Genomic DNA, 129,896 nt, shown 5'->3' with positions numbered 1-129,896 from the left:
AAAACACACTATCTTGTAGAGCAAAAAATTCTCTTTCAAATAACACAAAACAGTTTGGCAATGCGTTTTATTTCTGCATGCATTTTTGAATTTGAAAAAAAAAAAAAAAAAACGCTCATGAATTATTCCTCAAGACAGGATCTGGCTCCTTGCCACACTCTGCAGAGAGTCTTAAGTGGCTGTTGGAGAATTACTATGACTTCACCTAATTTCTGGCTTCCTAACTCTCCCAATTTTAATCCCTTTGATTACTATATGTAAGGTGCAGTTGAGAAAGATACCAACCACTCTGCTTGAAACACCAAGGCAGAGCTGGGGCCAAGACCAAGGAAGTGTTCAAATATCTCCCCTGGGACACTGTGAGGAATGCATGTGCCAGCTCCTGGAGCTGTCTTAAGGCTGAGATATTGTGTTTTATTTTCCTTTTATGCAAACTGTCAAATCTAGCCTAAACACCCTGCAAACATATACATGCACACATACCATAATTATGCTGCTGGTGGTGGATTGCTACTATTCAATGGTTTTAAAACATGAGCTTATTGTATACAGTACTCAGGTGCACTACAACTTGTTGAAAAAGGGGTAAAAGAAGGGGACAGAAATTAGCAATATGTCGAGTAAAGAAAGCTAGAAGTACAAAAGATAAAATGCAAAAAGACTGAAAAGTGGACATTAAAAGTGTCATAAAGAGGAAAGGATGCATGTGTACATCAGAGGTAGTGTTATTGAATTTTTGAAAGATAGAATGTTCCAACAGTTAACAATTGGCAAGGGTCATTTATCTCATGCTTCATCAATTCTGAACGTGAATGTTTCTGAGTCATAGGTGTTGTAGTGCTTTTTCATTTTATAAGTACCTGCCTGGCACTTGCGCCAGGGGCACGTGTAAAGACATTCGAGTGAGATCGTTGCCAGTGCTGATGGACTGGCTCCTGTGCAGGTGGCACTTAAAATACACCATTTCGAGCGTGGCTGTTGCCAGTACCGCCTGACTGACCCCATGCCGGTGGCACATAAAACACCCACTACACTCTCAGAGTGGTTGGCGTTAGGAAGGGCATCCAGCTGTAGAAACTCTGCCAAATCAGATTGGAGCCTGGTGTCGCCTCCTGGTCCACCAGTCCTCAGTCAAATCGTCCAACCCATGCTAGCATGGAAAGTGGATGTTAAACGACGATGAAGTGCATGTCTTACAGGTGACAGAGGTATTGAATTCAAAAAGCTAGCCAAAGTTGTTTTTGGAAAGATCGTGGATAATCTTCTAGGCTTCTAACAAGCCAGCTGCTGGACCAGAGAAGCAAGACATTCAAGACATGGTGATAGAGGGAGTTCATCTGGTTACATGTCAATGGACTACTTCCAGTTGATCAATACTTGGGATGGAGGTTCCAGACTGGAAATGCAAACTGTGTGAATGTACTATAGTCATATATAGCTTTAAATAAATAGCTAATATGAGTGGTTGGCAAATGTCTTATTGAATAATACTAAGACATCTTCAACCTTTCTTGACAATTTTAGAAATGTAATTCATCCAACATAGACTATTGTTGACACTATGTGCCTAGGTCATGTTCACTTGTAAATTTCTTAACTGTATAGCATTCTGTCAAATGTAATGCATATTTAATTCACATTATTTTTAATTGATCATGCATTATATTAGTGTTGTGATTTTGATGATGTGATTCTTTTTAGAATGACATTGTAGGTAAGTGTGAGAAGCTAGATCTGGCTGTTTGAATATAAAATGGGCAAAATATTTGAGCTGGATATGGCTGGTTTAAATGGTAAAAGGTGTGGTGCAGTAGGTGAATTCAGGTTTTGTTTTCTCTCAAATGGTGCACTTGTCTACAGCTAATAAGAGTTGCCATTTAGAAATCCATTGCCTTTGTTTAATCACATTTTGAAGTCTTGTTAACATTGTCATTGTAGGGATTGTGGCTAAGAAGCAGTTAATCATATTACATCTGACATGAGTTAAAAGCTAGTATTTAAATAAAAGACAAAAACTAAACTATAAAAATGTATCTATTACCTCCCTTACTGGACCCCTTTCCCCCAATACCCATAAACAATTTTCCATCTCACCCCCACTCAATTCTGCAAAGAACTGGCTTACATAAATATTGTTGGTGTTGTTTTTTAAGTGGAGGCGCAATGGCCCAGTGGTTAGGGTAGCGGACTTGCGGTTTCAATTCCCAGATCGGGCGTTGTGAGTGTTTATTGAGCAAAAACTCCTAAAGCTCCAGCAGGGGATGGTCGTGAACCCTGCTGTACTCTTTTACCACAACTTTCTTCCTGTTTCTGTTGTACTTGTATTTCAAAGGGCCAGCCTTGTCACACTGAATATCCCCGAGAACTACATTAAGGGTACATGTGTCTGTGGAGTGCTCAACCACTTGCACGTTAATTTCACAAACAGGCTGTTCCGTTGATCGGATCAACTGGAACCCTCGAAGTCGTAAGTGACAGAGTGCCAACAAACAACAACAAACGTTACTTTATAGCATGATGCCTTTCCTATCACTAACCCTTACCTGTTTTTCAAGTAAGGTAGGTTTTATTCCATTCATCTTCAAAAGTGCAGAGCGACTGAAGTTCTGGACAAGGATTCTTTGTGGAAAACTAGTTGCTGCCCATGCAGTAAATATCCCCTTCCCATACCACCAATATTGGCTACGGGAAAGACAAGGGATGGTAACTTGGTACCAGTGTGGTTGCAGTTTAACTCAGAATTTAAACAAGTATTGTAATTCCTTCTGTTCAATGCTCTAACAATTCCAACAGTTCATCACCCAGGATTGTGCTTTATTTTATTAACTCTGGAAGGATGAAAAGCAAAAGTTGACCTGAACAGATATTTTATCTTTTATTTGTTTTAGTGATTAGACTGCAGAACTGTTTTGAAGAATTTTTACTCAAATGTATAAACTCCAGTACGTTTTTTTTTTTTAAAGCCTGGTATTTATTCTATCAGTCTCTTTTTCTGAACCACCAAGTTACAGAGACATAAACACACCAGCATTGGTTGTCAAGCAGCATGTATGAGGGAACACACACATACACATAGGTATATATGACAGGCTTCTTTCAGTTTCCATCTTCCAAATCCATTCATGAAGCCCAAGGCTATAGCAGAATACACTTGCCCAATGTGCCACGCAGTAGGACTGAATCCAGAATCATGTAGGAAGCAAGCTTCTTATCACACAGCCACACCTGCACCTATAAGATGTAGAGGCTTCTATTGTACAATGAGAGAAGTTCTAACATTGTTACATAGTGATGTACACAGTATTCTGTGTTCTATTATATAATGTGTGTAGAGTTATCTAACTAGTCTATTATATAGTGATAGAAATGTTAACTATATTCTACTATATCGCAATCTAGATGTCAAGCTGGCAGAATTGTTAGCACGCCAGACAAAATGCTGCTAAGCATTTTGTCTGTCTTTATGGTCTGAGTTCAAATTCCACTGAAGTGAACTTTGCTTTTCATCCTTGACAAAATAAGTACCAGTCAAAGAATGGGGTCAATGTAATTAACTGACCCACTCCTCCAAGATCACAGGCCTTGTGCCTATAGTAGAAAGGGTTATATAGCAATGAATTTAAGGAAGCTGATTTCAATGTGGACCCATGAATGCTTTTAGTGATGTCCACTTTGTTACAAGCATTCAAGTCAGATGTCTGGTCAGAGGATGACTTAAAATCTTGATTCACTGATTCACTAAATCATGAATCATAGTTTCCTATCACTTTTCTCAGAAACGAAGCTAAGGTCGAGGGTAATGCCCTTCTTCTTATCATTAAACCATAAAGAAAATATAAGCCAACTTGGAAGTTTCCATATGAATATTTAATTAAGTAGAAATAGCAACCAAATCACACTTGAGCATCTTAAGAAATAAAAAAATAAGCAAAGTAGTAGAGATACTGAAAATGTGTTGGCGATAATTAGAATATTTTACATTATAGAATTTCTCAGTCAGAACTGTCTTGGCACAAAAGAATTAACACCATTAGAAAGCCTTATTGTACACAGCAATGGGTGCAAGGATTTACAATTCATTCATTTAGAATATCTATAAAGAGGAAAGTGAATTTGAGAAAAAAAAAATGTGTGATGAAAGTCAAACTATTAAGTATATATATTTCAGAGGTTTATTATGATAAATGAATATTTTTATTTTCAATCAGTCTGAAACAGGTGGTACAGAGTGAAATATTAACACAGTACCATGGCAGATTAGAACATACAATTTGCTGGGAAACAGGGATAGGGAATTTAAAAAAACAAAATTTACAGAATTTTCATATATACGACTGTCTGAGTGTAAATATATATATATATATACATATATACATGTGTGAGTATATAAATGTGTCTGTGTGCACGTGTGTGTGTATATATATATATATATATATATATATATATATATACATACACACACACACACACGTACATATACACACTCATTTTTCTTCACATAACTTGTGTAGATCCAGGTTTTGTCATTCATAATGCAAAAAGAAAAAGTGTTTTTTTTTTAATAAAACCAACTAAATGCTAAAACAAAATATACAAATGAATGATCTCTGATTTTTTTTAGACATCATGGCTAAGGCCATGATGTCTAAAAGACCTTTACTGCTGGCTATTAAAAAAAAAAAAAAAAAAAAAAAAAATCCTCACTTAGATGCTAGAATATATCAAGAACATTTTGATGAGATTTATAATGTTTTTTTTTCCAGTTATTTTATAGATTATATTAGAGAAATATATATCATTGTTGTTTAGTTCCAGATCAATCAATGATCACAGACATTCCAGCCATGACAATCCCATCACTTTAGGATTACATTTTCTAATATATCCTGTTTGTATGTCATATGATAGGGTGTGATTCGAGGAAGATGTGGCTGCTATATCTAGCAGGTCAAACAGACATGTGAAGGCTCTCTCATGTTGGTGAGTGTGAGGAAATTGGAGATTTTTGTTTCCATACACACAAATCAAACACATTGTCATCATAAAACGCCAGAAAGCATGCTTAATATATTGATATACTTAATTTAAATTTATACTCATTGCTAATAGGCCTTACAGAAGGGATATTTTATATCCTAAACATATTCTCTTACTAATTTTAGCCTGTGGGCTGTCCATGGAGAAGCACTATCAACATACATGCATGAATATACAAACACACAATGATAATAAGAGTTAACAGCTATTTTGAAATAACTGCCAACAGTCTTATAATAAATATTCGACTCTATATAGAGTTCTTTGTTCAGTGAATGCTTGTATCTATATAGGTTTTTAAGTATGTTACTTTATGCATTTAAAACACTAATTTCACACACACACACACAAATACAATTTTTTTTACTGGCTCCAGTTATTGGACTGCTGTGACTTTGTTACAGAAATGCCATATAGATAAGATCTTATAAATGATGAAAATATATTTTATAGGCATGAAATGTTAAGAGCTACAAAGGAGACAATGGAAAATTGTGAAGTTGATACAAGGCACAAGGCTAGATATTTTGGGAGGCAAGGAGAGATACATTCAAAACTATCAGCCTTAAACTTGACTAACACTTTGTTTTAGCAGCCACAGAGCGATAAAGTGTAAAGTTCACTGCAGTGGGATATTAACCAACTAAGAAAGGGGTGTAAGTACTGGAAGGCATTTAGTCTGCCTTTCTATTAGTTCTGCCAATAAGAATAATCATTTCAAATATAATCATAAAATAATAATGCAACTAAAGGTAGTCATCAAATATCTTAACCAAAATACAGTTTACAACTTTTATTTCTGTTAGCTTAAAAAAAAAAAATTAATGTTATAGTTTCTAAGAGATCTTAATTGAAGAAATTTATAGTAGAATTAATTAGAGATTTTACATTAAAGGCTGTGGAGTTAAGAAGATCATACCTCAACGTTGTGGCTTTGGGCTCAGCCCCAGTGTAACATCTTAGGAAAGTATCTGTACTAAAGCCCCACACTGGCCAACACCTTGTTATATATAGACCGGGCCTTGTGAGTGTTTATTGAGCGAAAACACCCAAAGCTCCACGAGGCTCCGGCAGGGCATGGTGGCAAACCCTGCTGTACTCTTCCACCACAACTTTCTCTCACTCTTTCTTTCTATTGTGCCTGTATTTCAAAGGGCCAGCCTTGTCACACTGTGTCACGCTGAATATCCCCGAATGCTCAGCCACTTGCACATTAATTTCACGAGCAGGCTGTTCCGTTGATCAGATCAACTGGAACCCTCGACATCGTAAGCGATGGAGTGCCAACAACAAATGTGAGTTATAAACAGTGAGGTTTGTTGACATTTTCTATCAACAAATTGTCTTCATGCTTTGTGCTTTTCAATTGTTCAAGGGGAAAAAAAAAATCCCCTTACTAGCAAAACAAGGATTGATTGGTACCAAAAAGAGCTTTCAATTGTAAAAATCCTGCCTTGAATACCTCTCCTCATCTAAGCCATGCTAGCATGCTAAAATAGACACTGAACAAATAAATATATGTAATTAGATAAATGCTTATGTTTACAAACTACACATACTCAATACAAGAGTTTATAGCTATTTTGAAGCAATTAATAGTTTCACTGAGAATATGAAGCTGCTTGTGAACTTTCAACCTCTCACACATGTATGAGAGAAAGAGAGAGAAATTAACGCTGCAAAACAAGGCATTTAAAAAGAGCTGAATTTCATACATATTAGCTGCTTGAGTTCATCAATGATAAATAAACAAGTATCTATATATATATATATATATATATATATATATATATATATATATTACAAATATATTAATTCCTACTAACACAAACATTATGACCTTAGTGTTACATAGAGCCTTTTGTTAACTTTCATTCATTGTTAAACACGATCAGTATTATCAATATGGCAAGGGTTGTCAGAAGTTAAGTTCCTTGTGAATCTACAAATTGGTTTCAAATGCTACATGCGGGTGCTCAGGACACAGTTCGACCGTATCCAAATAGATCTATGATCAAAATCATTCTAGCCATACTCATCTTGTCTTGGTTCCCAACCCCCAGGTATACAACTTAGGACAACAACATTCAGCATATATTTTCTATTTTAAATGGTAGAGTGTGATTCAAGAGAAATTTGGCTGTTCTTTCTAACAGTTTAAGTGACTATATTAGAGGCTGGTTCGTGTTATATGCTATTGTTTCATTTCAATTATAAACACATTACAATCTGAAGTTTTCATCTGAGGAAGTGTTTCTCTGTATGTAATCAATATTATTATAATTATTACGGTGATGAGCTGGTAGACTTGTTAGAGTGTAGGAGAAATACCATATGGTATTTGTTCCAACTCTTTACATTTTGAGCTCATATCTCATGTAGGTCAGTTTTGCCTTTCATTTCTCAGGAGTTAATAAAATAAAGTACCAGTTACATATGGTGTTGACTAACTTTTTCCCTTCAAAATCAATGACCTCGTGCTTAACCCTTTAGTGTTTAAACTGGCTGTATCCGGCCCAGATATTCTACACATTTTATACTCAAACTGGCCAGAACCAGCATCTCACACCTACCCTGCAATGTCATTCTAAAAATAAGCAATTACATCTTTCCTATCTTGAAGCTACAAAATAATATCAGATAATTTTTTTTTAATGTGAATAAATAAGGATTACTTTTGGCAAGTTAATCTGAACGCTAATTATTAGCATAAAATGGAGTACCAGCAAAGCGCTGAGGTTGATGTTATTGGTTAACCCTTTAGCATTTAAACCAGCCATATCCGATCCTAATATTCTACCTGATTTATCCTCAAATCAGCCAGACCTGGCATCTCACACCTACCCTACAATGTCATTTTTAAAATAACCAATCATCATCAAAATCTCAAAGCTATGAGATAATGCATGATCGATTCAAAACAATGTCAATAAATAAGCATCACATTTCACAAAGTAATCTGAATGCTAAAGAGTTAATTTCCATCCACAAATCTCAGGCCTTGTGTGTCTGCTAGAAACATTATCGTTATTTTACTAGTTTCACTCAATGGAATGTGAGTGTGTGTGTGTGTATATATGGCCATGCTTAGCAGAATTACATCAACACCATTATTTATAAATCAATACTTATTTAATTGACCTTAGACAAAAAGATAAACAACAAAGTTGATCTGAGGAAGATTTGAAGTCAGAACATGACAAAATGCAAGATATTTTATCAGATACTACCAATTCTGCTGTCCACATCACTATTATTATTATTTATATTAATTATATTATTGGAACTATTAAAATCATTAATAACTACAGCCAGCTACCCATGCTAGCATTATTTGGATGAATTTTGAAACTCCAATCAGAATTATTAAAATTAAATTTGACGCATGATCATTATTTGTATGAAATGTCGGAGAAGGTGAATCTAGGAATAGATGACTTTCTTATACAAATGAGGAGGGCAACAAAAGAAACAAAATTTTTTAGCCCAGAGAAAAAGCAAGAGGGTGAGTGTGTTATATTTACATACACAATACAATTGATCATACAGATTAACTCAGTGAGACCAGCAGCAAAGATCAGATTATGTTCCAGAAAAAAAAAAAAAAAAAAAGAAAAGAAAAAAAAAAACTATATACAAAGACGTATCTTTATCTGCTTTTTCAGACAAAATTACTTGCAGCTGATACTTCTGTCAACAGACAAGTGTTTACAATTTTTTTTTCCATTTATTTACACAAGGGTGAGGTGATATTTTGTCTATTGCTTGTCAACTAAAATGCTTGTTCTAGACTAACAAAAAACTCCCCACTCAAAAATCAGAATAATTTATTGAAAGGCAATGGGGGATAAATACATCTTTAAAAATATAATAATAATAATAATAATAATAATAATAATAGTAGTAAGAAGAAAGCTGAGTGGTTGGCAATCATTAGTGTATTTCAAGTAAAGAAGGTAGTCAAACTTTACTGACAATAAATTAAAGATGGCCTGACTATTATCCCCAGATAGTTTCTCTCATCAAATTAAACTATCAAAAGCAATTTAGTAATTTAACAAGATTTCAAAACTTATTTATTTTTTTTTAAAAACGTTTTAGCAAGTGAATTCTTCCATATAAATATTTAATTGAAGTAAAATGAAAGGGGTAACAGAAAAAAAAAAAAGGGAATATAAAGAAAAACAAAAACAAATAGTAAAATCACAATAAGTAGTTAATTAAAGAATATCCTAATCAATGCACTGTAGTTATTGAATTCGTGTTTTCTTAAAACTAAATGGATAGCCATCTGTTTTCATTTTAGTTCTTTGCAGTTTCCACCTTTGGCCAGAAACTTTTTCCTCATCAAGTACACTACGATTTATGTCAGTGTCCACAGGTGTTCTGGGCAGAGGGTAAGGTTCTCGAGTTTCAAACATGTTGCCCTTTTTATCTACTCGTACTACATGTACACGAGGCATGTCACAGAGGTGACTGGCTGAACTGCGTGATGATGCTCGCAGACAGTCTACAATGGGTATTACCCCAGGGGGAAGGGCCTGATAGTCAGATGCTTTACTGTATGTTCGGCCAACACGGATCCGAGAAGTTGGGGACTGGGTTCTAGAGTAAGTCCTGATTGGTGGGGTCATGGATGTTTTCACAAGTTCATCATCCATACTACTTGATGATGATGCAGAAGAGGAGGGAGTTAACTGGGATACTTGTGAGGTATTTTCTGATACCTTAGAAGAGCTACTACTACTGCTTGTATTAGATACACTGGTGTTGCAAGTTGACACAGTATTTGCATTATTAGATTTATTAGATTCGTCATTCGTGTGAGCTCGTCCACCAGTATCTGATTCCTCCAAGTCCCATTTAAAAGGTCCAAGTTTAACACGCTGCCGCAGTTCTTTTAGAGCACGATTATCTACAAATTTTTTATTAAAGTTGTCAGCACATGTACTACAACAATCATCTGCTGTACTACAGCATGGCTGAGCTGCATTGCTTTTGCTATTTGTCCTGAGATGGTCTTGTGAAAGTTTAGAATTGATCTTTGTATCATTCATATTGTCTGTAAGAGCCAAATCAATTTGGTATTTTGATGCACTGTCATTATTCGAATCAAGCTTTTGTTCCGACTTTGATCGGCGCATCTGTTGCAATACTGGTGTACTTTCATCAAGAGACTTTCTACTCCTCAGCGAACGCCTTGTCGATACATGCTTTGTGCTATCCTCCTTTTTACTTGTCTGGCTAACCGACAGAGACTCTAATGAGCTCATTTGCTTCAGAGAGACAACAGGGTTTTCTTTCAAAAGATTGACACTTAGCTTTTTCTTTAATTTACATCTGGGTTCCTTTTGCTTAGAAGGTTCTCGAGATATTTTTTTCAATTCAACTTCAATTACTTTTTTAGAAGGGGTTTTTGTTAGGGATTTTTTGTGGGGTGATTTGGCAATTGTTTTGTGAGGAGTTGTAGTCAGTTTGGTTTTGAAGTTTGTTCTAGATACTTTTGAGGAATTTTTGGATGATTTTTGATTTGTTGTAGTGGAGGGTTTTACTTGACTTTGCAGAACACTACGTCGTTTGTTTGGTTGTGGACTTGGTGAGCGTTTCCGCTTGCAAGCCCGAACAGATCTTTTGTTCTTTCCATGACAATTCATGCACATTGTATTAACTGACAAAGCTATACTTTGAATATTCTTCATCAAGCTTTCTTTTAAACTACAACGACATATTGAATTGCCATCTAAAATACAACCCATACACTTGTTCTGAACACAGCTGACCTGACAGCGTTTTTTGCAGCAACAGTGTTTACATTTCCCATTCTTTACGGATGGACGGTCTCGGCGAAGGCGTAAGTTTATAATATTTCCAGGGTTCAATAGTTGAGTTTTCATTTGTTCAGTTGAGACAGTCTCTGTACTGGTCTTTCGGGGTCTTCCACGTAGCCTTCGACTGCCAGAGTCTGTCGATTCTTCTGAATGGCAACTATTTTCCTGCAGTTGTAATGCTAGCTCTTCACATTTACTGCTTTTATTAAAACTTTGCGAGTCATCTTCCTCACAGGTTACTTGCTCTTGTTTCTCATTCTTGCAAACGTCAGAATTGTCATCCTTAATAGTTGATTTGGACTGACTATTGTAAGAAATTTCAACCTCACTTTTCTCCTCTACCTCACACTTCACTTTTGAATCTGTCTTAATATCAACCTTGGATGAACTGTAAGTCTTAATAGAAGTAGATTTTTCAGTTTTTATTTCAGTTTGAGACTCTGATGAGGCACATTCTTTCTCTCCACTTTCCAAATTTTTATCCTCTTTTACATCAGATTCCATTACTGGTCGATCAGTGTCTTCAAACAGAGTCTGTGAATTGAAATTCTCATCAGTTTTAATGTCATCTGTTACAGACAAGTCGCATTTAATGTCACAAGACTTCTGAGGAGCATCTGTCACATCACCAACAGGTTTTTTACCACCACATAATAACCTGCTAACTTCAGTGTCATCAGAATTAGCCAACTCGCATTTAAAATCTGATGGCTGGCTAGCAACATCACTGCAACTAACTGGTTGGCCTTCATTCACATAACTTCTAGTATTGGAAATCAATTGTTCAGCTCCAAGAGTGTCAGAACTCACAGAAGTTGTTTTGATTTCAGTATTATTTTCACTAGGTTTCTCCTCAACACAAGTACCAGGTAGTTGTGCATCCTCTTCTGATTTCTGACTAGTACTGGTGTTTTCAGGTTCTAAATTCTCTGTCATTTCCTTAGTCAAATCACTTTCAGTTTTACTGTTCACTAAACTTTCCAAAGCATTTTGTTCATCTTCACAAAGGGAGGGTTTAAGGCCTGTATCCACATTAGGAGAGTTGCAAACTTTGTGTGAAACTGGAATGTTAGAACTACTGTTTACAGAAATGACTAAATCTGATGTTGATAATGATGATGATGATGAGGAGGAGGAGGATGATGAGGATTCAGCTGATGAACAAGATTTTAACTTAGAAGGCAATTTGCTAGACAGGCAAGGAGTTGAAGCAACAGATGTCTGTTGTACCATGTTGGAAGGAGAAGCAGTGTCTAAAGTAGGAGATAGAGAGTCAGCAGCACTGTTAATTAATTTTGGTGACTCTTTGACACAGGAAACTGGGGCTGATGACTGAGAGTTGGATACTTCTGCAGATGATGATGATGATGATGAAGAGGAGGAGGAGGCTGACACAGGCACCTTGATAGGGTCTTGTACCGATGATGAAATAGGAGTTGCTGATGACTGCTCAGGATGTTCTAGAGAAGAACATGAGGACTCAGAAGGTAATGATGAATGTAAATGGGCATCTTCTGTTAGAGAAGAGGAAGATGTAGTGTGAATGGGTTCAACAGGATGTGAAGAAGTGTTCTGATTACTAGTTGATTCAACTAAATTAGATGACAGTTCTGAAGACATCATCAAGTCTTCATCAATTGATGCTGATAGGGACACTGATTCAGAAGCTGATGATGCCACAATTGGCAAATCAGATTTATTAGATGATGGGGTAATTACATTAGAATCTGAAAAGTCAGTTGATGATGAAGGAGATGGCAATTTTTGACTGTGTGGAGGAGATCTGTGATTTGTAGATGAACAAGGCGTTGGAGATGGAGGGAAAGTAGAAGATATTGGTGTCACTGATGGTGAATCAAGTTTACATTCAATTGATTGTGATACTGTTGTTGGTACAATGTCATTAGATGATGACAGTGTTGGAAGCTTGCTGTCAGATGATGATGATGATGATGATGAAAGTCCTAGCAAATCAGTGTCAGATGATGACGATGATGATGATGATGAAGATGGACCTGGTGGTTTAGCACCAGATGATGATGATGATGATGAAGGCTCAGGCAACTTGACACTAGACAAAGAAGAAAGCACAGGGGATTTGGCATCAAATGATGGTGACAAAGACCTTGATGGTTTACTAGCAGAGTGGAGTGAGTCTGAAGACTCAACAGGACTACAACTGGGAGTTTGTGTTATATTATTAGAAGATGATGGTAGTATTCTTTTAGTAGAAGATGAAACTGATGTCTTAGAGCTTGCTACTGGAGTGGCTTTTGGTTTCTTAGAATAAGCAGATGAAGATGGGGCTGTCTCAGATGAAACAGATGAAGATGGAACAAACTCTTTGGAAAGAACAGAGGATGGGGTTGGTTCGTTGGTAGTGACAGAAGTTGATGACATTAAAGTTGGGTTATTTGGTGACGGGGCTGATTTAACTTCAGACGAAAGAACTAAATCTTTGGCACAATGAGATGAAGTAACAGAATCTGATGATGTTGAAACACTAGAGGAGGGAGCAGATGAAGTTAATGACTTAGTTTCTATAGGAGACATCCTACTTGGGGACTTAATGGAAGGTAAGCTAGACGTGCATTTGGAGGAGTGATTACCTAATTTAGATTGAGAAGGTGAATCAGACTCAATTACAACTTGATTTGATGAGGAAGCTAATTCTGAAGATGACTGAACAGATGATGAAATAGGTGCTGGGGATATGGAGTTAGAAGAGAAGGTAGAAGAGGGAGATTTAGGGTCAGAGATTTCAGAATTTACATTTGAAGAGGAGGAGGATGAAGTATTCTGACAGGAGACAACAACAGCAGACATTTTTGAACTGGTGGATGATGCAAGTTCTGTAGAGACAGAGTTTGGTGATGATATTATATCTGATGAAAGTGTGGTGTTGATACTAGAGGAGGAGCTTGTTATGGGAGTTAATGAAACAGAAGAGTGAGGCATTTTGGTATCAAAAATGCTAACAGAGACAGATGGGGGAACTGAAGAGGAACTTGGCCCAAAATTACCTGAAGATGGACTTTTGTTCAGAGAAGAGTTGTCAGTTGATGGTTGACATGGAAGAGAAGAGACACGAGAACTTTTCTCACCACTTGGGAAGCTGTTCCTCAAAGTAGAATTTGCATCTGTAGTATCAACACTGACTGTAGAACTAAGAGAAGGAGTGTCAAAACCAGTAGCGGAACTAGAAACTGGAGTGTCACTAGCTGTAGCAGAACTGGAAGCTGGGGCATCAATAGCAGAACTAGAAGCTGCAGTGTCAGTTTCAATAGAACTGGAAGCTGGAGTGTCAGTCACAACAGCAGAACTAGAAGCTAGAGCACCAGTAGCAGAACTACGAGGTAGAATTTTAATGCCATTAGTAGAATTGGTAGCTGGAGTATTCAGACTAGAGGTAGGAGTAACTGGTGAAGATTTTGAACCAGAAATTAGGGTAACCTCAGGAGTTGATATGGGAGATGCCTCAGAATCTTTGATAAAACTGGAAGCTATCTTAGAGGTAGAGCTAGACGCAGGCTTCTTTTCAACACTAGAAGAGCTAAGTGCTGGTCTCTTGACATTAGAAATGGAGCTAGGAGCTTTTCTTTTGATACCAGATGTCACATTAGGCTCAAGTGTCTTGTCACTGCTTGTGCTGCTCAGCGTTGCTGCTTCACTGCCAGATGTAGAGCTCAACATTGAACTTTTCACATCAAATTTAGAACTGGAAACTGTTGTTTTGGGATCAGAAATGATGCTAGGTATTGCTGGTTTGGAACCAGTTAAAACAACTTTGGGCATTGGAGATTTAAGAGCAGAGACAGAGGAAGGTGTTGAAGTTTTAGTGATAATGGTAGAACTGGATGTTGAGGTCTTTGGTACAGTATTACAATTGGGAGCAGTGGTAGTCTTGGCTGCAGTGCTAGAGGAAGAAGCTGTAGTCTTAGAAGCAGTGGTAGAAGTAGGAGGTGTTGTCTTAGAAGCAGTGGTAGAAGTAGGAGCTGTTGTCTTAGAAGCAGTGGTAGAAGTAGGGGTTGTTGTCTTAGAAGCAATGGTAGAAGTAAGAGTTGTTGTCTTAGAAGCAGTGGTAGAAGTAGGAGCTGTTGTCTTAGAAGCAGTGGTAGAAGTAGGGGGTGTTGTCTTAGAAGCAGTGGTAGAAGTAGGGGGTGTTGTCTTAGAAGCAGTGGTAGAAGTAGGGGGTGTTGTCTTAGAAGCAGTGGTAGAAGTAGGGGGTGTTGTCTTAGAAGCAGTGGTAGAAGTAGGGGGTGTTGTCTTAGAAGCAATGGTAGAAGTAAGAGTTGTTGTCTTAGAAGCAGTGCTAGAAGCAGGGGGTGTTGTCTTAGAAGCAGTGGTAGAAGTAGGAGCTGTTGTCTTAGAAGCAGTGGTAGAAGTAGGGGGTGTTGTCTTAGAAGCAGTGGTAGAAGTAGGGGGTGCTGTCTTAGAAGCAGTGGTAGAAGTAGGAGCTGTTGTCTTAGAAGCAGTGGTAGAAGTAGGGGGTGTTGTCTTAGAAGCAATGGTAGAAGTAGGGGGTGTTGTCTTAGAAGCAGTGGTAGAAGTAGGGGGTGTTGTCTTAGAAGCAGTGGTAGAAGTAGGGGGTGTTGGCTTAGAAGCAGTGGTAGAAGTAGGGGGTGTTGTCTTAGAAGCAGTGGTAGAAGTAGGAGCTGTTGTCTTAGAAGCAGTGGTAGAAGTAGGTGGTGTTGGCTTAGAAGCAGTGGTAGAAATAGGAGTTGTTGTCTTAGAAGCAGTGGTAGAAGTAGGAGTTGTTGTCTTAGAAGCAGCGGTAGAAGTAGCAGGTGTTGTCTTAGAAGTAGTCGTAGAAGTAGGAGCTGTAGTCTTAGCAGTGACGGTAGAAGTAGGAGGTGTTGTCTTAGCAGTGGTGGTAGTAGTTGTAGTCTTGGAAGCAATAGTAGAAATAGGAGCTGTAGCCTTAGAAGTAGGCACTGTTGTTTTCGATTCAATAGCAGAGGAAGGAGAAGCAATGGTAGAAGTAGTGATAGAGGTAGAAGCTGTAGTCTTAGAAGTAGTGGTAGGAGTTGTAGTTTTAGAAGTAGTGGTAGAAATAGGAGTTATGATCTTAGAAGTAGTGGTAGAAATGGGAACTATAGTCTTAGGAGTTGTGGTAGAAGTAGAAACTGTTGTCTTAGAAGCAGTGGTAGAAGTAGGCACTGTTGTCTTGGATGCAACAGTAATAGTGGTAGAGGAAGGAGAGGCAGAGCTGGGTGCCAGAGATTTGGATGTAGTATTGGAAAGGGCCACAGTAGATTTGAGGGGAGACTTGGATAGGAGTGTGTTGGAGGTTGAAGTAGAACTGGGTACTGCAGGAGAAGAGGTACAGCTAAGTGATGAAGCTTTAGAAGTTGTTGTAGAGGTGACTGTAGCTATCTTGGGTGCTGGCGTCTTGGGGGTTGTTGTAATACTTACTGGTGTTTTGGTACTAGATGTAGAACTGGGGGTTGGTGTTTTGCTAGTAGTAGTAGTAGAACTACGTGCTGGAACTTTGGGAGTGGTTGCAGAACTGGGAGTTGGTGTTTTGGTGGTAGATGTTGAACTGGGAGTTGGTGTTTTGGTAGAAATAGTGGTAGTAGTTGGTGCCTTGGGAGTAGATGTAGAATTTGGGGTTGATGTTTTCATGTTAGATGTGGAACTGGGGGCTGGTGTCTTGGGAGTAGTTGCAGAATTGGGGGCTGGTGTTTTGGTGCTAGATGTAGAACTGGGGGCTGGTGCCTTGAGAGTAGTTGTAGAACTGGGTGCTGGTGGCTTGGGAGCAGTTGTAGAACTGGGGGTAGGTGCCTTGGGAGCAGTTGTAGAACTGGGGGCAGGTGCCTTGGGAGCAGTTGTAGAACTGGGGGCAGGTGCCTTGGGAGCAGTTGTAGAACTGGGAGCAGGTGCCTTGGGAGCAGTTGTAGAACTGGGGGTTGGTGCCTTGGGAGTAGTTGTAGAACTGGGGGTTGGTGCCTTGGGAATAGTTGTAGAACTGGGGGCTGGTGTCTTGAGAGTTGCTGTAGAACTGGGAGTTAGTGTCTTGGGGGCAGCTGTAGATCTGAGTGCCGGTGTCTTGATGGTAGATGTGGAACTAGGGGCTGGCATCTTGGTAGATGTAGAACTGGGGACTGGTGTCTTGGCAGATGTGGAACTGGGGGTAGGTGTCTTGCTAGATGTGGAACTGGGGGTTGGTGTCTTGCTAGATGTGGAACTGGGGGCTGGTGCCTTGGTAGAGGTGGAACTGGGGGCTGGTGCCTTGGACGAGGTGGAACTGGGGGCTGGTGCCTTGGACGAGGTGGAACTGGGGGCTGGTGCCTTGGTAGAGGTGGAACTGGGGGCTGGTGTCTTGGTAGAGGTGGAACTGGGGGCTGGTGCCTTGGAAGAGGTGGAACTGGGGGCTGGTGCCTTGGAAGAGGTGGAACTGGGGGCTGGTGCCTTGGTAGAGGTGGAACTGGGGGCTGGTGCCTTGGTAGAGGTGGAACTGGGGGCTGGTGCCTTGGTGATAGCTGAAGAGGTGGGTTCTGGTGTCTTGGGAGCAGATGTTGAGCTGAGAGCTGGGGCCCTAGAAACAGCTGTAGTGGTTGGTGATATGGATTTAGCTGTAGAGTTGGATGCTAGTATTTTGGGGGTATCTGTAGAACTGAATGCTGGTGTCTTGGGGGCCGAAGAAGAGCTGGGTGTTGAGGTTTTGAGAGTTGAAGAGCTAGGTGATGGTGTGCTAGGAGTAGGTGGTGAGTTTGGTGATGGAAGGTGGGGGGTACATGTAGAAGTTGGTGATGATGTGTTGTGGGTAGTTGTAGAAGTGGGTGCTGGTATTGTAGAAATGGGTGTTGGTGTTGTAGATGAAGATGAATTGGGTGATGATGTTTGTAAGGTTGAAGAAGAGCTAGGTGTTTGTGTCTTGTGGGTAGTTGTAGAAGTTGGTGCTTGAGTCTTGGGAGAAGAGGTAGAGCTGGGAGCCAGGCTCTTAGGGGAAGATACAGAACTGAAGGCCTGTGTATTGGGAGTAGTTGTAGAAGTGGGTGCTGGTGTCTTTGGAGCAGAAGTAGAGGTGGGTGCTGGTGTATTGGGGGAAGAGGTTGAGTTGGGTGCTGCTGATTTAGAGGCAGCTGCAGAGACAGGGGCTTGTGACTTCGGAATAATTGTAGAGGTGAGCACTGGTGTTTTAGAGGCAGATGCAGGGCTGGGTGCTGGTAACTTAGAAGCAATTGTAGAGCTGATTGCCGGTGTCTTAGAGACAGCTGTAATGCTTGGGATGGCTGTCTTGGGTGCAGCTGTAGAAATGGATGCTGATGTGTTGGGGGAAGATGTAGAAGTGATTACTGGTGTTTTGTTTGTAATAGTAGAAGTAGTTGCTGGTGTCTTAGGATTAGTTGTAGAAGTGGGTGCTGGTGTTTTGGGGGTAGTTGTAGAGGTGAATGCTGGTGTTTTGGGGGTAGATGTAGAAGTGGGTGCTGGTGTCTTGGGGGTAGTGGTAGAGATAGATCCTGATGTCTTGGAAGTAGCTGTAGAAATGGGTGTTGATGTTTTGGAAGTAGTTGTAGAAGGGGGCGCTGGTGTCTTGGGGGTAGTTGTAGAGGCAGCTGCTGGTGTCTTGGGGGTAGTTGTAGAGGTGGCTGCTGGTGGCTTGGGGGTAGTTGTAGAGGTGGCTGCTGGTGGTTTGGGGGTAGTTGTAGAGGTGGCTGCTGGTGGCTTGGGGGTAGTTGTAGAGGTGGCTGCTGGTGGCTTGGGGGTAGTTGTAGAGGTGGCTGCTGGTGGCTTGGGGGTAGTTGTAGAGATGGCTGCTGGTGGCTTGGGGGTAGTTGTAGAGGTGGCTGCTGGTGGCTTGGGGGTAGTTGTAGAAGTGGGTGCTATTGGTTTGATCTGGAGTGCAGATGCAGTATTGGCAGCCAAGGTCTTTGTTGTAGAAACAATACTGGCTGGTGAAGCCTTGTGGGTAGAATTAGTGCTATGTGAAGGGACCTGTGGGGAAGATGTAGAGCTAGATGCTAAATTCTTTTGAATACAAGTAGAAATTGATGTTGGAGTACTGTGTTGAGAGTTTGAACTGGGTAGTGGAATCATAGAAAGAGTTGTAGTGGTAGTTTCTGAAGTGTTAGATGTAGAGTTAAGAGTTAAAGACTTGGAGGAAGATGTAGAGGTGAGCACTGTTGTTTTGAGAGCAGATGAAGTTGTGGGTGTTAGCATTCTTGGGGTGTCTGTTGTGGTAGAGGCTGCTGTCTTTGAGGCATCTGTAGTAGTGGAAGCTGGTGTTTTTGGGACATCTATGGTGGTGGAGGCTGGTGTCTTTGGGACATCTGCAGTAGAGACTGGTGTCTTTAGGACATCTGTTGTGGTGGAGGATGGTGTCTTTGCAGCATCTATAGTGGTGGAGGCTGGTGTTTTCGGGACATCTGTTATGGTGGAGGCTGGTGTCTTTGGGGGATCTACAGTAGTGGAGGCTGGTGTCTTGGAGAAAGACACTTGAGTTTTGATTGTAGATATTTTTGTAGTTGTTGATGTTTTAGGGACAGTTGTCACTGTGGGTGCTGCTGCCTTAGAGGAAGATGTAGTGACTGTGTGTGATGTCTTCAAGGAAGATGTGGTGGGGGCTGGTGTCTTGGAGGCAACTGCAGAGATGCTTGTTGGGATTTTAGGAACAGATGTAGAACTAGGAACTGGCGTCTTAGGAGTAGCTGTAGAACAGGGTACTGGAGTTTTGAGAACAGGTGAAGAGTTTGGGGTAGCGGTAGTAATAGTTGCTGAAATTTTTGAGAGAGATATAGAGCTGGTGGTTGGTATCTTAGGGATAACTGTAGAATTGGGGGTAGATGTAGAGCTGGGAGAAGCGGTAGTGCTAGGTGCTGTAATTTTTGGGAGAGATGCAGAGTTGGGGGTTGGTGCTGTAGATGTGGCTTTAACACTGGGTGCTGGAGAAGCAACAGAGTTAGGAGCAGATGAATTAGAGGTGGCTGTAGGAGTGAGTGTTGTTGTTTTGGAGATAGGTGTAGAACTGAGTGTTGGAGTTTTAGGGATGGGTGTGTTGAGGGGAGTTGTAGAACCAGGTGCTAACATTTTGGGGACAGATGTGGAACTAGAGTCAGGTGTCCTGGGGGTAGTAGTAGAACTAGGTGCTGGAGTTTTGGAGGAAATGGTAGAAATGGGGGCTGGTGTTTTAGAGACAGCTGTTGAGGTGAGTGATTGAGTTTTGGGGACAGATGTAGAGCTGGAGACTGGTATGTTAGGGGAAGATGTAGAACTAGGTACTGGAGCTTTGGAGACAAATGTAGAGTGAGAAGCTGGTGCCTTGGGGGATGATGTAGAGTTAGAGGGAACAGATGTACAGCTGAGATCCAGAGTTTGAGGGTTAGCTGTAGAAGTAGGAGATGATGTGCAAGGAGAATAAGTAGGCTTAGGGGGATCTGTAGAGCTGGGTGTTGGTGTCACAGAAACTGATATGACTGGTGTTGTCATAGAGAATGAGTCACTGGAAGTCATTGGTTTCTGAGGTCCAGAGGTATCAAGTGATTTTGTTTTAATAGATGTGCTGTTAGGTGGCAGTGTTTTGAGAATGGTAGATTTTACTGAGTTGGGAGTGGAGGATGAAACTGTACAAGACAGTTTGGTGACAGAAGAAACTGAGTCAAGTGCTTTAGGTAAAGTAGAAGTGGTATTAGTAGTCAAACTGGTAGGTAGCATCTTAGAATTATCTGTTTTTGGACAATCAGTTGAAGTTCTAGGATTATGAGTAGAGCTGGAAGCTGTTGTGATAGAGGTATCAGCGAAGGTGGGTGCTAAGGTCTTACAGTTATCAGAAGAGCTAGAAGCCAACATCTCGGGACCATCAGAAGAAATGGGCACCAAGATCTTGGGGCTATTGATAGAGCTGGAAGCCAAGATTTTAGGACTATCAGTCAAGTCAGGAGCTGAGGTTTTGGTGCCAAGAGATTTGCTGTCTGATGAGGTTGTGAAACTACCACTTGTGCTTGATTTCATAGAATTAGGATCATTAAGTGCTAGTGGCTTTGTATCAGCACTTGAACTAATAGTTTTTAGTCCAGGTGACAAAAGTTGTGGATCAGATGAACTGGGAATTGAAGTCTTAGATGTTGACAATGAACTAGAAGCAGTAATACCAGAGGTTAATGGCAATGATTCAGATACATTGGGTGTACATGAAGATGAAGACAAGTCAGTAACTAATGTCTTGGTATCAGATGTACTTCTTTTTGTAGTTTGTAGATCAGAAGAATTCAATGTAAAAGTGGAGCTGGGAATAGGAGTAGATATCTTCAAAGGAGCAGTAGGAGAAGTAAAAATGGGTGATACAGAAGTAGAGATAGGTTGGGGATCTCTTTCAGTTGGAACACAGATGGTAACTGGAGTCTTTTCAGTCACAGTAGGACTGGAAGTTGGAGGTGACTTACTCATAATGTTGACATTGGAACTTGAAGAATTAGATGTGGAAATGTTGAGATCTGAAGGACTAGGAGTTGGGGGTTGTACAAAACTACCACTGGATGCTTTGGTGTTAGAACTTGATGCAGAAACAGGACTAACCAAAACAATGGGAACAAGGGATGATGTACCAGAAGAATCAGCCAAGTGATTATTGATAACTGACAGAGAACTGGCAGCAGAATTATTAGTTGAGTTCTTAAGAAGAGGAGAAAAATTAGTTGAGATAGTGGGAGTAACTGAACGAGAAACCATCAAATTGTTTTCAGAAACAGCAGGTAATATCTTTGCAGGAGCGAGAGAATGAGATAAACTATCAGTTTGCAGTATGGTTTTGAGTCCTAGGGAGCTATTCTGAGCATCAAAATTTTGCTTATGAAATGAACTAGAAGATGAGGTTTCAGATGACGAACACGATTTTGGAGTGTCAGTGGCAGGCAAGGAACCAGAAATAGAAGTGTTGGCAACTGCAGTTTCAGTAGAAGACAAAGAACTGGAAACTGAAGTCTTGATAACAGGGAGGATGTCAGATGCCCTATTATCATTAATATGTAATGAACTTGGTATTAGAGTACTGGTAGTAGATGAGGAGCTGGCCGCTAGAGATGATGGGATCATAGTAGAGGAAGAGGTAAGAGTTGAAGTATCAGTAGCAGAAGAGGAAGTGAATGTTGAGGAGTTGGATACTGGAGCCTTAGTATTAGGTGATGAGCTAAGTTCTGGAATTTTAGTGGCAGATGGAATAACCCTGACACTAGGTACTTCAGACATTGTGTCTGATGATGAATTAGAAACTAGTAGTGGGGTACTTTTTGATGAGTCTGGACCAAGTGGAATTGGAGTAGAAGAAACAAGTTTGGTATTTGGAGATAAAGTTGATACTGAAACCTTTGGGTTTGATGAGGAGATATTGGTTGATGTTTCAGTAAGAGTTGGAGTAATAATATTTGTAGATAAACACGGGACCAAAATCTTGGGATCTAATGAAGAAATGGGAGTTTGGTGTTTTACTGGTGCAAGCGATATATCTAGATGAGGGAGAGTGTATTTGCTTGAAGTAGCAGTGCAAACCTGGGGACTATTTAGAGAGTGAGGAGTAGTTTGTGAGGTACTAGATCCTAATGTACTGGGTAGTGAAGTTTGTGTGTCAGAGCTAAAAGGAACAGAGTGAGAAGAAGATGGAGTTAAATGAGTAGATGATACTGGAGAAATAGCTTTAGAGACAACAGTTTGCTTAGAAGAATAGGTTTGGTTTGGAGTGACTGACTGAGGTAGCAATGTGTTAGCTACTTCAGAAGTGTCAGTAACAGAAGAAGTTAAAGGTGACGATGATACATCAGATTTAGATGAAGACATTAAAACAGAAGCTTCTGAACTAGGACAGAACCTTGGTTGAAGTTTTGAAATGGAAGACGATTGTATATTTAATGCAGAAGTTGGAGGTGATGATGTTAAGGCAGGTAATGACAAATAATTTGGAACCTGTATATTATTTAGAGCAAATAAATCTCTCGTCGGTTTGTCTGAAGCAGGAGACAACTGCATTTCAAGATTTTGTGATGTTGGCAACACAGAGGTCTTGTCAAATGTTGCAGTGGACGGATCTGGTGGATTGATGGCTGAAGCTTGTGGCAAAGTGGCTGTCTTGTTAACTGATAATGCTGACTGGGTTGTTACTGCCAGTGCTGAACACTGAGATGGTGACAAAGAGTTGTTATCCATAGTCAGCCGGCATATTTTCTGAAGTTCAGGTGTAATACTGGATATAATTGGCATCTTCACTGATTGTTTTGTGGTAGAATGAATAAGCGTCTCTGGTGCAGGCTGTGATGCATCTGGAAGTAGAGAATGAGGACAAAAAAATAATTGATTTGGTAGTAAACACGAGTGATGCTAATATAATGGACTACAAAGATAACAATTGGAAGCATTACAAAAGTTACGAAAGAAACATATTCAGTATAAACTTATGCTGATGAATGCTATAAGGACTACTTTCATACCATCCTGCCTGAGATCACTCTTGTTCTTTAATACAAGCTTGCTGTTTTAAAGTGATCTAAATTACAACCTTGCATCAAAATTCATGATAATATATGTTCCAAACACCAGCTTAATAAGGATAAAGTTATTTCACTCCATTTTTTAATTATTTTCAGGCAATGTATTTCAACAGAAATATGATAAAAGAGTTAATGCTATGCTTAGGCTATGTTGATTCTGTGTTAAGCTGTGTTTGGTGCTATGTTAACGATATTTTAGTGATGTACATTATTATCTTAGCTAATACCAGCACACTAATTGTTAACACTAATCCTGCAACTATTTCTTTGCAAAGTAGAGCAAATATCCTAAACTGATAAGATAGTGACTTAATCATCTCATCTTATTTAGGTCGTCCCATAGGATGCCCTCTTTTAGGGGTTTTGGTTGCGCATACTATAGGAGTCGCAGGGAACTGCTCCATGTGGTCCTGCAGTTTCCATCTAACTAAGAATATTATCCATTGTCTTGTATTCAAGATCCTCTATATGACATCCCACAAGTTCAAAGCCAGGAATCTGATCTGTTAGGTCCTGCTGATAACTAAATCCACACCCTGCTGTTGATGCTTTGATTTATTGTCGTTAAGGTTTTGTTTGTCTCCTACCCTTCGACCTGTCTGGCCTGGTAAGACCTGCCTGAAGATTTCTCTCCCCCCAGCACAGCTCTCAGGATCAATGGAGCACACAGGCACTTCACCGCGACAAGGTATTTGTTGAATTGGCCGTTGACTACACAGCAGTTCTTCCACCCTTTGACGGGTCTTATTTTTCGTCCCGCAGGGTGTCCGACAATCGCCCTCCTCACCAAGCAAGCTTGATGGGGTTGCCAGTTTAGTCACTGATGACCCAACCATGTGACAGGTTGTACTGGGTTGCATGTTACCAGTAGTGCTCAAGAGCGACCTGACTAAATGTTGTGGTTCTTATTGGCTTTTTTTAGTCTTCTTTTGGTGGAATATAGAATAAACATGGGAAGCAAATAGTGGTTTCAGAAACAATTGCTTCTAACACAGGCATCAGGCCTGAAATTGTGGGTGGGTGAAGTGGGGATGGTGCTAGTGGATACCATCAACTTCAGTATAAGACTGCAAGGCAAGGTCAAACTTGGTAGGATTTGAAACCAGAATGTAAAGAGCCAGAACAAATAGTTTAAGGCATTTTGTCTGAAGCTCTTATGATTCAACTAATCCATCATCCTAATAATAACACCGGGGAACACATATTTTATTGAATGATATCTGATACTTGCTTCTAGGTAGTTTGGGTGCACTGAATATGAATTTCAACTCAGTTTGGCTCTATCAGGTCCTGATTCTTATCAACAGCCTAGGTGCCATTTTCTAGATTTTTCAAATTAAGACTAAAAAATTAAGTCATGTATTCAAATTTATTTTCAAGTTTCATAAATACAAGCAGTTCAAACTACTGTAAAATTACATTATAATGACAGAAATACTTAAAATAAAAAAATTAAGAGATATGAAGCTTTCACTGACAAAAAATTTTTTTATAAGACTTTCTAGGGTATTTTGCTTGTTGATGGCAGATCTCTTTTCAAACACCAACAGTAATCAGCCATCATGTGGTAATCTCAGCATCTTTGGTACTATTCCTCCATAATTTTGATATCTTGGTGGAATTTCTCCCCTTGTTTGTCACTTACAGCACCTAAATTACTTGGAAATTAGTCAAGATGGCTATTCAAAAAAAATGCATCCTTATGCTCATATTGCAACCTAACTATTTGTAGCCCCTTAAAAATTTTTTTTTTACGATTTCTTCGTAGTTACCTGCCCTATAATTGCCTAAAAATTTTCTATCAAGTCCGCGAATGAGAACCACGTAATTCTTTCGCATTCGTTCATGACATTAGGAAAATCGCAGTCTTTAATTAATGTTCTTATTTGTGGACCATTAAAAACTTATGCCTTGATTTTTACATAACTTAGACTTGGAAATTTTAAAGTTATGTATTTGAAACAAAAGCTGTTCGTATCTAAAGCTTTTACATATTGTTTAATGAGTCCTAGTTTCTTAGATAGAGGAGAAAATATGGTTTTATCTCTGGTCATTAAAAGTGAATTAACTAGGTATTTTCTTCTCCAACAGTAAGTGATGTTCGTGTTGGCTAGATTTGTTTGAAACATTGCTTGATACAATGTTTATTTTTCTTAGTGAAGCCCAAGCAAAATCAGGACCTAATAGAGCAAAATCGAGTAAAAATGTGTGCTCAACACACCCAAATTACCTAGAACTAATTGTCAAATCTAATTCAATAGGCAAAAAATTGAATCTGTTCCCCAGTGACAATTTAAGAGGTGAACTGTTTGTCATAGCAGTTGTTAGTTGAAATGGTGACACTCAGAGCAATAGTGATAGAGTAGATGGTTAAGAAGCAATATTAACTGATGCTTACAATGTGACAAATGACTGTAAATGATAGCAACTTGTATATAACATACACACACACACACACACACATAACTACATTAACAAGATTCTTGTTAGCCCTTGATCATTTGTGATCAAACATACATATAATCAAAGAAATTTCAACTGTAGTCATCCGTCTTTTATTCAGCATATCTAGAGCTTCATTATCCTTATTTTTAAGGTGATATGGAGTGAGTGTGAAATTTGGCTGCTATTTCTTGTAGATTGAGTGTCCTCATAGAAGTTTCTGCTGAAATGTTACATATAACTGTAGATTTCTAGTAGAGAAAATATCTAGAACATTTAAAGACAGTTATGACATAGATATTTCCGAATCTGTTTTGTGAAAACATAGATGAAAGAGGTGTTAGTGTAGAAATTGTTAATGAAGACACTGAGGAAGGCAACGTTATATTTAGCCTTAACGCAGTTGGATCATATAAACCTATGATTAAAGGGCTTCCACCTGCAAACATTCTGCCCTTTTTTTTACTTTTACAAGACATAGGGTTCTACATTATCCACTGTAATCTTTACCTTTGAGGACAGAAACTTGAGAGTTGAGGGAGATTTTGTTGCTATTTCTAGCAGGTCAAACCGCATAGTGGCTCCCTTGTCTCAAAGATATAACACCAAGACAGCTCTGACTGAACAAATCTATGATCAAAAGCATTAGCTTTAACTAGTGTCTTTTTTTTTTTAAGATGGCAGAGGTGTGATTTAAGGAAATCTTATTTCTAGCATGGTAAACGATAACAAAGAAGTTCCCAAATATCATAGAAATAATAGTAGTTAGAAAAGGCATTAATAATGGTTTCAAATTTTGGCACAAGGCCATCAGTTTCAGAGAAAGGGGTAAGTCAATAACATAAACCCTAGTGAAAAACTAGTACTTATTCTATTGACCCTGAAAGGATGATAGGCTAAGTTGACCATGGTGGAATTTGAACTCAGAACATAAAGACAGATGCAAATGCTGCTAAGCATTTTGTCCAGCATGCTAACAATTTCGCCACCTAAGTAAGGACATTAATAATGGGAAAAGAAGTGAAGGAGCAAGTGTTGAAAATGGTGTGGTGGGGAGTTGAAACAACAAAAGTACAAGTGAAACAAGGAGTGGTAATAGAAAACATAGGAGAAAAAGTTTTGCTGAGGTCAAAAGAGACTGATATTTGCTTGAACTGGCTTTTCTTCTAATACTAGAAAAGTATATAAGTGATTTATGACACATCATCTTACCTTTTACTGGCAGTTCTTGACTTCTCTCATCAGATTTCAATTTTATGTTATCCAAACTGCCTGCTTTCACAGCTTCTGCAGACAATGTATTGGTTACTTTGAGACAGTCTCCTGACTCACTGGTGATTACAGGCAAACAAGATTTGACTACATTGTTTGTGATGGGTTCTGTACTAGCTGTTTTTTTGTTGCTATCAGCTAAAGTAGATGATGTACTATCTCCTGACTCAGAAGAAACTGTTGACAAACAGGCTTTGGTTACATTGTTTGTGGATGGGTCTGTACTAGCTGGTTTTACACTGCCTTCAATTAAAGTAGACAACGCCTTATCACCAGAATTGCCACTATTTACATCAAGCGTCAGTTTATCTGGTTTACTCTGGCTTGTATCTGACAATAGTGGTAATTCCTGGTCTTCTTTAACTACAACAGATTTATCATTAGCTGTTATAGGAGTTTTACACAACGTTACATCTTCAATGAAAGATGCAGCTGTTTGCTGAACAGTTTCATCCATTGAAGCTGTATTTGTAGAAATTTCATACATATCTTTGGCAGTAATATTTTGTGACAATCGTGATTTACAAGGTTCTGGCAACAACTGAGCAGCTGTCTCTTTAGATGTCTCCATTACTGATTTCTTGTTAGCATAAGACACACTATCAATATTTGCTAGAACTTGATCATTTATGCCAACAATACTTTGCAGAAGATTGTGCATAACATGCAGAACATCTTGTTTAGTTTTATTATCAACATCACAACTGGCTGACATGAAATTTGATATAGTGCTTTGAGAAATATTACTTAGGCTTGCATTTCGATTAAACTTTCTTTTCGATGGTTTTCTTCGTTTTCTTTTAAGAAAGGACCCAATTTCTTCCTCTGGTGGTGGCCATACAAGTTTTAACTGTGTCTTTTTTTGGGCTCCCTTGCCACTAACAACTGCAGTTTTCTCTTCTTGACATGTTTCCTTAATCCATCGACAGTTCAGCTCTTTAAGAATGTGTGTCGCATGGTTGGGAATGTGATTGATATATTTAAACCAAACTCGAAAAGCAATCTGACAATATACACAAGTAAATATCACTATAGGCTTGCTCAATTCAGAGACGGTTTCCTTAGTGTATGGTTGGAGATGAGTAATGGCAAGGTGCTTTACAAAATTTGAACGGTTGCGAAAATGGAAATCGCATTTTCGGCAATATGGTGATAAAATACGCATCTTTCTACTTGGGGACATCGTCATTGTGCTATCACCAACAAGTAGCAGATCATCTTCACTCACAACGCTCTTTGTCTCAATGGTTTCAATGACTTTATTAACAACAGGGGGAGAATCTTGCAAAGGTTTATCTGGTTTGACTGGTTTCCTTGGTAAGAACTGATTTTCCATTTCCGACTTAATCTGAAGCATTGTTCTCTTAATACATTCATCATTGTTCATGTTGGATCTATGAGAGCTAGTTGCTAGTTGATCTGTTTTCACAGCTTTACTTTCTACTTCCTGATGGGCCATTGAGGAATTCTGCACAGAACTATTTGGTTGATTAGGAATTTCTTCTTCACTGCAAACTGAACGGGAGTTATTTTTGTCAGTAATTTCAGTTGGTTCAATTTTTACTTGAGCTTCTGATAAGCTCAGTTGTTGGGAGACTTTACGTAACTTGATGATACGTTCACAATCAGGACAATGTTTAGGTTTTTCTGGCTGGGGCAAGTTTGCTATAGTAGAAGGTGCGTCTTCTACTTTGCTGGTACCTGTAACAGTTGTCTGGTTCACTTTGGTTGTATTCACTGTAGTAAGATTATTTTGTGGATGAGATGTAGACCCTTCTGTCGCTTGTGAATCAGGTGTCACAACTTCTGTTTTTATATTGACTAAAGGTTTCACTATATTTGTTTTTTTAATACGTCTTCTGATGTCATTCCTTTTCTTACAAGCTTCCTGGTGAAGTCTAAGTCGATGTGGGCCAAGCAGCAGACGACTGCAGATCTGACACTTGAAATATTCTTCGCTCGTTTGTTTAACTTTGGGTTTTTTATCCTCTTTGTTTTCAGGATCAACCTCCAGTTGTTCCTCTTTACATTTGAAGACAGTGTTCGTTGTGGTTGTCTCCATGGTGGCGTTTATAACTGGAGATGTTGTCACATCACTTGAAGAGCCTTCTTTGCTGACTGGAGTCTTCATTGAATGCTCCTCAGTAGGGCAAATGGATGGCTTTGAGACATTGATTGTTTCAGTTCCAGGAACAGAAGGAACCACTTCTTGCTGCTTTTTAGGCACTTCTTTTTCTGGTGCTTTTGTTTTGGGATCCTCTAAAGTCAATGAGGGTTTTTTCTGTACTTGGCTTTTCTCTGCCAAGGAAGAGGTATTAGTTGATTTGGAAGTTTTCTTTACTAGGGGTACGCCACACAGTCTCAAATGGTCATCCATTTCCTTACGAGTGCATGTGTATTGCAAACACTTAAGGCATTTAAAGAATTTAATTTTGCTGAGAGCAGAATCTTTTGCACAGAATATTGTAGCTGCTTCAGTTAGATTCTGAAGATCTGACACAGAAGCTTTACAAATAGATTGAATATGATTTTTCAGTTCAGAAACCTGGTCAAAAAAGTCACAACAAATTCCACAGCGATACACCACAACATAATTCTTTCTTCGCCTTGAACTTGGTTTACTGTTCTGTTGCGTGAGTAAAGCCATTTCAAATTGGCTGACAGATTTCAGAAACTGACAATAACGGTCAATGTAAGATTTTTCTATTTTAGAAAGTAAAAACTTTTCAGTAGAGCAACCTGCATTATTTCCAGTAAGTGATGATATGCAAGACTGAAGTTTTTCAAGTAATCGATCACTAGTAGGGATTTCTGAACTTACTTTATCCTCATTAATACCACTAGAAACATATAAACTTTTTGATGGAGTATCTTTGCCATCTTTGATTTCAGATGTTTGTTGAAGGTTTTTATCACATTTTGCAGACTTGTCTGATTTTTTCCCTGACTTAGTTTTAGTTTTACATACGCACTTGCAGGGTGCAGTAACATTTACATTACCATCAGAAATGGAAGGTAATGATTTATTACAATAGCAATGACTATCCTTCGTTCGAGCTTTATGCAGCTTATCAGAAGCATGTTGTGTTTGCATCAGTGAGGAAGAAGAAGATGAATTGTCACCAATGTTCGAAAAATCAATCTGGCTCTCAAAAGAGAGGCATGTATGAACACTGCCAGATCTATCACAACTGCATGTGCCTGAAGTTGATGCACCACAATTAGGGAAGCCACTACCACTGCAGTGACTCACCTGTTGGTTTTTAATGTCTCTTTCACAAGCATTTTGAATCTTAGAGGCCTCTGACATTGAATGCCGATGATCCCCTGACTGAATGCCATAGGGCTGTGTCGACAAATCTTTGTTAAAAGCCTCAAAGAGGTTTCTATTAGAGATACTATTTGGATACGTCTGATTCAAATGACAGCTATTATTAGGGAGATTTTGTTTGCAATTACAAACCTCTTCAGTTACCTGGCAGCTTTTGGGAAGGCCACAAGCACACTTAGCTTCTAGTTTTGTTCCAACTTGATGCCCTCCTACTAAACCCTCCCCTGGTTCAGTACAATTTTCTTGAGATGTTACTGTAACTGCTGTTGTTGCTGAAGCTGCTGTTGTTACTGAAGCTGTTGCTGTATGTGGTTGTGGAGGAGGTGATGAAAAAATTACATTAGAGTTTACATTTTCTTGAGAACATTGTTCAGTAAAGGCAGCCGTTTCATTATTCTGAACTGCTGCTTCAGAGAGGGGCTGCTCTTCATCAAAGTTAGAAAATTCACTACATTCATCAGTGCTTTCTTCATGAAGAACCATTAACATTTCTTGATGTTGCGTCAGATGTTCCATACACATGGCATGCAAATCACTAAATGACATTTCTATATCCAGGTGAAACGGACATATATTATTGAGCAGTCGTTCTATTTCATATAGATTGGCTGGATTCACAGACAAATTGCAGTATTCCACATTGTCAACAGTACGATGGGACATAGAGTGCCTGTTGCGTTGTGTCCGTTGTTTCTCTTTGGATTTTTTCACCTCTTTCGTTGGACTTACATGCAAGCCATCAAGCATGTTTGTAAGTTTGTTGACATACTTATTAGGGCTGCTACCATCAATATCATTGTGATTGCTACTGCCACCTAACGAAGATGAATTAGAGTTATTATTATTAGAATGGAATATTGAGTAGACAATCTCAAAATTTTCTTCACTAGGATCAAGAGCAAAAGCTGTGAGTCCTGACAGTTTAGCAAGTTTTTGACTGAGACCATCATAAAGATTCATGATCATTTGGCTGGTTTTGGAAAGTGCTACATTTCGGCAAAGAATCAACTCCATATCCTTATCTGCAACAGCTTGTTCTAAACAACCTTTGTCCAAATTGAAAGCATAGATACATAAATTGGTGTTCAATTGCAGAAATGTATCTCCAGCCTGGAATACAGAAAAAAAATCAGAAATCAGACAAATAAATAAATAAATATAAAAAACGGAGGAAAATAAAAAAGGTAATTGTTAAGTAGGAAATATGAAAAAGAAACATAAAATAATTGTAATAATAAAATTTATGAGAAAAATAAAGGAATGAAAAGAGAATGAGAGAGGGTGAGGGAAAGAAAAAAGAGTAGTGGTAATCGCAGACAAGGTTGTGTGCAAAGAAGTTTGCTTCCCAGCCACATGGTTCAGGTTCAGTCCCACTGCATGGCATCTTGGGCAAGTGTCTTCTACTATAGCCTCGGGCTGACCAAATACTTGTGAGTGGATTTGGTAGACAGAAACTGAAAGAAATCTGTGTGTGTTAGTGTGTATGCTTATGTCTAGTCTTGAAACTGTGTGATATTTGTAAAACAATTGTCACTGTCATACAAGCAGTGTCGTTCATTTCCAATATTCTGCAAGAACATGTCTGGTCATGGGGAAATACTACCTCGCTGGAAAACAGGTGAGGGTTGGTGACAGGGCATCCAACAGTAAAGAATCTTCCACAATAATCTCCATACAACCGATGCAAGCATGGAAAAGTGGACATTACAATGATGATGAAAGGGGTACATATAAATAAATAATCCAAGAGAAAAATACCTCTTCTCGTAGAGACTCCACAAGGAATGTTATTTGTTCAGTGTGTTGTGATAGTTTGGCAATGGCCCAAACACTGTCAGAAAACTTGTCCAAATCACCGTCAACCAGGTATTGGAGTCGTATCCATAATTTCAACAATGTCTAGAAATGGAAGTAGATTAGAACAATCGTAAATATTAAAATATTAAAAGAATTAACAGCAGACATCAGCAAAGGAAAAAGAATAGAAAAAAAAAAGAAATAGGAAGAAGAAATTGATTTGAGGTAAAATGAAAAACAAAGACATTAAATTGTGGTTGTTTAATCCTATCAAGTCAACCTTACTGAGCAAACCTATGATGAAAGGTCTTCTAACTGAATATCCCATCTTTTTTTGAAGATAGTACTCTGTACAATCACTGTGCACAAAGGCACTCTTCCTTCTGTGCTAATGACATTATGCAAACCATCACTTTTCTGATTGTGTCTCCTCTACAGTTAAAGGTAGGCAAGACAAACTCTCAAGTGTTGGTACTACAAAAAATGCATTCAGTACCCACTAAAGTGGTTGAAAAATGAGCAGCGAAAGTATAGAATTATGAAGTCCTTGAGTACTGTCTTATCAACAACTATTCAGCATCTCTATTGTTGGTACCACAAGAAAATACATCCAACCATAGAAACCAAGCCAGTGTATGAGAGGAGCAGTGTCTGTGATGGTATGATCTGAGCAAAATTTCATTGTTATTTCTAGTAGGTAGAGCAACTAGGTAGAGGTTCCTTTGTTGGCTTGTAAGAAATCAAGTTGTTGAGCATTTTATGAATGCATAGAGATCCACTGACATGGATGAAAGTGAGTGGATGAGCTAACTTGCAAGGCCAGATAAGTCACAATGTATTGCAGAAGTTGGTGTAAGACTTTGTATTAACAGAAAATGTGAGCTAAGTGGGTAGTTCAGCAGTTGATACCAGATTTAAATGAGAGAAAGGTAAAAGTCTGTTCTGGTCTGCTGGAAGCATTTCAAGCCAGTGGAAACACTTCTTTAGTCTGGAGCTCAATCCATGGAATGGTGTCACACTTCTCCAAGACAGAAAAAATTCAAGAGCCAGTGACTGGCCATAGAAAGTCATGATGATTGTTTTGGAGGATGATAAAGGTTCATTCTCTTTGATCTTCTCAGCAAACTGAGAAATTGGATTCAGTTCACTGTTACTCCAGCTTCTACCTTTTTTGGTCCAATAAAGGACAGCCCTTCATGGACAAGGTGATGACACAGATAAAGTGAAAGTGGCTGTGAAGAATCCACACCTGGATTTTTTCAAATAGGAATCAAAGGTTGGATTCAACAATGGTGCAAATGATTTGCATGTGGTGGAGACTATGTTGAATAATTCCTTTGTATGACCAACATGTTTAATTTGAACAATCTACGTCAGTTAAAAAGTAATGCCCACTTCTGTATTACTTTCAGTATAACCTTCATAAAAATAAGACAATGGAAGTAATATATGGATGTTTGTAAGATGGAGCAATGAACAATGTTGAAAATAGGTTATGCCATGAGTTCACAACATGGTTTCAATTCTCTGCTGAACTATTTTAATTTACTTATACTTCCTTTTAGGAAAAGAAAAGAACTCCACAACTTTACTATTCTTCTCCCTAGTCACACCCAGACCAGATACATTTTATTCTCTATTACACTGTCACTCCTTTTACTGTCCTAATCAATGTTTCCATCACCATGCTCTTACTCGCCTTTTTTTCACTCATCCTTTGCCATTGTTATCTCTCTATTCACTTCCTCAGCCACAAACACAGAGTAAATAACACATTTGAATGATGATGGCTAAACTTATGGGGTACAAGTCAATCTCACTAGTGTTAAGGCCACTAAATATCTACCAAGAACATTCTATAAAGTAACTGGCATTAGGAAGAGCAACCAGAATAGAAACCAAGCTGAAAAATGAAACATTTTAATGAGACATGGTCCTCTGTCCTTTCAAAGAGAGCAACACATCTGAACAACTAACTTGGAATGTGATAACCTCTCCAACTCATCAACCCTTGCCAACATGAAAAGTAGATGTATGATACAATGTGTGTGTGTGTAACATGTACATTAAATGGTTATGATGATGATGATGATATATAAAATGCAAGAAAATCCTACACAGGTGTGAGAACATAACATACCTTGGTACCACTATCAGCAGATACTCCTCTTAACCAATTCTGCACAAGAAATGTTTGAGCTATCATCACACAAAATCCCTGATGTGCTTCACAATCTTGTAAATTCTTGATGATTTGCACTGCCATCTCACAAGAGATCTTTGAACACTGAAAAGAAGAAAGGGGGAAAAAAACATGAGGAGAAAAACAGTATATGTCTTTTAAAGATCAAAGAATTTGATCTTATTAAACTAAATAATCAAGGAAGGAAAGAAGGTGCAGTGTAACAAGGAAAGGAAAGAAGGTGCAGTGTAACAAGGAAAGGAAAGAATGAAAATTAGATGTGGTGAAGAATTACAAGAAAAATTAACTGTTGCAAAAATTTCTCTTAAAGAAGAAAAAGAACAGAGAAACCCAAAATCAAAACCACTTAAGAATATGATCAATATTTTCTATAAACTTTATGTATTCACTATGGGCCCCAAGATCTAATTAATACTTTTTTTGTTAGACAGAATGTACCTCCACATCAAGAGTGATATCTGCTGTTACTGACATGATTCACTAAAGCACGGAGACCTACTAACATTAGAGTGTGTTTATGCTACTGTCAAACTTGATGCTGTGTGAATCTCTACACATCTTATCACTGCGATTGTTTCTTTTCACATTTACACTGTTCTCAAACTCCTTGTCTTTGCTGCTATTTTTTAATGCCATATCTATTTTTTTTTCAAATTCAAAAAATGTTTAATACAGCTTTTCACACTTTCTCATGAGAGGCCAATAGAGTTTGGGAACCCTATTATTCTGCATGTGTGAGTGTGAGAGAATTATACTGACTGAATACGTTTTACAATAGTAGTAAAAATAAACCCATTTCTCTGAATGGTGTCTTTGATAGATTTTATTTTTCTCAAAAGTTTGATATTTGAAACTAAAATAGAATAGATATTTGAAAATAATGAATATTGTCAAAGTGGAATAAATATGACTGCAAATTGAAAAAAAGTACCTCATTAAAGTAATGTGCCACCTTAAATATTGCAGAAAATTAACAATTCTGTAAACCTAACAGAAAAAACATGAAGGTAATTTACGTTTCTAATTGCTTCAATGCTTATTGATTATATATACTAGTTAACCACTGACTTCTGGCCTAGTTTCATCAATATAATGCTCACAGAAATTAAATTTCTTCCAGTTTTCAAAAAAAAAGTCATTGAAACTAAACTAATAATGATGGCTTTATGTATTTAACTAATGCCAATATAAAACAAAACTGACAGATGTCAGAGATTTTGAGAGTTTTCACAATTTTCCAATTACAAAGGATTTGTTCATAAACTATGACAATTTTACTAATTCATCATCATCAATAATAAATATACAGAAAAGTTAAACAACAAATATATTTTTCAGCTTACATCCTCTTGTAGTTTTTCTACATTTGCAGAACGGTAAAGCATTAAAAGTTGAGTCTCACGCAACTGTACATTGTCAGCAAGTTCAGGATGAAGAAAACACCATCTACAAAGATTCATGGCAAATTCTTCACAATTTTCATCTAACAGCATCTCAACTCGGACTTTTAGCACCATGGGGTCTTCTTCAGCAAAGTATTCCATTACTAAGGAAAAGGAAAAAAATTATGAGACCCAATGGCATTTAACTTTGGAATATTTTTATAATTAAAACGTTGTCCAGACATTCCAATAGAGATAATTCTTATTGAAATTTAACAAAGCATAATTTAAAAAAACAAATATATTGAAAGCAAATCTTATACAAAACAATATCTAAGTATAATATTGGACAAAAAGTCTGAATTTATATACAATTTCTGAAATTGTAAAGCTATATTGCATAAAAAATTGTTTTTGAATTTCTTTTATGGTTTTAATTTATTTTGTGTTTAAAGAGATTTAAAATCATTTTACAAAAATATTGATTGCATATCCAAAATTTAAATTGGAATGTAAATTCTAAAATGTCAATGAAAAAGACAGTTTATTAAATGGTACAAAACATGGCAACAACTTCTGGGATACATAAATTTACCTTCACTTTCTTCAAGATCATCAGCACCAGCCATGATCCGGTTAAGAGTTGGATGATCCCAGTGGGTCTCCATCAGTTTCTTAATCAGCTGGAATTTACCATAATTGAACCGCTCCAGTTGTGTGTGGACAGCATCCACAGTTTCTCGGAACTTCTGCCGACATGTATTTTCATTAGATAATTCTCTCCACTTGACATCCAATACTGCTTTAATACATAGTCTGAAATAAAGAGGAGAAGCTAAATGAGTTTAGAAATACAGTTTGGAAATATTCAGCCTCTTATACTATAATCCCAGTGAATCAGCAGTTCTCTTGATTGAACTGGGGAACTCATTCAATGAGACTGGTGTTAAAGAGGCTGCATATTTTACAGACACTTGTACATCTTAAATTAATGTTTAAGCAGAATCATCATGATACGGTGTAACAAGGCTGGGCCATTTGATTACAGGCACAGTCAATTTACTGGGTTTCTACACAGTTCCCTATCTTTCAAATTTTATTCACAAAATTTGGGTTGAGCTCAGGTTAGGGTAAAAAAAAAAAACCCTCTCCAAAACAACTAACTCTTTCCAAAGCAGTGTGGGACAAATCTGGAACATTGTGCAAATTTTATTACTTGGCTCTGTTACTGTTTTCAAGGAAATATAAATGAATTGAGGTGGGTATATGAAACAGTGTATCTCCAATCACTTCCTCTTATTGTTATCCTCTATAAGGCCTAGCAGTTTTAATTGGGATGTTTTGCTGCAACACTTATTACACCATCCATTTACAACTAACATCCTGAGCATTGCAGTTATCTTCCCATTGTACCATATACTTGCATCAGACATATCCAAAATAAGTGCAGTCATTTTCCCAGGATACTTTTGCTAGGCTTATTATGCATGCATAAATACAACTTCCTACAACATATTTCCACAACCATAAACATCACACTGCTGATTCATGCATCATGTCTTAGAGAGAGAGAGAGAGTGCGTGCGTGCGTGCGTGTGTGTGTAAATAATGATAGTGAATCACCAGCTTTGTGTGCATATGTGTGCATCTATTATTTTAACCAGCAGAAAGTTACAAGAGTGACTCGAAGGACAAGAATTTTGTGCATGACACTTATCAAACTGGTCAGTTTGAAAAGTACCGTGCACAAAACCCCTGGTCTTCAAGTCACATTTGTAACTTTCTGCCAATTTATATGTGTGTGTGTATGTGTATATATATATATATATATGTGTGTGTGTGTGTGTGCATACTCGACAGAGTGTAAGTACCTTGAGAGAAAAGTTGGACCTAAGAAGCATCAGTTGTGGTGTGCAAGAGAGACGATTGCACTAGTATGGTCATTTGGCAAAAATGAATGAGGATAGCTGTGTGAAAAAGTGCCACAGCCTTGTAGTAGACCCAGGAAGACCTGGGATGAGGTGCTGAAGCACGACCTTCGAACATTTGGCCTCACCAAGGCAATAACTTGTGACCAAGGCCTTTGGAAATATGCTGTGCGTGAGAAGACTAAGCAAGACAAGTGAGACCATAACCCGTGGCCTTTACCAGGGGTGTAGCTAGCCCACTTATGCATACCTTTCCTTCTTTGGACACAAAACCCTGCTTGTGAAGACCTGTTGAGGCAATCGAAATCAAAATCGAAAATTGAACCAAATTCATTGACTGGCACCCATGCCAACCTTCCTTCATTGGACACTAAACTCAGCTTGCGAAGACCTGTTGGGGCAAGTGAGATCGAAACTGAACCAAATTCGATGACTGGCACCTGTGCCAGTGGAGTGTTAACAGCACCATCCGAGCAGGATCACTGCCAGAGCAGCGGTCTTGCTTCCGTGCTGGTGACACGTAAAAAGCACCATTTGAGCGTGATCGTTTCCAGCTTTGCCATACTGGCACTCGTGCCGGTGGCATGTGAACAAAACAATGGACTGACTCCTGTGCAGGTGGCACGTAAAAAAACACCATTTGACTGTGGCCGTTGCCACGTAAAAAGCACCCACTACACTCTCGGAGTGGTTGGCGATAGGAAGGGCATCCAGCTGTAGAAACTCTGCCAGATCAGATTGGAGTCTGGTGTAACCATCTGGTTCGCCAGTTCCCAGTCAAATCATCCAACCCATGCTAGCATGGAAAGTGGACATTAAATGATGATGACATATATATATATATATACACTCAGAGCTCATGTATTGAGTTCTATATATCCTGTTCATTTCACTACCAACAAACAGGTGCAGACAGACAGCTAAAATACACCCATTTTACAGTTTTAAATTCAAGTCACAGGATATCACAGTCCCCTAATCAACCATTAATTAATCTGCTTGGTTAAGAGAATCTAACTATTTTCAAGAAATCTTCTGAATAGTCCATGATGTCTGCTGATTGCTAACACTGTTTGGCTGTGCCAAGTGCCACAGATGAAATAAAGAATGTATTACTAAGCTTCATAGCACTGTTTAGCATCTAGCTAAATGAACTGAAAGCTCAGGTTCACCTCATTCAATAGTTCATTTATATTTGTTGGCCTAAAGATGTTTACTTGAGTTGTTTTTGCTAAATACTACAACAAAACTGCTCACTTTTATTCGTGTACCTTGATGTAAGCTTCAACTGAATTTTAGCAATCCTGAACATTTTATTCTACCATTTTCAAAAAAGTGGTTGAAAGTAGAATCGGCAGAGTAGAAGATAAAATGCTTAATGGGATTTAAGTTTTGCCTTTTATCTTTCTAGTGTTGCTAAAAATAAGTTCCAGTCAAATATTGCATTTGATTAATCAACTACATCCTTTCCCGTCTGCGTCAGTTGGTTTGTCATATTTAGCTGTATAATTTCCTCTCCTGCTCTTGTTCTGTTGTATCAGTCAACTAAGATTGCATTTTTTGCATAATCAAGTTAAATTAAAGCCTTTTAGGGGTTGTTTTAGCAAAGCTTCTCAGTTTTTACAGAAATCAGCCAGGAATTTGTACATCAACCCTAACAACACGATTCCAAAGTGAACTTCTTAACCACACAGCCATGACTGCACCTATATCTTTAGGGTAGATGTCTAAAAATGTGAAAAGCTATATACTGAGTCTAGTCAGAAACTGGCCTGAACTAGTGTATAACGATGAACTACATCCATCTGATTAGGAGATTGGATGTTCTGAGGAGTTTGCAACCACCTTTTAATTGCTGTTGTTCCCAGGTTCACTCTGACCTGGGTTAATAGCAACTGTTAGGGTCCTAGTTATGGGCAAATAGTAAACCCAGCAGATGACGGTCACACTAGTTTCAATAGCCTCCTTTCTCTCTCTCTCTTTCACCATATACCAACACATTAACAAAAATCCATTTATTCTCTTCTAGTCATTTTCCCTCCATCTAGCTTCGGATATATTTTTTGTTCTATTATATTACTAATTACCATTCTGTTTTTCTACTAAAATGGTATTTTCTCATTACTGCTGTAAAATTTAATTGGTTATACTTGTTTAACTAAATAGTTCATTATACTTTTCATTTTCCCAGTGTACCGAGTACCACTGACCATTTGACCATTGTTGTTAGATCTGTCCAACTGCAACTATTGGTAGATTTCACCTACTAAAGTTACTAGTTATATTTGTCCAATTTTATAGTTGACTTTTGCTAATGTTTCTCACTTCATATAATTCAACATTCTTTTCTTATCAGTCTGTACATTCATTCATCTGCACTCAGATATTTGCCTATGTACAAATACACATCACGTATTTGGTTCCTCCATTGATTTCCACAACAAATACTCAGTTCTTCATTCAACAGATCTATCCACCATCTGTATTATAGTGCAAGTAGCTGAGTATCAAACAGACACTTGTTCCCTTAATGCAATCCTCCAGCAGACTCAGTGCAACACAGTGTGTGAGAAAGTTGGTCATTTAAATTACATGTACAGTTCATCTGAAAGTCTTCTGCAGTTTCTGTTTACCCAATTTCACTCATAAGGTTTGAGGTAGCTTGAAGTTATGATAGTAAACACTTAGTCATGGTGCTGTACAATGGAACTGACCCCAAGACATTATTTGACCAAGTACACCAACACTCATGATAGTAAATTTTGGTATACACAATATCATCATCATCATTGACCAGGGTTGGCAACATGGAAGGCGGCACCAGACTCCAGTCTGATTTGGCAATGTTTCTACAGTTGGATGCCCTTCTTAACACCAACCACTCCGAGAGTGTAATGGGTGCTTTTACATGCCAATGGCATGGGTATCATTTGTGTGACACTGGTATCTGCCATGACTGTGATTTTACTTAGCTTGATAGGTCTTCTTCTCAAGCATGACATAATGCCAAAGGTCCCAGTCAACTGCATCCATGAAGCCCAACACTCGAAAGGAGCTTTTCACATGCCACTGGTATTAACCACTTTGCCTCCGTGAGGCCCAATACTCGAAAGGTGCTTTTTACATGCCAGTTACATGACACCAGCATCAGCCACCACTACAATTTCACTTGGCTTGACAGGTCTTCTCAAGCACAGCATATCACCAAAGGTCTTGGTCACTAGTCATTGCTTCTGTGAAGCCCAAAGTTCGAAGATCATGCTTCACTACCTCTTCCCATGTCTTCCTGGATCTACCTCTACCATAGGTTCCCTCCACAGTTAGAGATCAGCACACTCCTTATTCCTTTCTTGGTTGTCAGACTGTTTAAAAAATTCTGGTCCTCAATGATAAAATAATACCTTAGTATCTTAAGAAAAAACTTACTTATGACTATACAGTGGTTACTGCAGTGGAAACAATGTTACAGTGGTGATAGCAAAACAGAATAGAAGAATTAAATGTAAAATATTTACCTAAATAATTGCTGACAAATTTTCTCTTTGGAATCATAAACTGCCAGCTCTCCATAGCTGGCAGCATAGTGGCAGAGGAAAATACACAGGGAGAAAACATACTCTTCATAGCTGTCGTTGTGTTTGTCTAGAAACTTTTGTAAGATCTGTGAAAAAAAGTTTTAAAAAGTTAAACAGATTGTTAATAAAAGAGAAGTAAAATAAAAAAGCAAACAAAAGCTTATATGATAAATATATCTTGAATTACTGCACCTTGATCATTAATGACCAATATAAGTTTCAAAACAAAACATCCTCTTAAAGCATCTTGTATGTAATACACAAATGGGCTCCAGTCTAAGAAAAATTACAATGAAACCAAACTTACTGCACTGGATACCAGTAAACTTTGACTAAGCGTGACAAAACTCCATGCTAAACATTTGCTAGTGGAGACATCAGTAGTCTTTCTCACTGCCCATCTCAAATATCTTCCACCAAAGTATCTGTCATTTATCAAACTATCTCTCTTTTTCAAAAAACCCAAACATTCCTTTACTAACTACATTATAGCCCATACTTTGTTTGTTTTTAAATCCTACAAACTGTCCTCTGCAAACATCAACATTTCTTGCTTACCAAACACCCACTTCTTTACAAGATTTCCAAATATGACCTAATACTTCAAGGTAACAACATTTAAATGTTACAAACACTTGTTTTACATCACAGTTTAGAGCTTACAGTTTCTAAGAATTCTACTCTCTTTCAATCTCGATCTCTTAAAACTATGCACCTCATAGTCACTGCCAGAAGCATCATCTTCATGCTGTCATGGCTAGATGCAAAGAATACTTTGCTTTCACTTCAGTGTTTTAGACCTGAATAGATTTGATAGTATAAGGTTCTAAATACACTCTATACTTTACTGCTAACTACTATTTCCTACGCCACTGCTCTTTCTTTGAATACTGGTGTCCGTCCTAACTACATTTACAAACTGTCCTTTGTAGAAAATCCTCAGATGTTAGTCTATAATTGTTCTTAAAGTCGCATTTCATCATTTACACACAGACACTAAACCCAAATTTTGCCCACCCCTCTTTATTTCTCCCCTACTATATTGCTTTCTCTAAACCTTGCATCAAATATTTTATTCACATTCTTTCATTATAAGAACTGCAACACTGTCATTGTTATCTAACCCAGACAGCCCTGACTGAACGGAGCCAGTGATTAAAGGCGTTACACTACTGAATGTGCCCTTCCTTTTTCAAGATGGAGGGATGTAATTTGGGGAAGATTTGGTGACAATTTTTAGCAAGTCATGCAATTATGTAGAGTCCCTCATTGGCTAAACTATCCATACAGCAGAAACCCAAGCTACTACATGAAATCTTAAAATTTTTTAAATCGTACAAATCTCCCACATAGACCCAACAGAAACCTTACAAACTTTGCAGCAATTTCTCCCAAGACAGAATGGCAAAAAGAAAATACAAATATTTTGTTGGAAAAATGTAGCAGATATTTTGAAAAGAGGCATTTGGTCAAACAGATTTTCACTGCTGATGTCCTTATATCTTATTGTCTTTAACCTGCTTTTTCACTGCAAAATTAATAAGCTTCTTCCAGTATCTGTCAGGAGTCAATGCTACGTTAGATATTATCAATTGCTTTCCTCTTCAACCAATATTTTAGTTTCCATCAGAGATCTTTACCACATAATGAGAAATCTCAAATGTAAATTGTCAAACCTGCATACATCCCCATTTCCCAATAAACTATTTCTAGTCTACTGAGCTATGTAACATGGAACTCAATGGGAAATAGGTTTCATATTATTTATGGAACTCCATGTTAAAGCAAGGTTTTCAGAACTGCAATGCTTCCACAGCATGGAGGATGTCCGAAATATTGAATCTTTCTCAATTGATGTGAGATGAAGGTTACAAATCAGCCTTTAAGAACCAGTGGAACAATAGTGGATCAACAATATATGAAGATGCCAGTCCCATACATAATAATCCTTTCTAATATAGGCACAAGGCCTGAAGTTTTTGGGGAAGGAGATCATCGATTACATTGACCTCAATGTTCAACTGGTAGTTATTTCATCAACCCTGAAAGGATGAAGGGCAAAGACCTTCGTGAAATTATAACTCAGAATGCAAAGACGGATGAAATGCCACAAAACATTCTGTCTGGCATGCTAACAATTCTGTCAGCTTGTCACCTTAGCCCATTACACAGTAATACAGTATACTGAGTTTCTGACTCACCAAGTGGTAATCAATGAGCTTCTGCTCTACTGCATACCAGACACCTATTTTTATACATAAATACACTTGATTCTCACTTCTGATTTCATATCAAACATTTCATCCAATCCTATCTATCTATATCCCCAGCTCAATAAAAGTATCTTTCATAACCACTTCAGTCCAGTGAAACTATCTTTTATAACCACCCAAGTCATAAGGAACTACTAACCTGTCACAATTCAAATTAAACATTAACCATTTTGTGACCAATTTGCTTAAGATCATCTTGGGATCTACAATACAAAAACCAACTATAATAAAGTACTCGAATTCAAATTACAACCTTCCATCATGATTTTATGATGAGTTTATGTTCATGTCAATAAATGGAAAAGTTATTTTGCTAAATCCATTCTGATATTTTCAAAATTAAAACAAAGTTTGAAATATAGTCAAAAAAGGGATAACTAAGTTAGTCATATGCAATCAGCCCCATCCTTTAGTCTTGGATGCCTGAAAAGGCTACAAGGCATCCTTTTTCAGTGTTCCAACAATCATATCCAAGTTCACCTTTTAAGAACACTATCACATTCATTTGAACCATCAGTACACTAAGCTTAATTCCATATCAACTCCAGTTTTACATTTATAGAAATAGAATTCTACCATCACAAGAATATATAAAGCACATCAAACACCATCAGTTATCAACAGTTTATAACATGTATCTCACATGCAGTTATAAAAATGACAACAACTAAAAGAAATGTATGCATAAACATATGACACTCATTTGACCAAAGTAAAGAAAACATTTATAATCAGTACATCAGGTTCATCTTGGACCACACTAACCCTGCCTGAGATCTGATGTTTGTGAACTGTAACAATAAGCAGGTGTAAATATAGACATATTGCACTAATTTTTGGCCCCTGCTTCTTGTCTATTAATTCCCAGGTAGCCTTTTTATGTTTTTAATACTGACACTGCTGAATTGAATGGCACTACTTAGGTGTTGAAAACACAATGATACCAAATGGGCAGCTGAGGATGGGATGTATACATGTGGTGTGTGTTGTTAATTGCGAACCATTTGTATTTTATATTTCTAATGACAAACAAAACCGGTTGCAGTACAGCATCTAAAACATAAGTTGTTCATTGAAATTCTAGTTCTTGTAGGGTTAAACTTATATATATATTATACCATATTGCAGCATTATCCTTCATTGGGATTTTAATTCAGGTAAGGATTATATTTGTGTACTGGTTTCTAGAGGTTTTGTTGCACAAATATAAACTGTAGAGTACATCAGGAAGCAAGTTGTACCACAGGCATAATAAACTTTATACCATAATAAAGGCAGACAATAACCATAGCTTAGCTTTATTTACTGTACAGAAGTATAAAAGGCCAAATATAAAAACAATGTCCCATGGCTTATAATTAATATTTTCTTTTAATTAACCAGATATAGCTAAATTCATAAAAAAAAAAGCAAAAAAAAAAAATTAACATTAAATTACACGATGCTGTGAATCAACTGAAATTCTTCCATACCAAATCAATGTTTTCAATAAATTATAGATTTCAACATGTCAATGGCAATGAATTATGTATTACTAACTTGAGCCTTCTATAAGTATCAGATTATCTGAAACCCCAAATTTTTAGGGATGTTTGACTTTTCTCCAAAATACATGAACGAACTGTAAACTCTCTCTCAAATAGGTTTTAAATTTTACTGTATATCAACATAGCTCTCTTAATAACATCTTGAATTTTTTAATTTAGGGGTACTGAGCCTAATATACAACCTGATCTTCAAGTGCTTTTAGTAGAATTCACTCATGGGGTCTGCTCCTCCTCCCATGATTAATTCATTAAAAAAAAAAAATGGAAAAAAATATTTAGCAATAATTTGAAAGGACGGTCATTAGGTTCATTCAGAACATATTTTCTATTTTAAAATATTTGCTATTTCAATAGACATATGACTTCATAATTCCAATATGAAATGTTACTCTTTCAACATTATACAGATCTCCATCTAACAAAATCTAATAAAGAAGTCCTTTGTCAGATTGTATTTCCTTTAATACCTAGTAACAAACTTTAGCTTCCCCATATCAATAACACAACTAAAACGCAGAAATATGAATAAAATTCACATTTTACACCATGCATCTTTGGTTGATAAGCACTATTTTGACTGGAAAAAAAAAGAGGGGCTATCAGATAGGAGTTTATTTAAGTACCAAATTGAATTTTTACAGGTAATTTTTTTTACTCAAACAGTATCATCATCATCATCATCATTTAGCATCTGCTGTCCATACTGGCATGGATTGGATGGTTTGACTGGGCCTGGTAAGCTGAGGGGCTGCACCAGGCTCCAGTCGGATTTGGCATGATTTCTACAGTTAGATGCTCTTCCTAATACCAACCATTCTGAGAGTGTATGAAAGCCCCTCACACGTATTCTTTATGAAGTAATAGTGCTTAGGGCACTCGAGTCCCATTTATTTCAAACCTGCAACAACTTCTAATTTCCTTTAAAAATATATTTTAATAGACGTTTTCAGAGAGGGGATAAGTCGATTAAATTGACCCTAGTATTTGACTGGTTTTTTTTTTTTTTTTATAGACCAATTGAAAGGCAAAGCTGACTTCAGTGGGATTTAATCTCAGAATATAAAGGCCAAATAGGTACTGTAAAAACATTTTCCTGAAGTTCTTGTGATTCTACCAATCCACCATTCAACATAATAATAATCCTCTTTACTAAAGGCGCAAGGCCTGAATTTTTGTTTTTGTTTTTTGACTCCAGTGTTTCACTGGTACTTAATTTATCGGAAAAATACGGACATCACGATTCTGTGGTTAGGGTTAAGGTTACTGTTGGGGGGGAAAAGTCAAAATTTAAGAATTTGGAGTGAAGGTAGAGGGGGGTTCACAACGCCGATTTTTGGCAATTTTCTAGAACCTCTGTATCCGAAAACGGGGTTTTTGGCTGAAATTTTTTTTTAAATAAACAAATTTGGGAGAAAATGGAGGTGGGGGGTCTTTCTAAAAGGTGAAATCAACTTCGGTGGAAATCGAGCTTCGAATGTAAAAATTAGATGGAGGAAAAAAAGTAAATAAAAAGGAATGGTTTCTAATTTAGGCGCACAAGGCCAGCGACCTCTTGAATAATAAATGTATATTAAACAAAGGAATCCAGAAAAGATGAGCCCTCAAAGTTGATGACGTTGAAATATTTTGTGCTAAAACAAAAACAAAAAAAAGTTTTTTTCCGGAACAGTTCTCTCGCAGATGAATTTCAGATGATAGAATAGCGGTGTTATTTTCATAAAATCTGAAAAAGTCACCACCACAAACTAAAGATAGAGAGAGAGAGAGAGAGAGAGAGAGAGAGAGAGAGAGAGAGAGAGAGAGAGAGAGAGAGAGAGAGAGAGAAGAGAGAGAAAGAGAGAAAGAGAGAGAGAGAGAGAGAGAAAGAGAGAGAGAGAGAGAAAGAGAGAGAGAGGGGGGGAGCAATCCATGATTAAAACGCGCATCCTTTCACTTTATCAAAACGTAGCTAATATTACTATTACTTTGTGTGGTGACGGCGGAAGAATTTTCGTAGACGTCGTGATGCGGCCGGCGTCACAAGGGCGCAAGTATGTATATAATTTTGTGATTATATACAGGGAGTCATTTTTGTATTGTCAATGATGGGAGTGAGTAAAATTTATCAGAACATTTAGAATTTTGTTAAAACAGGAAGGCTCGATCATATAGATTTTGGCTCCGATTTTAAGCAGGTTAAGCAACCGCAGGAAGGTCTAACGTGAAGTAAACAATAACAAAAAATGCACAACAAAGCAAAAAAAAAAAAAAATCAACAACGAATTAAAAAAAAAACCTTAAATTACACCAGAAAAATTTCTAATGACAAACAGAACTGGCCGCAGTACGGCGTCTAAAATAAAAATTCATCCGCGCTCCTCAAACGTTTAAAATTCATACTCATCAACAAAAGCGAAAACTCTTAGACTAGTGGAAAGCGTTAATAATTTTGCAGTAGACTGGGTAAAATGGAAATTTCGCATTCATTTCTTAGTGCAATTACAAGAATAAATGAAAATTATACCACTAGGAATGTGTTCTTCTTAGCCACCACTACCCTCGATCGCTCGATTTCATAGAAACAGAGTCTTAGATTTGTAAAACTTTGTAAACATTACGAGTGTTTATTACTTCCTTCCAGAAAAGGCGTCAAGCAAGAAACTGATGTATAGCTTCCTTAATGACAACCTACCAATAATTAAGGACTCTAAAATAAGGAGAATAATATAATTTGAAGAATTTACGAATCCATTTCACAAAAAATTCAACTTTTATGCTTACAAAGAAAAAATTAATGCTTGCTTGTATGTAAAGCAAACAGCTAGACGTATGTTTTGGTTCTCATTAGACTTCATCAGTATATAACAGTCATCGCATGTTTACTCAAACGAAAGATGGCCTTTTTTAAAATTTATTTACAAGTTATATTTTTTCAACTGATGTACTCAGCAATGATGTAAAGTGAAAACATTCTTAGACAAATGGAAAGAAACCCAGAAAAGTTCTGTCAAATTTGAAATTCTGTTGTAGCAAGCCTCAATAAACTTCTATCGATGTTGATATGACGTCATGTTGGCCGAATATGTGTAATTATTAGTTTTTTCCATTGGTTAAAATTACTGTCCATTATTTGAATTCTAACTTTCGTCAAAGAGAAATCTTTCACGAAATACGGTTCTTAGAATTCAGATATCAGCAGTTATAAAAACCCTGATTTTGGGAAATAAATCAGTGTTTGTTGGTCGTCTACATGATCCCACGACACTCACTTTCATGAGATTGGTTATTACGATGCCAAGTCTTTTGTTTAATTCAACAATGCTATTTTGAATTGTTGTTTTAAACTCTTTGTAGCTTAGTTACAAAAGTATTAAATAATCCAATTTTTATGTCGTAAACCCTCTACGACAGTTTTCTTTTTAAATATCTTTTGACTTTTCTTACAAAAATCTATTGTAAATATTATTAAATGCACGTGAATAAATTAATTTAGTATAGGATTTCTTTATCTTCATTTCAACCTATTAATAAAACATTTCTGTACTCATTGAAACAATTATTATAATGGTGAAAACAAGTGAGCTTGTTCAACACACATGTACGTTCAGCGTCCTGGTGTATAACTCACCACAGCGTTTTCATAGTCTGAGCTAGAATTTATGTATGGTGATTAAATACTTACAATTAAGTTACAAGTGACTGATTTATCACTACAGATTCCTGCTAAAGAAGTATTTATATTTATTATATTTTCTAGTCTATTATATTAACTTATCGAATACGTTATAAACATTAAATTATCTAATTGTTTATAGGTAGTCTCCCACTGTTATAAATTGCCACTCGTCCTTTTTCTCTTATAGTATGTTATACTGTCATTGAATTCACATTATTTTCATTATTTTGCTGGTGTAGTCTGCAACAGGGTACGTGCGCGCACACGGAAATTTACCATACGTCCTGGTGTCTTGTCCGATGAGCAAATTTGTCCCGTTCGACACTGTGCATCGGATACAAACTCACGCAATGTGTAATCTAAAAATGTAATCTAAAAACGCCGTCTAGACTACGCAACCCTCAACTGTTAGTAGCTACGATACCATATTTCTATATTAATAACTCTCCAATCCATGCCAGCATGGAACATAGACATTAAGTGGAATGCCAGTCTCTCATCTGGGAAGGCCTTGAAATCAATGTTACCAACTGGGGACTATGTGTGTCGCAGTGATAATAAAAAGACTCAAAGGAGGTCTGCAACGAAATAATTTTACTCAACACTTTGCAAGTGAATCAGTGGAGGCAAAGATGCGTCTCATTTACTTGACAATTTATGCACCACATTGCAGAAATCACAATGAAAGTATATCTGAAAGGGTAGTCTTACACTGTTGTACCGTTGAATTACAAATAATGCTCATCTGTTATGTTCGGGTTAAAATTTCATCAACATCAAAAATATATGAATTTTCATGGGAGTTATGGCCGGTATGCATAGAATATAATTTCCAAATTTCATAAAGATCCGTTCAGTACTTTTGACGTAGTTTTGGATAAGAAAACAAATGACTAATGTGTGTGTTTGTGTATGTGTGTGATGGGTGTATATATGTATAGATATCTGTATGCATGTATATATGTGTACACATTACATGTACATCTATATATATATATACATCTACACATATGTATACATATACATGTATGCATATAGATCTATATCTATCTATATATATATATATCTTTACATATACGTGTACATATACATCTATATGTATACATATACATCTCTCTCTCTCTCTCTGAAAGTATCTGTCATTACAGTATCGAAATGTGATCGTTTCAGTTAGTGGAATAGTTTCATTTTTAAAGTGAAAGTATTTGACATGAGTGTTTTTGTTTCACTTTTGACACGTAATACTTAAATAGTGGAGGAGATATTATGTTGCCGTGGGCTCGAACTCTGCAAGAAGTTTAAAAAATTTTTTTTATTAAAACACAACTGGAACCCTAAGTAAGGCATCTGTAAAATTTGAATGAAATTGGTTGCGTAGTTCTCGAGTTTTAGGGATACACACACACAGACAGACAGACACACATTCTCATTTTTATATATATAGATAATGGTAAGCCTTCGCACGCGCGTCTACTTACTGTTCTGATTGTCCTGAAATGTGTTCGAGTGTTAGGCTTTTAATACCTTTAGCTATGTAACAAAATTGACAGCATAATCAAAATCTTTAATATAACGAAACAATGTTATGAAGATCTATAAACTTATGCATCAAAACAGAAATGAACACATTTTATAAAACGTAAGATTTCAACGCGTCAGATGATCACCATTACAGGAGAAAAAAAAAGGGGTTGGGACAAATTTTTTTTAGAGATAATCATGAATATTTCATAGAAAACTTGATTAGCTAGTTTACATAATCCCTAATACAATCTCTCATCTCTTTAAGACAGTCATTAGTTGGGGGAAATACACTAATCCCAAGTCTCTTTGAAAACAAAATACGCCCTCGTCAATATTATTCTGCTTGTCACCACATGCGCTCGAATGTTATGCTTTTCAAAATGAAACCTACCTAACCAAAGACATCTTTGTCATTATGAAACAATATTATGAGAATCTATAAAGTTAAGCATCAAGTTAGAAATAAGGATATGTATAAAATGTGAAATTTTAATGTAGACAGTTTATAACTCGTGAGTGTAGTTTACTAACACACATATCTGAGGAAACAATTTACCTTATTAATAATAAAGCTGTAATTCTTGCATATGGTGCTAAGTGACTTTATGTAAACAATAGCTTATGGAATCTAAAGATCCTTGAAGATTAGAAATTGCTGCATGTAAAGAGATGCGAATTCATATTTCATTTAGTGACATTATTCTGTGCCGTTGATTAACCTGACTAAATGGGCTTTTTTTTTTCTCGTTAACCAACTAACTTGACAAATAAAAACCAACAAGGAAAGTGTGCGAAAAAGAAAGAACAGCAAAAGAAATAAAGTTAATTATTCTGTTGTCAACGAAGAAATGCCATTTTCAACTATACGAAAAACAAACAAACAAACAAAAAAAACAGTAATTGCACATAGTGTGGTATGACCATGATTTGAGCTTAAATTAGAATTTCTTACATTAACTCAAAATCCCACACATTTTGTGGGTGGAGGAGGAGGTCCATTTTTACCAATTTTAATACACAAGTGGTAATACAACTACATCACATTACAAAGTCGAAATAACGAGGAATTTGTACGTGGTCCTTCCCTCTATACACACACACTAGAAACAACAGCTAAGTCTCTCTTGAAACACATCCCAGCTGTCTTACAAATAAAAGGGAACGCATTGAATCATTTGTCCACACGCATACTGTTTAAAAAAAGGACATCACCACCAAAACAAAGAACTAGAAGGCCAGGTTTTGAACAACTTTGATCGTAGAGACTCCTCAATTGAAGCTAACCTAAGATGAACCAACAACAAGAATTGGAAACTAGAGTGTGAGATTTTTTTTTTTTTCAGTATTACGTTGAAACTCATCACGAAGCTTCTATTTCATCTACTATTTTGAAGTACATTCTCGTGTAAATATATTTACTGAACACTCAATACAATACATTAACAGGAGAGGGGAATAAAATTGACTTCTGTATACTTTCCTTTTCTCGAGCAGGAACTGAAACAGATTTGTAAAATTAATTCACCAAGGAACTCTCAACTTTTCTCGTACTACAGCTTCAGGTGTCCTTAAAATGAATGCAAAACAGAGCTAAATGCGTGATCTGAAACGTTTGTTGGGAGCGTCCGGGATCGCTCATAGAGTAATAATTATTATTTCTAACATCGGCAGAAGGCCAGAGGAGTAGTTAGTCGATTAAATCACCTCCAAATATTGGATTGGTACTTTATTTTATCGATTGCGGAGGGATAACAGGCAAAATTGACCTCTGTGGAATTTGAACTTGGAACATAAAGAGCCGGAAGAAATACCATGAGATATAAAGATAAAAAAAAGGTACCAGTCAACCAGAAACAGCAAAAATGATAATATTTTCTTTATTAATAATAAGGACTCAAACGAAGATAGAATTCAATCATGGTGGGCGAGGTTTACGCTAATAAAGGATTAACAAAAAAAAACAAATAAATAAGAGAAACCGTTCAATAAAATTCCTCAAAAGGGAGGGAGGAGACTACCTAGCGTTACCCCCTCCCCCCACAACCTGGATTACCTTGATCTCGAGGATAGGTGCCCTCTCCTAGCTGTCGTCCTCCTGCCTATAACCAAATGCTCAGAGCAGGCCGTTCACTCGGGATATGAGTGGAGGAAGCCGCATTTAACTTTCCGCTTTTACTTTTTTTTTTTCTAAATGAAACTTGGAAAAGTTTGGTCCAAGAGAAAATTTTGTCTTCAGTCCTTTTAACTTCGTTTATTCAACAACCTCTTTCGCCATAGCTACCAGACAGAGAAAATTGACCGTCCTTCTCGGCCAAAAAAGAGAAAATTGACCGTCGTTCTCAGCCAAAAAAGAGAAAACTGACCGTCCTTCTCGATCAAAAAAGAGCAAACTGACCGTTCTTCTCTGCCAAAAATGAGAAAACTTACCGTCCTTCTCGGCAATCTTCACGATGGACTCGGCCTAGTTGATAGATCTATCCCACTCGCAACTGCAGCTGATAGACAAAACACCTCAAATTAGTAATGCTTTGACACAATGTGTGCGTGCAGAGCAGTTTCGTCATTTCGCGCGTATCGGACGGGCCCGACTATCGGCACTTCCGTGCCAGAAGAGTTTATTTCGAGCTGGTAATACCATCCGGCAGCACTGCCAGGGCAGAGTTTTCTGGCAGTTATCTATAGTAACAAATGTTACTTATTTCAATTTTAAAAGAGGGGTTAGTCGATCGAATCGGCCTAATTCTTGATTCGTATCAACCCTACAAAAAATAAAGGTTAAAGTTCATCTTAGAGGGATTTAAACTTAGAACGTAAAGAACCGGAAATACCGCAAGGCATTCTTCCAACGCTCTAATGATTTTTTAATCCCCTACTACTGCAATGTCTGGAACTTGGAGGGGGATAGTCGATTACATCGACCCCAGTGCTCAGATGTCTCGAAAGAATGGAAAGTAGAGCTGACATCAGCGGCATTTGAACTTACAATGTAAAGTCGGAATAAAATGCCGCTAAGCATTTTGTCCGGTGAGTTAATGATTCTGCCAGCTCGCCGCCTAATAATATCAATAATTCTTTCTAATTTTGGCACAAGACCAACAATTTTGAGAAAGGGAGAAGCCAAAACTACTACTATTACTACTACTAATATAATAATATTAATCCTTTCTACTATAGGCACAAGGCCTGAAATTTTGGGGGAGGGGATTAGTCGTTTACAGTGTTTCACTGGTACTTAATTTATCAACCCCGAAAGGATGAAAGTCAAAGTCGACATGAGCAGAATTTGAACTCAGAACGTAGCGACGGGCGAAATACCGCTAAGCATTTCGTCCAGTGCGCTAACGATTCTGCCAGCTCACCTTAATAATAATGATAAATAGTTTATTACACAGGACAATGAGAAGCGATGTGGTGTAATCGATTAAATCCACCTAATATATAGTATTTACTTTATCGATTACAAAGGGATGGATGCAGCGGCAAAAGTAGCATATGCAATAAATTGAACAGAGACTAATCAATTAATTACTGTTATGTAGTAGTTAGTCCAGTATTTTGCCGTTTCTACCATTCGATAAACCTAGTTAAACAACTTCTTTATCAAAGTTCTTCATGGAAGGTTATTTATCAAACATAAACGATGTTGAAACAGGTGTTTTAACAAGATTCAATCTGAGACGGGATCTTGACAGTTTTAACATCTCATTGCTAGCCAAGAAACCTAGCTCAGCCTAGTTACTAGTTATTATAAGTAATCTTTTCTACAATAGGTACAAAGACTGAAAGTTTTGGGGGAGGGGGTTAGTCGATATCATCGATCCCGAAAGGATAAAAGCAAAGTCGACCTCAGCGGAATTTGAACTCAAAACTCGGACGAAATGCCCAGCGCTAGACCCATTCAGCTAGCTCTCAATCACCGTTGAGAAGTTACGTACATTTTCATCACTAAGATTAGCGAAAACACTGTAAAATTAAGGGGTGTTTAATTAACTTTTTCGTACCAATGGCATTCGGCACGCTGACACGTCCTAAAATTACAAAAGTCTTTCAAATAGTGTCACTATCACCTAACTTGTTATGGAGCTGATTTCACTTTGTCTTTATTGACAATGAAAATCTTTAATAATTCTTCCCTAATATCTGTATTGAATCAGAAACATTATAACAGGTTGAAAAAAAAATTTCCGCACCAATTACCTGTTTCAACAGTAAGAATGCATACTGTCCCGAAGGCTTATTTAAATATGAAAAACAGAAAGAAAGAAAGGAGTACTAATATTTATTTTGCATTTTGAATTTTCACGAAATTTTTCTTTTTAAATGACTTGGGAGCAGGAAGAACAGTATCTAAAACCCTTTTTAGAGCAAGGAATTTACAGATCGGAGACCTATTTCGAATGTTTACTACAGAATAGACTCCGCTAAATATACTCAAGTACCAGATAGAAACGATACACCGAGTACAAGTTTCAGTCTCAGAACAAGAACGATACTTCTGAGAGGCTTTCACGCCACCCAAGACATTTCTGACAGACATCCATACATTTCTGTGCACCGAATTTCACTCACAAATCTTTGGTCGACCAAAGTGCCACAAAGTAGGAACGAACCCAAAATCATATGGTGGCGCAGCGAACTTCTGAACTATACAACCGCGACATGATATTTCTACAAAAACAATTCCAAAAGATTTTGATATCCAAATGACAATACTCTCCCCCACCACAACCCATCACACTAGTTATACATAATATTACTTTGTTGAGCCAACGTGGGAGCTTCTATGTGTTCGCCCAGGTTGCTCGAAATAGCAACCAAATGTCCCACAAATCACACCCTGTCGTCTTAAAAATAGAAAAGACTGCTACATTGGACAATGTAGTTTATGATACACAAAAAAAAAAACGTGTAACCACAACTGTGAAAATCACAGGCCTTCTCAACCAGGGTTCACCTGATGCTAATTAAAATAATACTGATTTTTTTTTTTTATATCCAAGGTGGTCGAGATATTCTCCATGTGTGCTCACGCGCGCGAAATTCTCTGTTAGATTGAGAGTGAGGAGAGCGGTGCTAATGATGATTGGCTTTACACAAAATTCTCCGCTAAATTTCGAATGCTTTTTTTTTTTTTAAAGAAAAATCACAAGCATTTAAACTTCTAAATGATATCAGAACTAAGCGATTAGCTTCAACACTGTTCGGCTAATTGAATTTATTGCCTGTGAAATTAATGTATAAACGGCCCAGTGTTCCACATACCGAAGAATGTACTCTTACGTAAATCCACAGGTTGAATCAGTGTGGCACGACTGCACGACTGCACTTCTGAATTATAGAGGTATTTGAGGAGAGAAAAGAATCAACTCCAATACCGGACTAGTAATTGATTTGTTTATCGACTTCGAAAGGCTTGAAGGCGAAGTTGGCTTCAGCTGGATCTGAACTCGGAGCACAGACAACCGAGCGAATGACTACCGCAGAACGCTCTGACAATTCTGTTCATTCACTGCCTACAAGTTGATTGTAACGCTATAATGGAAAATGTAGTCCACCCTACGAAAACTAGTCTTAATTCAACAAAGGCAATTCACTCGCTCACTTTAATAAAAAAGATTCTATTTATGTGCACCACCTGCTTAACTACAGCCGCCAAAAGCATTGGGGGGGGGGGGATTTTTTTGTTTTGTTTTTGCATATTCGCAATCTCCGACATGTAAAACCTAAGAATCCGAATAAATTTTTTCAGAAAAATGCATTTTTCAAGGTGAGGTGCGAACCTGCATTAGCCCCATATAAAGATGAAGTGATTAAGTGATTAATGTTACAATGGTAGCCAAACGGGGATATCATGGACAAGCATACAAGAGGTGCTAGATTTTACAACCACGACTGCTTCATAAACCTACCACCACCACCCAGCGGCGAGAAAATGAGGGAATGTCAACACGGTAGCTCGACTTGCTTAAAATAGCAGACAAGTTTCCTTCGAAATTACACCTGATCGCCAATTTCGATAAGTCGACTGAGGAGTGGCAGAAGACCAACATTTCCGGCACCTATTGAGAGAGGGTGGGCTTTAATCCCGTGGTCGCAAATTTTTATGGACTAATTTTTGCCGAAGCAAAATAAATAAATAAATAAATAAACAAACAGTTATTCTTTTATTCGTTTCAGTCATTTGACTGCGGCCATGCTGGAGCACCGCCTTTAGTCGAACAAATCGATCCCAGAACTTATTCTTTGTAAGCCTCCTACTTATTCTATCGGTTTATTTTGCCGAACCGCTAAGTTACGGCGTAAACACACCAACATTGGTTGTCAAGCGAATGAAGGTGGGGAGGGGGGGAACGGAGAGACACACGCGCACATATATATATATATATATATATATATATATATATATATATATATATATACGACGGGCTTCTTTCAGTTTCCGTCTACCAAATCCACTCACAAGGCTTTGGTCGACATGAGGCTATAGTAGAAGACACCTGCCCAAGGTGCCATGCAGTGGGACTGAACCCGGAACCACATAGCCACCGTAAAATAAGTGAGGCGTAGCCGTGTGAGAAGAAGTTTACTTCCCAAAAACGTGGTTTCGAGTTCAGTCCCACTGCGTGGCATCTTGGCCAAGTGCCTTCTACTGGCCTACCACAGCCTTGTGAGTAGAGTTGGTAGACCGAAACTGAAAGAAGCATGTGTGTGTGTGTGTGTGTGTGCGTGCGTATGTGTTCCATCCCCGCTTGACAACCGGTACTGGTTTGCTTACGTCCCAGTAACTTAACGGTACGGAAAAACAGATCGGTAGAATAAGTACCAAGCTAAAAGAAGAAGAAAAAAAGTATTGGAGTCGATCCGTTCGACTAAAACTTCTTCAAGGTATGGCTGCAGTTGAAAGATGAAAGATGAAGATAAATAAAATGGGGGTAAGTTCTGAGCTTTCAGTTAGGGTATTTTAAGAGAGAGCGAAAACAGTTGCGTAGTCATTAAAACATTTTCCTGCACATGCTTTTGCGATCAGAGCAATGGTTAAAGAAAGGCATCCCAGCCAGCCACGACCATCCAATTTTGTTTTCAGTACGTTATTGCACGTCGGACTTACATTAGCTGTGGACGGCAGGATGTAATTTCAGGAAGTGTTGGTTGGTATTTCTAGCAAGCTTAATGGCACATAGAAGTAGATGCTCTCGTGTGTAGGTTGATGACACACTGGAATACTGGACTGAACACTTTGGAACACCTAATCCGGCTCGGTTCGATGCCCAGTTCAAATTTGTCCGTCATCCTTCTCAAGTCGATTACATTTAAATATCCCAAGTTTGGCACAAGACCAACAATTTTTAAAGGAGGGGCGGTCGATTACATCGACCCCGGAGCTTGACTGGTACGTTATTTTATTGCCCTCGATTGGATGAACGGCAAAGTCGACCTCGGCAACATTTGAACAAATGCTAATTATTTTGTCCGACGCGCTCGCTATTCTGCCGCCAATTCGCTGTCTTGTATAAAATATCAATAACATAATGATATATACTCGGTCATCTACAGCCTTAACTTACAGACACAAGATGCTAATTTAATCTCACTCCAGCTACTTCTATTCATTCACACCTACAAATTCGAAAGATTTCCTAAAGACAGATCTAAGTTAGTTGATATTAAACTCAACATACATACATAACTGGAACTTTTAATATGGAGTCGTTAAAACGAATGCTTGCTTTAAAAGTTATTTTATAACGGAACTAGTTCAATGCTCTTAAAACAAAAATAGCAGCTGCTCAAGCACAGACTTTAGTTTTCCAGTGTCACTTGTTAGTCAGGTTCACTCGAGTAAAGGAGTGAAGGGAGAGGGAGAGAGAGAGAGAATAAATGAGGGAGATAAAAAGACAGAGGGGGTGGGTGGACGCGAACGTATGAGTGAGTTGTTAGCTCCAGGTGAAACCCAACACAAGCAGACCTGATTTAAATCTTTTAGCCACGCGCACTAAAACGTTTTTGTGCAAAGAGAGTGTAACTCGGTCGACTTCACCTTAGTTATATAGTTAATATTTATTCACGTCAATAAATAATTCTCTACGTTGTCAAGCAACCTGTTAGAAATAGCAGACAAATCTTCCTCAAGTCATACCCTACAGTCTTCTAAAAAGAACACGGTGTATAATGTGAGTATTATACGATTCCAGAAGATATGGTCACGGGTAGAATGGTCTCCATGTGTCTGTTCAATTAAGTTTGACCTTGGGGAGAACGTCAAAAAAGGCGGAGACATACAGATATCTGGATATTTAGAGCTGTTTGACCGGAGAAGCGACAACAACACTTCTAAAGACCTGAGAATGACAGTTCTGGTGAGATTTGAACACAGAATAACGCGAGAGTCTGAAGAGATTTGACAGGACTTTTATAAACTAACCTAGTCCAGTATTTCTATCACATACTCTCCGTTGCCGTAGAATACATAAAGTACCAAAAATAATACTGGTCCTTTCAGTATTTTCACCCCTCCACCCCAACATGTTCACAGCTCGATTTCACCTCTTATTCCTCTATGGTTGATAGAATCAAATTTATTTGTTCTCCACTAATTCTTTCCATTATCAAAGTTGGAACTCAATATGAAATTACATGGTAGAACTCACAAAACAAGAAGCTCCCGGAAAGATCACGGGCACCTCAACACCGTTTCACTAACAGCTTCACTCACGCTGCAAATAAACGTTGTTTACAGGAAAGGTATGAACGTCACACATTCACATTTCCCTTCTCTTCCTACAATGTAAAGACTCTATGAGCCAACAAGGAAGTCTCTAGATAGTTGCTCAACCTACTTAGAAATAGCAGCTGAATTTGTCCTAAATTCTACTCTATCAGATATGTAATCCTAGATACGTGTGAGAAAGGATAAGATAGTCGGTCGTAGTTGGAACACTTTTGATAACAGACCAGCCCTCATCAAAACTTACATGAGGCCATATATTACTATATATAAAGAAAGTACTTGAGACTGAATTTACAGTGATCACGTATAATTGTGTAGCACTTGTAGGAACCCGTGATAAAAAACATTTTTTGCACTGAATAAAATACATGTTCTTCTTTATCATTAAGTATTAAAAAAATGCAAAATAGATATATAGACTTATAAATAATTTATACATAGCCACGGCTGCGCGGTAAGAAACTTGCTTCCTAACTACATGGTTCCGGGTTCAGTCCCATTGCGCGGGCCGACCAAGCCTTTTGTAGACGGAAACTGAAAGAAACCTGTCATTCACACACATATATATATATATACACACACACACACACGTGTCTGTGCTTGTTCCACCATCATCGCTTAACTGGTGCTGGTGTGTTTACGTCCCCCATAACTTAGCGGTTCGGCAAAAGAAACCGATAGAATAAGCACAAAGAATAAGTCCTGGGGTCGATTTATTCGACTAAAACTCTTTAGCATGGCCGCATGTGAAAGAATGTGAAACATGTGAAAGAATAAAATAGACGAGCTCAGCTGAGGAAATAACATAGAAATCTGGAGAGGTCGTTGCCTCTAAGCATTTCTACGTAATTCAGAGAAATTAAAAAGAAAAGAAAATTCCACAAAATTCAGAGAAATTAAAAAGAAAAGAAAATTCTACAAAATTCAGAGAAATTTAAAAAAAGTACCACAGTAGCTAATTGCTTTTGATATGAAAGTCAGGAGCATAGACGAGCAAGAGACGGATACTCAATGTTATCAATTATATCAGGAAACGTGCGCGTGTATAAAAATAAAATAATAATAATAATTGTAATTCTTAGTAAAAATTTATTCACCGTTAGCTTCCAAACTCCAGCTCACATTAATAGCTCCATGATACAACTTCTCAAATCACTTCTTGCACACAAAATATTTCTCGCCTCATTAATCTTTCTATTACTCTGGCTTTGGAATCATCAGTCTTTTAGATCAGGAGTACAGAAGTCATCCCCTTCATTTAAATTTGAAACAGCTCACTGGCACAGTCTCTCAAACATAATTTTTTCTTTTTTTTTGCCTGCGTCGACAAGAAGTAAACACAAACGCTTCCAAATTTGCTTGCAGTGAGATGTGTGGTTTCATCCATTGGAAGGTTAATTACTACCAATACTGAATTTATCAGCATCGTCACTATTGTACGGTAGGAAGATTTGGCTGCTATTTCTATCGGAACGAATGACCATGTACTTGCTTAGGGGTATCTTTTGTACCACAGACGATGTGTCACTTAATACAGCAACTCACTTTTACGGTTCTTAGTTATTAGACAGTGACCATGTTGAGATAGCCTGCGAAGGTTTTTAGTTAAGTATATCATCGACCCGAGTACCTATTTTAGCCTGGCGCTTATTTTGTTTATTTATTGAACGGTAAAAATCACATTATTTACATTATTTACATCTGACGGATATTTCTCCTCATCTTGTTTGTTGTTAACACAACGTTTCGGCTGATATACCCTCCAGCCTTCGTCAGGTGTCTTTTCTGGAAATTTCGAACCTGGGTTCTCATTCCTAACGATGTTACTATTATTATAATATTATTATTATTACTATTATTAATCAGGTCGCTGCCGTGAATCGAACTCGGAACCTTGGGGTTAGTAGCTCGTGCTCTTAACCACTACGCCATATGCCCGTGGGTAAAAATCACATTTCGATAAAAAAAGAACCCAACTTAATACACCGGTATACACAGATGCGCACGCGTGCGACAGGCTTTTGCACAATTTCCGTGAACAAAATTATGATCAAAAGGAATTTGTCAATTCGAATCTAAAGTAGAAGACATTTACCCAAAACATTGCGCAGTAGGGCCGAGGTAGGAATTACTTGACTGCATAGCGAACTTCCAAATCATGTGGCTATGTCTGCAGTTCCCTCACAGTAGTTTATTAAAGAAAAACGGGAAAGACGATTCCCCATCAATAATCTAAAACACATTAAACTAGAAATACCATTCTGGTTAAGCCTCAATCTTTTACTATTAGGGATAACTTAACAACGAAACTAGTGCTTGTATAAACCCAGTTAATTTTATCTAAGGGGTTGGGACTATCCTACAGTAACAACTTAGGCACCTTAATTAATATGGGGTGGGGAGTAGAGAATATTTTTTTCCAACATGGCTAGATGTTACAACTCTCGTCTCTTGTCTTGTCTCAGGAGGTGAAAGTCGTAACATCCACCCATGCTGCAAGAAAATAAAACACAAAGTATCTCTGGTCTGTAACACCGAGTTCTTTTTGCTGATTACTAAATCAGCTGATCGAAATCGCCGCCTCTCTCCTAATGTACGCGTCTGTCTCTGTCAGAGAGAGGGGGGGGGGGGAGACTGAACAATCCGGATGATACTGTCAAAGCTAAACAGTACAAACTAGTCCAAATACAAAAGAACAAAACCCATTCGTTAAAATAGGACTACACGAAGTGCAACAATAGTCACAACCTTTTTATGCCAGTCCTTGAAATCGAGGGAAAGTGCAGAGAAACAACCAATGCATATAAAGATAAACAAAAAGTGATGTACAAAAAGACTTGAGCTATTTCACTGATGGAGAGATCGTTTGGGACATTTTTACGCAAAATTTGCACAAAATTCGGAAGCAGTATTTAAAAAACCCGAGTTCATCCGTAAAAAAACCCCAAAAAAAAACACTCTAAATAAAAAATGAAAACTCGTAAAACCTGACAGTGTTGAAGTACTAAAAGCAGGGAAGAGGTATGTGAATACAGAAGACACCAAAGAACTGGGTCTGTATGCCGGTAACAAATGCATAGAAAGGGCGACAGACAAAAACTACAGCGATTTTTCTTTTACCAATTTCGTAAGAGTATTCAATAAAAAGAATCCTCATTGACAAATTGCAAAGTAAAATCGAAGATGCGATGCGAAAGAGTCAGTTTTGGTTTTAGATCTAGTAGAGGAAGAGTCAGTATCCTTTTTATAGGGCCTATCCTCGTATGAACGTTGGATGTAATGAATACAAGCCACCGAAATGGGGTTCATCCAAAGGATCTCTGGAGTAACGTTACTCGACAGGGTTTATTGCTCGGAGATCCAGAAATCTCTCCAGGTCGAGTTGCTATTTCTCCGCTGTGAGAGGTCACAGCTATGATACAACGGACATGTGACCAGAATGTCGTAGGAAAGGATAGCAAGACAAATTCTTCAAACCGAACCAACTGGTAGGAGACTAAGAACGAGATGGTTGGGTAATATTCATAGTCTCAGTTGGTCACGCTTGGGAATCCCAAGTACAATGACGGTTATTTCTGATAGGACCCTAAGAAGCAGGTGGTGCCGGAGAACTCTATCCCAAATGATCCTCCTAAGAATTGGGTGGAGAACATGGGTATATGAATTGTGAGCTAGACAACTGGGGTAGAACCAGAGAGACTCGTGGTTTCAGCTATTCGTATATGTATGTGTAAGGCTGTAAGCTCATTTCGCAATAATGACGTCCTAGGTTCGATCCCTCAGCCTTATGTCTGGAAAATTAGGTAGCTGTTATGAATAAGTTGGGCAAAGGTGAGTTAGAGGATCTAAAAAAATAATGTTTATCTCAGTGTAATAAATCATCGGCTAAAATTTCAATATAAATGATAGTAGTACTCCATGTCTCTTATAGCATGTATGTATATACATCAGCGAACTAAATTTAATTCCAGGAAGCACTCAAAGCTCATTACTGAGCAAAGTGAGGTGAGAAGAAGCCGGTTTATTTCTTAATCCGTGAAGCATTACTCAGGATACAATTTAACATTCTTAATCAGTTCATGACCACGAAGGTGAGGTTATAAAAAAAATCTGAAGATAACTAAAAACAAAGATATTAATACTGGTGATTTAGTTTTATGTCAGCCTTGATAAAAGGCGCTCCAGCTGTGACTATTCTATCCTCCCCACCGAACAAAGTATATCTAGAAATATATTATTCAATGTGTCTAGTTAGGGAGATGTGATTCGAGAGTGATTTGACTGCTGTGTCTAGCTGGTCAATCGACCAAATAAGAGTTCTCTCACTGGTTCATATGGAAAAAAATTAAAGTGAATAATCTACAAAAGAAAATCTCAAGATCTCTTTTTCTTTTAGTCTTTACAAAATGCACCACCTCACTCGCATCCGCTTCTGTTTCCCACATGCACACATACAGTATTCACACTCTCACACTCTCACATACACATAATGTCAAAAGTAGTAATCGGCTTTTGCTAACTTTTTGCCCGGTTTAAAATGTCGTAACTCATCTCACAATATGCAACTGAAATTGTGAAATTGTGATATTATGAAAGTGTGATATCGGAACTGTTCGTGGCTGTCATGTTATCACTAACGTTAAATAGACAATTTTAATGAATGAAAACCAAGTACTTTTCAACTGCATGACACTTGTGTTTTAATCTGTTTCTGAATACAGTGGGGGTGAGGGGTAATATTTGAGGAATATTTAGCAGCAGTTTCTTGCAGGTTGAGTGACTATTTAGAAGCTTCCTCCAACTGAATCGAGGTAGTCTTTATTTACTGATCTCTTAATGAGTTCGGAGTTTAAACTGTGCCCTTGGGGTTATCATGTATCTCTGTGGGCTGGGCATTACCATTAGTATGAGGTATGTCCAATAGCATAAATTCATACTATAGTGGCAACTATCTCATTCTGCCGTAGGCGGAAATGGCGGGAAATGATGATGAATACTAAATATAATGTAGCAGAAAGGAGGACTGTCTTGATTAGAAAGCCGGTCCTACGATGCAAGACATTTCACACACGTGTAAATACCTTCAGAGAACTACAGCGGCCAAAATTATTCACAAAGCAGGTTTCTAAAACACTTAAGCGAATGTGTTGCAAAACATTCAAAATAAACAAAATCACAATCAAACAACATTTATAAATATGCTTCAGAAAAATACACAATTTTGCAAGGAAAATGACAATAATACTGACAACAACAATAACAACAGAAAGTACCGTTGCTTCACGGTTCCCAATGTCACAGAGTTCGCACAGAGTAGATTTAAAGATAAACACTTCACACACAAAAATACATTTTGTAAACATAACAAATGCACACAGTAAATCTAAATATTCTTCAATAGGACACTAACGACATTGAAAGCTACGAAACTAAAAGATTTAATCACCACTCGGGACATTCAATAATTCAGGAAACATTGTTTCTACCAGAAAACTGAACACTCAGCGGTGTAATTATACAAAAAAACAAGCAAGACAACCCTAATAGGGGTAGTTTTTTTAACATACGTATGAACTTCCATTCAACAGATATCACAAATGACATTCTTAAAACAGGGAAGGCATTATTCAAGATATGCTCAATTAACTGAAAGTGGAAACATTGACACGTTTATTATTATTATGATCCAAGCAAGCGTGTCGAATAAGGCAGCCCCCGCCCCACTCGAAAACTTTTAAGGTTACGATTTTACAAACACACACAGTTCTTTGCTCTTCTACTCATCATCACTCCGATTTTTTTGAGGGGTGGGGCACACTTAAAACATGGCGATTACATTTCTGGGGAAAACATTTTTTTACCCCTTCCCTCAAAATATCAAAACTGATTGCTTTATGATAATTTTCCACTTTCTATCTGCGATGACAAACCGAAAGAAAGCTGAAACGCAGTCTTTCAAGAAAAAAAAGAAAGAAAGAAACTAGCAACACAAAACTTTTATCATTAACGCGCTTCCGCGCACGTATGTATGTGTACACACAACATCATCGTCGAAACGTGATAACGAAAAAGTCTACGTGATCGCCTGATTAGCTAAATCTTTCTCTATTTAACAACACCTATTACCTTTGATCAAGGATAACTTAAAACTAAAGACCAATAGGCACCCTTATAGGTTACACAATCCGACTACAACCACTTTAAAAAAAAAATGTTTTGAAGCAGCTTAATGAAAGGGCGAGTTATTGTAAACAGGAAAGAACGTTGATCATATTTCAAAATCCATTTAATTTTAAATATACTTTGAGTAAAACCAAATACAGAACAGAGTAAACACAACAGTATATTTTGTTGGCACTCTGTCGCTTACGACGTCGAGGGTTCCAGTTGATCCAATCAACGGAACAGCCGGCTCGTGAAATTAACGTGCAAGTGGCTGAGCACTCCACAGACACGTGTACCCTTAACGTAGTTCTCGGGGATATTCAGCGTGACACAGTGTGACAAGGCTGGCCCTTTGAATTACAGGTACAATAGAAACAGGAAGAAAGAGTGAGAGAAAGCTGTGGTGAAAGAGTACATCAGGGTTCGCCACCATCCCCTGCCGGAGCCTCGTGGAGCTTTAGGTGTTTTCGCTCAATAAACACTCACAACGCCCGGTCTGGGAATCGAAACCGCGATCCTATGACCGCGAGTCCGCTGCCCTAACCACTGGGCCATTGCGCCTCCACTAAACACAACAGTATAATACATTAAAAAAAAAAACGAAAGTACATAGTAGTCCACGATGCACGTTAAAAGTTAACAAAGTTAATTTCATATTCCAATGCAGGAGAATGTATATTTACACACACACAAAAAGTAATATTCATTAGAATATCCACGAAGAAATTCATATGCAATAGGTCATAATTCAAAACGATTTGAGTCTTTTTTTAATTTTTTATTGTGGATATGCGTATAAATGATAATTACGAATACGTCCGTACGAGAAAGTTGTGTGTGAACGTGCTTCTCATAATGTATGTCGATAAGAATACGCGTGCGCAAGAACATTTTCCTCACAATGTCACTATTAATATCTTTTTATGTAGTGTATGTACGAAGGACAGTTCCTTCGGCTACGGCGGCGGTGAGGAGGTTATGTTCAACTACAGTCAGATGCAAACTGATTGTCAACAGGCGTTTTTCTTTTTCTTTTTTTAAACTTTGTGCGCGCGCGAATTTACGCTTGGCTTTGTTTATATCGTCACCTAAGTTACATTTCAAGTGATGCGCCTGCCTTCAAGGTATGTCTGCAAAGTTGCTGGCATGCGAATCGCTGAAAAAACTTGCTGTTTGTCAAGCTGTGTTATTTGGCATTTTCACTGGATTTGATACAGATTCGATTTCCAATCGAACTGTGTTGTCACAAGGAATGTGAGCAGCCGAAACGGTGTTCCTACGAATTTAACTGCCACAAGCCTCATCATTGCAGGAGCCGACTTTATTGCATTGAACACCTCCAGGTTTTCAAATAGTACAGATGTCGAAACAGCTAACATAGTACCATCAAACTCAACTCCTTGTATACCCTAAACAATCCATATCTTCTCACCAAGCCGACTTAACTCTTCTCTAGACGCTACCTTATGTGCCACAGTGTTAGTTATGCTGGGGGCATTGCCTTGAAGAGTTTTGGTCGAACAAATCGACTATTGGTACTTATTTTAAAAAGTCTGGGACTTATACACTTGGTCTCCTTTACTGAACTACTAAGTTACGACGATATAAATACATCAACACCAGTTGTTAAGACGTAGAGGTGTGGAACAAATACACACACGGCTTCTACGCAGTTTCCTCTATCAAATCCACTTAAAAGGCATTGGTCGGCTCGGGGCTACAGAAGACACTTGCTCAACGTGTTAGGCATTAGTCGGCTCGGGGCTACAGAAGGCACTTGCCCAACGTGTTAGGCATTAGTCGGCTCGGGGGTACAGAAGGCACTTGCCCAACGTGTTGTGCAATGGGACCGAACTCAAAACCACGTGGTTGCAAAATGATTTTTTTTTAACCACAAGCCCATGCCTTCTTGGTAAATTCCCTAATTTTCCACAGACCAGCTACTAATTATCATTACACTGCCCTCGTCAATGAAATAAGCAAAAACATTTTTATGCGTTTTAAAAAAAAAAAGTACTATGGAATGAGTCTTGTCAAAAAACGGAATCATGGTTTTTCAGAATTCAACACCACCACAATCCCGAACATATACACTGCATACATACATTCAATAAAATAACTATAGATGCATTTAAAAAAATGGCAACCTCATAAAATATAACCGCAATTACACACCAGAAATAGCCAGCCTCATATAAACTAAATACAACCTCAAACACAATGCACCAAACCTACACTACTGAAATAAAACTCGGCATCAAACAAGACAAGGGGGGAAAAAAAGCAAAAAAAAAAAAAAATTGGCAAACCTCTGTATCCAATACGAAGAAAAAGAAGAAAAAAAACACTTTACAGAATAATTAGCAACAATAATATCCACAGCATACTCCATGTGACAACAGTTTCAAACAATATGCCCATACTACAACAGTAATAAAATCAGCCGAAGATCATCATCATCGTTTAACGTCCACTTTCCCACGTTTGCATGGATCAGGCGGAACTGGTTGAGGTAGATTTTCTAGTCAGATGCCCTTCCTGTCACTAACCCTCACCCAATTCCAAGCAAGGTGATATTTCCCATAGCTTGACATGTTTTTCAAAGAAGACTAGCAACAAACAACCTTGTTTGTATTGACTATGATGCCCATTTACAAACATCAAAATGACGTCTAGACAAGGGTACACAAATACGAGGGGGTACTGGAGAATTTCTGGCTTTGGGTAAAGGAAAATACAGGAGGATTGGTTAATTGTGATTTTATTCAACATATTCTCCTCTCACATTCACACACACGTCGTAGTGGTCCTTCAGTTTTTCCAAGCCCTGTGAAAGAACTCAGAAGGTTGGGCCTCCAACTAGGCATTTTGCAATACCCTTAAAGCCAGGAACTTTTCAGCCATCCCCCCCGTGTATGCATATATATTCTTTGTATTATACACACACACATAACGAATCCACTCAGAAGGCTTTGGTCGATCCAGAGTTATAGTAGAGGACACTGGCCCAAGGTCCTGTACAGTAAGACTGAACCTAAGGTCCCATAGTTGGGCAACAAATTTCTTAACTACACAGACACACCTGGTACACAAAACAATACGCACCATCCACTCAGAACACAATTTTGACCCTTCTTTCTATCATGCACCCAAAAAAGTAATAAGGAAATCTAAAAGCACAAAAGCCCCAGGGCCAGGCAAAATCACAAAAATATACTTAAAACACTGAGGGCCTGAAAGAATCATTTGCACACCTACTTGTATCAATATTGTCAAATTCCCTACATCATTCACCTTTCTCTATAATGTTGTTTGTGTATTATACACACAATACATGATGCTTAACTACACAGCTAAGAAACCTACATCAGACACCTACATTGACACTACATAAAGATAACCTTAATCTATAACAAATTCTTACAAAAGGAATGTGATCCACAATACAGTTATGAAGAGTGAGAAATAAGAAAGAGTAGTTCAATGTTTCTAGATTTCTCATTAAATAAATCAAGGAATCATTTTTATTACATTCAGAAACATTGAAATCTAGCACTAAATAAAAGCTTCAGTTAATACAAATAACCTATATTCAGAATTAGTTACAATACTTACTGTCATCATTATAACCACTTCCTTCCAGAAACCTCAGAAAATATGTGAACTAATAAGAGACCATGACTTGCTAGAAATAACAGCCAAATCGCACTACTATCTTCACAAAAGTATACTAGCTAGAGTAAATAAAAAGCATGATGGTCATGGCAGGAAGGCGCTTGATCCAGGTCTACTTCACTAGCAGTATTTTCTTCAGTTCTGAGTTCGATTTCTAACTAGGTCAACTTTGGATAAAATAAAGAACCAGTCTAGCACTGAGGCAGATATAATTAAATGTTTTACTTTAACACTAAATTTGAGATCTTGTGACTATATAAGAGACCAACATTATCCACAATACTAACTTTTGAATACCATATAAACATAATTCACATTTTTGAGAGTCAGGTTTTCATGGATGAGTCGGGGTGGGGTTGAAGGAGTTCCTGTCAGAATCTAATAAAAACAACAACAACAATATACTCTATTTGTCCAGTCCTGATTTTAGAGGGTTTTATAAATTGTCAACATTATAAAATAAAGCAATAGAGAACACCTATTATTAGTGATAAAATAAAAAGCAAATTCAACCTCAGTAGAATTCAAACATAGAAAATATCCCTTTCGCAATCAGACTACTCGGTCAAATGTAATACTTATTTATTGACATAGTTTTGAATTAAGCACAAATTATCTTGTACTGTCAAAATTTTGATGAGGTGATTGTTTATTTTTAGAATGAGATTGTAGGCCAAGTGTAAGAGGCAGGATCTGGTCAGTTTGAACATAAAACAGGTAGAATGTTTTGGCAGGATATAGTTTAAACATTTTAAACATTAATCCTTTCACGCCTATATTTCTTATAAAGTCTATGACTTTCAATTAATTTTGAAAATCAGTTCATTTTGAACAATCAAGAATTTGGAGGGAGTTTAGTAAGCTTAGTATTAAACTGTTTGGTATTTTTTTTCTTTTGAAAGGGGTGGGTATTGCACATATATTTCTAGGAGGCCATGTATAATTACATGTAGGGAACTGACTGATGACTTTGATTAATCTGGGGTTTGAAGAAACTGAAGGCAAGATGAGGGCATATGTAACATACTACATTATCTAATGTAGTACTTAAAGGTTTCCAACATAATTTTATGATGGAAGGTTTTAATTTAAATATGATCATTTTAAAATAAGAGGGTCATGTCACAGAATCTTGGGCAGTTTTGGGAGGTTAGAGTTAAACACTTTGGGGGAAGGTCAATTATATTGGTACAAATGTTGGATTTAATCTCAACTACAAATATAATTATGTACTTTACGACACAAAGATATTACTATACCAGCTGAAATCAGTTGAGTGGAACCTGATTCAACATTTTACAGGATATTTAAATGTGTGGAATGATGACATGGAGGTATAAAAACAAAAAGTGGATAGTGAGAGAGATGGAGAGATAGATGATGGATGGATTGATAGATAAATGATATAGATAGATGGACGAATGAATAGTGTGAGTGAGAGAGAGAAAGAATCTAATAAAAATTAGATAAAGTGATAAGCAGCTTAAAATTTAATATGACAACATGAAATCATATTTCCCTGATCACTGTAGCTGCCAACAGCTTAAAAATAATTTTCAGATCAAAAAAGCAGCCATATATCACCTGTAAAGGATTTTAACTGAAGCTTCTGATAGCAAGCTCAATCACTATAGCTATCAAAATTTCAATAATTAATGAGATACTTCTACCTATTATTATTGAAGATTAGAGTTAGAAGAATCACAATCAATAGATGTTGAAGGGCCTGCAAAATTAATGGGCAATGTTTGCTCCTTTTGTAAAAATTTGTAGGAATAGAGGATGTGATGGAGAACTTCTTTTAACCCAAGGAATCTTCAATTTTACTACCACCTCAACAATAATACCAACACAATGATGACTACTGCTGCTGCTGACTAGATATCATTGTGAAAAATCAAGTAGCAAAGACTTGGATGTTGCTGCCCCAACTGATAAAATTACACCTCTGAAAACATTTGAGAAATTGAGCAAAAGGATTTGGAGAATAGAAACCAGAAGAATGTGGCATCCTAAAGCAACAACGTTTACCTATTGCTATTGAGGCACTTGAAATTTTATCAAAAGGAGTAAACAAATATGTAGACCAAATTCCTGGCATCCCCAAAATAGATGAATAGCAAAAGAGTATATTTATGGGTTACCTCTCATATATGAAATAAATTCCTCTTCATGTAAATACCATCTCATTCATTCAGTCTTATAAATTTTACAGAGATTTCTTTCATACAACACACAGTCACTAGTTTTATCAATTGCACTACACCTCACCTGTTGTCCTTTAATATCTCTGGTTGAGACTAGAGTGCAGCTTGTGTAAATTAAAGGAAAGGCAAAACATAATGATGATGATAATTCTTTCTAATTTAGGCACAAGGCTACCAAGTTTGAAGGGAATGGGGTTAGTCAATTACAGCAGCCTCGAGAGAGCTAAAATAAACTTCAGCACTGAAGATTATGTGAAATTTTTATTGAGAAAGGTGGAACATCGAACTACCTATACCACTGAGGGATCCTGTACATAGTTGTTTGACCTACTAGAAATAACAGCCAAACCTTCATCAAATTAAACCATACCACTGGATAATATATGTAGTCCTACAAACCTCTGAAAAGCAAGAAAGTCATGGTTAGAACATCTAAAAGCCTGTTCTGTCAGGGTTGACCTGGGGCTCAGCAACAATGACACCAGCAACTACTACAAAGCAACAGTCTCTGTTACTATTTACATTAGTGTTTCTCAACCAGTTTTTGCTTATGGGCCCCTTTGATTCCTATTTTACTCTGCTTGACCCACATACCCATTCAATGTTTTACAAAAAATCGTATTATATTCTTATAATTAAATATCATTAAGAATTGTATTAAAAAAATTGAATATTTTGTGTATTGTAGAAATATAACCAACGTCTTGCGCATAAACTTTAACAACAAAATCTTATATGGACCCCACCAAGGGTCATGTGAACCCCAGTTGAAAACCACTGATTTATGTCATTTCCATCTTTCATGATACATAAATACTGAAGTAGAAAGTAAAAATCTATCAAAAAGCTTGAAATAAACTGTTCTTTAAACCATCGCAGTTAAGGTCATGCTGGTGCATCACTTCTACAACTGTTCTGTCTTCCACTATGAAAATTAACAAAAGACCAACTTTTTAATTTCACTAAATATGTTTAATATTTAACAAATATTTCAACTTTTAAGAGGAAAAAATGCCTACTTAATTTTATGTAATTTTTTTCTTTTTCTTTTCTTTGAACCAATAAAAGAATATTGATGAATTGTTCCGCCTGTTTGAAAACACATCCTATGACATTAAAAGAATACGATAGGTATGAGTGCCTTTAATCACATGACTACTTGAGCAGAAGCCATTGGAGTAAATAACAACTCTACTCCCCACCCCTGATCTGAGAGAAGTCTTAAATTATTTTTCAGTCTTTTGAGATGGACTCATAAAGACATAACTGGCAGGGCTGAAGTATTGTGGGTGGGTGTTTAGAGAGAAACAAAGAGAGAAAGCAGAAACAAATGAGCATCTCAATCCCATTTTCTTTTTAGTATAATTACTAATCTATAATAATTGATTTTATATACTTAACAAGGATTAGAATCTCTAGTCACATATGTTTTGGATGTAGTTCAGTAACTTGTCAAAATTCATTTACCAAATTAGAAATATGAAATGTCTTAACAGCAAAAAACTCAAGGCTTTTAATCAGTGACAAACTTTACAGATGCATATTTGTTATCATTTAGCATCAGGTCAATTCTTGATCGAGTAGGACCTACGATTAAAAGTATTCCAACTATGACTGTCTTGCCTTTAATTCTGACACATCTAGGACTAAATTATTCAACAAATCCTTACCTTTAACCCTTTAGCGTTCAGACTACTTGGGCCAGATATGGCTGATTTAAATACTAAAATGTTAAGACAGTAGAAACAAATGATATGAAGAAGATTTTCTACCAAGAGACTATGTAGAAGTTCTTGCATTGGCTTGAAGTTAATGGTTAATATAGAAAGAAATCAAGAAAAAGATAGGGTTCAATTCACAGCTGGCACTTATTTTTAATTCCTTCCTAATTGTGGATCTATGACTAGAATTTAAAATTACACATGAGAAGGCAGTTTTATCATTGTTGTTCCTTAAAATGGTTTCATAGTTCTGCACTCAAATGCAATAGATGTACACAAATTAAAAAACAAAATGACTGTCACTAATGAAGGATTATAAGACAGCCCAACACTACACAGTACAATTTAGCTGGTTCTACTGCTTTGGTCACTGGAGGGTATTTTTTTTATTTATTTATCTATTTATTTTATTTTACTCAGAAAGATAGCATCCATCAAGCTTTTTCAAGGATTGGTAGGCAAATGGGAGAGAAGTTGTCCTTAGAACAGAGATCTGGCTCAAATGCTTTGCAATAGAGTGGGCTGGCTCAACTAAAGGAATAATTGTGGGTCAGGTGGTGGTGGTGTTAAATATGGACCACAGATTAATCCTTTTGTGTTCACATTCTAACAAAATACACTACTGATGCATTTCAATTCAATTGTTATTTGTAAGGAAATTTTGTACTTGCATAAAATTATGATGGAAGACATAATTTCAATACTTTAAATTGGTATTTTTACATCAGAACTAGAATGTTCTCAGGCAAGTTTGTATCAAAAGGATTAAGCCTAGAACTCAAGAACAATCACTCTGACAGCCTTCCATACAGTTTCTGTTTATCAAATTTCACTTACAAGACTGTGGAAGAAAGCAAAATTGGCAAAGTTGCTATGCAACAAGATTGAACTAAAATCATGTGATTGCAATGAGAGCTTCTTAACCACACAACTATGCCTTAGCCCATATCAAACCTGACTGAACCAGCTGTAAGCGGTTTTTTTTTTTTTTTTGTATTTCTAACAGGCCAAGCAACCAGTTAGAGGAAGTGTTGACTGTAGAGAAGATAAATTCAGTTAAGTATTTGCTCTGATAAATCATATGATTTCATAAACAATATACCCAACTACTTAATCAATTGTTACCATTGCACATAAAACTGTACATTTCATTTAGGTTCGGGACTGCTCTGTTTGAGCAAACTTATGATTGATCAAAGACACATTATCTAAGATGTCCCTTTTGTTGAAAGAACTGGATATTACAAGTATCTGCTGTAGTGAGCAAGAATGATAACTGTGGTGGTATGGACAGCACATAATGAGTATAGAAAGTGATAGATTATGAAAGCATGGTAGATCCGATGAGGTTGATCTCAGAACATTGAGTCTCACAAAGGAGAGAACGAAGAATTGTAACATGAAATGCTATGTAAAAAAACTAACTCATTAACGCATGGGAACAGCATCATCATCATCGTTTAACATCTGCTTTCCATGCTGGCATGGGTTGGATGGTTTGATTGAGGACTAGCAAGCCAGTAGGCTGCACCAGGTTCCAATCTGATCTGGCAGGGTTTCTACAGCTGGATGCCCTTTCTGATCCCATCCACTCTGAGAGTGTAGTGGGTGCTTTTTATGTGCCACTGGCACAGGAGCCAGTCAGGGGCTACTGGCATAGACCATGTTTGGATGGTGCTTTTTACATGCCACCGGCAGGGGAGCCAGTCAGGTGGCATTACCAAGTCAGGCGATGGAGAAAAATGTAAAAATTATGAAGATATTTACAAACATCTATCTAGAAAAGAGAAAAGAAAATAGGCTTCCCCATGTTAACAATTACAAAGCAATACTAGCTTAGATTGGTGCTAGTAAACATCTTATATAGTTCATATTTACAGTCAATATATAGCTTGTCCCTATATATGTATTCATTCATTTTCCATTCTTTTTCCAAGCCAGCATGGGTAAGATGGAGATTTATTGAAACAGGAATTTTGCTCAGATGGCATTATGCAAAAACACGGAATATTTGCATGTACATGTGCACACTAACTCACCCCCACACACCTATATAGATATGTTCAGGCAACATCAATTTGATGGAGGGAGTGAGCTAATATCAAGCACATACACTTGATCACTATAAGTAAATCAGTTGTGCAGATCGTTCAGCAAAAGCTGAACACTCATACATCATCTTCAACATGAGAGTCCATCATCATCATCGTTTAACGTCCACTTCCCATGCTAGCTTGGGTTGGACGATTTGACTGAGTACTGGTGAACCAGATGGCTGCACAAGGCTCCAATCTGATCTGGCAGAGTTTCTACAGCTGGATGCCCTTCCTAACACCAACCACTCCGAGAGTGTAGTGGGTTCTTTTACGTGCCACCGGCACGGAAGCCAGACAGCTGCTCTGGCAAGGATTATGCTTGGACGGTGCTGTTAGTTCTCCACTGGCACAGGTGCCAAGTCATTGAATTTGGTTCAATTACGATTTCGATTTCACTTGCCCCAACAGGTCTTCGCAAGCAGAGTTTAGTGTCCAATGAAGGAAAGGTTGGCATGGGTGCACATCTTCCTTACAGTTTTCGTTTACCACTTTCATTCACAAGGCATTATTAGTTGGCTCAAGGCTATACTAGAAAATACTTGTACAAGGTGGGTTAGAACCTGATGTTACTAATTATAATGTTTGTACACACACCTACACTCATATTACAATTAGTGCCTGTTGCTGATGTTGACATCTGCTGGCGGATATCCTCTAAGATAATCTCTTGTTTACAATATGTAGGTAATGGTAACTTGAGACTTCATTTACAAACATGTCTTTTAAGTGAAGAGATGAAAAAGGAGAAGTAGAATTAAATGGGAATTTAACATGTGGGAAATTAAACCACAAAATGCTACATTCACAATTAAAACTAATGGAGTTGTATGTGCATGTGTCAAATCAATGTATGTATGTGTACATATGTAACAAATGCGTGTGTGTGTGTGTGTGCATATGTGACAGTAAAGTATATGTGTGCATCTATGTGGTTGGTTCAATAAGTACTTGACCTACATTGAAATAGTATCCTGGCATCATTTACAGCATAAATAGCCAATTATAGAAAATTATTAAAAAGCTTTATTTTAAAATTTATATATATAAAACCAATAGCAAATATTGGACACTAAAACAATTGGGAGGGATGTTTAGACAACTTCAATAAACAACTCATTATATACTACATTGTAGAATATTGGCTTCAAATTTTGGCCCAAAGCCAGCAATTTCAGGGGAGGGGTAAGTCGATTATATTGACCCCAGTACTCAACTGGTATTTTATTGTCCTTGAAAGGATGAAAGGCAAAGTTGACTTCAACAGAATTTGAACTCAGAATGTAAAGATGGACGAAATGTAGCTAAGCATTTTACTGAGCTTGCTAACAATTCTGCCAGCTCGCTGCCTTACTACATGGTGAAATACGGAGTTGGATAATTTGAAGGTGAGAGAATGTCTATAAGTGCTGAAGAAAAAATCTGGATAACAAAACATTCAGGAAACTGTTACAGAATATTTGATAAAAACTGAAGTAGAAAAGTGATAAATTGGTGTGTGATTACTTTCAAAGCGGTTCACTATTAGTGTTTGGCAAAGTTCACAATATTATCAGAGAAAAATTATTTTCAATGTCTATTTCAACCTTTTTAATGCTTTTTTTAAACTATATTTCTGAATTACGAAATCTTTATTTTAATTAATTTTGAAAATAATAAAGGAGTTATTAAAATAACTGTCGTTATTAAGCTGGTGTTTGTAATATAAATTAACATGAAATTCTGACTGATGTAAATTAAGATAATTTTAAAGGAGTTTGCTTTATGGAACCAAGGGATGGTTTTAGGTGGGTTAACCAGTAAATTGATGGAATGAAACATTAATTACTGTACCATTACAAACTTAGCACAATCGTGCAGCTATTTTCATTTATTTATAATTTCAGTCAAAAGTCTTAACACAGGACAAAACTCTGTTGTCCCTTTATATTCCAGACACTAAGAGACCATCCTGTGAGTAAAAGTTGTCTGGAAGAAAACCAACAAAGAAGCTCAAAATGCTTGAGGTGTGTAATCTTATTGGATTTTGTTGACAATGCTACCAAGTTGGATGCTGACTACTGCAGTGAACAAGTATCAGAAGAAAAAAAAGCAAAAGTTTTGAAACATAACACTTATGTTGTAATAAGAATATTTCCATACACACTGTTACTGTTTCTATTTCAACAATTCAAGCTGCTAACTTTGCTGTGCTACCACATCTACTGAACAGTTTTGATTTTGCTCCAACTATCTGTGTGTATCTGTATAAGTATATACGTGTGTGTGTGTGCATGTAGGTACAGATGTGGTTAAGAAGTTCATTTCACAACCATGTCATTTTGGGTTCAATCCCACTGTGCACAGCACAATAGGGAGGCAAGTGTCTCTTACTACAGTTCTGGGCCAACCTATACTTTGGGCGTGAAACTGGTAGACAGAAACTGAGTGGCCGCCCATTATATTTATGTTTGTATGTGCATTTTTGTGTTTGTATCTCTGCTTGTCAACTGGTTCTGGTTTGTGTTTATGTCCCTGTAACTCAGCAGTCTGGCAAAAAGAAACCAATAGAATGAGTGCTAGATTTCAAACAAGTACTGAGGTCAATATAATCAACAGAAAGGCTTCTGTTTGAAGACTCAGCATGGTTGCAGTCAAATAAATTAAAGAATGTGCATACATAGGGTGTGTGTATTCAGAAGGGGCAGCATGTATTCTAATTAAGACCATTCAATCAACAACCATTTATAGCAAACGGAATAGAAAAAAATCATGACATGAAAACAAGGAAAGATAACAAGCAAAAAGGATATCTGGTAGTAGAAACACTACCTCAATATGTATTTGTCCAATTCATGCTAGCATGGAAAAAAGGATGTCAAAACTGTGTGTGTGTGTAATGTATACACATACATATATTTAAAGGGTAACAATCTCCTTTGGTCAAGAATGACCATGGGATCGCACCAAGAATGTTCTCTTCTGAGGCACAAGTCAATTTTTACCTACTAGCTTACTTGGATTCATTCTTAAGGCTGGCTTGATTACTGATTGCTCATCTTGTGCTACACCCATCCACACAATTTCAGCCAAGATCAAAATATACGTGAAATCAAAACACACGTGACAATTGTGAAAGCATGTGTTATGATGATATGAAGCACTGATGTTATAGAAGAAGATATAAGGAACAAAAAAGCATAGCGGTAATGGTAATATCAATCATAATAGGGTTATCAACAATCATTTTCGAAACATTAATCTTATCTATAGATTGTATATATTTACACATCATTTCAATTAATTCAAAATTGTGAAGATTATGAACAAGGGTTATAAACATCCACTGAGCTACAAATGGATAAATACATTAATAGCTGTTCACTCAGGTTCCTAAGTCCAGATGGTCAGCATTTATGAAGGGTGTGATGAACTTGTTGGTCAGAGCTGGGTCACCCCACCCTGAGGGAATGCCACTGCACGTACAAATAAGTACTAAGCCCAAATGTATATATTTTGGAATAAGACACCTGATGATGATCAATAATCAAACACGTTCCAATATAGTATAAATGTAAATATCCACTCTAAAAATGTTGTCAATAGCCCAGAAAATGCCACTCTGAAAGAATTAACAATCTATCTCAAAACATTCAACATTTATTCAGTGGTTCTCAAAGTGGGCAGTACTGCTCCTGGGGGGGGGGGGGAAGGCATTGAAGAAAAGTGGGATGATAATGGGGTGATAAATGTAAAAAAAAAAAATTAATAGGTTAATTAGGTTTAAGATTATTTGTGAAATACAGTTGCTTTGAATTTGTTGGAGAAAGTGGTCTATATTTGTAGTGGGGAGGGGCCACTAAGAATGTGGCTTGGGTGCCAAGGCAGCCTGAAAAAGTTTGGGAACTACTTATTTATATAAAGGAAATAGAAGCTGAAGTTCTATGAGATTCTCACACTTATTTGCTTTTGCATTGTTAACCCTAACCCTAACCCTAACCCTGGCAGGCCAGGCCCAATAGACTTATAACAAAAGGTATTTCAATCATCACTATCCCATCCTTTGTTTGCACATTTCATATTTTAGACTACCATTATCCAGTCTACCCATTTTTAAGATGGCACAGTATAACTTTAGGGAGATTAGGCTGCTGTCTCTGGCAGATTAAGTGATGACACAGAGGTTCCTTCACTGGGTCATCATATTCTGTTTTATGTCTGCAATGATGTTTCTTAGTAAACAACTATTTTACAAAATATTTATCAAAAGTATCTCAAATTATTAAGTGTATTAGAAATCAATATCCCAGTTTCTAAGAATGTGAAGTAACAATATATTTGATGGAGAGTTTATCTCCATTATTGTCTCTCAATACATTAAAACTATGGCTTCTTATATAAACACAGGACCCAAGATTTAAAGATTTATTGGAAATGAATAAGTGTAACCTTTTTCAATAACATTAGCAACAAAAAGAAAGCAAAACAGTTGAATCAACAAAAGAGCCTTAATATAGTCACTCAATCTCTTAAAAATTGTGAGCAAATCTCTCTCAAATCACAACTTTCTGCCTCAAAACAATTTAAAAAACCCAAAATATCTTGAATAATATAGTCTTAAATGTATTATACTTGAAAATAATATGAAATGGTCATAACAAGAATGTCTTTGATTGTAAGTCTGTTCAGTCAGGGTCAATATGGGACTACACAACAACTATGGTAAAAAACAAAAAAAAAACTAATCATCATAAGTGCAATTTAAAAAGCATAAAGTTGAATGTTATGTTTCAACATTATTTGGAATGCACATACATTTTTTTTAATGGCTTTATCAGAGGAGGAAATAGAAAGCAAGAAGCTATCTTCAGATTGAAGACAACCTAGATGTTAACCTCAGAATGGGCCCCACTAAAGGTATGGTGTTAATCTGTGCAACAGATTATGTATATCACCCAGTAAGAAGAGCAGTTCTCTGATAGGATCCTACACAGTTTCCATCTACTCCATTTCATTCACAAGGTTTTGGCTGACCCAAGTTCATGGCAGAAAACATAGTTGTAAAGCTAACAGCCAATGTTTACATTACCTCAGAATATTGTCCACTTCCTTCAGTAATTCATAAATATACCAGCTCAACTGACAGGTAAAATTTACACCAAGTAACAATTTTTACCAACTAGCTTTTTACCAACTAGTTAAATCAGTCTCCTTCAACCCTTTGCCTGTCTAAAACATTTCCTAAGCATCCATGTCTTTTTTTTCAGACTTTTAATTAGCCTTTGTATCATGTTTTGAGTAACATAAAACTTTCCTAACTCCCAAGTTACCCTGGTGGTTGAAAATAATTACAAATGTGTATCATACATGATGCAAAGACACCAGGGAAATATGCCCTACAACAGGGAAAGGACTAACAAATTTCTTTGTTATCTCAATTATTGAAAGAGAAACTTATAAATACATACACCAAAAGATGTGACCCATTTGCCAGGGCCGCTGACTGGCACCTAAAAAGCACCATTCGAGCATGATTATTGCCAGCATCGCCTGACTGGCTCCTGTCCTAGTGGCATGTAAAAAACACCATTTGAGCGTGATTGTTGCCAGTGCTGCTGGACTGGATCCTGTGCATGTGGCACGTAAAAGCACCCACTACACTCTTGGGATGGTTGGCGTCAGGAAGGGCAACCAGCTGTAGAAACTTTGCAAGATCAGATTGGAGCCTGGTGCAGCCTTCTGGCTTGCCAGCCCTCAGTCAGACCGTCCAACCCATGCCAGCATGGAAAGCAGACGATGATGATGAAGCTAAACAGAAGTTTTTTTTGTTTTTTTACAAATTTACATGCATGTTCATCTAAATGAATTCTAGTGATATGAATGATTAAAAGCCAAATTAGTTTAACACCCCCTGCACTATACTATAGCTTAGTAGACTAGAAACAGTAGTCAAATCTCCCTTAAATCACACCTTATCTTAAAAAGGAATACATTGGATAAAGTATGCAGTTCCTGATGTACAAAGACAGAGTAGCCATGATTGATCATAATTCCGCTTGATCAGGGCTTACCCAAGGATAAGCAAGAACAATATTTTAACTGGAATAGAGTATGAATTCACTGATTGGTGGGCCAGTAATTTGTAACTTTTAGCAACCCACTTAAATAAATCTCATTAAAAGCTGGGGTTTCATTAGGAACGTGTGCGTGTGTGTGTATGAATGATAGAAGGAAAGATAAATTTTAGTGAAAAAGATTCAGAGAGTTCATTCTAAGTGAGCAAACTTTTATTTAGCAACATGTAAAAACATTAAAAGTATAAAAGATCAAATTATTGAGGACCCCAACCCCACCTGCCCATCTGAAACACCTCACCAAAGAAACAGTGTAAAAGAAGAAAAAGGAAGGTGGGAATTAAACAGCAGAAGATGGTGGGGAAGTAGCAGGTTGTATACTGCAGGCCAAATGACATGTTCAGCTGTGCCTTGCAGACATGATTGCAAAAGGGTTGCTGCAGAGAATGGCCAGTGACCCTTGCTGCAACAGCCACCCTACCTCATGGGGCTCTTTTCTCAGACAGGCCACTATTATCCCAATTTTGCAAAGGAAATCTGTAGTGCAGTGTCTGAGAACACCTGATGTCGCAACAGTAACTGGCACAAACTGATAGCAATCAGTTGGGCTCCCGTATTTGTTTCTCTTCCTCTCTTCTGTTATGGGCAGCGATTGATTTCAGAATGTTGGATTGCTGCAAATAAGTAGTACACTATGCAGTTATGACATTCAATCTGTATCTGTTGCAAAGATTGGTTTGTCAGATATATAGAAAATATAATATTAAATAGAAATGACATCCTGCATGTAAAGTAGTCAGATAGGTTAGTAGCATAAGAAAGAGTATTCAAAAGGTCAACAACATCCATGGTAGCTGGCTGACTCACTATTATTAACACACTCTTGAGCATTCAGTGGTTTGATCAACTTGTTAAATTAACATGTGACTTGAATATTCCACATACAGACATACATGTTCCCTTAACATAACTCTTAGGTAAAGTCAATATGACATGGCTGGACTTTTGAATTCAAGATAACAATCAATCTAAAAGGTTGCCACACTGTTTACATCAACCCAATTTCACTCTCAAGGAGTGGGCTGACCAAAACGCCACACAGTGAAATTGAACCTGGATCCTTATGATTGAAAACTAAACTTTCTCTAACCACTCAGCCATAATTACATATTAATACGATAGACACCATTTGACTGCTATACTCCTATGTGACTACAGATGCTGTTTTGAGGAGGATCAATTCTATCAAGTTGGAATTTTCTATGACTCGTGACTAACTGAAACTTTGATTTTAAGACAATAATTGCAAACCTACAAAGACATAGCCTGGAATAACAGTGACCATATGAAGCATATCATTAGGTGAACTTTTCCAGAATTGGTATCACTTCTATTAAAAAGCAATGTTAATTGCAGACAATGCTGGAGCAGGCATGTCTGTATGGTTAAGAAGTTCATTTTGCAACCACCTGGTTCTGGTTTTGATGCCTTTGCATGGCAAACTTAGGTAACTGTCTTCTATGATAGCATTAGTTTGATTGAAACCTGGAAAACAGAATTTGGTAAACAGGAAGTGTGGTTAAGAAGTTTGCTTCACAACCATGTGATTTTGGGTTCAATCCTTTTGTGCAGCATCTTGAGCAAGTACTATAGCCTTGGGAAATAGTGTAGTTGTTGTATGTGTATGTTAGTGTTTATCTACCACTGCTTGATAGCCAGTGTAGGTTTGTTTACATCTCAATAACTTAGTATCTAGCAAAAAGAGGCAGAAGTCCAGAGTTAAAAATAAAACCTGGGGTCAATTCAAGTGATGAAAAGAAAATACTCCTGAAGGCAGTGCCCCAGTATGCTTGAAGTCCAATGACAAACAAATAAAAGAATAATAATAATAATGGCTTCAAATTTTGCCACAAGGACAGCAATTTGGAGGGAGGGGATGCGTTGATTACATCGACCCCAGTGTTCAACTGGTAATTAATTTATCGACCCCCAAAAGGATGAAAGGCAAAGTCAACCTTGGTGGGATTTCAACTCAGAACATAAAGATGGACGAATGCCGCTAAGTATTTTGCCCCGCATGCTAACGACTCTGTGCGTGTGTATATAAATACACACACATATGTATATCTTCCATGGAACATTAGTAAAAGATGTAAACAAAAAACTTGAAAAACTTTTGTTTTCAAATAAAAATAACCACTTTGGTATTTGTGCCACCCAAGTTGCACAGACAACAACTTGTTATGCTTGATAACAATGACGTGTAAATTTAGTCAGGAATATTAAAGACCAAATGTGATAGGGGTATATGAATGTGAAAAGCTGATGCACGACTGAAGTGTGTTATAAAGCAAACAAGTCAGAAATGCAGTGACCCCATAACTGATTAAGTGGAAACCTCTGAACAACAATGTTAGTTTACCAAATATGTGATATAAAATAGATAAATATAAGTAAACATGAAGGAATGAATGGAGAAGTAGACTCTGCAAGCCACAAAGCACTAACAAGGAAGCTTAATCTACTAGAAACAGAAGTCAAATTTTCCTCAAATCTCATACTATCATCTTAAAGAAAGGAATGGACATATTGAGCAATACAGCCTTAGATACACTAAAAAAAAAAAAAAAAAACGAACTTCAGATGATCATGGCTGGAATGCCTCTGATTATAGATCTGCTCAAAGACTAACTTTACCAGTCAATCTGTTAATCCTGAAAGATAAATGAACTGAGGCCTATCTATCAAATGTTTGCTGTGGATTTTGAAGAGCAAGCTGCCAACACCATGATAACTACACAGATTTATAAGATTAGCAACACCACTCAGATATCAAATTCCCATATCAAGCTAATTAACCACAGTGACAGTAACTTTTTTTATATTTTTTTCAGATATCAGCATAGTCAGTTATTTGAAGAAATAGCAACAGACAGTAAAATATTGGATTTGAGGAAGAGATAATAATTAATAATGTTTCTAAACTAGGCACAAGGAGCATAGTCAATTCAATCAACTACAGTACTTGGTTGATCCTTTACTTTATTATCCCTAAAGAAATGTAAGGCTTCAGTTGATAAATACTGCAAGGTATTTTGTCTGATGCCTCAGTGATTAATAATAATTGTCTCTAATTTAGGCACAAGGCCAACAATTTTGAGGGTAGGGGGTTAGTCAATAACATCAACTTCCATACTTGGGAAGTTTCCTGGAGATTTCGTGAAGAGATTTAATTTAAAGGATGTGGTATGGTCACTTGCTTCTGCCTAGAATAAAGTCAAGAAAAATACAATACAAAGCGGCCGGCACTTATTGTGACTAAGCATAATGTGTCATGACCATAATTGGTGATGAACTTGGCTTCACTAAGTTTAGAATTCTAATGAAAAGAAATTGATCTCTAATTTGGATGAGTGTTCCAGAAGTGTGACTAATGTGCCTTGCAATAAATAACCAGAGATTACAGAAGAAAATGTTGAGGAAAGGATGAACATTGATAATGATGAACTTGTTTATCAACTACCTGAAGAAGAAATTGTGGAAATGGCTCGGCAAGATGAAGGAAGATAAGATGATGCTCAGGAAGAAAGTGGAAGAATTTCTACAGATAAATGAATCCAGAGGATGAGTGATTTGATTGCAGGACTGGAGCAAAGAGATTTTATAATACAATAAGAAACTATGTTTATTTTATTCAAAGAAAAATAATCAAGGAAGAACCAAAGTACCAGAAGTTACATTACAGCAGCAGTTGATGAAGATATTGATAACACTGCCAAGACTCATTCCAATGTAGAATATCCACTTCCTTGCACTACTGCCCCTGATATACACATACCTGCCGACTCTGATGACTTCTGTAATCTAAGCTACATGTACAACAGGTATTATTTTGGGTTTGTGGGGTTGTTAGTGGATTAACAAGTTTTAACAGTTTTACTCTTTAGCTCGATACAAAATATATTTTATTTATTCTATTCAAAATAGTGAACCACAGTAGTCAGTTTGTTTTCCTGTACAACTTTAAGAAGGAACACCTTTAGTATATGATATTGAGATGGCTGGGATCTTGGGCAAGAAATAATTAAGATTTCAAATCAATATTGCCAGTTTGCAAACTGCTAATCAATTTGTGATCCTTGCCACATAAGGCAATGTATTGTAACATCCCTAGAGTACTCATTAAAATCTAAGTGATCTGGACCACTGAGATTGCAATGCTTCTGCAGAGGACAGAAGATAGTTGCTGATAATGAAATACCAGTTATTGAGCATCCAGCCAAAAAGTGATTACCCTCAAGAATTTGGTCACCTACAAGACAGTAAATTTAAAACATTTAATTAACTTCTTAACATAAAAATATTATTAAACTGAATACTTACACCTGTACTGGAGGAAGGGAGGGTGTGTGTGTGTATATAAATCCTAACATATCTACAGTGTTATATTAAAAGTACCTATTTTATTGATTCTAAATCCACCACCACCCCACCACCATAGGATGTGCATTACAAAACAATTATGGCAATAGAGATTAGACTTAAAGCTGTAGATCTCTACTGTTTGTGCCAATTCTGTCACTGTTTAATTACATCATTTTCTGATTTAGAATTAATAAAAGTATTTTTTAAAAATCTTTATGATTCTGTATAATGCAAGTTCTTGCTGCTTTAATGAGCAATAAATTTCTAAAAAAGCAACCATTTGAACAAAGATTCACCAGCAATGGAGTTGTCATATAGATAATTCATATAACAAAGGAAGTTAGTAGTGTTTACATGAGTAGGCACACACACATACACACACTGAACATGTAACAAGAAAGGGTAAAAGTAAAGTGTAATGAACTGATTTTAACAAATGGAACTGTTAAATTCACTTGGTAAATTTTAGAACCATTCAAAATAATTCACTTCTACACAGCATACACTGACAGTTTCAAACTTTGAAGAGTTCTGACAAAGAAGCTCCATCTTTCTTAGCAGTTGAGATATTGATGGTTTCTGTATTTGAAATCTTGATCTATAAAATGTGTAGTTTGCTAAATTCATACAATAACTGATTTAAAGATCTGATAAATACAAAAGAGTCTTATATATGTAATATAATGAGTTGAAAAACATCAATAAACTGAGATTGTCCACACAATCAACAGAAAAAGAAAAAAAACCTCTAGGAGTTTTTAAAATCTAAGAACCAACTAGAAAAAGAAATAACTCTATTAAGATCAGTTGATTAAAGTTAAGGGATAATACAGACTTGCTTTAAAGACTGGTGGATCAACTGGTGAAAGCAACAGATATCTCTTTTTTTAAGTCTATGCAAAACATATTCTGCTTGGTTGACAAGAATGAAGATGATGTATGATATTATTCTTAATTTGTTTTTTATGGATTGGTCAGGAGAAAGGAGTTGTGCCATTGACATTTGTAGGTCCTCTGAAGCCTGTGGTTGATGTTCACTTTGAACAGTTGCAGGAAGGACGAGGTGTAGTGGTTAATACAAGAGACCAAGATACAATATAGGTGACAAGTGAGGTGAGACTGGAGTAAATGGATGGAGAGGGCATAAGATCAGCAAGCTCTAAGAAGCAGAAACCATTGTAGTAGTGGTAGAAAGAGCAGAATGAAGAGACTGAACACCTGTGGGCCTGAGGTTGGAATGTGCTGGAAAGTGACTGCATGCAATCAGCTGGATAGCATTTTCTGAGTGTTATATAGGATGTATGTATTTGTAGTAGCAGCACCATTTTAAATGTGAGAGTAGTATTTATTGTATTGTGGGTCTCACATGAACTCTGTCAAGGTTTAGTAATAGTGAGGAGCTAAAGTATTTTCTGGCTGCCTTCTTGAGGGCCAGAAAATACCTTGTGATGTTTTTGCTATATTGAGGATGTGAATTAGAAGGGATCCTCAATCATGTAGAGGTTTGGCATTTGTAGCAATTTTGAAAGATTCTAGCTACATGTTCTTCATGATTTAAAATGTTACTAGATTGGTTATGGCAAAACATATATACAGCTGGTGTTTAGGTGAAACATGATGGACTTTGGAAAAGAATTTCCTTGCTCTATCATGTTATAGAAAGATTATCTCTCAGCACTTACCTAAAAACAAAATACATTCAAACATATAACACTCCAATAACTGGATTATTAAAGAAATTAAAATTTTGACATGCCAGGCCAAAATTTAGACTGATAAATACAATACCAGTTACTTAAAAATAGTTATTTTTGAGATCAATTAAAAAATAACCTAGATCGATGTTATTGAATCTTGGTCACAGGAAACTGAGTAAATGAAGGAAGCAGATACTCTAGAATCATATTTGCAGAGTGTCAGTGAATGAAAACTAAATCATGTTAACTCATTTTAACAGACTAATTTAAAAGTCATTATTATAACAATTACTAGTATTGCTGATAGGGATTAAATGTGCAAAGATGTATATTTTAGGGAGCTGGGCATAATAAATTGGGAAAATACTGCTATAGATAATAATATAAATACAAAATATTTTACCAAATTTTCACCTCCTTCAATGCCCCCTCCTCTATAGCAAGACGCCTGTTTCTGCCTCTCTGTCACACTATAACCTTTCATCATCTGACATAAGATCCCCTCTCCCCTCTCAAAATTCCTTGTCTTGCAAGTTACTTGGTGACCCTGCCGGTTCTGGTGCCATGTAAAAAGCATCCAGTCCACACTGTAAAGTGGTTGGCATTTAGAAGGACATCCAGCTGTAAAAACCTTGCTAAAACAGACACAATACCCGGGGTAGTCTTCTACCTGGCCCACTCCTGTCAAACCGTCCAACACATGCCTGCATAGAAGGCAGACGTTAAACGATAATGTTACATATAGATATAGATATATCTTATGAGCAGTAATCATGGATGATATACTTAATCTGTCATCCAATTTAACACCTTCCTTTAGCTGTTATGTATTTGTGGTATCTCTTCTGTTGCAAGAATTCCTCCCTTTCCTCACACCAGTTTTGGAAACCCGTCGTTACCCCCAAAAAGTTAATGGGTGTTGTCTTTCCTTTTCCGACTAAATCATAAAAAAACAGGTTGGTCGATAACATATGGAGATATAGGTGCATATAAATTGGTACTAGCTCTAAGTAACTAACTCTAACAGCCACATAATGTTTTTTTTATTATTGAAGGCAACACAAAATACACAAAGCTCATTAAAAACACCTCACAATAGAATCACACTATAAAAGCAAACAGCTACGTCGTTGCTAGACCGGCTAAAAACAGCAGAGAACTCTCTAGCAAATAATACTCCCGTACTATGATCTTTAAAAAAAAAAAAAAAAAGGATACATTGGATAGTGTAGTCTTACAGAAAAAGACTGGTTGGAACGCTTTTTATTACAGGAATGTCTGATTCGGACCAATCTGAGGTTAGAAAACAACCACGCTAGACATGTAGATAAAACGACAGCACACACAGACACACACAAACATAGATATTGAAATTTTGCAATACACAAAATAATTCCAAGACAGTTAACATTCAGACCTGATAGCAACGTAAAAACAGTTACTGCTGTCAAAAATTGAAAACAAAACACAATCCAAAATTTTACAAAATAAAACTGCTGCCAGCCAAAATATAAAGGGCATTTAAAATGAAACTTATAGAAAGTTGTTTTCCTGATACAGAATATAACAGACAGACTCAAAAGAAGTAACAATATATTCATCCCTCCAATAATCTAACGCGCCTAAACAAAACGTGACTTAAAAATTAGAGCAGAAGGCTGGCTGAAGGAGTTAGGTAGACATGTTGGCAAAGTGGCTGCTGATGTAGTTGGTAACAGCAGCTAGGGTTTATAGTTGCTGTACATGAACCACCACCATTAATTAATAACCAGACACACGAGGCAACCAAGAAGCCTCTATGTGGTCATTTGACATACTAGAGATAGCAGTCAAATTTCCTTTAAATTACGTCTTACCGTCTTAGAAAAAGGACACGTTGGGTAATATAGTCTCGGGTTCGGATCTTGTTAAATTTCTTTGAACCACTTGAAGTATTTCAAATTTTCACCACATTTTATTCTGGCAAATTTTCCACACTGATTAAACTCTTTATAATTAATTTCTAGAAAAAAAAAAATGAATGCGATCTGTCACTGATAATAAAATAGTGAAAATTTGAAATGCTTCAACCGTTTGGAAGGCAGTTAACATCATCTCTGGCTGGGTCTCTGCAATTAGGAAAAAGAAGTGATAGGCACGGCCGAAATACTTTTAATCAGAGGCCTGCATTGAAACTGAATTACAAGAACCGGTCTATCACTACAACCAATGAAGGAGAATCTAGGAGCGCATGACTTGCTAGAAACAGCAGTCAGAATCTAAGCTCATAACCGTTTTTGAATAAAGAGGATAACGCAGTCAGAGATAAACTATATTCAAAATGACGGAATAATCCTGACAAGAATGCTTCTGATCATAGATCTGCTCGAACAAGGCTGAAATTAGGCTAAATAACAATTACCACTAGAAATACTACTATTATAAATAAGACAGTCACAACAGCTCTAAGCGGACAGACCGCCTTTTTATGTACATTGTCCAATGTATCCTTTTATTAAGACAGTGGAAGAAGGGAGGGGGGATTTCGTGTAGGAAAAATGTGCTGCCATTTCTAGCAGGCTGAGTGACTACATCAAGGTTATGAACTGGTGGTACATGTGGAGCTTAAAATTTATTTCAAATGGAAACAGGAGTTAGCAATGACTATCTATCTATCCACACAAGCGCTGGCTGCGAGACCTTGTCCGTTGGGCGGTAACCGTATGAAGTATATATATATATATATATATATATATATATATATATATATATATATATATATATATAAAACTTATGTAACCACTTCCCTACACTTACTTGGAAAAGGATGCGTGGCGTACGATCATATAATAATATATATAAATATATGCATATATCTATACATATATGTACACACCTACATATATATGTATATATACATGCATATATGGGTACAGGGCATAAAAAAACGTTGAACACAATGAAAAACAAAAACATTGAAAATATATATATATATATATATATATATATATGTATGTATGTATAAATATAACTATATATTGTAGATATTATATATATAGTAAATAAAAATATATATATTGTAAAATATATAAATAATTGTATATTGTAAATAAATATAATTATACATAATAAATATATATAATCATATATATATATATATATATAGTATAATTGTATATTGTAAATATATATACATACACACACACACTCTAATATTAGACTATTATTTTCTATAGTCAATATTCGGTGAAAGCTTATAATCATATTTACAAAATTTTCACTTGTCACCTTTTCTCAACTTACGTACATATATATGTGCGTGTGTGTGAAAGGCTATATGAGTAACTAAAGCACACACGCTAAGAGATTTCAATGTAAATCTTTATCAAAAGGAAAAAAAAGGTTCTCATATTGTTTCGCTGAAGACTTGATCAGGTTCTCAGTCTGTCTGTTTGTCTTGCTTTCTCTCTCTCTCTTTCTCTCTGTTTGGTGAATGACGGCCATTGATGGGAGAGAGAGAGAGAGACGATCAGACAGACTTGTGGAGACAGGGAGAAACATATATATACACATAGAGAAAGAGAAACATTTCTTTTTGTCAAATACTGAAATAGTGTCCTGCAATTCATTTTACACTATACGCAGTAACAAAGATATGAAATGTATAAAATACACACACTGTATGTGTGTGTGTGTGTACGCGCGCAAAAAATATTCCAAGAGTGTGTGAAGGAGAGAGCGAGAGAGGGAGGATAAAGTGTAGTAGCAGTAGCGAAGTTTATATAGTAGTTGAAAGATAGCACCGACCGATATACATCACACACTAACGATATATAAAAGCAATTAAGTGTGCATATCTACTACATATCAATTAGGCACAGACACATTACATACACACACGTTCAAGTACATATATGAACATTATATATATATACAGAGAGAGAGAGAGAGCAGCTAGTTGGAAAGAAATATGATTGACTTCACTGCTGATTCTAGCAGTAGTTTCTCAATAATAAACCGTCTTTGACCTGGATTTTATTATTTTTTTTTTAGCCAAAAACAATTCTAGAGCTAGCAACTTAAAAAGAAAACAAGCCAACGAGAGTTTGTAGAAATAGCAGCCATATCAGAAAAATGAGATACGACGCTAATGGTTAATGGACTCTTAGGTAACCCTAAATGAAACGCGTTTAGATCATAGATAGATCTTGCTCAATCAGGTCTGACCTGCTGTTCAATAAGAAAATATATGGAACTCTACTTCAGCAAATTGAATAACACACACACACACACACGTACGTTTGTATGTGTATATACATATATGCATACAAATACATATTTATACACACGAATGTATATACACATACTTTAATGTGTTAACACATATAATATATATATATATATATATATATATATATATATATATATATATATATATATATATATAGAGAGAGAGAGAGAGAGAGAGAGAGAGAGAGAGAGAGAGAGAGAGAGAAATTAAGGTACTCAGAAATCTGGATGTTTGTACATTTACAGATTTTTATTAATGTCACATATTAAATAAAGCGCTTTTCACCTGGTCGTGCAGGATTTTCAAATTGTTTTGAGAAAACTTTGCGGAGGTCTCCATATATATATATATATATATATATATATATATGCAAATACATTTTCAACTTTAGGATTCAACGCGTTAATTCTGGAGACTATTTTTAGCGTTCTCTTCTTGATATTCCTTTATAGAAAATAAACGATTAGAAGTAGTTCACAGCAACTCATCTCAGACAACAACGGAAAGTCTGTGGTAACCAAACATGCTAGAAATAGCAGCCAATTCATCTTCGAATCACACTCCTAACATCTTAAAAGTAATAAGTGACTTTAGATACGCTGAATATATGCTGGATGATCACGAGAAGAACTAAACAATAACTTGTACTTATTTTAAAGAATCTCCGAAGTAAAAAAAAACGCAACAACAAAAAAATTGATCTCGGCCTCGGCAGGATTTGAACCCAAACCCAAGAACAGAGCCGAGAATACTAAGAAATTTAATTTTTTAAAGATATGCTAAATCGAAAAACCTGATCGCAGATACAGAACATGAGAAGAAGACAAAAGTAATGGAGGAGGAAATTAAAAGATAAGCTTATTTAAATGAGGGAATTAGGAGTGAAAAGGAGAAGGTAGAATTGAACTGTGTTGTGTATGTGTGTCCGTGTGTCGCAGCTAACAACGCTGTGCTACGTGACATCTCAGAGGTGATCCATGGAGGAGTGATTCCGATATAGATGAGAGTGGGGGGTGATATAAATATATCTAAAAATTGTTGCTAAGCCCCAATATCTGTTTTGACTGAGCAAACTTCATGACCAAATGTGTGAGTGTTTCAACCGTGTTTAAGATTACCTAATGGTATCTTCTGGCTGCTATTTTAGCAAGTCGAGCGACCACGTACAGGCTGTGACAACAATATAAGTGACGAAGTAGCTTCAGTAGTCGATCGTCCTGCTGGAAATAGCAGCCAAATCTCCCTCATAGCACAACATACTGTCTTTAATAATAATAAATTCGATAATTTAGTCCTTGAAAATGATGGGAGAATCAGAGTTTGGGGAGAACGTCTTTGATTTTGGAGGTTTACTCACTCTGAGCTGACCTATGGTTAAACAACAAAAGTGCTACGTTGTGCGCGCGATGGTGCATCTCCGTGGAGAAAATTAGTTTTTAAATTCACAAATTCTTATTATGTAATTGACATTAATTAAATTGCTGTTTCTTTGGTGAGTTTTTCCCCACCCTTGAATTATAAAAACAGTACTGGTAAAATTGCCGATACAGTTTAAAAGTCAACGATGGGTGGGTGGGGGAGATCGTGTGGTTGTTACCTACACGATCTTTCGACCTGCTAAAAATGGCAGTCAAATATCTCTCAAATTGCTCTCCAGTCATAAACAGGCCGGACAATGTCGTGCTTGATAAACAAAAAGGGTTGGTCACGACTGAAGGTCTTTGAAACAAAACAACTGATAGGATTATAGTCTCATTGCTTAAAAACAGAAAGTTGCGGGAGTTTACATCAAAGAGAAAGTAACAACAAATAATGTCAAAAAGGAAAAAAAATCCACAATCGGAGTAGGGTACCAAAGGCTAATCGAAAACCCCCACAGATCTAGTTTGTCTACCAAGGCAAATACTCTATCCAAGTTATATTCCCCGGCCAACAGGAACATACTGAAAATGGACTTATTCATTCGGGTCATTCTCACGGTACTCATTCACGTTCCAACAAAACTCCACAAGTTAGTAATGCTCACACACTGAAAGAGTGCGTGCACAACTTTCGTCACACCGTCTGGAGAATTTATGTCAGACCAGCAATGTCTTTGTTGCAATACCATGTCAGGTATTATCTATAGTCGCCGGACAGACAGAAAGTCCTCCGGAACAGACTCGTCAAGTTGACGTCCGGAGTATTCCGGGGAGAACACCGTCGCTCTTCCCCATCGTATGTTTTCTGTAGAAAGTTGACGTCAAAGCCCTACCAGCAGCATTGTTCGACTGATGCGAGCGCCTGAGAACATTATAGACGCCAAACACCCGGTTTTGAGGACTTTGCTTCAAAGACTGCAATTCCGTCAGAGACGAACTGTGAAAAACGTGTCCGAAAAAAAAACAAAAGACAACACCTGCTCACTGTCGAGGAAATCTCAGCAGATGTCACCACCTCCAGCACATCATCAGCCATGGTTACACCGAGCTGTCTACATGTGAGTGTCTCCAGCAAATGGGTTGTCCGACTAGTGGAACACGTTTCTTGCACAAGAAGCGAAAGAGCAGACGCTCCAAATTGATTAGACGAAAACTGGAGCAAGGTAAGGCAGACAGGTAAATAATACATAACGGAGGCGACGTACGCGTTCGCCTAATTTTTCAAGGAAAGCTTCTCTCAGCCAATCTCTGTCTGTCGTCTCATCCAAATTTCTATTCACAGGAGGTTCGGACCGAACCAGACTCCAAGCGACTTATCAGGCCTGACTGTCCAGCATCCCACAACGCTGGTCGGCAGCATGGACTTGCTCGAGATGGTAATTGCAAGCTCAACGACTTGTTCGAGTTAATCTTTGTGCCTGTCACCACCTTGAGTTCCTAGATTTCCGCGCAAATCATTCAAGCAGGATGATTTCGCTCCTCGCTCAACTACTACTTACTTTTCACAGCACTTCGAGGCTTCTGCCGAGAGCTGCGAAGGTCGTCGAGGTCAGCACTAAGTCCACTGTCGCAGTTGTTCTAAATGCAATCGAAAAGCAACACACATCTATCCGGAATCGAATACACGTACACGTCCCGATCGATCCTTTGAAGACTGAATTTTGGTTTCCTGTCACGTCACCTCTGTCTCTTGGATCCAGTCAAACAGCTTTCGATCCTTTGCGTATGGTTTCTAACAGTTATAAGAACCATAAGTTTTGAAGGGGAGGAGTAGCGTTCGATTTAAATGACTCCGATACTTGAATAGTACATATTTCATCGACACCATAGGATTTTAAGGCAAAGTGGGATGATCACAGACCGCAAAAAATATTAACTGAAGGCGTTTTAGCAATCCTGCATATCCAACAACAAGAAAATGCTTTCTACAAGACTATTCGGCTTGATTCGCTAGAAATACATGTCAAATTCCTTCCTATCACAACCTAGCGTCTTATAATTGTCAGGATACACATTGGACAATGTAGTTCCTGATATATAATATAAAGACAGAATGGCAACGTAGAACGTTCAGAGGTGTTTAATCAGGGATGATATAATTATATCATTGAGGGCGGTGATTTGCCAGAATCATTAGATCGTCGGGGGTAAAAAAAAATTTTTTAAAAGACTGGCAACCTTTTTTTTTCTAGCGCTTCACGTTCTGGGTTTAAATCCCATAGAGATTAACTTCGCCTTTCGTGGTCGTAAGATGAAGCACCAGTCAGGTATTGAGATCGAAAGTGCATGGTAAACCCCGCCCTTCAAAACTGCTGGTAGTATCGTTAAGAGCGCCGAAAATAATGCTTTGCAGTATTTGCTTCGGCTTTTTACATTCAGGGATCAGATTCCGCTGAGGTCAATAGGGAGTCGATAAAATCAAGTACTAGCCAAGTACAGGGGGTCGATGACATTGACTAACCTCTTCTCTTAAAATTATTCGCCTAAATCAAAAATTATTATTATTAAGGCGGCGAGCTGGTAGAACCCTTAGCACGCCGAACAGAAAACTTAGCGGTATTTCGTTCGTATTCACGTTCTAAGTTAAAATTCCGCCGAGGTCGACTTTGCCTTTCATCCTTTCGGGGTCGATAAATTAAGTACCACTGAGCACTGGGGTCGAGCCCCTTACCCGAAATTGCTGGCCTTGTGCCAAAATTTGAAACTATTATTTGTTATTGTTCAAATTCCACCAGTGTCTACATTGTCTTTCATCTTTCTCAGGGGAAAGGTGGGACAATAAAATAACAAACCAGTCACCAACAACTACAAGCAGCTGTTATCGTTTAGCCCCAGTTAAGTTTTATATTTATGTTAGACATTATCGGAAACAGCAGATCAGATCAGATGTGGGGGCATGCGCCGTTGCAGCGCGTTGCTGCAGTCACCATTTGTCGGTATATTCCCGTGTTCTGGCGACCCGTCGAGCAGAGTCCCAGACAGTGCCCATCTCCGCGAGATACATCCTCATCTTCCGTGACCATGTGGTATGTGGTCGACCAACACAAGCTATCAAGCCTGCCGAATCCTCAGAGAAGAGAACACAGTAAGCAGGGTTTAACTTGGAAAATCAAACAACATGGCCTGGTACCGAAAGAGCCCAGGCGTCTCCTAAGGGCTCCGGGCAGTGTCGAAGCCTCACAATTATAGAGCAGGACAGGGAGGTCCAGAGACCTAAAGATCCGTACCTTTATCCTTCTGTTCAGATATCGGCAGTGCCAAACACCCACCTTGTCCAATGCTTTTTAGGACTTCAGACTCGCAGCTAATGCCGCTATGAAGCTCACTGCTGAGATAAATGAAGCGACCAACTTCGAATTTTCACCTGCAACTGAGATAGACGAAGTGGAGTCCTCCAAGAAGTCAACGAAGGACTGGGTCGTTGTCTTGATCTAAGAGACTCTAAAGCCAGGTGGTTCCGCTTCCTCACTCAGTGAAAGGAGAGCGTTCGTAAGTCATCCAGACTCGGCAAGAATGACTACGTCATAGGCAAAATCTTGGTCTGTAATTCTAGTTTCACCAATCAGTGCACCACAACTCGATCGAGCCGCCATACCACCAAGTGTCCAATCCATGCAGGCATTGAAAAGAGTGGGATCCAAGACACAACCATGACGGAACCCAGATGTAACTGGAAAAAAATCAGATGTTGAGCTCCCAGTCCGAACTCAACTGACTGTTCTGGTATAGGAATGCCTCGCAGCTCCAGAATCCTACAAGGAACATCTCTGTCTACCTCGCGAGGATCGACACAGACTGCAAGCAGCCCCTGCTGAAAGCTCCGCTTGCGTTCAATGAGTACACGAAGAGCCAGGATTCTATCAGTAGTTGACCTTTTTGGTGGGAAATCCAGCCGCTAAGACACATCGCACTTTGTTCAGGATTAACCTGATAAAAACCTTACTAGGCACTGAGTGGAGTGTAACAGCCCTATAATTGTTGCAGTCGTAGCGGTCGCCTTTACTTTTCCAGAGACGGATAATTATACCCGTCTTCCAGTCAGGTGGTATGAGACAGCTGCTCCAGATTGAGCAGATGATCTGTCGCAAAAACAAGACTGAAGCGGGCACACCTTTCTTGATCATTTCCCCGTCACAAACACCGGCTACCTTCCCGCCCTTTAGCTGATTTACTGCTGTACAAACTGCACATCGTTTTCTTTTTTGCCTGTATCCCTACTTCAAATTCCACTACTGTTGTCGATCTTCCCGGGATTAAAAAAAAATAGCAGCAGTTATGACGAGGGGACATTATTGTGGCGTAACATATGCGTGGTCACGGGTTCATATCTTAGACGTGTTTGATATATAATTTGCCATGGATAATGTTGCAACAAAACCACGACAATAAAAAAAATCGAAGAAAATACAAATTAAGAATAAAAAAGTTAATTCATCTGACTACGTCTTACCTCCAGAGAGATGTGACCTTACTGAGGATCGTCAAATCAGTCGTTCACACCCCACTCCAAACTATTTTTATGCAAACATATGACTTAACTCAAATGTGAAAGCAACTTGACTGACATTCTTAAAGATGTTACCACTTCCAAAATACAGCAATGTTTTCATCACTTATACAAACATGAACATGTACATATACACATAAGGCGATTGATTGGCAGAACACATAGAGCGTTGAAACATAGTAACGTTCGAAGTTCCCTGGAGTCGATAAAATATGCTTCTGTGAAGTACTGGGGCTGATATTATTGACTTACACACACACACACACACACACACACATATATATATATATATTAGAGAGAGAGAGAGGTGGGGGCTTTATGTAAATAGTCACAATTGATCTATTATAACAAATATAATAGCTCTATAACAGAACACCTGAGCAAAATAATGGGATGCATTTAGTATAGTACTACTTAACTTTTCTATAATCATAAATAATAATGTGAGTAACGAAAGTATTATACATTCTTTCATTTTGCACAGATGTTTTCCATCCAAAATTATGACAAAGATCAGAATTACATAAATATTATGTTGCTTGTATATCAAATGACACTATCATCACTCAAAAAATTAAAGCAACGGCATTTCAAATTTTACAGAAAACGTTCTTTTGAGAGTTCTTACTATTTGCCTAGGAACGTTTTTTTCTCAATGTTTTCAATTCAAATGATGACCATATACATGAATATAACCGTATAAACAAATTTCGTTTGCATGAAGCAGATATTTTGTTTGTAAAATTGTAGTTACATTTACATCCCTTCATTATTTCGCTCGGCTATTCTGCAATAAAGCCCAAATAATAATCAGCAGACTTTAATGCTAACGACTAAAAGTACAATATCCACTCTATTTCAATATCACCACCACCAGCAAAAACAAACTGAATTAAGGCCTGATTGATGTCTGCCATGATGGTTGACAAGCAAAAATATAGAATTAAGCTAAAAATGAAATAAAACCAAAAAGCTATAACATATTTCACAGCACATATAATCTCCACCTCTTACTCTCTCTCTCTCTTACTTTATCAATAGTATATGTACTCAACCTCACTTATTATTAACTACCTCCAACCTAGTTAATGAAATAGGCAGAGGGATCACATGAAACGTTAAGTGTAATAGCTAACCCATGGGTCAGTTAGCCTCTATGTAATCACTCCAACTACTATAAAGAGCAAGGAAATTTCCCTGGAATGACTTTTCTATCGTCTTTAAAAACAAACGAATTGACACACTGAACAAAGTACTCGTTATATATACAAATGCGATTACAGCTCTTTTGACATGGGCTGACTTGGGGCTAAACAACAACTTAACTCAAACCCAACCCTAATTTGAGTGAGAAGGGAGCGTTGGATGAAAAACAAAAACAAAATATTCAAATAATTTGTTAGTAAAGTAGATACTTCTTGTCAACAAAACAATGTCCAATCTGTAATTATATACACGCACAAGACCAACAAGATGGAACGGCTGTAAACAGCAGCAAATATCCCTCAAATCACATCCTACAGTCTTTAAAAAAGAATAAGGATACATGAAATAATGTAGTCATTTAAATATTATATCAGGATGACAAAAGCTAGGATGTTCTTTATCAAAAGGCTACAAAATCAGGGCTGAAATGGGGCTTTAACAACTCAAACACATAAACACGCACGCGCGCAAATATTTTTGTTTTCGATTGGAACTGGACATCGGAACTCAGTTTGAAACGGACAGATGGTCAATAAAAACAGATTAGCTGCTGAAGACCAATGATCATGTATACTTATATATAATAGTGTATATATATATATATATTATTCATATATATCATATACACACACAAAGGACGATAAGTCTTAAATTTAATCTAACCAAAACACCATAATTAATCGCTATATATATATATATATATATATATATATATATGTAATGTGAAGGTAAAGCACATGATCACCGTATATGAGGTAGAAGAGGAGGGTGGAAGCAGCAGCAGCAGCAACTCAGCCACTGTGTTTCATCGACCTCCTAGAAATGGCAGCCAAATCGTCTTCGAATACGCCCTGGCAAGTTTTTAAAAGAGAGGAAGGAACCACACAAGGCAAAACAGTGTGAAAAGTTTAAGAAAAAATAAATGATGATCATAGCTAGAAATGCCTTTGACCATAGATCTGCTCAATCAGTGTCGCCCTAGGACCAGAAAAATATCATAACCAAAGCGTCGTGCTTGGGTATGTGAGAGAGAGAGAGAGAGAGAGAGATTAATGCCACTCGTACATAGATAGTAGTCATTACTATTGCAATAACAGAAGGGAGCGAGAAGAAAATAACACCGACGGTGATGGCTGATTTGTGTGTGTATGTGTGTGTGTGTATTCAACATCTATGGTATAAGACATAGATGGATATCTGGATGTTTTATCGCATCGTCTACAGAGACATACAAATTAGTATCAGCAGGGAAGATGACTGGTGACTAACACATACATACATATATGTATATATATATATATATACATACATATATATATATATATATATATATATATATATATATATATACATATATATATATATATATATATACATATATATATATACATATATATATATACATATATATATATACATATATATATACATATATATATACATATATATATATACATATATATATATACATATATATATATACATATATATATATACATATATATATATACATATATATATATACATATATATATATACATATATATATATACATATATATATATACATATATATATATACATATATATATATACATATATATATATACATATATATATATACATATATATATATATATATATATATATATATATATACATATATATATACATATATATATACATATATATATATATATATATATATATATATATATATATACATATATATATATATATATATATATATATATATATATATATATATATATATAATAAAGTGATCTATCTATATATATATATATGTGTGTGTGTGTGTGTGTGTGTATGCACACACGCATTTGAGTGCACAGACAAGGAGAAAAAGTACTCAATATATGTAGCAGAATGCATTCGTTCGAGAATGAATCATCAGCTTCCAATGAGAGAGAGGGGGGAGTGAAATATGAAAATAATTGAACTTATTCCTTTTACAAATCAGAGTATGCAAGAGCAAGCTGTTAAGATTGATGGCATACGTTTGTTGAGAGTCGATTGTATGAGCTTTTCTCATGATCAATTCAATGCAAGAGTGTGCACACACAGTCATATTTATGTTTGCATCAGTTTTCTTAATTGCAACCCTCTCGTTTGAAAGTGTGACATATAAACACGTACATTCACACCTGTGCTGGGGATGTATATATAGGATCACAGATGAGATTGAGTGGGACAAAATACAATGTCTAAACAACATTAAGATTTTAGATATAAACAAGAGAATACAATAATCTTTAATCAGAAAATTTCCCTAATATATGGTGCTAATAACAAAAAGTGAGAAAAATAAAGTGGAAATTATATAAGTTGAGCGAAGAAAATGATATATCTAACGAAAATGCGGAGTTGCCTAATAAATCATAAAGAACTTATCAAAAATAAATACATACACATAAATGCATATATATGTGTATGTGTGTGTGTATAAAAAGAGACTATATCCATGTAGATATATAAAAGTATATATATATGTGTGTGTGTGTGTGTGTGCATAGTCGTCTACGAATCCTTAAGTTAGGGAAAAGCAGGCACTCGTATATTTGTCAATAGAGCAAGTAATCAATCTTTAATATATATTTGGATATGTGTATATACTGTATGAGAAGACTATCATCATGTTAGGCTGAATTAACTATGATAGAGGAAACAGCATTGATTTCTATACAGAAGTAGATTTAATTGAAATATGATAAAAATCGTTATTTTCAATGCAAAGCTTAGCGCCAGGAAAGCAGCCATTTAACAAGGAAAAACCAAAACTGCTATCAGCCAGAACATGCAATTGTGTGTATATAGATATACACACACACATATATACAATTCAGGATGGTTTACAAATATATATAATTCTCTGTTTGAAGTACCGTACAAAGTTTCGATAAAGTCATATAAGCACGACATAATATATACATATATATATATATAAACACTATGTGTGTGTGAGAGAGAGAGAGAGAGAAAGAATGGAGAAAAAGTTCCGACACGCAGCCATTATGGTAGATTTGACGACTACGACGACGAGGATGCTTTCACCGTGGCGGCTACTGCCTTAGATATATTGGCGGCCAACGCCTTAGACTTACCGTGCAGAAACCCTTGCAATAAACCGCTGTAGCTTGTTCTTTATCAGTTACTCTTTTCTTGTATTGTTCATTTAGAGTCCTTAATTCGTGCACAATAACGGGCAAATCCATTTTGTGGGAAACATTAGTGCTACATGTGCGCCATACGTAAACAGTAAGGTTTCGCATATAACGCACCCTTGTGCCAAACAATATAAACAAGGGGAAGATAACTTTGCTGACACGTTCTACCAACAAGTTTTTATTTATTTATTTATGATTTTACAAGTATTGAACTCGGAGAACTTTTAACTCTCTTTTCTCTTAGTCTTTTATTATAATTATAATTCCATTCATATACTGGATGTTTTATAGGAATACTAGAATCGACTCCACTACGTAACTAGCATAGAATTGTATTAACCATTGCAAAAGAAAAATGTTTACGGTTTCTTTCTCAAAAATATTTACATGTCGGATGAAGTTATGTAGAACGAAGTTCAGAAATGTTCGAGGAAAAAAAAATAACCAATTACCCGTAGATATATTTTATTCTCGAGCAAAAACGGAAAGAAATAAAACGCGACAGCAAAGCTTCGAAGTGGTTGCTTGATCTGCTATAAATGGCATGTAAATCGCAGTCTAATAATGGTCTTATATATATATATATATATATAGAGAGAGAGAGAGAGAGAGAATGTGAATAGATTTTCTATGTTAATTCTTGTTTGTCCTTTATTTAAGACCATCATTAACTGTTATTTGCATGCCATTTCTAGCAGGTCGAGCAGCCACTTCGAAGCTTCTTTGCGGTCACGTTTTATTTCTTTCCGTTATTGCCCAAGAATAAAATATAGTTACTAGTAATTCATATATATATATATATATATATATATATATATATATATATATATATATATATATGTGTGTGTGTGTGTGTGTGTGTGTGGTAAAGTCTATTTGCCAACGGAATGTGGCAGTCCTACGCAGGACAACGTCATTACTTTTTAGCCCCAGGAAAACATCTTTTCCAGCTGGCTACTAACACATATTTTGTGTTCGCCTACTGTAAGTAAAGGAGTCTACCGCTCTCTTTCTATCTACAGTGATACCCGTAGACCAATAGTTTCTGGGTAATTTCCCTTCCTTTGTACAAGATAACCACTGGCTAGAGATAGCAGTCACTTGCTCTTGCTCACAGTATATACTTTTTAAGTGACATACAATCGCTGATCTCGTAAAGAGAAAAACAACTAGTTTTAGTACCATACAGTAAGATCTTTTTACCAACGCAATGTTAAAGACCTACGCAGGACGATGTTATTACTTTTTAGTCCCAAGTCATGTGTCGGTAGACTCCCTTGCTCACAGTATATAAATACAGATCATGTGTCAGTAGCCAGCTGGAAAAGATGTTTTCCTGGGGCTAAAATGTAGTAACATTGTCCTGTGTAGGACTGCCACATTGCATTGGCAAATAGACTTTACTGTATGGCACTGTTACTACATATTTCTTGCTCAGAGATTTAAAACTAGTTGTTTTTCTCTTTGTGAGATCAGCAACTGTGTGTCACTTTAAAAGTATATATTGTGAGCAAAAGTAAGTGACTGCTATCTCTAACTGGTGGTTGTTCTGTACTGAAGAAGGGAAATTACTCAGAAACCATTGGTCTATAAGTATCACTATGGCTAGAAAGGGAGTGGTAGACTCCCTTGCTCACAGTATATGGACACAGATCATGTGTTGGTAGCCAGTTGGAAAAGATGTTTTCTTGGGGCTAAAATGTAGTAACATTGTCTTGCATAGGACTGCCACATTGCATTGTATGGTACTGTTACTACATTTTTCTTGCTCAGATATTTAAAACTATATATATAAATATTTTAGAGTGTGCTTCTTTTTTGGATATATGATTCATTGACAGTATATATATATATACGAAGACCCGCCCATGTCAGTGAAACTCAGTTCTAGAAGAGCTGTGTGTCCCACAAGAAAATTTCTCACACACTTTACCACCATCTTTATCCTGCTGTCTCTCTCTCTCTCTCCTTCTCCTGCACTTCTCTCAGGTTGGGTAACCACGTATCTCCTTTGTGGCAGTGTACCTGTTTCCGCCTTCATTCTCTCTCTCTCTCTCTCTCTCTCCCTCTCTCTCTCTTTCTCTCTCCCTCTCTCTGGCCAGGTAACTTTGTACCTCCTCTACAGCAAGACACCTGTTTCTGTCTCTCTGCCTCACTATAACCTTTCATTATCCAGCACAAGATCACCTCCTCCAATGCCCTCTTCCATCTCAAAAGAGTTTTCTTTTGTCTTGCACTTGGTGACCCTGTCAGTGCAGGTGCCACTCAAAAGCACTCTGTCTACACTGTAAAGTGGTTGGTGTTTGGAAAGGCATCCAGCTGTAAAAACCTTGCCAAAACTGACCTCACCTGTGCTTGTGCCATGTAAAAAAGCACTAAGTCCACTCTGCCAAGTGGTTGGTGTTAGGAAGGGTATCCAGCTGTAAAAATCCTGCCAAAACAGTTACAGAAGTCTGGTGCAAGCTTCTGTCTAGCCAGCTCTTGTCAAACCGTTTCACCCATGCCAGGAGGGAAGGCGGATGTTAAACGATGATGATGGTGGTGATGATGATGGTGATGATGATGATGATGATGTATGGTGCATTTTGTTTTTCCATTGTATCAGTACTACAGTGGTATTCTTGTCTTCAGCAAGACTAAACAATCTTTTGAATCTTGTACTGTCTCTGCTCAATTTGCCAAACCATTTTTCAACATGTACTGAATACTTTAATGTGGCATCAGTGCTAGTGAGATCACTTTATAACTTACAAATAAGAGAAAGTGATGACTTTACGAGATGTTGAGAAAGATTAGAAATATGATTTCCAGAAAAAAAATTACTGTTGTAAGATGATGGTAGTGGAGAGAGTAACAGAATATAAAGTATTAGAGTGGGGGAATTAAAGAAGAGAGAGAAGAAAAGGATAGGGAAAGGCAAATCATAAATGTCAAGAATTAGAGTGAAAGAGGAAGGGAGAGCAGCACTATAGTCAGCTATTATAAAGGTAAAAGAGAAGCCTCAGATGGAAGTAATTACAGAAGGATCAAGTTGCTGGACCAGAGCCTGAAAGTTACAGAGATTAAAGCCCAATAAATTAGGAACAAAATTACACAAAATGAGATGCAGTTTGATTTTGTGCCATGGAGAAGTACTTTTGATACCATCTTAATAAAACAACTGCAGAAGGATTTAACTAAAAGTAAGCCTTTGTACTTGGCATACATTGGCCTGGAGAAAGCCTTTTCACAGAGTCCCTTGGTCAGTGTTCTGGTGGTCTATGAGAAAGCTTGGAGTAGATGAATGGCTTGTGAGAGTTATATAACTGTGTACGGGGATACTGTCAGTAAGGTGAGAGTCATTCATGAGTAGAGATAAGAGTTCACCAGGGTTCAGTACTCAGTCCCCTTTAATTCATCATAGACCCACTGGTCATAACAGAGAAATTTAAGACCACTTATCATTGAGAAGTATTAAATGCTGATGACCTCATTTTTATAATGGAATCTGTAGTAGAATTAGAAAAGTAATTCCAGGTGTGGAATTAAATTGGGAATCAAGGGGTCTTAAAGTTACCTTGGCAAAGACCAAAGTTCTAGTCAGTAGAGAAACAGGACTTTACTCTCTTCAAGGAAATGGTCCTGCTTAATATTTAGCAAAAACGGAGATAGAAATTCCTTATGGTGCTTTGGACGCACAAAAGATGTAATGGAATCACAGGAAGATTATCAAAGAAAGTAGTCTTTGTGTGGAAGATGTGCAGGAGCAATAAACACTAAAGACATATGGGAGGCTCTGCAGAAGTAGTAGACAGTTTCTGTTTCTGTGACCTAACTAGCAGAGGAGGAGAATTTTATGAAAGTATAGTTGCTAGAACAGAAATAGAATGGAGAAAGTTCAGAGAACTATTACCTCTGTAGGAAACAAAAACTCTCTCTCTCTCTCTCACACACACACACAGTGATAGATTGTATGATGCTTGCGTATGAACAGCAATGCTACATGGTAGTAAGACTTGGGCCAAAAATGCAGAGGACATGCAAAGACCAGAGGAATGAAGTTAGTATGCTGCACTGAATGTACAAAGAAATGTTAAGGTATTGAGAGAAAAATTGATATGTCAACCCAACAGAGGGACCAGCTGTCCGAATTTACAGTACCATGGTAGATAGAGCAATTAAGAGTATGAAGACAGGGAAAGCCCCCAGCCCATCAGCAATCACTGCAAAGATGCTCAAAATATCTGGTAGTGTCGGCTATAGCCTAGTCACCCGTATTGTTAACCAGGTGATACACGAAGGAGTCATACCCAATGACTGGTGTAGCAGCAACATAGTGAATTGTTACAAAGGTAATGGTGACACTTTAGATACAAATAATTACAGAGGTATCAAGTTGTTTGATCAGGTAATGAAAGTCACAGAGAGGGTCATAGCCCAACTAATTAGGGAGCAAGTCAGTTTAGATGAGATGCAGTTTGGGTTCGTGCCAAGGAAGAGCACCACTGATGCTATATTTCTGGTAAGACAGCTGCAGGAGAAATACCTAGCCAAGGATAAACCTCTGTACCTGGCTTTCGTTGATATGGAGAAAGCCTTTGACAGGGTCCCCCAATCCCTTACTTGGTGGTCAATGAGGAAACTAGGGATAGAAGAATGGTTAGTGAGAGCTGTGTGAGCTATGTACAGAGACGCTGTCAGTAAGGGGAGGGTTGGCAATGAGTACAGTGAAGAATTCCGGGTAGAGGTAGGGGTCCACCAAGGTTCAGTCCTCAGCCCCACCTATTTATCATAGTCCTCCAGGCGATAACAGAGGAATTCAAGACAGGATGCCCCTGGGAGCTCCTCTATGCTGACGACCTTGCACTAATTGCTGAGTCACTATCAGAACTAGAGAAGTTTCAGGTGTGGAAGCAGGGACTAGAATCGAAGGACCTTAGAGTCAACCTAGCTAAAACCAAAGTCCTAATAAGTAGAAAGGTAGACAAAACACAAACCCCTTCAGGTAGATGGCCATGCTTGATCTGTAGAAAAGGTGTTGGCAGAAACTCTATAAGATGTACCCAGTGCAAGCTATGGACACATAAGAGGTGCAGCAATATCAAAGGCAGGTTAACTAGGAAGCTAGTTTTTGTATGTGGCAGATGTTCAGTTGATAGCTTCCGATATGTGGGTGACCAAGTTAGTAGTGGGGGAGGGTGCGCTGAAAGTACAGCTGCTAGAATAAGAATAGCCTGGGCGAAGTTCAGAGAGCTCTTACCTCTGCTGGCGACAAAGGGCCTCTCACTCAGAGTAAAAGGCAGACTGTATGACGCATGTGTAGAAACAGCCATGCTACATGGCAGTGAAACATGGGCCGTGACTGCTGAGGACATGCATAAGCTTGCAAGGAATGAAGCCAGTATGCTCCAATGGATGAGTAATGTCAGTGTGCATACCCGTCAGAGTGTAAGTATCTTGAGAGAAAAGTTGAACCTAAGAAGCATCAGTTGTGATATGCAAGAGAGATGATTGCGCTGGTATGGACATGTGGCAAGAATGGATGAGGATAGCTGTGTGAAAAAGTGCCACACCCTAGCGGTTGAGGGAACCCGTGGAAGAGGCAGGCCCAGGAAGACCTGGGATGAGGTGGTGAAGCACGACTTCCGAACATTAGGCCTCACCGAGGCAATGACTTCTGACCAAGACCTTTGGAAATATGCTGTGCGTGAGAAGACCTGGCAAGCCAAGTGAGACCAAAATCCAAGGCCTCTGCCAGGGATGTAGCCAGCCCACTTACGTGTAACATTCCTTCTTTGGACACTAAACTCCGTTAGTGAAGACCTGTTGAGGCAAGTGAAATTGAAATCGAAATCGAAATCGAACTAAATTTGTAGACTGGCACCCATGCCAACGTCTCCTCATTGAACACTAAACTTGGTTTGCGAAGACCTGTTGGGGCAAGCGAAAGCGAAATCGTGATGGTACCTGTACCAGTAGATCACTAAGAGCACTGTCTGAGCGTGATCATTGCCAGAGCACCAGCTGTCTGGCTTCCATGCTGGTGGCACATAAATAGCACTATTTGAGTGTGATCATTACCAACGTCGCCTTCCTGGCACTTGTGCCAGTGGCACATGAAAAGACATTCAAGCAAGTTCATTGCCAGTGCCCCTGGACTGGCTCTTGTGCGGGTGGCACATGAAATACACCATTTTGAGTGTGGCCATTGCCAGTACCGCCTGACTGGCCTTCGTGCCGGTGGCACGTAAAAGCACCCACTACACTCTCGAAGTGGTTGGTGTTAAGAAGGGCATCCAGCTGTAGAAATTCTGCCAAATCAGATTGGAGTCTGGTGTAGCCATCTGGTTTCACCAGTCCTCAGTCAAATCGTCCAACCCATGCTAGCATGGAAAGCGGATGTTAAACGACGACGATGATGATGATCTGTAAAAATATGTGACACTTGAATATATATATACATACATATATATATATAAGTAAAGTTAATGGCTGCATCAATAAGGCTGTTCAATGTTACTATTGTTTTAACTCCAGGTAAATCTTCCACCAGCTGGTTACAGGTGCAGCCTACACCCTGAATATATTGCAAGCAGGGGAGCAAACCTCTACCACCCCCCAGCAGATGATGGGATCACAAGACTGACTCAGTTTCGAGCTAGTTTTGCTCATCCTCAGTGGCTTAGGCACATGGTTTAGTGGTTAGGGATTCAGCTCACAATCTTTGTCAGTTCAGTTACCAGTGGTGCATTGTGTCCTTAAGCAAGATGTTTTAATTTACATTGCTCCAGTCCACTCAGCTGGCAAAAATGAGTAGTACCTGTATTTCAAAGGTTCAGCCTTGTCACATTCCATGTCACACTGAATCTCCATGAGATTACATTAACCTATTACCTACCAGTGATCTCATATGAAATCACTTAAAAATTACAAATTTCGTAATTATCTGTCAATATTTCCACATATCTAACCTTTTTGCTATATCTACCAGGTATATTTCTCTGATACTCAAATGAGGTTTGCTAATTTTTCACCCAATATCTCGCTTATTTCTATTTAAAATGTTATTTTGAAATGTTATTTTGATCATTCCAGCGTGTTTCTAAGGCTGTTTTATGTTAGAAATCAAAGTTTCATAAAAAATTCCAGTTAATAGAATTATGGGAGGTAATGGGTTAAGGATATGCATGCCTGTGGAGTGTTCAGCCACTTGCTTGTTAATTTCATGAGCAAGCTGTTCTGTTATTTGGATCAACTGGAAACCTCATCGTTGTAACCAACAGAGTGCCAGTTAAAAGGAAATATATGAAGATCCTTAAAGACTCACTCATGTTAGGGGGCACCCTGAACTCCAGGGCAGAGATTTTCGAACCGTGCTTGCATTTTAGAAAATTCCTCCAATGATTGAAGGGTACTCTTAACTGGGCTGGTTATACAGCACTGGCATAGGCCACGGTTATTAAGAGGGTTATAGCTCAATTGATTAGGAATAGAATTAAACTAGATGAGATGCAGTTTGGTTTTGTGCCTGGGAAGAGTACCACAGATACCATCTTTCTCGTGAGACAACTGCAGGAAAAGTATTTGACCTAAGTAAGCCATTGTACTTAGCTTTTGTTGACCTGGAGAAAGCTTTCGACAGAGTCCCCTGCTCTGTTATCTGGTGATCTCTAAGGAAGTTAGGAGTAGAGGAGTGGCTTGTTAGAGCAGTTCAAGCCATGTACAGTGGTGCTGTCAGTAAGGTGAGAGTCAGCCATGAATATAGTGAGGAATTTAGCGTACAAGTAGGGATTCACCAAGGTTCAGTTCTCAGCCCACTCTTATTCACTATAGTTCTCCAGGCCATAACAGAGGAATTCAAAACTGGCAGCCCATGGGAACTACTTTATGCTGATGATTTTGCTCTTATTGCAGAATTGGAGTAGATATTCTAGGTATGGAAGCAAAACATGAAATCAAAGGGTGTTAAAGTTAACCTAGCAAGGAACAAAGTTGTTGTTAACAAGAAAGAAGGTAAGACTCTCTTTCTGCTCAGTATGTAGGAATGGTGTTGGAAGTAATTCCACTCACTGCACCCAGTGTAAGCTATGAACGCATAAGAGGTGCAGTGGAGTCACAGGTAGATTAACAGATAAAGTCACTTTTGTATGTGGCAAATGTGTAGGAACTATAAGCACTAAGAGTAGACAGGACTTAGATTTTCTCAAATGCCCAGGATGCTCTCTCAAGGTTGTAGATAGTTTCTGTTACCTAGGTGACCAAATTAGCAATGGTGGAGGATGCTCTGACAGTATTGTTTCTAGAATAAGAATAAGGTGGAGGAAGTTCAGGGAGCTGTTATCTCTGTTGGCAACAAAAGTACTCTCTCTCAGAGTGAAAGATAGACTGCATGATGCTTGTGTATGAACAACTATACTCCATGGTAGTGAGACATGGGCTCTGGATGCTGAAGACATGCATTAACTGGAAAGAAATGAAGGCTGTATGCTCTGCTGGATGTGCAACGTCAGTGTGTATGTATAAGAAAGTGCAAATGTACTGAGAGAAAAGTTGGGCATAACATATCAAATGCAGCATGCAAGAGAGAAGACTATGCTGGTTTGGACATGTGATGTGTATGAAGACAACTGTATAAAGAAATGCTGATCATCCATGGAAGTGGGAGACCTATGAAGACATGGGATGAAGTGGTAAGGGCTGATCTTAAGTTGTTGGGCTTCACAGAGGAAATGATAATGGACTGAGATGTTTGGCAATACAAAGTTCTTGAGAAAACCTGCCCGCATCAGCAAAACTAAGTTCTAGAAGCACTGTGTGTTCTATCCACAGTAATTGAGGTTCATTAATTTGATCAATAAATAACAGAAGTGATAAGTCAAAAGAAGATGTGCTGATTTATGTAATCACAAACAAAACAAAACAAAAACTTTTGATTGAAATTTCTTTCTTGGAGAAAGAAAATATAAACCTTAGAGGTCATTGATAGTGACTCACAAAGAAGAAGAGAGATAATTAAAAAAAAAAAACCTTAATTTTCTAAATTTACATGTTTTGGGGATGGGGGAAGTTGATCTTGATTTGCATGCAACAGGACAAACACAAACATGTTTCAATCTTGTTGGATCTCACCAGCATAGTATTGTTTATTTAAACTGTATTAATCAGTTGACAATAAGTTTGCACACAGGAAGACTTACAAAGGTCATTCAAATTCGTTTAATTAAAACGAAACAGACAGATAAACGAGCTAAGGGAAATAATGCAAGTGGACAATGGCATTATTCTAAATAACTTAAAGGATAAGATACGGAATTACGCAAAACAACAAAAACAAAATTAATCCTAATTGAAATTATTCTACGTAATAGAAAGTTTCTACTAAAATACATTTTTGTGTACCAGAAGAAAATCATATTAAATACAACTGTTGTGGACAACAACTATTTGACATGAGTTTTATTTGCATTTCTACAGGAAAGTCTAAGTAAAACTTCACAGCTATATTACTTCACGATTTTCGAACTTTCGTGGGCTTCAAAACACCTTAGTGAACCCCACATAAGTAATCCAGCTAGCCTGACGATATCAAAATTAGTGAACCCTGTGGGGTCACACCAAGCTGAATGTAATCACCGTTGAAAGTCCCAGTCATTTAAAGAAAACCCACCTGGCAGGACTCTTCTGTCTAAGAATTATATCTGTTGCCTGACATCGAGAACCATTGCTTTCCTTTACAATACTCTCAATGACTTGGTGGGAAGATTTGCGTTCTACTTCTATGTTTATATTATAGCACCATTGCATAATTTCTCTCCATATTTCCAGAACTCTATCATTTGTGGTAATGGCTAATACCAGAAATAAGAAGTTTTGAAAAAAAACATAGACATCGTTCATCTGTCAAAATCCCTTGTTTATCAAAAATCCAACGAGTGAAAGAGGATTGTCGTAGCAGAGACTTCTACTGCGTGATAACAGCACAGTCCATTGAATGAAATTAGTAAAAGAATGGAAAAGAATATTGTTCGATATAAATAGTTTACATGTTGCAAAATCGAGGAAACTAAAGCTACAACCGGTGATCGCCAATTATACAAATGGCAATATAATGTATAAAAAGAAAATGGTTCTAAGTCAGCTTTCTTACGACAAAAGGTTTGATAGTAGAAATATAAATGAAAATAAAAAAAAATACTCGCTTCTCGAACTTAGTTGTGCCCCTTTAGTCTTATGACATGACTTCTGAAGTATTGTTAAGATATTGTTAGGATAGAATTTCATTCAGAATAGAAAATAGTAATTTCTTTGGTTAAGAAGTGTGCCACTGATATATTAAATATAAATATCTATATTATTTTAATGGTATAAAACAGAGTTGCGAAAATTATTACATATATGTATTTAGATCAAAACATACTTTTATATAAATATAATTGTATTCAGATGCTAAATCTTAGCAAAAAAGGGTGAAAGGAACTTTAAACTTACTATATTGCCCTGTCTTGGGACCTCATTTATTCAATGGAGTCGTAGGGGTGCCGTTGTAACATATGGCATGTCTTGGGCATTTTTAAATCTGGTGTAACCCATTGCACTCAATATCTGTGTACAATCAATTCCTTCCAGATGAGAGAAAACCAGACAGACAAAAAGGAAGAGTGAGCAAAAGAGAAGAAATTAATACAATATAGGGCTGGTTCTTCATTTATTGATTTTGAAAGGATGAAAGGGAAACTAGGAAACTGACCATGGCAAGATATGACCTCAGAGCTCACAAATGATTACTGTATAATCTCATACAAAATTTCAGCTAGAAATTTGAGTCACACTTGAAGATAGTAATTAGATCTGATGGTCTAACAACTCTGTTAAGGGGAGAATGCATGAAAAGTGTGATAGATAGAATAATAACAGGATGTGGGGAATTCAGAGAGTTGTTACCTCTGCTGGCCACAAAAGGTTTCTCTCTCTGAGTGAAAGGAAGATTGTATGATGCATGTATATGGACAGCAATTTGACATGGTAGTGAGACATGGGACCTGAATGCAGAGGACAAGTGAAGGTTAGAAAGGAATGAGGCTAGTATTTTCCACTGGATGTGTAATGTAAGTGTACATGTTTGACAGTGCAAGTGTTCTGGGAGAGAAGTTAGGCATAAGAAGAATTAGTTGCTATGTGCAAGAGAGAAGACTGCACTAGTTTGATCATGTGATACGGATGGATGGTGACTGCTCCATAAAGAAGTGCTGATCTCTCAATGTAGATGGAATATGTGGAAGTGGGAAACCCAGGTAGACATGGTATGAAGTACTGAAGAATGATCTCAGGACACTAAACCTTTCAGGTGAGATGACAAAGGACCAAGATGTTTGGGGCCTTGCTGTACTCAAGAAGACCCATACTCTGCAGCAGAAGTGTTAATGCCAGTTCCTCTGGTGGCGAGAAGCACTTGTGGAGGTGTCATGTAAAAGTGCTTGTGTAGTATCATGTAAAAGCATCCGTGTGAGGCCATGTAAAAGTGCCTGTGCAATGCCACATGAAAGCACCCAGCACACTCTGTAAAGTGGCTGGTGTTAGGAAGACATCCAGCCATAGAAACCATGTCAAATCAGATTGGAGTCTGGTGCAGCATCCCAGCTTGCCAGCTCTGGTCAAACTGTCTGACCTATGCCAACAGGGACAACGGATGTTAAATGATGATGATGATGATGATGATGATGATGATGATACATGTATACCTCTTGTCTTTTAGTTGTTCCAGTCATTGGACTGTGGTCATGCTGGGGCACCATCTTGAAGAGATGATGTCAAATGGATTGATTCCAGTGCTTTTTTTCTAAGCTTGGTACTTATTCTATTGGTCTCTTTTGCTGAACTGCCAAGTTATAAGGATGTAAACAAATCAACACCAGTTATCAAGCGGGCAGAGGTGAAAAACACAAGTACATATATATACGAAGGAATGCTGAAAAGTTCTTCGTTTTTAGGGTATCAGGAAAGGCCTGGCTGAAAGCCCAACTTTCTAAGTTCTTTTACTAGGCTTAGAAAAACTGAAGTACTACTGCAACAGGTGGGGGGATATGTTGAATAAAATCATAATTAACTGATCTACCTGTATTTTCTTTTACCCAAATCCAGGAACTTTTCAGCACCTCCTCGAACACACACACACACACACACATATATGATGAGCTACATTCAGTTTCTTTCTCCCAAATCCACACACAAGGCTTTAGTTGACCTGGGGCTATAGTAGAGAACACTTGCACTTGGTGCCAGGTAGTTATGCAGTCGGACTGAACTCTGAATCACATAGTTGGGAAGCAAACTTCCTATCACATAACCATGCTGGCACCTACACACACACACACACACACACACATACACACACATACATACATATTAGTATGGATGGATGAATGTATGTATATGTGTGTTTACATATATACATATGTGCGTGTGTGTTAACAAACAACCTTCTAAACATACTACTGCTCTAATGCTTTAGAGTGTGGACTGTAAAAAGTACCATTTGTGTGTGGCCGATACCAGTACTGCCTGACTCACCCTTGTGCTGGTGGCACGTAAAAGCACAAACGGCCACGCTCGAAATGGTGTCTTTTATGTGCCACCCGCACAAGCCAGTCCAGGGGCACTGGCAACGATCTCGCTCGAAAATCCTACAGGAGCCAGTCAGGCGGTACTGGCAATGGCCACGCTCAAAATGGTGCATCTCATGTGCCACCCGCACAAGAACCAGTCCAGGGGCACTTGCAACGATCTTACTTGGCTTGCCGGGTCTTCTCACGCACAGCACATTTCCAAAGGTCTCGATATATATATATATATACATATACATATATATATATATATATTATCATCATCATTTAACATCTGTTCCATGCTGGCATGGGATGGATGGTTTGGCAAGATTTGATGGGTCTAAGGACCATATCTTGCTCTAGTGTCTACTTTGGTACAATTTCCATGGTTGGATGCCTTTTTTGTGCCACTGGCACTCGTGAGGTCACAGTGCAGCTTGTGAGACTACAAAAACTTGGTGGGGTGGGAGAATTTATGCAAGAAAATGAGAGGGTTAAAGTATGAAAGAAGGAAGGAGGGAGGGGCAAGCAGGTTCTCGTTGAGGAGCTACAGGGTTACTCACTTTTAGGAGAGAGAATGGGAATGATCAGTCGAAGCTGCAAGTTCAGGATTCTGCTCAAGATTCAGTGAGCAGAATTATGCTGCGATAGTGAAACTAGGAATGTGGGTGAGTGGTGGGGAGTTATAAGAGTGTAGGGGGAGCAAGAGATGGGGGTGAAGGGAGGTAGGCTACAACTTTAAAGATTGGGTAAGTTTGAATGGTGGATATAGGGAGTGATGGATGAGTTGGGGAAGGTAGAGCGATGTAGAAGATAGTGGAGGAGAGCAGCAGGATAGTAATAGTGATAGAATCATGATACAGTTTACAGGAGGAGGACAAGAGAGAGATGACATGTGGACAGGATGGCTACAGGAATTGGAGAGAGAGGAGAGAGTCAAGCAGAGTGCATGAGGGGAGGTAATTTGGTGGTTTAGTGGTGGCGGGAGGAGGGATGAAGTCCACTGTTAATAATACTTAAAAGAAGGGGGTGAATTAATTTTCAACAGCATTGAACTTAAAACGAAAACGCAGAATCAAATAATTTTATTAATGCACTGGATTTAACCATTGATTATATTATGGCTGTCAGTTTAAGGGGACTATCAGTTCAATCAGTAATAATATTAATCCACCTTCATTCTTTGGATGTTCACATAGTTATAGAATGGAGGTGCATTAGTGTCCACACCTGATGAACTGATGATAGTCAGTAAAACTGTTAGTCATAATGTAATTGTTGGTCAATCAAGTTTTTATGTAAAAAGTTTGTGAGGGAAAGAGAAAAGCCACTGACTACAGCAAGTAGAACAAACAGTTTATTATAAAATGTTCCATTATGGAATATATGCAGATAGATTTGGGATAAAGACTGCACTTGCTCCAGGTCATTCAGTCAACTTTGAGGCCAGTTGTATTTTTGTGGTGGAGGCAAAGAAGATAGTCATGATTGAGTTTACAGTCTCATATGAAGAAAAGAGCAATTAAGCCTGTGAATAGAGGGGGCCCAAGTGCTAGAAACTTGCAGGATTACAGGGAGAATGCTTACAGCCATTGGAATACAAAGAAGAGAGAAAGACAGCTGCATGCAGGATGGTTGATGCAGCTGAAAGAGTTCCTTATTGGTTATAGAACAAAAGAGAAGAGTTTGACTGAAAGACAGGAAGAGATGATGAGCAGTGATCTGGCCACCACTACAGACACACTAGCAGGAAGGTGTTACAGTTCAGGGTCAAAATATCCAAAGATTGTTGACACCATCTGATGATGAATTCCTCTTAGTCAAGGCTATATTTACCAAAGGTGAACAAAGGAGAAGCAACTTCTCTTAGGTGTAATCATTTTGATATTTGCAACAAAATTTTTGGAAAATTTTGAAACAGCACAAAATGTTTTCTTCTAAATATTCCAGCAAATAAAGCAGCCTTTCAATGCGTTTAGTAGAATAAAAGAAAACATATTTAGAGATTTAACTTCTTATATACTACATTATTTCTCCATATTTCATGTCAATAGAAGTTCTAAAGCAGTCATGGGCAAACTGCAACCCATAGGACTCTCTGAAGGGCATGCCTAACAAAAAATTACCTTGAACTTTTTTAGTCGTGCAGTCCATCTGATAATTAGTCATGTCTCATACAGCTTGCTTTTTGTAAAAGGTTGACCATGCCTGTTCTAAAGCTTCCTTTCTTTGAAAAATCAATTGCATTCAAATAGGAAACAATTCTATAAATTGAAATAAACTGTTATGCCATATTGATGGTTTATACACCTGTTGCAAGTGATTCAACAAAAGAGTCTCTATGTTATCTCCCAGCTTGTTAGAAATAACAGCCAGATCTACATCAAATCACAAACTATAGTTTTAAAAAGGGATATATTGGATAATGCAGTCCTAGATATATAATATTTCTGTGTCTTAGAAAAATATTTAAGGTCAGGAATAGAATGCTTCTTTCTTATCACTCTGCTTGATTAATGTTGACCTGTGGTTGAACAACAGCAACAGCCACAGCAGCAACAGCAGCAACAGCAACAACAAGAACAAGAACAACAACAACAGTTACTTAGTCTTTGTTCCTTTTCACAAAGAAGTTTTTTAAAACTGCTCAATTACGTTTGAGGTGAAATTGGATATCAAATTAAAAAAAGTAAATATAATCTTTTTCTTTATCATTATGTCTTAGATAAATCATCATCATCATCATCATCATCATCATCATCATCATCAACATCATCATTATCATCGTTTAATGTCCGCTTTCCATGCTAGCATGGGTTGGACAATTCGACTGAGGACTGGAAAGCCAGAAGGCTGCACCAGGCCCCAATCTGATCTGGCAGAGTTTCTACAGCTGGATGCCCTTCCTAATGCCAACCACTCCGAGAGTGTAGTGGGTGCTTTTACGTGCCACCGGTATGAGGGCCAGTCACACAGTACTGGCAACGGCCACTCTCAAAAAGGTGTTTTTTACGTGCCACCTGCACGGGAATAGATAAAGAAAAAAATGTAGCTATGATAGTCTGTGAATAAATAAACTGATTGTTCTTCATCAAGGTGGTGTGGGCTTTAACAAAATATGAAACTGAAAATTGAAAGCATCCAGAAAATGGTTAATGCGAAGAAAGGCACTGAGTTAAATGGCCTCTAGTTTAATGGCTAGCAAGAATGCTAAAGGGCACTCAGTTAAAAAGTTGTGGTTAGAGAGAAGAAAGTTAAGAAGCTTGTTGTGCCTTTAGTAAAGAGGGTGCCAACATACTTAATGCAATGAGCCAATTAAATTAAAATTACACAGCCAGTTTAATTAAAAGTAAAGAGAAAAGTCATTATCTGAACTGCTATTTCTGCTCAAGAAAGGTAAGGGAGAGAACCCAGAATTAAAATAAATTAAAAATGGAATAAATTGGAGAGCAAGTTTGATCTGTGGCAGTACAGTGAAAACTCCTGACATGTTTCAGATTTATTAGATCTCATTAGTAAAGCATAATTTACTGTTATAACGATTTGAACAAATACAGAATTTTAATGAACATTAGGCACAGGCATAGCTGTGTGGTAAGAAGTTTGCTTCACTACCACATGGTCTCAGGTTCAGTCCCACTGCATGGCACCTTGGACAAGTAGCTTCCACTATAGCCCTAAACCAACCAAAGCCTTGGAGTGGATTTGGTCGATAGAAACTGAAAGAAGGCAGTCACATATGTGTATGTGTGTGTTACTGTTTCTTTGCATTGATTTTATGTGATTGTTGTAAATGAATGTCACTAATCTTGCAAGTAATGTCCTTCATTTCAAATCTTCCATGAAAGCATATCTGGGAATATTACCTTGAGGGTTGAAACAGGTGAAGGTTGGCAACAGGAACAACATCCAGCTGTAAAAAAGCTGCCTCAGCAAATTTCGTCTGACTCATGCAAGCATGAAAATGTGGAGATTAAATGATGTTGATGATGATGATGATTATGTAGCATAATAAAATAGTACAAATGAAAAATATCCAGAGGTACATACTGCATGAAAAACAAATAGTAAAGAGGACATTAACATATATAATATAGCATGCCGAAAAATCTTCATTAAAATTATACTTGAATGAGGTACGATAATCTGCATGACTAAATTTAGTTCAGAAAGGCAGGGGAAGCAATAGTAGAATTTAAATAAAAACAATAATGAAGGGCAGTGTGTTTGATTTGTGGGATTACTGTGAAAACTTTATATATATTCAAATATGCCTATATATATATATATATTTGAAGGTTTGGAGGTGACGTACAGAAATTATATAGAAAAAAATTTTAATTAAGGTACTCAGAAACCTGAATGTTTGTACATTTACAGATTTTTATTAATGTCCCATATTAAATGAAGCGCTTTTCACCTAGTCGTGTAGGTTTTTCAAATTGTTTACCTACACGACTAGGTGAAAAGCGCTTCATCTAATATGTGACATTATTAAAATCTGTAAATGTACAAACATCCAGGTTTCTGAGTACCTTAATTAAAATTTTTTTCTATATATATATATATATATTCAAATTAAAATTATCTCTTAACAAGGCCCTTTTACCTCTATTTAAACTTATATATATATATACATACATAGCGTGATGACTGCCAGAGCAGCTGACTGGCTTCTGTGCTGATGTTATGTAAAAAGCACCATTCGAACGTGATCATTACCAGTGTTGCTTTACTGACACTTATGCCGGTGGCACGTAAAAACACCACTTGAACGTGACCATTGCCAGTGCTGCCTGACCGGCCCTCATGCCGGTGGCACGTAAGAGCACTCAATACACTCTCGGAGTGGTTGGTATTAGGAATGGCATCCAGCTGTAGGAACTCTGCCAGATCAGATTGGAGCCTGGTGCAGCCATCTGGTTCGCTAGTCCTCAGTCAAATCGTCCAACCCATGCTAGCATGGAAAGCAGACATTAAACAATGATGATGATGATGATAAGGATGATATATATATATATATATATATATATATATATATATATATACACACATACATATATATATATAAATGCATATATATATACTAATACATAAATATACATACATCAGCATCATCATTTAACTTCTGATTCATGATGAAGTGTACACACACATATATTAGTTTCAAGTTTTGGCACAAGGCCAGCAATTTTGAGGAAGGGGGTTAAGTCGATTACATTGACCCCAGTGTTCAACTGGTACTTGTTTCATTGACCCTGAAGGATGAAAGGCAAGTCAACCTTCATAGAAATTGAACTCAGAGTGTAAAGACAGATGAAATATCGCTAAGCATTTCGCCTGGCGTGCTAACCATTCTGCCAGCTCACCACCTTACATACACATATATTGGAAGTAAAACTGCAGTATCTTGCTTACTAACAGTGCATATATGTTAAGTAACACACATAAATGGCAATTTTAATTTAATACTGCTTCAATTGTACACACTAATGTTTTATTCAGTCTGGCACATATTGCAATATCATTAATGTATTATTCAGTGTTTCCCATATATATTGGTCTCAAATTTTGGCATAAAGCCATTAATTTGAAGGGAGGGGTAAGTTATTTACATTGACACCAGTGCTTAACTGGTACCGATTTTACCAACCCTAATAAAGATGAAGTTGACTTTGGTGGGATTTGAACTCAAAATGTAAAGATGGATAAAATACCACTATTCATTTTGTCCACTGAGCTAACAACACTTGTGTCTGCTCATTGCCTTAGTGTTTCCTATATACTAGAGACAAATTTTGCATAAGCATGTGGCTGTGTGTATCATTGATAAGGTCCAACACCGCTGAAATGCATCAGGTGTTCCTGCTGGGATAATTTTCTGTCCTTCTCTTCCAATATATATTGTTCTTAACACAGCACACCTATAAGATATTTTATCTTGGATGAAAGGCAGAGTATCTTGTCTTTCAATGGCATATGTTTATTAAGTTGTGTGACGCATATACGCACCTATATACCTACATATATATATATATTTATATGATGGTTACAACTGAAATGCTTTTGATCATAAGTCTATTTGATCAGAATTGACTCAGGGTTAAATAATAACATCCACTTAATAACTAACAAGAAATTTAGCAAACTAAAAAGAATTTAATATATGGTTAGCAAGAAAAAAGTACCAAGCTGAACCTGTGTGCAGTCGTTAAGCCTGTGAAACATAGCAAGCAAATTTATTTAAAATTACCATCCTTCCTATAATCAAAAAGTAATAAATTGGATATTGTAATCTTTGAAACACTGTCCTTGTAAAAGAAATGTGACGTGATGGTGAAAGCTAGAACGTCTTTCATCAAAGCTTAGTTTTGGTTAACAGTTTATCTTAGTAATTACGTTAAAAAGCAGACTGTTATGCTTTTGTATCTGATTTGCAAGATTCCTTATGTGAATTCGTATATTGAAACAAATTTTGTTGAGTCTGACGAGAGTCATAGTGCCATAATATAACACACGCACCAGTTCAATTTCCACTCATTTATTGAACCGGTGAGTGTGTTATATTTAGGCACTCTGAATCTCCCCAGACACAGCAGACTGTTAATAAATGGTTAAATAAGATGAAAACCAGTAAACTAAAATTCATCAAATTGATGGTTAACAAGAAAAAATAAATCTAACAAAACTGATGGAAAACGCACCAAGTTGATAGTTAAGAAGGAAGCTACCCTAAAATTAAATTTGTAAAGCATCCAGAACGATTTCTGAATCACAAACAGCAGGAAGATCATATGACGCATTGACGTCATCTTTCAAAACCTCATTTGATATTCAATATGGCGTTCTGCTTATATGTGGCTGGGAAGCAAGCGGTCATATATAATTCTTTATTTTACTATAATTCACTTTAGAACATAGTGCATAACATTTGTTTATTGATACTAATATTGAAAAAAAAAAATCAAAATACAAAAAAACAGAAGAAAGACAAATTTGAAAAAAAAAAGATAATGAAATGAACACACACAAAGTAAGAAGAAAATAGAACAACGTGGCATGGCGGAAGTGTGGTGTTGCTGTGTGTAAAATCTCTTACGACTCGAGATTTTGTGTTGCCTTTATTGTTTTTCATTCTTTCTCTCTTTTGCCGGCGTATTATTTTTAGAAAACCTCTCCCAAAGACAGAAAAATCAGACAAAGAATTTAAAAAAAAAAAAAATTACTGTTGTGTAATTTCTGGTAATGGTCGTCCTTGGTGAAAATATGTCGGAAAATAACGAAAAAAAAAAAAAATTAAACGAATTGTATATTTCTAAATATATAATTTTAGAAGAGTTTTTATTTTGGTTAAGTATAATTGGTTCTTAGAATTTCGAATATATTCACAATTTCATGGAAATAATAATAATATAGGGAAATGCAAAAAAAAAAAAATGATAGTCACCTTAAAAAAAAACAAAAAAAAAACTCGTTTAAGATCACAAAAGTCTGAAAATAAATGAACAGAAATATTAATAATTTTCAAACCTGTGACAATATTTTATTTAAAATTATTAACTTGCTGTTTGAAATAAGTGATAAAAGAATCCCTATATCTATAAAAGAGATAGAATGGTAAGTCAGTTGTTGGCAGCTTGTATAATTACATTGGATTTTAGGCAAAAAAAAAAGTGTCTGTAAAAATTGCTTTTTGTTTCGCAAAAGGAGCCTATTTAAATATCAGAAATAGAAATTGTAATTAAATATGCACCTTGCGTGACTATATTTGCTGCAGTCATTGTTGAGATGACCAATGTCAAACATAAACATCTTTCAAATATACCCTTTCATATTGTTCGATTTAAAAGACTACTGGATTTTGTCTGTTAGTCAGGTAAAGCCTTTTCAACTTCTGGATTTGTTTAACTTTAATCCCACAATGGTAAGTATCTGAAAGGAAAGTCTTCTGACTTTGATTTCAAGAAGAAAAAAAAATATTGTAAGACTTTTCTATATACAAGTATAAAGAATTAAAATGATACATTGAAAAAAAATGGTTTATATATAAAAAAATATGTTTGCTCATATGTAAAAAAAATTTTGATGGAAGACACTTATTATATACATCTTCAATACCCTGTAAGTTATTAGGCTATGGGCTAGTCCCTTTTGCTGAGTTAAAGAAAATAAAAAGAATATCTGAAGTAGTAATGACTAATGGATGTAGGAAAATGAAGTAAAAACACCATTCTACCATACTGAATGAAGACTGTTGAAAGTAAATGTAGTTTTTAAAAATAGTTCATAATTTGTTCAATAATTTGTTGGTACAAGGTTGTGGGAAGTTCTAAGAGGGCCCCACTCTAACTACCATATCTAGTTCTTCTCCAGAGCATCAAGCATCTGGAATTTTCCTGCTTGATTGTGTCTTTTCTGTGTCAACTTGCAACAGTTTAGATAGAACATTATTGGTACCAATCTCATTAGTTTCAAAGGGCATGGTAAGGTCTTGGGCATTACCTCTTCCTTCTGGCCCAGCAAGTAAAAAAAAAAAAAGAAAAAAATGTAAAGTAAGATTGCTGTAAAATTAAAACTGGCAAATCTCATAAGAATTATAGAAACACTACAGATTCAAAAAATTAAAGTTATGTAATTAAATGAAGACCAAGGACTTATTTTAAATTACAGCAATTTCAAAACTACTATAATAATAATAATCATAAATAGTTTCTGACATAGGCACATATTTGGGGGAATGGATTAATCATTTAAATTGTTCCCAGTACTTGATTGGTACTTTATTTTGTTGACACCCCCCACCAGAAAGAGGAAAAGTGAAGATGACCCAGTATCAACTGGACTCAAAAAACTTAAAGGGTCTGCTACTAAATACTACTGGACATTTTGCCTGATATGATAACATTTTGGCAAATAATAATAATGTTGCTAGCTTAAGCACAAATCCTGAAACTTTGGAGTGCGGAGTCGTTGATTTCATCAACCCCATACTTGACTAGTGGGCCTCCAGCTGTAGAACCCATACCACTGCAGACAATTTGTGTCTGGACAGCTCACTGGCTGGCCAACTCTTGCCAAAACTGTCCAACACATGCTAGCTTGGAAAATGGATGTTAAACGATGATGATGATGAATTCCAAAGAGTTGAAAGGCAAAACCGACCAGTTTGGAATTTGAACTCAAACAATTAACTGCCACAAAGTGTTGCTATTCCACTGCTCTTTATAATATATATAACATAAGCTCAAGGCCACAAGTTGAGGAGGAGTTGATTATTTCAGCCTTGACTGGGGCTTTGTTTTATTGAACCATGGAAGATGGAAGGCAACAATGACCTCAGCTGGATTTGAGCTCAGAATGTAAAGAACCAGATTATCTGATGTTTTAACTGTTCTGCTAGTACGCAAAGATATTGATAATGTCTAACACTATAAAAGATATGATTTTTAACAAAGTATTTGAAAAAGGGGACTTAAAAGATTTCTTATATATAAATAATGTGAACCTTTTGCTTTATTCTGGAAGTTGTGAAATCTATCCCTGTATGACTCCTTACTGAATCCTGTTGACATGCATACTCGCATGCATGCATGCACACACATACACACACACACTGACACATATACATATATAACTAGTATTCTGTTGAAGCATTTCGTGGACTCAGATTTCACAAACAGAATGGAATAATATATGAAGGAGACAGAAATAAAAGGTGGAGTTCCTTGTGTGTCATCATCATCATCTGTTTAATGTTAACTTTTCCATGTTTGCTTAGGTTAGACAAAATTTCTTGAGGCAAGTTTTTTTTCATGATTCGATGCCCTTCTTGTCAGCAACTGTCACCTGTTTCCAAGAAGGTAATATTTTTGAATATTTTCATGGAAAATAGGAAATAAGGACACTGCTTGCATGATAGAAACTATTAAATGATGTCAAAATAAACACACACATACACACAGGCTTTTTTCAGTTTTTGTCCACCAAATTCATAAGCCTGTAGTGGGAGACACATTCCCAAGGTGCCATATAGTGTGACTGAACCTGAAACTATGTGGTTGGGTAGCAAGTTTCTTAACTATGCAGCTACACCTGTGCCTGTGGCCATACTTGTGCCTACGTTATCCATTATCATTTACTTGTTTCAGTCATTGGAGTGCGCCCATACTGGAGCACCACCTTGAGTTGAATCGAACAAATCGACCCCAATATTGATTGGTAAGTCTGGTACTTATTCTACTAATCTCTTTTGTTGAACTAAGTTATGGCTGTAAACAGACCGACACTGATTGTCAAGCAGTGGTGGGAGACAAACACAAATACAAGGATAAGCCCAAAGTGCTATGCAGTGGAACTGAACCTGAAATGTTGCAAAACAAACTTCTTAATTACAGTTATGCCTGAATGTTACAGATGTGCAGGTACATCTGTCACATGCAGGCATAACACGTACATAAGGCGGTGAGCTGGCAGATACGTTACCCCGCTGGGCGAAATGCTTAGCAGTATTTCATCTGCTGTTACGTTCTGAGTTCAAATTCCGCCGAGGTCGACTTTGCCTTTCATCCTTTCGGGGTTGATAAATTAAGTACCAGTTACGCACTGGGCTCGATGTGATCGACTTAATCCCTTTGTCTGTCCTTGTTTGTCCCTTCTATGTTTAGCCCCTTGTGGGCAATAAAGAAATAAGATGTGCAGGTACATTAAACAGCAAGAATGTACAAAAAGTAGACTCCCTCAAATGTCAGGGGTGTTCACTAGAAGTAGTAGACAGTTTCTGTTACTTAGGTGACCAAGTTAGTTGTAGGGGATGTTGTTCTGAAAGCATAGCTGCTAGAATGAGAATAGGCTTCAAAATGTTTAAAGAGCTACTACCTCTGTTAGTAAAGAAGGGCCTTTCCCTCAGTGAAATGTAAGTTGTATGATGCTTGTGTATGAGCAGCTATGCTACTTGGCAGTGAGACAAAGGCTGTGACTACTGAGGATATAAGAAGGTTTGAAAGAAATGAAGCCAATATGCTCTGCTGGATGGGTAATGTCAGCATGTATGCACAACAGTATAAGTGATTTGAGAGAAAAACTGGGTATACAAGGCATCAGATGTGGCATGCAAGAGAGAAGACTGCTTGTATCGCCATGTAATGCGTATGAATAAAGGCAGTTGCATCAAGTGGTGCTGATCTTTAATTTTAGAGAAAACGTGGAAGGAGTAGACCCAGGAAGATGTGAGATGAAGTGGTGTGAAAGGATCTACAGATGGGACTCCCTGAGGGGATGTCAGGGGACAGATTCCTGGTGGTTTGCAGTGCTTAAAAAGACAATTCAAGCTAAGTAAAAGTATGGTTGTCCTTGCATATAGGCTATCCCCTGCATCTCTCTACAGGTGAGCATTCCTAACCTTGCGGACTTGTGGGTGCTGGTGCCACATGAAAAGCACTTGTACCAGTACCACGTAAACGCACCTGTGCCAGTGCTGCATAGAGTGGTTGGTGTTAGGAAGTGCATTCAGCCGTAGATACCATGTCAAAACAGACATGGAGCCCGAGGAGCTCTTCAGCTAGCCAGCTCCTGTTAAACAGTCCAACCCATCCCAGCATGAAAAATGGATGTTTGATGGTGATGCTGATGATGATATATATGTTTTGGAATTGTTGTGTTTTGGGTTCTTCACCTGTTACACAGACTCTCCTCCACCCTTCATGCATTATTCCCATCTCCTCTCTCTCTGCTCTGGCTCCGCGTACTACCCAACCATATCATATCTCCCTTGTTTGTCCCTCCCCACCACCAAACGACTGTATCATCTTTACTGTACCTACTGCTTTCTGCCCCCACTCTCCTGCAATCCTCTGTCTTCCCCAGCTTATGGACCTTGTTTCATCTGCCCTTCAAATGTACTCATTTTGGTGGTCTGCTTTCTCACCCTTCATTCACCTTCTCATACAATCTTGCAACCCACCCACTAATCTACTTGTGTGCCTTGTGGGTCCACCAGGGCACCTTATTGCCATTATTTATATCTTGCTACTATTGGTCACTCTCTTTCTCTCCTCTCCCTTTTCCATTACTAATTGTGAGTAGCTGTGCAGATCCTGCTACTAGAACTTGCTTTGCTTCCCACTCTTATAGTAATACTCTTGTCACCTAGTATGAAGCTGACCTTTCCTCAACTCCCTCAGGGCTTATAGCTGTGTGAACTGCATAGCAATCCCAATAGTGCAGGTGGTACAAAAAAAAAAACTGTCTGTGTTGTACAACGGTTGGCGTTAGAAATGGCATCAAGCCATAAAAACCATGCCGAAGCAGACATTGGAGCTTGATGCAGTCCTTGGATAAATCAAATCCTGTCAAACCATCCAACTCATGCCAGCATTGTTTCAATTACACACAGAAATTAATTAAATATCAAAATCATGTTTCTGAGCGTAATCTCTAGAGAGGGGAAAAAAATACCCTTTGATATTTTGTGTGTTTGTAGACTCATCACAGCAGACTCAGGGATAATGATTAATTTATTGCTGATAATAAACTCTTATTAACTTCAATATCTCCATTTTCTTCTTCATTTATATGAATATAAAGTATGGTTTATATACAAACCTATTATTTTATGGATATCAATTCCCCCCCACCAATATTTGGTATTGAACCAGTATTTCTTTGGATGACACCATCCATCCCTTCATGAGGCTAACACAACCTCTATCTGAATTATATATATATATATATATATATATATATATATATATATATATATATATATATATATATATATATATATATATCATCGTTTAGCGTCTGCTTTCCATGCTAGCATGGGTTGGACATATATATATCATCATCATCATCATCGTTTAACGTCCGCTTTCCATGCTAGCATGGGTTGGACGATTTGACTGAGGACTGGTGAAACCGGATGGCAACACCAGGCTCCAATCTAATTTGGCAGAGTTTCTACAGCTGGATGCCCTTCCTAACGCCAACCACTCAGAGAGTGTAGTGGGTGCTTTTACGTGTCACCCGCACGAAAACGGCCACGCTCGAAATGGTGTCTTTTATGTGCCACCCGCACAAGCCAGTCCAGGGGCACTGGCAACGATCTCACTCGAAAATCCTACGGGAGCCAGTCAGGCGGTACTGGCAATGGCCACGCTCAAAATGGTGCATCTCACGTGCCACCCGCACAAGAACCAGTCCAGGGGCACTGGCAACGATCTTACTTGGCTTGCCGGGTCTTCTCACGCACAGCACATTTCCAAAGGTCTCAGTCAGTAGTCATCGCCTCGGTGAGGCCCAATGTATGAAGGTCTTGCCTCACCACCTCAGCCCAGGTCTTCCTGGGCATACATACACACACACACACAAACACACACACACAGAGTGAGAGAGTACAGCATTGGACAGAAGAACCCATGTCAAATATAAGTATTGCAATTCTTATATGAAGTTATGAAGTGGTAAAAACTTTACTCCAGTCATAAAAATATAATTTACAATCATAGCTTACATTAATATATTAATATTTTATTTAATATTGTATAAAATTTGATGAAACTTAAATATGTGAATTTATCTAGTAACTAGGTGATGATATGCAATGTAATTATTACAGGTAAAATTGAATTGTAGATAAACTTTATTAATAATAAGGTGTTGAGTATTATCTGGAAATCAATAATGCCAAAAACTAAGGATCTTGCAGAGGCACAGAGAGCCCAGATACACTTTCTTCATAAAGAAGAATTATCATAGGTGAAAATTTTCAGAAGAAAATGAAATGCTCACGATTCACTGTGCAGATGACAATAAAAAGATTTAACAAGACTGGAAACTTCCAATCAAGACCAAAACATGGAAGAAAATGAATTGCCACAACTCCAAGAAAACTGATTACTGGTTTGGACATCTCTCTGCAACCACATCAAAAATATCACCAATAACAACAGCAAGAAGAAGACTTCAAGAACACAGTCTGAAAGATCTGTAAAGCAAGGAAAAAACCCTGGATTTCTGAGGTCAACAAATAGAAGCACCTCCAGTGGGCCAAAAGTAATCAAAACTGGACTCTTACACAATAATCAAACGTCATCTGGTCAGATGAAAGTAACTGTCAGGTATATAAATTGCGCTATACTCTTGTTATTTTACATATATAAAATAATTTTATTTCTAATCCTGACTTGCAATGAATAATGTTTTAAAGGCCATATTTAAGCAATTTTTTCCAGATTTTCAATACATCTGGTGCAACTTATGTGAGGAGAAGAGTTGGAGGAGCCTATAATCCCGGTTGTGTGGTGCCAACAATGAAGCACGACAGTGGTTCCATCATGGAATGGGCATGCATGTCCTCAGCAGGGACAGGAATTCATCAGCGACTTCCAAATACACCTAGAAATTTGGCAGGAAGTATGACCTTGTCATACTTCCTACCAAATGAAAAGTTTAAAAAAAAAGGCTTTACTTGAGAGGCCACTACAAGATTCTGACCATAATCCTATTAAACATTTTTGGTGGATGCTTGGGAAAGGTATTGGGAGCAGCACAACTAAAAATAAAGCACAATTATTTCATACTTTACAAGCTACACAAGAGAACATAACATCAGAAGAGTGTCACAACCTCATTGTATCCATGCCAAGATGAATTATGGCACTCATTAAAGCCAGAGGGGTCCCACTAAGTATTAAATTACTTAAAAGTAAGTTATTTTTACATTGATGTACTTATATTGTCCTAATTTAGCCATACACCTTAAAAGTAATTAATTTTGGCCAAGGCTAGTTCAAAAGATATGACAGAAAGTGTGACTTGTTACCAATGCTAATGGGCATGATAGATCTACTTAACTCTTATCTCTGACATGCTTAGACAATCTTCATAACTCCAGCTAGGCTACAATGCAGACTTCACAAGCCGTACATAGAAAAGGAACACAAGCAACTTAGTCACTATTAATGCTTTATATAATGTAATTGTGTTTCATGAGATTAGTAGACATCAGTTATGTGAGTGTAAAATCTAGTTATGTGAACAAATGTCATTGGAAGCAGGTGAATGTTGGTGAAAGGAATGGCATCCAGTCTTAGAAAATCTGTCTCCATGAATTTCATCCTACCCATACAAGGATTGAAAAGTGATGATATGTATATATATTTATGTTTATATACATATGATATGTATATACATATATGTCTGTATACATATGTGAGTGCACAATGTTCTTAATAGTCAGTGATGGTTTTCCTTGGTCATGAGTGGACAGCCATCCTATGTGTGTGCATGTGTGTACGTGTGTGCATGATACAATTATAGTATCTATTAGTACTTGTTTGACTGGAGTCAGTTATTAATTGGTGTTGACGAAATACTGTTAAGCATTTCACCCGGCGTGCTAACGTTTCTGCCAGCTCACCGCCGTGCTAAATGCAAGAAATGGTCTTGGCTAGAAAGTCTTTGATTGTAGCATCCTGCTCTCATTACCTGATATTTATGACTACTGCTTTCTTGTACTCACTTCCAATTTCTCAAAAGTGATGATAACAGCCATTAACAGCAACATTCTCCAATGTGAACTTAACTTTTTAATGACTATTAAGAGAGTCTTACTTAGTTACCTGCTGTGGACTGTCACACTCAAGAAATTTGGTGAAAGCTGTGTTATCCTCAACAAGGAAAACTGATTGTTTGGCA

At 37.3% G+C, this 129,896-nt stretch overlaps 1 protein-coding gene across 1 annotated transcript; it reads right to left on the bottom strand.

The window, feature by feature from the left end:
- Window positions 1-9,082: 9,082 nt before the first annotated feature.
- Window positions 9,083-101,736, bottom strand: LOC106877042 (uncharacterized). Its single transcript, XM_089347979.1, has 8 exons — window positions 101,560-101,736; window positions 41,212-41,357; window positions 36,364-36,584; window positions 35,730-35,932; window positions 34,324-34,470; window positions 32,145-32,285; window positions 26,996-31,496; window positions 9,083-23,113 (listed from the first exon to the last, which is right to left on the bottom strand). The coding sequence occupies exons 1-8, from the start codon at window positions 101,725-101,727 to the stop codon at window positions 9,288-9,290; spliced, it is 19,353 nt and encodes a 6,450-aa protein (XP_089204105.1). The 5' UTR covers window positions 101,728-101,736; the 3' UTR covers window positions 9,083-9,287.
- Window positions 101,737-129,896: the final 28,160 nt, after the last annotated feature.

The sequence above is a fragment of the Octopus bimaculoides genome, chromosome 2, assembly GCF_046866305.1.
Source record: "Octopus bimaculoides isolate indiv1 chromosome 2, ASM4686630v1, whole genome shotgun sequence".
Taxonomy (NCBI): Eukaryota; Metazoa; Mollusca; class Cephalopoda; order Octopoda; family Octopodidae; genus Octopus; species Octopus bimaculoides.
The sequence above is the reverse complement of the archived record's forward strand: the minus strand, read 5'-3'. Positions and strand labels throughout refer to the sequence as shown.

Excerpts from the sequence above, each read along its gene's own strand:
- LOC106877042 (XM_089347979.1), bottom strand. The coding sequence starts at position 101,727 with ATGCGAAACCTTACTGTTTACGTATGGCGCACATGTAGCACTAATGTT. Across the intron at positions 32,286-34,323 it reads CTGCTGATAGTGGTACCAAG|ACATTGTTGAAATTATGGAT; the intron begins GTATGTTATGTT and ends TTCCATTTCTAG. Across the intron at positions 23,114-26,995 it reads TCAAGAACTGCCAGTAAAAG|ATGCATCACAGCCTGCACCA; the intron begins GTAAGATGATGT and ends CTCTACTTCCAG.